This window comes from Ailuropoda melanoleuca, chromosome 2 (assembly GCF_002007445.2).
Source record: "Ailuropoda melanoleuca isolate Jingjing chromosome 2, ASM200744v2, whole genome shotgun sequence".
NCBI classification, from domain to species: domain Eukaryota; kingdom Metazoa; phylum Chordata; class Mammalia; order Carnivora; family Ursidae; genus Ailuropoda; species Ailuropoda melanoleuca.
In genome coordinates, this window is record NC_048219.1 from 80,431,772 (window position 1) to 80,556,109 (window position 124,338).

At 49.9% G+C, this 124,338-nt stretch overlaps 1 protein-coding gene and 1 pseudogene across 5 annotated transcripts; both read right to left on the bottom strand.

The window, feature by feature from the left end:
- Window positions 1-29,720: 29,720 nt before the first annotated feature.
- Window positions 29,721-30,285, bottom strand: LOC100482167 (annotated as a pseudogene).
- A 21,157-nt stretch (window positions 30,286-51,442) lies between these two features.
- SYT6 (synaptotagmin 6) lies at window positions 51,443-116,073 on the bottom strand. 5 transcript variants are annotated; one of them, XM_034654142.1, is made up of 9 exons: window positions 113,583-113,735; window positions 112,760-112,913; window positions 102,780-103,128; window positions 100,741-101,299; window positions 69,038-69,158; window positions 64,456-64,627; window positions 63,077-63,227; window positions 58,930-58,998; window positions 51,443-57,366 (listed from the first exon to the last, which is right to left on the bottom strand). In XM_034654142.1, the coding sequence occupies exons 3-8, from the start codon at window positions 103,034-103,036 to the stop codon at window positions 58,981-58,983; spliced, it is 1,278 nt and encodes a 425-aa protein (XP_034510033.1). In that variant the 5' UTR covers window positions 103,037-103,128; window positions 112,760-112,913; window positions 113,583-113,735; the 3' UTR covers window positions 51,443-57,366; window positions 58,930-58,980. The 5 variants fall into 5 exon arrangements, with proteins under 5 accessions (XP_034510033.1, XP_034510031.1, XP_034510030.1 ...); XM_034654140.1 differs by lacking the exon at window positions 112,760-112,913 and having other exon boundaries at window positions 102,780-103,045; window positions 113,583-116,073; XM_034654139.1 differs by lacking the exon at window positions 112,760-112,913 and having other exon boundaries at window positions 63,098-63,227; window positions 113,583-116,073.
- Window positions 116,074-124,338: the final 8,265 nt, after the last annotated feature.

The following is a 124,338-nucleotide window of genomic DNA, read 5'->3' on the forward strand; positions in this document are numbered from 1 at the left end:
GTGGGGGGTCAGTCCCCTGCTCTGTGCTCCCTTGTCTTCACCTCTCTCAGGCACTGTCACTCCATAGGACCTATTTTTTTTTTTAAAGCTCTGTAATCCTAGTAACTGGTAGAGTTTGGCCAGCTGTGGATGCCTACCAAATGTTCATAGAGTGAGAGAATAAATGAAAGACTGTGTTGTGGGACAGTGTTGTCCATACTCTTACTTCACAAAGCTGGTGTTCATAACAGCTCACTTTTTCTCCCCCTAGTTTTCCGGGGGGAAACGCAGGGTTGGATTGGCCCACCGCTCAGCTCATGTCACGCACGGTCCCCACCGGTCCATGCAGAACCCTCGGCATCCGTTCCTTTCTTTTGTCCCCATTCCTTGGTGCTATTACTATTCTAATTTGTTTAATGTTGGATCTTTGAAAAGCATGTATGGTTGTTTTGTGAGCATGTTTATTTTTAATTTCTGTGGAGAGTATTGTGGTATACAGCGCGTTGTGTTTCTTGCATTTTCCATTCAGGGCCATGTTTTTAAGATCCAGCCATGCTGCTAAGTGTACAGCTAGCCTATTGCTTTTAACAGCGTCATTGTTCTCCTAAAAATAAACATTTAAGCAGACTTTTGTTGTTCCCATGATTTTTTGTTTTGCTTTTGTTTTTTAATTTGATCCTCATATCAGCAAGGTGGGGAAGTCACGCCAAGTATTCATATCTCCATTTTACTGAGAAGGACGTTGAGGCTGGGAGAGATGAAGCCACCTGCCAGAGTCACACGGTGTTTTTGCAGCAGGACCTGAATGGAGTTCCCTGTCGTCTAACACCAAGTGTAGCGTATGCTCGAGGACTGCAATCCCTTTTCAGTGCAGAAATGGCCATTTCTGAACCTAAGGATGTGGGAGATCTGAGCTTGTCCTGATGGTCAGCGGCAAGAGGGTCCCCAGGGCAAACCTCGCTGACTGTCTCAGCATTCCTATTTCCTCAAAGTCAGATTAAAAGGAGTGTCTGGGCAGCTGGGAGTGGAGGTAGGGAGGAGGACACTATGCCAAGGCAACAGCTTTGGGGGGTATTGGAACTCATGTGGTCAGGGTTGTGGTGTGATCGCTAATTGTGGATAATGGACATTTGCCTTTCCCTCCTTCCATTACTTCCCTGAGCCATTGTTGCGTTGTCTGCAGAGAAATGGCTGCCATCTCCAAAGCCCAGTCTCTGGAATTTACCCCATCTGCTCCCTAGCCTCACTGTGTCTCAGGCCCAGGTGTCTGCTCTGCACGTTCTGAGAAGTGACATCTGTGCTTGTTTTTCTAATTAATGAAAATGATGAAGGACTGGAAGTGAACCTCCCAGAAGAAGCCAGGTGAGCTCTCTGCAGATCTCACCCACGAGGAAGAGTTTCCAGGGACTCAGGCCACTGCCTTTCACCCTGTCCTCTCCCCATTATGGAAATAATACATAACTAATAAGCACTGTTTACAAAGTTTCTATTACTTCATCTAATCCCTCTTTAATGCATGTTATTACTGGTCTTTAGGGATGAGAAAATTGACGTTCAGAGAGGGTAAATAAATGCCCCAAGGTCACACAGCAAAAAGGTAGCACCATTGGGTCTCAGATCTAGATCCTCTGATCACAAAGGCTATGCCTTATCCACCGCACCCTATCAAGGAGAGATGTTCAGTTTTTCTCTAGAATTCCGGGCTGGTGCCTGAGACTCAGCATGGCAATGATCTTCTAAAAGGAAATTGCTCACATCTATCCAGTGAGTACCCCAAATAGAGCAACAGTGTCATCCATCATTTAGCGACTATGCCCTGGACCCCCACTGGGTGTGCAATGGTCTCTGTGTAAGTGAGAAACTTACAGGTCTCCTTCTGTCTTCAGAGTAACAGAGCCATCTCCCAGTGAATCATAGATGACTAATTAAAATGCATGCTGTCCTGAGCTCCCTGGTTCATTCTTCCCCAAAACAGGGAAGGGTGGGGTGAAGGCAGAGGACGGAAGCAAAGCAGAGAAAGAACAAGAGACAGACAAAAGGAATGAAAGGAGAGACAGGCAGAAAAAATAAGGAAGGAAGAGAGGGAGGAGGAATGGACAAAGGAAGTAAAGCTTACCTAATTTTTTCTTGAAAACAGGTAATCTTTTCAAGTCTCTAACAAAGTGACACTTGCTAGCATTTTTTAAATTTTTTTTAAAAAGATTGTATTAATTTATTGGAGAGAGAGAGAGAGAGAGCCTGAGCAGGGGGAGGAGCAGAGGGAGAAACAGATTCCCCGCTAAGCCAGAAGCCTGACGACACAGGGCTCGATCCAAGGACCTTGAGATCATGACCTGAGCGAAGTCAGACACTTAACTGACTGAGCCACCCAGGCTCCCCCTTGCTAGCATTTTACAGAGAACTCTCAGATGTGTGATCCTGTTGGACCTGCTACAAGACCTAATGTTTTAAGTAAAATTTATTATTCAATTTTACAAATGAGGAAGCTGAGATTCTTGGAGACTGGGGATCACTTAATCTTGAAGATAGCCTGGAACTGGAAAGACCTTGGATTTTGATGCCCGACAGACCTGGATTCAAATCCAGATTACTTATGAATGATCAACCTGGTCTTTGTCAAGTTACTTAGCATCTCTGAGCTTTGGTTTCCTCTTCTGAAAAGATGAGGGCGAACCCAATCCCTGAGGGTTATCCTGAGGATTAAATATGATATTGTGTGGCATATAGAAAGAGCTAAGTAGAGGTTAGCTATCTTGTTTCTGTTGTTTCTGTATTATTGTCATTACTATTACTAAAGTATCTGGCCATACTATTATTCATAACAGCAACATTCAGCAAATGTTAGTTCCCCCCTACACAACCCCACACCCCCACTTCCCTATGGTATCATAGCTAGTGATTGTTGGAGTCAGGCTGGCCATGGCTTTTGACTTCAGTACCAGTATTCTTCTGCAGTACCCTTGCTGTCCACCTTTCTATTTAGCACCTTAAAAATGCAACCAGACCATATTATATCTCTCCATGACATTAATATTCTTTCCTTTTCAAAAAGATATCCAGCTATCTTAAGATCAGTTCTTCAGAATATCCAATTATCCTCTGCTGCTTGGGGAAGGACCCATGTGCCATCTGTATTATAGCCTAGTATCCCAGGATATGATGTTCCCTCTCATTATTTTTCAGTTTAAGTAGACAATTGATTCTGTAGAAACAATAAACCAGGAAGCCTGAAAATAATGGGAAGTTTAATGTTGAAATTAATCTTAAAGCAAAGTTAATCAACATACAATCATCTTCGTGCTATATGGTGATCAGGTATAAATGAAAGCTATTTGTGTAAGTGAAAATAGCGATATTTTGTGCAATCAAACCAAGTACTTGCAGGGGCTTCTAGGAGTGAGCAGCAATCCTGAATGTGGGTGGGTAATAAAGTGCTAGCTCCCGGGGTCTCTAACTTTCTTGAGGAAAGGATTGGCCACTGAGTCTCTAAGATGCTTACTACAGTGCCTGGCCGTCGTAAGTGTGCGATGTTATGTTTGCTCCTCCTCTTCCACGTCTATTTCTTCTTCTTTACCTACCCTCTTCCCATGATTATTATTATTGCTATTATTATTCCTTAGCCTTAACTAACATGGTCCCAGGACCGCTACCTTAGTTTCCAGTGTCTGAGAATAAGTAACTGTGAGCTAGGGGCTTGGAGCCCCCTGTTGACACATTTGCAAAGAAGAGAAAACTACTCTGGAAAAAATGATTTTAGGATTCCTTAGAAAGTGCTAATAACAAAGGATACCTTCTCAGGTAAGAAAAGCAAAAAATAAAGAGTGAGATTATAATAATTTTTACAAACCCAGTGCATGGAGTTACAGGACTAGAACAGCAACAATGGCGATGTGGAAAAGTGGCTCTCTTTCCATGCAGGGTGATAATAGGGTGTAGATAGTTTTGAGATTGCTTCCTGTCCCTCGCTGGCCCTTTGAGAATCTTCCCAGCCTCGCCCTGTCTACTCATTGGGATGTGCTGGTATATGTTCCCTTGGCTGGATGGGAAGGGATGAGGACTGGTGCTTGACTTGGGCTGAGCCAATCGGATGCCTTCTCCCAGAAGCCTGGAGCTGTCATTCACTGGAGCTCCTGTGTGTGGCTTGAATTGATAACATAAAAACTTGAGAGTGAAATCATAACTATCAGGTAGAGAGACAGCAGAATGGAATAGAGGTACAGGGAGAGGCAGGGATGGTCTACATGATACTAAAGCAAAAAAAAACCCAGAAAACGGCTCATTTGGTCTCTGCGGGGTTTCCAGCTTCTGGTTTGGACTCTCCTGAGAACCCTAGCCTCTCCCTGATCTTCGGTTCTGTGAGATATGCTTCTATCCATGTGATCCATTTTCCTATTTTATTTAAGCTAGCTCAAATGGGTTTTTGTTATCTGCCACCCAAAGCACCTTAACCAAAACACGCTCCTTCGTTAGATTACTTCCCTGATACCTTTTACTGAAGGAAGAGGAATTTGGACAGTTTCGTTGAGAGATGATAGACACTTCTTCTTCCTTCTTAGAGGCTAACGCCAAGCTTACTTAACTTTCTTTAAATCACTTTCCTCCTTCTCCTTCCTGGCCTGAGTAATTAGGTCAGAATAGGGATGGGTAAAGAATGGGCAGTGGAGCAGGGACAAGATACAAACAGCTGAATTGGAGACTTTCTGTCCTGGGCAATGCTGTATACTCACATCTCCAACACATGCTGTTACCACTATCCCCTTTCTCGAGATGAGAAAATTGAGGCTCAGAGAAGGTACACAGCTTTCCCAAGGTCACACAGCAGAAAAGTAGGACAAATGGGAATCAGATCTAGATCGTCTGATCAGTAACTGCCCAGTCCTCATCATCTAGAGGGGTTTCCTCTCATCTGACCCTGCTTCCTGCAGACTTTTCCAGGGTCTCCAGGAGCCTGCTGCCACAGTTCCAGCCACTGAACCTGGGCAACCACTGTCCCCCACCCCTGCAACCCACCAGCAGATTTGGAATTAAGAACAGCTTTTGGAAGGGCTTAAAAGCCAATGGGCCAGCAAAAAACAAAGTACTAAGGGGAATGGGCAAATCAATTGCCAAGAAATACAAGTCCACTTTTGTTTATTACAAGTAGATGCAGTGATTCTTAGAAGAGCACCAAATATGGACTTAATTTACAAAAAAAGTCCTTAATTTTCTTCTATGTCCCCCGTTGCACAAAAACTCATTTTCCCAAGCAGTTTGGAGTGGTAAGAGATGCAGAAAGACTGGTAAGGGGATCCAAATGTGTTCTCTGTGTTGGAAATAATTAAAAATCCAGAAAATATTTACATATGGGAGCTTCGTTAGAACAGAAAGGTCCCACATTTGAAGCAGGTCAAGCCTGCATGTGTGTAGAGGATGAACCTGTCTCATTGAACAGAGATTTCCTTTAGAGAAAAAAATCGAGGACAAATTTTTTGAGTCCCATCTATGCACACTGTGTGGTAGATTTCTGAATTCAGTGAAATTCTGGAACCAGACAGAAAACTCTATATTCAAGAAGATCAGAAATTCTAGAAGAAAAGTTTCTCTGGTTATCCACCCAGCAAACACTTGGTGAACATCTGCTTGGGTCAGAGCACTGAACTGGGGGCAGCAAAAGACACGAGAAGGTCACCAGAAGCACAGATCCCACTTTGGAGACTTCACGTGTCACTTATGTGTCCGGGCAGCATTTATGAAGCATCTCTATGTGCCAGACACTAGCCTGGGTGTTGAAACAAAGTGATGACCCAGGGTAGATGAGGTCCCACTGCCATGGAGTTTAAATTCTAATGGAAAGAGACAAAAAAACAAGCAAGGAAGTAACATAATAGAAAATAAATATATATGCAAATTTTCAGAGAATAAAGAACATCAAACAGGGTAATGGGATGAAGTGGGGTTGGTGAAAGGGACTATTTTAAATATCGTGGCCCCTGAGGCCTGAATAATGGGGAGGAGACAACTAACTAAAGCGGCTGGGGGGGCAGTGTTTTAGGTGAACAGTTCAAAGCTGAGGGATATTTGACGGCTACAAAAATGAGCAACAGAGTGCTAGATAGTGACAGGTGAGGAGGTGACAGAGGGACAGAGGCCAGCTCACCTGAGCCTCACAGACCCCGGAAAGAGTCAGGTGTTATTCTAAGTGTAATGAGAAAACCTTGGGGCGCCTGGGTGGCACAGTGGTTAAGCGTCTGCCTTCAGCTCAGGGCATGATCCCGGCATTATGGGATCGAGCCCCACATCAGGCTCCTCGGCTATGAGCCTGCTTCTTCCTCTCCCAGTCCCCCTGCTTGTGTTCCCTCTCTCGCTGGCTGTCTCCATCTCTGTCAAATAAATAAATAAAATCTTTAAAAAAAACAACAACAAAAAAACAACAACAAAAAACCTTGAAGGGTGTTAAGCCAGAGAGTAATATGATCTGCTTTGTTTTGAGATATGGAAGGCCACTCTGGACACCTTGTGGAGAATGGGCTCTAGGAGAGCAGGAGAGGGCGTTACTGGTAGGGACACTAATTATGCTGCAGCAGTGAGCTCAAAGGACGTGTATTGGTGGCTAGGACAGGAGTGGTGGCAGTGGGGACAGTGAGATGTGAGCAGATTTAACATGTAGGCTGAAGGGACAGGACTTGCCGGAGGTCCCGGTGGTGGGGATGGGTGCAAGAGTTGAGGACAACTCTTGGGATTTGGGCCTGAGCAAATGCACAGAGCCACCAACTAAGGCTGGGGAGAAAGAAGTAGGAGATGTAGTGGGAAATTGAAGAAGTTTGGAGGGAAAATGATGAGCACCATTTTGGACATATTACATTTGAGGTGCTTTATGGTACAGCTTGGTTGGACAAGCACATCGAAAAGGCAAGACAGCTCTAGTAGTATAGAAAGCATGGTATCCACGAGAGGCCTTGAATATATAACATGCCCTTCATACTTCGGACCCTTACAACAAAGGGTCCTGTACCCCAAAGCTCCAACCCCACTACTTACCGGATGATCAGTGGCGTGTGCTTGGCTCCTAAAACAGTGTATTCTCCTCCTACAAAACACAGATAAAAATAGCATCAGCTCCACAAAGCTGTGGTGACAAAAGAAATTCTGCAGGAGAGGACTTAGTATGGCTCTTGGCATATGATAAGCATTCCACAAATATTAGCCATTAGTAACTTAGGGCTACCGTAACAAAGTACCACCAGCTGGATGGCTTCAAACAACAGAAATTCATGTCTCATGGTTCTGGAGGCCAAGAAGTCTGAAATAAAGCTATCAACAGGGTTATGTTCCCCTTTGAAACCCAAAGGGGAGAATCCTTCCTTGGCTCCTCCAGCTTCTGATGTCTGCGGGCAGTCCTGGGCTTGTAGCTGCGTCTGCCTTTGTTGTCACATGGCTGTCTTCTTCCTGTGTGTCTCGATGCCTTCACATGGTGTTCCCTCTGTGTGTCTCTGTCTTTTCTTCAAAGAGCACCAGTCATTGGGGATGCCTGGGTGGCTCAGTTGGTTAAGAGTCTGACTCTTGATTTTGGTTCAGGTCATGATCTCAGGGTCGTGAGATGGAGCCCTGCCATGGGCTCTGTGCTGAGCACAGAGTCTGTTTGAGATTCTCTGTCTTCCTCTCCCTCTGCCCCTCCCCCCACTCTCTCTCTCTCAAATAAATAAGTAAATCTTAAAAAAAAAAAAAAAGAAAACCAGTCATTGAACTTAAGGGCTCACCCTTCTCCAGCATGATCCCACCTCAACTAATTACACCTGCAAAGACCTTATTTCCCACTAAGGTCACATTCTGAGGCATAGGGGCTGGGGAGAGGGACAAGATTCAGTCCATAACAGTAGTATGAATAATATCACTGAGAAGTTATTTCCACATCTTGGTAAAGGGCCCTGGCAAACAGAACAACTTACAACCAGTTCTTCCAATTCATGTAATGGTATTTGTCTCTAATAAAGAACTTGACTGTGTGCGGTTGGCATTTTGACAGAAAGTGAGTTGAGACGATCTATTCATACTTAGAATCATGGAAAAACTTGGTCCAACACCTTCACTTTGTGAGTGAGCCAGCCAAGGCCTGGAAGGTGACATGTTGTGACAGAGGGCACATATCTACACAGCAGCCACGCCCAGTCTAGGAAGCTTAGCTTCTCTCTTCCAAGCTCATGTTCCCCTCCGCTGTACTCATTCTGTCCTGCCGCCAAGTGGCAATTGAACTTCGTTATCTTCACCCCCTCCTAATCCCCTCTCCCTCTCCAACCACCAAACCTACCTGGAGTCAAAACCTATGTCCCTCTCCAGCTGGATTTAGAGTCCTCGTTTTTCACTTCCTGTTTGACTCCGAGGGGGTTAGGCAGCAACTGAAGGTTGTAAAGTATAAAACTCTAAACAGATGTGGTGGGTTATTATGGCTTCATCTACAGTTTCTGCAGCCAGGGAATGGTGTTATTTCAAGCAACTCATTCTTCAAAAAGCAGTTCTAGTGTAACAAAACAAGCCAATGTCAGAATTTTTACCTTTAGAGTAAAGCAAAGACTTAAGTGTCATACCGGTGAGGGTGCTTTCGGCTGCAGGTAACACAATAGCTGAATAAAAGTGGCCAAAGCAGTAAGGGGTTTGTCTCATATAATGAGAACATTAGAGTGAGGCAATTCAGGGTTGCTTAACTTGGTCGTTCAACCAGGTCAGGAGGCCTGAGTGGCTTCTTGGGAATCTTGCTGGCTTTCTCCTGTGGTCACAAGATGGCTGCAGCAGCTCCAAGGGCATGTGGATTAATCCTGCCTTTCTATTTTCTGTATTTCTGATGCTTTGAACTCTCAGACCCTTGTTGGCCCTGGGGAAGATGCCCTCCCCTGCCAGGGGTAGCTAATTCATAGAGATAGTAAACCACGGGCCTGTGAGCATGCCTATCACATGTGAACCAACCCATCCAGATCCCATACCCCAACCACCTCCTTTATCAGACTCTCACCGTCTGGGCCACCATCCACCTGCCCTTGCCATCTAAGGCCAGGTTCCAGGCAATTAGGGACTTCCCCTAGGCCTCGGAGCCCGCTGAAATTATTATTATTATTTTTTAAGATTTTGTTTATTTGAGATAGAGTGAGAAAGAGTGAGCATGATCTGGGGGTGGGGGTGGCAGACGGAGAGGTGGAAGCAGACTCCCTGCTAAGCAGGGCTTGATCCCAGGACCCTGGGATCATGATCTGAGCTGAAGGCAGATGTTCAACCAACTGAGCCACCCAGGCTTCCCTGCCGAAATTATTCTAACTAGCCAACGCCAAGGCTGCTTATCCTACCTCACCTGTCTTGTCCCACAGAAAACTGCAATGAAGACCCTTGCCGACATTTCCCCCCATTCCCTCTCCCTCCGGACTGACCCTGGTGCTTCCCCACGTGGCATGGCATGCTCGGTTCTCTGAGAGCTGCGAGAAACAAACTGTCTTTCCAATGGCAATTGTCTCCTGATCTGTTGGCCTCACCACGCCTGAGAGATAATAAACCTGGATTTTAAAAACAGCGATATCCTCACATGACAAGTCCAAAAGCATAAATGAGCTGGAGAAGGAGCACCTTCCTTGAGCACAGGAGGAGGGTGAATATTGGAACTAAAACAGAGTTCTGATGGCAAAGGCACAGGAGGGATCCTGGCTGTTGGGTAGGAAGTCCACAGTGTCACAGCCCTGAGGGAATACAAGGAAGAGAAAGAGCTAGATTGGGTCCTGATGAGGAAGACTTTCTGGAGGCCATGGGCTCCAGTGAGATCTAGAAGTCCCAGATGCACTTGGTATGTGAGGTGTGTGGAAGTGGGAAGTCAGTAGAGGCAAAGAAGAAAGAAAACAAATGAGCAGCACCTTGCTGACGATGGTGGACACGTGGACTTGATGCGCAGAGAGCGCTAGCCTTGGCCAGGGGTGGTGTTGGAAGATCCTGGCGTTTCTTTCTTCCTTTCTCTCTCTTTCTCTCCCTCCCTTCCTTTCTTTCTTTTCTTTCTTTCTTTCTTTCTTTCTTTCTTTCTTTCTTTCTTTCTTTCTTTCTTCTTCCTTCCTTCCTTCCTTCCTTTCTCCTTTTTTCTTTTTCTTTCTTTCTTCCTTTCTTTCTCCCTTTCTTCTTTCTTTCTTTCCTTCCTTCCTTCCTTTTTTCTTTCTTCTGTCCTTCCTTCCTTTCTTTTAATTGAAGTATACTGGACATACACTAGATCCTGGTCTTTTCTGACTTCAAATCACTTGCCTTTGGAATGGAAAAAGATAGGTATCTCATCAAATGAACCAACCTGGCTGCAAAGAGTACTGGGATCCATCCCCACTCAGGAGGCCTGGTTTAAAGATGCTACAATATGTCTGTGACAAGGAACGGTGGGTCATAAGATCTATTTCTGCCTGCTGCCTATGACTCAGGGGATGACTCAAGGTGAATCTCTACCCATCTCTGAGTCTCTGGGCCCCATCTGTGAAGAACAGAAGACCACATTGGCATTTACCTCTGGCAAGGTAGGCTGTCTGTGCAGGGGCTGTGGTAAGACTACCAGCCTGCGCTGTCTGCCCACCCACCTGCTGACTCTCTCTTCAGCCTTTTGGGCTCTTTCTCCCTCTCCCACTTCCCCCACTTTCTTTCTCTTTTTCTTCTTTTCCAAATAGTACTGCTCCAAAGCAACCCAGACACGTGTCCTGGGGACAGCTCTGCAGACTGACCCTGAACTGTGGGAGCAGGCTCACGATGGCTGCCTCCGTGTGCAGGATAAATAATGTGAACCTGGCTCCTGAGGCCTGGGGCGGATTTCCATTTTGCAGCGGGTCAGCGTCCATTCCACTAGGGGTTTTTGAATGTGTTTTTTTTTTATTAATTTTATTTTATTATATTATGTTAATCACCATACCAGTACATCCCCTGATTCTGATGTAAAGTTTGATGCTTCATTAGTTGCGTATAACACCCAGTGCATCAGAGGGGAGGGGGTGGGGGGTGGGGGAAGGGGATAGACTGGTGATGGGTAGTAAGGAGGGCACGTATTGCAGGGGTTTTTGAATGTTAATAGGTACTTCCAGGGGTGCCTGGGTAGCGCAGTTGTTAGGCGCCTGCCTTCGGCTCAGGGTGTGATCCTGGCGTTCTGGGATCAAGTCCCTCATCAGGCTCCTCCGCTGGGAGCCTGCTTCTTCCTCTCCCACTCCCCCTGCTTGTGTTCCCTCTCTCGCTGGCTGTCTTTCTGTCACATAAGTAAATAAATCTTTAAAAAAAAATAGGTATTTCCAAGGGCCGGGCTCCAGCTCCGCTCTTTCCAGAGCACCAGTCCAGGAGGGACCTTCCATTGGAACCCTACTGAGAGACTATTATTCTTCCCATTGTTTTCCTTACAAATGAGTTTCTGGGCTTAATGGCTCTGGTCCTGGGCAGACCTGGAAAATTAGGGCGGAGAGTGGGGTGGGATGAGCTGGCCGCCTCCAGTAGTGTGCAGTTTGGGATTTAGGTAGAATTCACTCTCATTGGTCTCTTGGAGACTTGGGGGATAGCAGTGGGCTTTCTCTTCCCCTGGAAGGAATTATGTTTGTGTTACTGTATGTTCAAGCAATTTTAGAGCTGGTAGCCCTGGAATACAATAAACTGAGAACAAGGATCTCAGTGGGATGTGGGGGAGTGTTGCTTAGCTGGGGGAGGATTTGGAGTTAGAGTCAGAACTGGGGTTTGAACATGACCTCAGGACGGTCTCGTTAATGCCCTGGAGCATCGAAGGAGATAATCCAGGGATGCCCCTGGTGCTGGGAATGTGAGAACAGGTGTATACAGGGTGGGCAGACAGGGAGAAAGTTGAGAACCATCGTCCTGGAGGACAGCGGGTGCCCAAGAAGATCACAGGGTCTGTGAGAAAATTGGTTGGAGCTGGTAACCTGAGTGATTCATCTTCGGGTTTAGGATGTGTTAGTCATCTCTGCAGTGAGCTGGGACAAGAGGTGCCCTTCAGGCTGGAAACTGCGGCTGAGTGGGAGTTCCCACAGGGGGCTGGCGCTCTGACACAGGAAGATAGAAGTGGACGGTGGGGTAAACAGAAAGAAACACAGCTATTATTAAAAGAGAAATTTGGGGATCAGAGAAATTATACTGAGGAGAAGGTGCCATTAGTTTTCCAACGCCAGCAGCCGCCTTTTCAGCTAATGGGGGACGTTTTGGAATAAAAACCAGGCCAGAGTGGGCGAATGGTCCTTTAGCATAATAAGGCCAGGGTAATTACTTCCCAAAGAGTAAGGTCAAAGTCGTGTTGGTGGGAAGAATATGCACTCCTTATGTACCTTAGGCTGTGGGCTTTGGAAGAAAATTAATTGTTGCTGTAGCGAGAGGTGTTTGCCGTTTGAGGTGTTTGCCGTTTGCGTTAGGTCATTCAGGGAAAAACAGCCCGCAGCATTTGCTGAGGGACAGAAGCTGGAATTGAAACACCTATCAGCTCACTATCCCTCCCCAGCCCACCGGGCCCTGTAGTTCCCCGTGGACCAGCAGAACACCACGGAGAGGAAACTCAGAGATGCCCGAGGGACTGGCGGCCAGGAAGACAATGGGCCCGAGTCCGGCATTGTCCTGTGGGAGGGGAGGGCTATCCCTATGGAGGAGAGGCTTCAAGGGAGCATGTTGTGGGAAGAAGTAGGTCAAGGAAGAGAGAGAACAAGGAATATTCCACCAGGAATGTTCCACCTTGCCTCTCCTTGTGTGCAAGTAATAGTAGCTAGCATTCATTTGAGGACCAAGTCTGTTCTAAGCTCTTGTACGTCGATGGTCTCGTGTAACCCTCACAACCATCCTAAGAGAAGGTACTGTCTCTGTTTTGTAGAGCAGGGAAAGGATTAAAAAACCCATGTGACTTGCCCGAGGTCATTCCACTAGCCAGTGGTGGTTCCAGGGTCCACCTTGGGCAGTGTGAGCCTAGAACCCAGCTCTCAAACCACGCTGGCACAAGGAACCAGAAACAAAATGCTTGCCCCGGCAGCGCATGGGGTCTTTCCAGCTTCGGACACCTTTGACAATGGCTTCAAATGCCATCAGAAACATGGCTATACAATTTGGTGAAAACTGGCCAGGCCGTATTAGTAAAAGGAGAGTACCTTTAGAGGTCCTCTGACACCCCGCTCTGTAGCTCTGCTCACCCAGGCAGAGGGCATGAGCAGATCCCGGAGATTTGGAGGGACGTGTCACGTGGGTTACAGGGCTGCGTCTAGCTGGCGATGGTGGTGGCAGTCTCCCACATCACATGGCGGCTACTGACACTTAGCTCTGCTGGGGACCCAGGAAAGCAGAAGAGCTGAGCCCACCTTGGCAGCCATGTATCTACTAAGGCAGCTGCATGTGACAGAAACAGGCTGGGGCCGAGGCAGGCCGTCCAGAGAACAGAGCGACGGACACCCGGAGGAGAGCGGTGGAGGGCTCCTGTTGCTTCATTCATTCCATCAGAAATGTTCACTGAGCAAGTACTATGAGCCAGGCACTGTGTTGCGTGGGAAAAACGCATGACCTGGTTTATGTCTTCAAGGTTTTAATAGTAGAGATAGGCAAAGAAGCCAAATTCAAAAGAGTTTGAAAAGTGGGAGCAAGCCCAGTGTGCTAGCGTGGGGTGGGGCGAGGTCAAGGATAAGCTTCAAGCTGACACCTAAAAGTGAATAGGAGTGAGGGAGGCCTGGGGTTGGGGGTGGTGGCAGGAAAGGTGAGCTTTCGAGGTAGAACCGAGAGCAGGCCTTCCACAGGTAAGGCAGAACGTGGACAACCTTGTTCTTTCTGGTTGAAAGCTGATGTCAGGGAAGGTGAGCCAAAGCAATATCATGAATGGCTTTGTAGACTTTGTCAAGGAGTGTGGGCTTTCTCCTAGGGCACTGGGGAACCACTGAAGTGTCTCAAGAACAGGGGCAGTGAGATCAGATATACACTTAGCAAGGCTGTTCTGGCAAAGTTACGGAGGGTAGTTTGGAGGGAGACCAGTTAGGGGGCTATTAAAGTTTTCCAAGCAAAAGATGATGGTGCTGTGACTCTCCAGTCTGTGTGGGATGCCTCAAAACCAGGGGAGAAATCTGTTGGTAGTGGTGTGAAGACGGGCCTTCCTTTCCCAGTGTTCAAGGATTGGGGCACAATCCAGAAATGCCAGGTGGACAGCTGCAGAGTTTATAAATAGAACAGCTCAAGGCTAGAGATGCCTGCAGTGAGTGAGGAGATTTGAAAGAAGGTTCTGGAAGAGACCAAAAATTCCATCACATGTAGAAGAGGTGTCAAAGCAGATATTTTTGGCCTAAAGACAAGTAGCATAGTCTGCCATCCAACCAGACAGGAAGTGCAGGTGAATTTCCAGAACGGAAACTGATTCCCCTGTGGGATCATCTAAGCGGGAGGTGGGGGTCCGAGAGCCATGGAACTGAGGCCATGGCAGTTTCAGGGACTTTATAATTTCCCGAGATTTGCCATTTAAAAATTCTGCTTGCTTTGCTTTTCTGTGGGAACTAGCAATAAAACCCTTAAAATGCAAAGGATTATTACTTATTTAGCGAAGGCTGGTAGGGATGAAACTGGGAAGACTGCATCCTACTGGGTGTGGAGGGGGGGGAGTCCATGGTGGAAGGGAGTTTGATGGTAGATGGTGACCGCTGGAAAAGAGTTTTGGGGCCTGAGGAAGAGGGATTAGGGTTGTTTGAAAATATGTCCACAGGGGCACCTGGGTGGCTCAGATAGTTAAGCATCTGCCTTCAGCTCGGGTCATGATCTCAGGGTCCTGGGATCAAGTCCCACGTCGGGCTTCCAGCTCAACGAGGGTCTGCTTCTCCCTCTCCCTCTCCCTCTACCCCTGCTGTGCTCTCTCTCTCTCTTTCTCAGTGGAATAAATAAATCCACCATGTGAGGATATGGTGAAAAGACGGCCATTTGCAAGCCAGGAAGAGAGACTCATTGGGAACCCTGATCTTGGACTTCCCAGCCTCCAGAACTATGAGAAATTAATCTGTGTTGTTGAAGCTGTCAAGTCTGTGGTATTTTGTTACAGCAGTCTGAGTTGACTAGGACAGGACAGGTGTCTGTCCCTGGTCCAGTCGGCCGTGGGACAGGGAAGTGGACAGGACTATGAAGTACAAAAAGAACCCCATAGGGAGGCCTCTTCAGCAGGGTCTGATGGCTGAGAAAACTCCCCTCGGAGGGTCTCTGCGCTATGGAAGGGCAGACGTGAGGCAAAAGGTTTCAGATCTCGTAGCGGACAGCTCTGGGCGCCTCGTGTCACACCCCCTTGGTCCTCTCCTGATTTCAGTTGCTCCAGTGGGGGATGGTTTCTGGGCAAGATCGGGATCACTGCTCGATGACAGGTCCCACCTCTAGCACACTCTGCCTTCTGTCTCCGAGTGTCTATGAGGCCACGGGAGCTCTCCGAGGGGGAAGGGCAGAGTGGGTATTACACTCCGGGACAGCCTCATTCTCGGGATGGAGACGGAGCTGGTGCACAAGCGTTCTAGTCTCCTGTCTTGCAGGCGAACAATTCTGGGAGCGACTCAGTAAGGGGTCTTTGTAGAAGTGTCCCAACTGCCACCCCACATGGGCTTGTTCTCTTTGTCTCTCTCTTCCTGCTCCCCCTCTCCTGCTTTCTGGACAATTCTACAAACCACCTACACCCAAGTCTTAATCTTAGACCTGCTCTTAGGGAACCCAACTGCGATTTACTCTGATGGCAATAGGGAGAGCCCTTGAAGCATGTTTTCCCTTTCTAATAATAATCCTCTAATGAACTCTAGGCACTCTGTTGGGCAGGGAAGATACAAGCACAATACATCGAAGTCCTTGAACTTGAGGAGCTTATCACCTCCTCCTCTTAGAACCTTCACAGTGTTTTTATTTCCATGATCTCGTTTGGCCCTCTCAGCAACCTTTCCAGAAATGTAGTGCAAACATCATTATTCCCACCTTATAGAAAAAGCAAAAAAGAGACAAAAAGGTTAAAGCAGTTTGCAAGGTCACACAGCTAGCGCATGGCCTTTTAAGCAATTAAAATCTGCGGCTGGGTCTATAAATTATCATAGGTACTCAGAGAAATAATGTTAAAAGCGACACATTTGCTGTGATTTAATTATTCGCTTGCCTTCATTATATTTTCTTTGCTTTTTCTGTTTCTCCTCAACTTTCCAAATATTGAACTGGCTGTTAATCAGTGCTATATAATTTCTTCTGTGAAACTAGGTCAACGTACAACGTGTTAACATAACTTTCCTTTTACAGTTAAAACAACATTTTAATTAAACTGAATCTTAAAAGAAGAAGAAAAAAACCCTTTGATTACCATTGCATAATTTTCAGCAGAACAAAAAGATGGGATTTGCATTTTTGAATACCCCTGTCTGAGGGCAGGTTGGAGAGACTGGAAGGGCATGATTCTATGTTCCCTCCCTACGCGGTTCTATCCCTTTCCATGGCTTTAAATAACATCTGTATGCTGATGACTCACACATTTACATCTCCAGCTCCAACTTCTCTTCGGAGTTCCAGATTGGCATATCCAGCCCCCTAACTGTCAGCTTTATTTGGATGTCTCCCAGGAGCTTGAACTTATCATGTCCAGAGTAAACTCTTGGTTTCCACTCTTCCCCCAAGCTGCCCCTCTGAGACCTCCAAGTAGAGATGTCAGTCAGGGGGTTTGGTCAGGGGTATCACCATAGCCCCAGGTGTTCAAGCCAGAAACCTGGAAGTCATTCCAGATCCCTCTCTCTCACCCTCTGTATCCAGGCACTTAGCAACTCTGGCAAGTTATATATTTTCTGAATATGTTTCAGATCCCTTCACTTCTCCCCATCCTGGCCACCATCACCTCTTGCCTGGACCAGGGTTGTAGCCCCCTAACTGTTCTCTCTCCTTCCTGGTGAGACAGGGGTGAGGGGAAGGCAGAAGTTTTCCCTCTGGTTGATTTCACGTTTCCCCATGGAGCCTCCTCCCCGTGGAACAGTGCCGGCCTCTCTCCACGATCTGAGGGGTGAGTTTAGGGAATGGCATGGCACACCTGGCTTCGTTTTGTTTTGGAATGATCTGCCTGCCTCAGGAAGGCTGTGTTAGTTTTCTAATGCTGTGTAACCAATCACCACAAACATACCAGCTTAACGCAACACAAGCATATCATCCCAGAGTTTCTGTGGGTCAAGACTCTGGGCACGGCTTAGCTGGGACCTCTGTGTGATTCTGGCAAAGTCACCATCCAGATGTCAAACAGGCCGTTTTCATCTGGAGGCTCAGCTGGGGAAGAATCTGCTTCCAAGTTTATTTGGGTTGTTAGCCGAGTTCATGTACTTGAAGTTGTATGACCGAGAGCCCGGCTTTTGGCTGGCTATCAGCTGGAGGCTACCTTCAGATCACGGGGGCTGCCTGCAGTTTCTTGCCATGTGGGCTTTCCCAACATGGCTGGTGACTTCATCAATCCAGCAAGGAGAATCTCCTGATCCAGCCGGCTATGATGGCGTCTTCTATGAAGTTACATAACCTTGCAATGACATGCCATCACCTTTGCCATGTAATGCAACCTAATCAAGAGAGTGTAACCCATCACCTTTGCCATATTCTACTGATTAGAAGCAAGTCAGTTTCTACCTGCACTCAAGGGAAGGAATTACAGAAAAGCATGGACACCAGGAGGCAGAAAATCACAGAGTATCATCTTAGGGTTTGATCCTACAGAGACATGTACCATGCTCTGCTTCTCTACCCATAGGTTTATAGGAATGCACTCCCCCTTTCCCCCCAAGGGAGCCACCATCATACAGAGTGCCTGGTCCTGGGGAGCTGGACAATATGGATGGAGTTTTCTGGGATTTGTCCTGCATAACCGACAACCCAGACCTGCACGTACTCAGGCAGGCTAAGGAATGTTGTTTTTGAGACTCCTACTGCATGAATGACCTCCGGAGCCCGGTTAGTTGATATTATCTGGCCTCTAGTTCAGAACTGGCCCTTCTGGTCTGGACACGGATAGCTATAAACCCTGCCTTACATCCCCTCCTATTCCAGGCTGGGAATGGCCCCCAGAATGGAATCTGGGAGGGGAGGCAGGCACACATAGCCTAGGCTCCTTGAAGATGTAAAAACATGATAACATAGAATTCAGCTCCCACCAAACTGCACGTAGGCAAACAAATGTTTAACTTCAAACCCTGTATTTGCCCATAAATATGGCCCTTTGGGGGATGGTCAGTTAGAAGTCTCACCTGAGGGGAGGTTGCTCTCTGCCCAGGCCTCTGAATGGGGACTCCAGCCCCTCTGTCTCCACGGGGCTTCCCCAGCTAATGAGGTTGCATATTTTAAGTACCCGATTTGATGTAACTCTGTCTTATTCTTATTTACTGCTTACTATTGTCCTCATCTATCTGTAGATTTCCCTTTTTTCTTTCTCTTTTTACTAGGTTTTTATAATATCAATAAAGTCTCTTTCCCTTTCAAAACCGAAAACATAGTTGTGAATTTTTTCTTCAGAACAGGAGTAAGGGGTTGGTAACTCTGTATAATTCTGGGAAAAAGTATTAGAAAATTCACTGTTGCCACAACTAAGCCACATTCTCCAAACAAGCTTCTGTCAGTGATACAGATGCTATGTTGATTTCCTATTGTACAGATGACTCTAAAGTCTTTCACATAATTCAGAACCCAGTCGGAGAAAAAATGAATGCTTTGTTTCTACTCCCACAAACCCAACATCCCCACCATTCTATTCTCCATAGAGAAGACTGAATGATCTCTTTAAAAAATAAATTATGGATATTAGGAAGAGAACAATATTATGAATAACTTTATGTCAATAAATTAAACAACTTAGATGAAATGGACAAATTCCTTGAAAGACCCAGAGCTAACATCATACCTAATGATAAAAAACCAAATTCTTTCCCACCAAGATCAGGGTGCAGTAGACTAAACAACGCTATTCGCTGGCTTGATCTAATTACATTTGCAGACTATTACACCCCGATCCTCTCTCACCACTTCTAGTCAACACTATACTAGAAGTTATGGCCAGTGTAATCAGAAAAGAAAAGAAATAAAAGGTGTACAGTTTGGAAAGAAGGAAGTAAAAACATCTTTACTCTCAGATGGCATGATGGTCTATGTAGAAAATCTGAAGGAATTACAAAAGAGCTACTAGAACTAAATGAGTTTAGCAAAGTTGTAGGATGCAAATATACAAAATCAAGTGCATATATATACTAGCAACAAACAATTGGAAAGTGAAATTTAAAAAAATAAACCACTTAAAATAGCATAAAAGATATAAAATACTTAGGGGCAAATCTGAGAAAAGATGTGAAGGACCTGTATACTGAAACCCATGAAACATTGTTGGGAAAAATTAAAGAACTAAATAAATGCCTTGTTCATGGATCAGAAAACTCAATATGGTTAGGATGTCAATTCTTCCCAAATTGGTTTATTGACTCAATGTGATCCCAATCAAGATAAATTCCGGCAGGTCGGTTCTTTCGTTCTTTCTTTCCTTCTTTCTTTCCTTCTTTTCTCTCTTTCTTTCTTTCTTTCTTTCTTTCTTTCTTTCTTTCTTTCTTTCTTCTTTCTTTCCTCTTTTCTTCCTTCTTCCCTCCCTCCCTTCTTTCTTCCTTCTTCTCCTTTCCTTTCTTTCTTTCTTCTTCTTCTTCTTCTTTTCTTTCTTTCTTTCTTTCTTTCTTTCTTTCTTTCTTTCTTCTTTCTTTCTTTCTCTCTTTCTTCTTTCTCTTTCTTTCTCTCTCCCCAGGTGGATTCTAAAATCCATATGGAGATTCAAAGGATCTAGAATAGCTAAAACAACTTGGAAAAAGAAGAACAACAGTGGAGATCTAATGCTCCCTAATTTTGGCTTATTATAAAGCTACTGTAATTTAAACAATGTAGTATTGATGTAAAAATAGGTAAATAGATTAATGGAACAGAATAGTCTAGAAATAGACCCACAGATATCTGGAAAACTAGTACTCAACAAAGGTGCAAAGGCAATTCAGTGAAGAATGGATATTCTTTCTAAAAAATTGTGTCAGAGGGGTGCCTGGATGACTCAGTTCTTTAAGCATCTGCCTTCAGCTCAGGCCATGATCTTGGGGTCCTGGGATTGAGCCCCACATTGGGGTCCCTGCTCAGTGTGGACTCTGCTTCTCCCTCTCCCTCTGCCTCTGCCCCCTGCTCATACTCTCTCTCACTCTCTCTCTCAAATAAATAAATTTTTAAAAATTTAATTAAAAAATGGTATCAGAACTATTGGATATTCATACTAAAGAAAATGAACTTTGATCCATACCTCACACCATATAAAAAATTAACTCAGAATGGACCATAGACCTAATGTTCTCTCTTCGTGTAAGGGCACTGATCCTATTGGATCAATACCCCACCTTTAAGATCTCACTTAGCCTTAATTACCTCTTTATGGGCCCTATCTCCAAATATAGCCATATTGAGGTTAGGACTTCAACATATAATTTTAGAGGGACACAATTCAGTCCATAGCACATAACTGGAACATGGAAATTGCAAGATGAGCCTGGACCATCTTGTTTGGTGAAAAGTGAGGAAGTTCTCAAAGAATGATGGAGATGTATCAAAAAGAAACAAAAACCAGTTTGAAGGGGATCACAATGACCAATTCTGGAAAAAAAATGAGCATGAAAAGAAATAATATACACCTGGAACTAATATAACATTGTATGTTAACTATACTGGAATTAAAAAAATAATAATAATAAATTAAAAAACATTTATATCTTAATGAAAATAAAATGTTACTTGAAAGACAAAAAAGAAAAGAAATAGTAATGGTAACATATTAAAATCCTTTGAAAAAATAGAAAACAACAAGTCACTGATATAAATAAATAAAAGAATGGAAAGTTTGATAAGGAAGGGAATATTACGTTGTTTCGAAATACCTTCTCCCAAAATAATTACTATTTTCCAAATGGAGAAAGAGTAGTTTTATGGAGGAGAGGGCTCATAGACATCACTTTAATCAAGTGATCAAAGGTAACATCATTGGTAGTCAAACGAATAGAAATCATGTGCCACCTATAAGATAAACTGAGAAGAACATAGCATCACTTCTGTGATATTTGTACCAAAATTTCATAACCTAAATGCAATCATGAAGAAATAATAGTCAAACCCAAGTTGAGAATATTCTACAAAATAATTGGCCTGTAATCTTCAAAAGTGTCAAGATCATGAAAATCAAGGAAAGACTGAGGAAGCTTCCAGACTAAAAGAGACTACATAGGCATGACAAATAATGCAACATGTGATCCTAAATTGAATCTTTTTGCTCTAATGAACTCTACTGGAGCAGTTGGTGAAACTTGAATAGGGTAATTATGGCAGCTCAGGCAAACGAAGACATAGTGGAATCAGACTTTTCTCTAAGAAGTCCTAGTTCCTTTTACATGAGAATGATATTTAGAAGCCACAGTCCGGGTGCTGCGTGTGCTCATTACAATGGAGTTGTTGCTTATCTTTCAGGGCACAGACCTAGAGAACACATGCACATGTTCACATGCACACATTTCAAGTCCCAAATCAGTGTTCATTATAGTTTTCTCCCTTTCCATGTTTGTAACTCCCATCTCCAATAATGAGAAAACTAGCTCCACTATGCTTAACTTAATTTACTTATTTGATCAATTTTCCTATATGTAATCAATCTCCCATCCCTGGTGGAAGGATCCCTTCCTCACCCCTTTTGAGCTCTGATACTCAGTTCTGAGCTTCCACAACGACCCCATGTGGATGACTTCTTCAGCCTGTCTGGGCTCCAAACCGCACACTGGGCCACCCCTTAGATCAAAACCTTCCTCATTCCTCTCAAGTTCTGATATTCATGCTGGGATGTCCCCATCCCTATGTGAATATCCTTCTCATTCCTCTCAGGCTCTGACCCCTTGCCCCAGGTCACCTTCTTATTCAAATGCCCCCTTCATCCTGCTCAGGTTTGGACACGCTGCACTAGTGCATATCATCTCACTCTCTTGGAGTCTGACATTCTCTCCTATGTGGCCTCCTTCCTTACTCTGCTCAGGCTCCATTATCCCATGCCACCCCCCCTTCTATTGCTGTTGCTGTCATCAAGCTCTGATACTCTGCACTGGACACCCCCACCTTCCTGGTGTAGACAACCTCACCTTAATCACGCTCTCACATCCCACTCTGTGACACCACAGATACCTCCCCTCCCCCAGGCAGACATCAGATTTGTCTGGCCCGTCTAATGGCTTTTGGACTGAGTTGTTCAGGAAGGCAAGGGAAGAAGCAGTGGAAAGAGGAAAAGGAATCCCTTATCAACTCTTGGACAACTTCTCCATCTTTGGGAAATTGAGTCCTGCTCCTCCAAGACAGAGCCAGAAATTCAATTCCTTCTTTTAGCTTCCTTTTTTTTTTTTTAAAAGAATTTATTTATTTATTTGACAGAGAGAGAGACAGAGACAGCCAGTGAGAGAGGGAACACAAGCAGGGGGAGTGGGAGAGGAAGAAGCAGGCTCCCAGTGGAGGAGCCTGATGTGGGGCTTGATCCCAGAACGCCAGGATCACGCCCTGAGCAGAAGGCAGATGCTTAACAACTGAGCCACCCAGGTGCCCCTCTCTTTTAGCTTCCTGAAGCTCAGGCACAGACATGTGAATCCACCAACTAGCCGGACCCAGATGAGGTTTAATTCAGAAGTAAATGACAAGAGAAAACAGAATCTTCTCCTCCCCCTCCCTCTTCCCCTCCACTTCCTCCTCCTCCTCCTCTTCCTTCTCCTTCTTCTATGAGAGTGGTGGTAGAGGTTTCAGCTTTTCATGGACAGCAATGGTGGGGTTTCTTGCATTGAGTTCTCTGCATCACCAGTGAGGCTGGGACAGTGGTGTCTTCATAGGAAGACCCTGCAGGGGGTTGGGGCATTGTCCCTAACTGTGTAACCTCTGAGCCCACTTGCCAGCTCTTCTAGAGATTTTTTGAGTTATCTAATATTCTTTAATAACTTCCTTTTCTGTTTAAACTAGTTAACATGGATTATGTTGCTTGCAACTAAAACACTGATGTTTGTCTCTCTTATATCCCTGATGATGCCATGTAAGTATTTGTTGATACATTAATTCTGTAAGAACTTCACTTTCACAAGGGGCTCTACTTCTGCAAGTCATGAGTAAACAAATATTTACTAAGTCAAAGGAGTGTCCATTAACAAACAGGCCTTTTAGTCAAACAAACAAGTTGTGCCTAACACTCTAGGATTTAAAGTAAGTAGGATCTATGACACCAGTGACACCGACATGTTCTTAAAAAGTATACCACACCTCAGTGTTTTCAAATCAGGAAGGAATACCTATCCGTATCAGTGAGGAGATTTGTTTTTTCCCCAAAATGACCGAGTCTTTCCCAGGGAAATTCATATTTGGTAGGTTTGAGTGGGGCCTAGGAATTTATGCTTTTTGAAAGTGCTCCAATGATTTGGATTTACCACCATGAAAGGAACAACTGAACTAAAAAAGCATGTAGGCCATGGGGATTGTGGGAGCTGGCTGAAAGCTGGCTCAGAGGCTAAGCAATTAGGTCAGGAAGTCAGAAAAAAGGCCCTAATGTCAGCTTAGGAGCAGTCAATAGCCCTCTAAAAACTTGGAATTAAAGTTGCCTCAGCGATAACTAATAAAAACAACTTCCAATGGATAGGATTGTATGTCTGTGGAAGTAAGCTATACTGTGGGATTGAAGAATTTGGGAACACCCAAAAGTCCACTCAAGGTGTTATGGGAGGACTCTAGGGAGTAAGCCTGAAATGTGATTGTAATTTAGTGAGTAGTAACCCAATGATTAGGTTCTGATTATTGTTTCCATTTTAAGAAAAATCTGTCCACATTGAAGAGGATTGCTCAGGTTCAGACCTGTGTTTTACTGGCCACTTGGGTGGCCTCTGCACACAGTAAAACTTCCTAGAAGTCCTCATAATCCATATTTCTCTCTACTCATTATGGCAGCTGTTCTTTGCAAAGCTCTTTCACTCTCCTTCCAGAACCTTCTGACCCATCTGGCTTCTTTTGCACCCCTCTCTATGCCACTCTCTCCTCTTGCCTTCTGAATCTCTCTTTTCTTTCTTGGTGCCATGCCTCTTGTAACAAATCTGATTGGCTTTTACCTTCATNCCCCCCCCAACCCCAAAAAAAAAAAAAAAAAAAAAAAGTGGGAGAATTTTTCTTAGAATGCCGAGGGAGGGGAAAGAATGTGAATACATTAATATTTTGTCTCTATCTAAAATATAGTGACTTTGGGAGGCCTGGGTGGCTCAGTCGGTTAAGCATCTGCCTTCAGCTCAGGTCATGATCCCAGGTCCTGGGATTGAGTCCTGCATTGGGGTCTCTGCTCAGAGGGGAGTCTGTTTCTCCCTCTGCCTGCTGCTCCCTCTGCTTGTGCTCTCTGTCTCTCTCTCTCTGACAAAGAAATAAATAAAATCTTTTAAAAATAAATAAATAAAATATAATGACTTTGTTAGTTAACGTTCTTTAGATGCAAGTAACCCAACCCAACTTAAGCTAGTTTAAGTCAAAATGAGAACTTATTGGATTCATGGAATCCAAAAAGGAGTTGACCATGGAGGTGCCTGGGAATAAGGGCAACTCTAGGGCTTAACATCAGATATCTGTGGGTCCTTTTTCAAGAGTAGGGGTCTCAAAATTTTTTCACTGTGACTCACTGAAGAGGAGTAAAAGAACACCTTGAAACCTTTCAATTATTCCCAATATCCAGAGGACAAAATCAGTGCAGCATGAATTATCACTGTACTCATAACATTGCAAGGGAGAATATGCATGCATATGCATACACAGAGGCGTGATGATGCCATTTGAATTATAATGCATAGTTTTAAAGTCTAATTATTGAAAAATGATAGGCCCAAAAGATCACTACACACAACAACCACAATAAACTAAACTGATAATTATAAGCTCAATAATCAAGAAGCCAAGTTTATAGTAATTTATAATTAATGTCATTTATAATTAATGATCGATGTAATTAAGTCATCAAAACCCACAGTCAGTTCTAAACAACACCGATAAAGCACTGAAGATAAAGTGCCATTACCCCAAATTGCAGGAATTCAGCTATCTGGGTGCCTGTGCTGGGAGAGCATCACTTCATTGCCAAGTTGGCCCGGCAGACAGCTTCCCCAGCACAATGTCGAATTAGAGTTCTCAGAACACTCTTCTAAACAACCACTTTAGTTTCTGGATCCTCAATTTTAGTAACCCATAGTGACCCATTCAGTAGATTATTAGAAAATAGTCCCTCGTTATACATAAAAATTTATGGCATTGGGGCGCCTGGGTGGCACAGCGGTTAAGTGTCTGCCTTCGGCTCAGGGCGTGATCCCGGCGTTATGGGATCGAGCCCCACATCAGGCTCCTCTGCTGTGAGCCTGCTTCTTTCTCCCCCATTCCCCCTGCTGTGTTCCCTCTCTCGCTGGCTGTCTCTATCTCTGTCGAATAAATAAATAAAATCTTTAAAAAAAAATTTATGGCATTATATGGTAAAGTCATTTGTGCATAAGAATAGGAACAAGGGCTTGCACTCTGGGTCAGTTTGAGGCTCACCAGGGGCTCCCATAGTCCTTTGGGAGCCACGGCTCTGGAAATCTGCCGTGATTGCCAGCCACTGACAGCTCCTCTTCCTCAGATCAAAATCTCCAGATCCCAAAAGAGATTCGAATTGGTCCAGGCTTGAGCCACCCTGGAAACCAACCACCCCTGGGTTTGGAGAACAAGGAGGGAACAAGACCTCTCAATAGAAAGTGGTTTGGTTTTTTGGCTCTGCTTCATGGGTGCGGAGGGCAACTTGCACAAAAGACAACTCCACAGGTGACAGCATCCAATAAAATAACACCACCAACAAAAACTGAATCAAGGTCATAAGACTTACACCATGCCTTGGACATCCAGAGGGAATTGGATTCTTTATTTTGTCTCCAGCCTCTAGGTATCTGGAAGAAAAATCTAGATTCCTTCGAAGGCAACAATGTAAACAATACCTGTAGGAAATATTCAATCTTTCTGTGTAAAAATGCTCAGTCTCCCAGCTTCTCGGGTCTTTTTCCCACTCACCCCTCCTTCCACCACCCCTTGGAATCACATGGTGGTATCCCCGGTTTCCAGAGTCTCCAGGGCTTTCTCTCTGGCCCCTAATTCTGGTTGCTGTTTGCACAGCTGAATCTGGCAACTAGAAGGATTTGTGATCCGGTCTCTCAGCCTGGTCGGGGCTCTACCTTAGTCCTTGGCTAGCTTGGCCTCCCATTACAGTTACTGGCTAGGTGGGGAGCCTTCTGAGTTTCTGTCATGTCCCCCTGCTGGCTCCCCAACCCTGGAGATCCCTCCTAATCTCCTCCAGACCCTCATTCTGCCTGACATAGCTACTTGGTTCTCATTAGCTATGCTTTGCCACACGAGGTCTCTATGTCCTCAGTGCTTTTCATTCTCTGGGTGTTTCAGAAGGTCAGTCCCAACAGTTGGGTGTGTGTGTGTGTGTGTGTGCATGGTGTGTGTGGAGTGTGTGATGTATGGTGTATGCGTGTATGTTTGTGTGCTGTGAGTGGGTATGGGGTGTCTGTCTGTGTGTGCTATGTGCCATGGGTGTGTGTGATATATGGTGCGTGATGTATGGTGTATGGGTGTGTATGTGTGTGGTGTGGGGGGGTGATGGATGTGTGTGTGTGTGTGGTGTATGGTATGTGTGATGGGTGTGCACGTGTATAGGGTGTGTATGATGAGGGGGGAGTTTTCTCCTTTTTTCCCCACTTCCTCTTCCCATAATCCCTCAGGACCGAAAGGAAAGGCTTTTATCGCTTTCTCTCTTACCTGTCCCCCATCTACCACAGAGAGAATGTCATGGCTTCATTTTCACTCTAAGAGTCTGCTCCTGATACGCTAAAGAGAAAGATAAAAGGAATTTCAAAAATGATGTTTATTGAATACCTGTTATGTCCCAGACGCTTTCTAACTACCTCTAAGTGTTACAGTGCTTGGTAACTAGACGGAATCCAATTTGTTGAATGTATGCTTTATGCGTATTAGCTGATTAAATTCTCAAAACAATCCCCTGAGGTAGGTACTCTTATTACTCCCATTTCACAGATAAGGAGAATAAGTCATAAAGAAATTCAGTAATTTGCTTAAGGTCACATAAGTGGTAAGTGGCAGAACCTGGATTCGAGCCCAAATATTGTATGTACCTCAGAGTCTGTCCATTTTAGCCAATTGGCAATTGTAACTCTCTCAAGACAGTAGCCTGGATCTAAAATTAAATGTCTTGCTGAGAAATCTCATTTTAAATGTCAGTAGCAGAATATTAATTCTTTATTTCTTTTTGCCTTCGTTTGTAATGATTTAATCTTTCCCCTGGCAGATGCATGCTTAGGGCTAACCACGGGAAGGCCAGAGTCTCTGAAAGGCGAAAAGAGGAAAGCACATTAATAATTTTTCAAAATATTGCCTTCTTGTTAATAATCATAATAACAACAACAGCGATAAGGACATAGAAATATAACAATGGTAATGTAACGGGGCAAACACAGATGGTACCCTCCAAGCACTGTTTTGGGAAATGAGCTCTTGGCCGAGCAGGTGTACGCTAAGATCTTCTTGACAAGGGCTACTTCGGAAGCATTGAGAGATCCTCAAGCTACTCAGCTGGCAGATCTGTCCCAAAACGATGAGATCCCCTAGAACCACTTGGGGATTCACTCCTCATGGAGGACTTTCTGGCCATGTGGCCTCTCCAGTTTCTCACCTACAGGGAGAAGATGCACTAGCTAGGCGCTCTCGAGTCTCTGGCCTGATTGACAGTTACGTTTTGTGTGGTGACCAAATAGATGGGTGTCCTACCCTGGTGAGCCTGGGTGACACAAGCTGCCCCTGGAGGGGATCCCCTATTTGGTTCTAAAAATAAAAAATCAAATCTCTGAACCAACAAGGCTGAGGACCAGACATGGAGAGTGGTGCCCTGCAGGGGACCCACCTGGGCAGACAGGTGTTCATGGCAGTCCCCCTCTCTGTCTCTGTCTGCGTCTGGGTTCCCCTAAACGACAAGCCAGAGACGGTCTTCACTGGCAGGTTTTCCTGTAGAATGGGGACAATCTAGTAAGAGTCAGGCAATCTAGTGAGAGTCAGAGGGAGTGAAGCAGGGATGGAGAGAGCTAATTCAAAGACACACTGCCAGGTGGGCCACTTCCTGGTGGGCTGACTGTGTGGGGCTGCCAGCAAAGCCACCTGACAGACGTCTCTGAGCTGTCCACCTGGAGGCGAGAGAGAGAAAGTTCTTATCCATCAGCTGCCATCCTCTCCGGTTAGAGGTCCATTCCTCCACCAGCTGGCCAAGGTTAAGTCCCCAGCACATACAGGGTCCTTGCCACGCAGGCTGGGGAGTCCCCCCTGGGGAGCCAGCCGTGCCATGGTGACGGATATCGGGTTCAGCACGAAGCCGGTCTTAGCTCACAGAGGACTGAGGACTGCATAAAAAGACTGGGTGAGGCCAACAGTGTCCGAAGAGGGGCGACAGCAGCCCTTGCTTTCTTCAGAGTGCCACCACCAGCAGTGTGAGCTCAGGAGGGTCATTTCAGGCCTTGGGGCTTTAGATTCCTTGTCCATGAAGGTGTGGGGGCTGTACACCAGGGAGATGAGGCAGTAAATTTGGTCATTAAAGCTCCTTTGGTCTCACACTCCACATAGAACAGAACTTCCAAGTGGGATCTGAGGAGAAGATGGGCCGGCGAGCACACAGGCAGGGAGGAGTAGGCCCCCTGGGGAAGGTGCGTCTTGGGAGGGAAGTGGGGGCAGCCGAGGCAGAAGATGCGCAAAGGCTCCTGGGACGGGAGCACAAGGAAAATTCGGTTTGTGTAGAACAGTAGGTGATTTGGGGATCGAGTGGGAATGACAGCCTTTAAAGGTAGAGGCTTTGAAGACGTGGTGTGATGGGGGGATAGGTGTCTGAACTGTATGACCTTGGGCAACTCAAGTGCTAGGTCCCAGTTCTTCATCCATGAAGTGAGGGAAGTGTTTCAGGGCCCTCGGAGGGCCTTCACTCACAGCGGGATGGGTCCAAGCCGAGGGGCCTCACAGGTGGAACTAGTGCTTTGCAGCTGACCCAGCTATGCGGGTGGCCTTTTTACCCCCAAGAACAAAGAGTGGGCACATACTGCAGTGGCAGGCAGATATTCAGTTTGGAGACCCCTGCTGAAACAGCAAGGTTTCTACAAAGAGCTGGGACCCCTGAGGGGAAGCTGGACTAAGTAACAGCTGGTACTGGGGACATGAGGCCGGGGCTATTTGGCCTCAGATATCAGGCTGGGGTCAACATCTGGAGGAGGACTTACTTCTGCAAGCAAGACAGGATATAGTCAATCCTTCCAGTGGCTTCTGTAACTGACTACTAAGGTTCCAGCTTTCTCTCTCTCTCTCTCTCTCTTTTTTTTTTTTTGGCATTTCAAAACTGGCTTTAAATACTCATCAGGGCTCCAGGAAAAGGGGTTGAGAACTTGTTAGATGTGAATTTGGGGTTGGGGTGCCCTGGGAGAGAAGGGGACCCATCCGTCAGGGCAGCTGGGGTGCCCCACCCCCCACCCTGGGACAGAGGAGCAGAATAGAGGTCCTTTCTGGAGAGTCCCAGGACCACCTGGGAGCCAGGCCTCCCTTGGAGGTAGACCATCAGGGAGGGAATGGAGGAGGAGCTCCCATGGTGGTGATGACAGGCAGTCACTTCCTCAGTGGTACTGCAGGTAGCTGGGGTAGCCTGGGGCTAGGGTACCCTCCTTAAGGCGCAGCTGGCTGGGGTCCTCCAGGATCAGGGGTGCGTTGAGGAACTGCTGGGCAGTATAGCAAGTAAGGAGGATGCTAACACCCTCTATGAGGGCCAAGAGGATGTCCCCCATCATTGCCGAGCCCACCATGGCCATTGGGCCACGGCGGGCAGCCAGCACAGCCCTGGTCAATGCTCCACTGGTGATGGAGTTCTAGGGATCTTCTTTGCCCTGCAGGTGCACCAGGATGGTAGAGAACAGGCCCCCCCACACACATCGCAAAGCTACCTGCAATCTCGGGGGCTCGGATCCTCACAGCGTTGACACTACCTCTCAATCAGTGCGGGATTTCAACAGGGGCGTTGTGGAAGACCTTGATGGCCTGGAAGACTCCACCGCTGATGACACCCACCGTGAAGGCTCCACCGCAATCATCCACAATTCGCCATGGGCAAGCCTCCCGAGCATAGTCCTCCACGGTACTAGCGTCCCACAGCGCAGTCTGGCTCGGTTCAAGCTCTCTTTCCATGATGTGGAGGCACTGCAAGGATGCGGCTGTCCAGTCAGACACCACACATAGTTCGCAATCCACTTGTCTCTGGCTGGCCCCAGAGGATAGCTCTGACCCACAGAACCTACATAGAAACGATGCGTCTCATTTCCCAGCTGAGGGGATTGATTATGACCTGTGCCTGTGCCAGCTGGCCTCCCTTCCCCAGCCTCTGGAGGCTGCATGTTCAAGATGGAGCGTTATAGGGGTGCCTGGGTGGCATAGCGGTTAAGCGTCTGCCTTTGGCTCAGGGCGCGATCCCGGTGTTATGGGATCGAGCCCAACATCAGGCTCCTCTGCTATGAGCCTGCTTCTTCCTCTCCCACTCCCCCTGCTTGTGTTCCCTCTCTCGCTGGCTGTCTCTATCTCTGTGGAATAAATAAATAAAATCTTTAAAAAAACAAAAAAAAAAGATGGAGCGTTATAGCAGGCCAGGGACTTGGATCCCTGAGACCCCGCTTGGGGGACAGCTGCCCAGAACATCATCATCGGACTTGTCACGAGCAAGAAATAAAATCGTGTTGTGTTAATCCAATCATATTTTGGGGTCATTGTCATGGCAATTAGCCTATCCTATCTCGTACAGCTATACTAGGAACTTCCAATAAGTCCCAGAGCAGAAGCTCAGCTATTTGGGGATCCACAGCTTGGGGAATGCAAGGATAAGCCCGCTCATCAGTCCTGGATGATACTGATTCTATTTATCTGTGGAGAGATGACTACATGCCAGACCCCCTTCTCCATTCTGGGGATGCAGTGCTAGGATGACATAGTCCATGGTGCTGGGAGGCTTACGGGCCAGCAGAAGAGACAGATAACAAGCTGACATCCTAAATGCATGACTTGTAGGATCAAAGCATAACTGACTTTGTCTTGCTTTGCCCGTCGGAAGTAAATTCAGTGGTGGTGAGCTTTTCCTGCAACAGAAATGTGAGCAGATCTCACGATTGTTCTGTCCACTCCTAGGTTATAGACAGTTCTGCCGCTTTAAGTTGTAAAACAGCCTCAGTTTAAGAACTGGGATTCCTGGCACAAGATAGTAATTAAGCTCTTCAATTTCACCCAAAGGTTAAGTTAAAACCTCTGAGTTTGGACCTGTTGATGACTTCCGGTCTCCAGGGAAAGGGACAGAGCCAGCTCTTGCTTTCTCGTATTGCATCTTCTTCCCATTCTCAGGTTCTCTTCTCTTCCTAGCTGGTGTTCTGCTCCTTTCAGGATGGGGTCTGTGTGCATGAGAGGCAGGAGTGTGTGTGGTAAGGGGATGGGCCAGTTCTTTCTAGAATGAGAGATTTTGTGGTCCCCGGCAGATGGTTCTTTTGGCCCAAGTAGATGCGTCTTGACTGTGAGGGGTTATTTACTCTCCCTTATCCTCTAGGAACCTAGCCTTGGCTCACAGCTTCTTGTTGCTGGGATCTTTGCACCTTCTAGAAGCTCCCATTGGGCAGAACCCAAGACAACACCTCTCTGATTTTTCTCTCGTGGTTCACATTGGTCCATAGGAAATAAGCATTTTTCATCCCAACAGGTTCTGGAAGTGAGGCCTGAACCCAGAACAGCACCTTCTATCCTGTTTTCCTAGGTTAACCACTTAAGGTTTCTCAGGAGAGAGGCACGAGTCCAATATCTGACACCCGTCTTCCCCTCTCGCCAATCTGAGAGACACTTAGTAAGCTCTCTGAGGGGTCCTCTAAAACCCTCTCTCTCCACACTTGGAGGAGGTGGCTGTCCTCATCTTACTACCCCTTCCCTGGGGTGGGAGGAGTTGGCTCTCTTAGGATAGCAACAACTCCTTCCAAAGAAACCCCCTACAAATCCCTCCTTCTTCATTTTCTTACCTCTTTTTTATATACTTGATCTGCCTGAGGGGACCAACAATCATGGAAATGTTCTGGACAGTTTCCTTTGTAGATCTTGTAGATAGCTATCTAGCTTTGAAATTTCACATCTAGGAGCACCTGGGTGGCTCAGTCGGTTAGGCGTCTGCCTTTGGCTCAGGTCGTGATCCCAGGGTCCTGGGATGGAGCCCCAAATCAGGCTCCCTGCACAGCGGGGAGCCTGCTTCTCCCTCTCCCTCTGCCCCTCCTCACCATTCCTGCTCGTTCTCTCTCTTAAATAAATAAAATCTTTTTAAAAAAAGAAATCTCACGTCTATTGCCTCCTGGTGTTTTGATGGAAACTTCTACTTTAACATTGTGTTACATAGGCAAACAAACAAATTAAAGAGAAGGCAATTGCAGATAGTAATCAGCTGCATAAAGAAGTGAAGTTGGGGGGATGGGACAGAGGGTGGCCCAGAGGAAGAAGGGCTAATTTAGAACGTGTGATCCAGGAAGGAAGGCACCTAGCTCTGAGGAGTGGTAATTTGAGCTGTGACCCGAAGGACAAGGACCCAGTGTTGCCAAGATCTGGTTCTGTGTGGTGAGGGGGGAGAAAGCATTTCAGGCAGTGGAAACAGCAAGGGCAGAATTCGGGGCGGGAACAACTTGGTGCGTTCAAGGAAGGCCCTACGGCGAGACTGAATCAGCAAGTGGCAGAGAACGCTGGAGAAGCGGGCAGGGCCAGGTTCCTGCAGGGCCTTGGGTGTGGTAAGGGTTTGGGATTTTATTTTAACACCTGCAGAAGCTGTTGCAGGGTTTTGAGCAGGAAATGACCTAATCTGATCTATATTTAAAGAGATCAATCAAGGGCATGGAAAGAAAGGAGGGGAAACTATTATAAAATAAGAGCCTTAAAGAACATAATGAAACACAATGTAATAGACCTAAAACCACGCCCCATAGAGATAATGAGGTTAAAACTCACCATTTAGACCCCCACTGATCTCCCCTTCTTCTTCACTGAAATGCTAACCTTATCTTTTATTTATTCATTTTTTTTAAGTAGGCTCCATGCCCAGCGTGAAGCCCAAGGTGGGGCTTGAACTCACAACCCCTGAGCAGAGACCAAGAGTCGGACATTTAACTGACTGAGTCACCCAGGTACCCCTAACCTCATCTTTTAGAGACAAACCACAGGAAGAGCCTAGACTAGTTTGAGCTCAACCATACACACCTGCCCAGAGGGACCATGGCGTGTCCCACAGTTACCTCTGCCCCATTATGTCAAAATCTCTGTCCAAAGAGGATACACAGGATGTATGTATGGACATGTTCTCTGTCTGCCTTAACTTGCGGTGAGAATACTCCCCTTTCTGAATAGTCATCCTAACCCCAAATAAAAGGAACCCGCTTACCCTTGCTCGGGGAGTCAGGGCTTTGGAAGTTATTCCCTGTGGTCTCTATTTGCTGCAAATAAAGTTTCCTCTTTGTTGTAAGTCCGCCTGGTGTAGTCTCACGAAGGAGCAAACTCGTGTTAGCTCGGTTACAGACCTAGTCCGGATCGCTATTCAAACGAATTGTGAAAAGAGATCTTTGAGACAACCTAGGAAATTTGAGTACATACCTGGTATAAAATAATTTTAAATAATTACTCCTAATTTTGTTAAGTGCGATAATAGCATGACTCTCAGGTTAAAAGAAAGTCTGTATTAGTTTGAGATGCATAATGCACAGGTGCTTATGGGTGATTGCCATGATATCTAGGATTTGTTCTGATGCATCCCACACGCACAAAAATCCCCGAGCCTTCATTATATGTGGTGCCTAAATGGGGGTGTCTCTCGACCTGATGGGGGCCCCCAAACGTGGGGTGATGATCGGGTAGAAACAGGTGGCACATGGGCTGGGGGTGGTAGTGAAAGAATTCACCTGAGGCAGAACAAAGGAGATAGAAGTGTATTGAATACACCACAAGGGGGACAGCAAAGGAGAGACTATCTGCAAGGAGGCAGTGGGTGGGGGCCGTTTTTAAAGGGAGAAGATAAGGAGGCATGGCGACCTATGGAATCTTCCCCTTTTTTGGTAACTATGTCTGGTTGTAAGTAGCCCATTGGTCAGTGAGGGCCTATGGATACTTTGAGGTGGGTTGCCTGATGGGCTGGTCTGCATCCAGTCAGGGGGTCCCCATGGGCCCTTTGTACATTCCGGTGCTCAAGCCTGTTTGCTTCAAAGTAGTCTCTACCTTATACTTTGCTCTCTACTTAGGTATGTTTTTAAAAATGCATATTAAATGTTACAAAGTAAATAATTTGGCTGTGGTGTGGAGAGTGGGTCGCAGGGGCAAGAGCAGAAGCAAAGAGACCAGTTTGGAGGCAGTAATCCGAAGAGAAGAGAGAAGGGATGGTGGATTAGAGCAGAGTGGGAGGGTCGGGTGGAGATGGAAATAAAGAGAGATTTTAGAGATAAAGCCAACAGAGCCTGCAGATCACATGCAAGGGAAATGCTGGTAGCCTGGGTCAGAATAATAAGAAAGTGGCTCGGGGGACAATGAGAGAGCCCATTATTCCACACCACCGCTTGCATTCTCGAATCCATCCCCACTAGAATGGGGGCTGGGGAAATGGGGGACTAAAGGTCTTCCAATTATTTCTGCCTCATGTCAAATTTATGTTCTTGGATTTGGGGCTGGGCTGAGCCCAAGTCAGCAACGCAACTGTGAGGAGCTTGCAAGAGGCCAGGGAACAGGAGGACTGGCTCAAAGGTTTAGAATAGCCGGAAATTCTCGAATTCTACAAGGTGGGCAACTGGAAGAAATCACTTCCCATTCGGAGTTGTGGTCCTCAACCTTCAGAAAAAACTCGAGGTTTATCTGCTTCTGGAATGAATCGTTTTTTCCACACGAGGCCATACCAGAGTGCATGTCAGCAGTGGAGCCCAGAAACACAGATCTCAGATCAACTCTTGGCTAGATCAATTATGCAAACACCCGTCTAGCTGCTAGAACACTATGTCAGCATTTAGGGAGCTTTAATTCAGCCACAAGTGCTGGTCCCAGCAAAGGAACTGACTGCTTGTGATCTGCCTAGAGGTGAAGCTGTTTGCTGGTAGTGATTTGTTTCTGGTGTCCCTCTTTTCTTTTCCTTTCTGTACAACCCGTAAGACAAATGGAGATGTGCATCTGTCACTATGGATCTATCAGTGGCTTGGGTTTTCTGGATAGAATCTTGTTTAATGGAGCCAGCCCTTTCTTTGCCTCTATTTTTTCCGTGTGTGTGAAGCATTTGTTGTTGTTGCTAAAGTGGTCTGATGTCCTGGCACTGAAATACACACACAGAGAATACAGAGTGCTTTTAGTGATCGTACAAGCAGAGTCCCTGAATGGCGCATGGAATGCGGTTGGGATGGTGTTGAGTGGGATGGATGGACCTCGTAGGCAGCAGGTAGAATACAGGCCAATTCTGTATTCTACCATCCTATTGGATCCTTGATTTCCCCCCTCTGCTTGGCCTATGTCATGCTGTTTTCTAGAAAATCAAGTCACCTTGTACCTAACTTTCCCCTGGCCAGTAATTTTTAGCCGCTTATTGAGCTGGTGGTGTTTTATCTAATCCTTGTTCAGGCTACCCGGGTGCACTGCCATTAGAAAACACCATAAATCATCACTTAAGGACCATAATATCCATTCTAATAGTTAGAACACAAAGTGGCCCTCTCCTTTGTGACCAAGTGGCAGTTGCAAGCTCCCGAAATAGGTCCCCCACTGTTTTCTTAACAACTTCAGTGTCTGCTGGGTTAGAGTCTCACATCTCACTACTCACAGCGCATTTTTCCTTAGAACCTGCTCATTCCTGTGCTTTCTCTGCTACCAGAGATTGGCATCTACTCCCCAGCTGTCACTTATGGATTTCCCAGTAAGAACCAGCCCTAGCAACCTGCTGTCAGACGAGTCATTTAATGCATTTGAATTGTATTTCCTTCTCAGGTAAAGAAGAGTAACATTGCTCCCTTCCTCCATTCTTGGCGTTGTGCCAGGGCTGAGGGTGGGGGTGCTGGGGTGATCCGATGAGACATGACTTGTGAATATCCTTTACAAGATATAAGACCCTGCACAAAAGCTAGTGATCGTAATAACAAAGAAGTGTCGTCAGGTGTTGGGAGGTATACATACACCAACAGATAAGCATGTCTTTTTGATTCAACAAAACTGTATTGAGTATGTACCAAGCACTGTGCTGTATACAGATAAGAAAATCGGTATTTACAGTCCAGAGTGATGAGATCTATGATAACACCAAGCCCCTTAGGAGCGTGCACAGAAAATACCTCTAACCTAGACTAAGGAAGGTCAGAGAAGACCCACCGGAAAAGGTGTTGGGCACGTGCAAAGCTCAGCCAAAAGAGAGACTGACAACAGTGGCTTCTGGGAGCTGGGAACGGCTTGGTCTGGCTCTTAGAGTGGGGTCAAGCAGTAGGGCTGGAGGGGTAGGCGGAGTCGCCATTATGGAGGGTTTGGAACATTGGGGCACAATGGAAAGGTCCTAAGAGTGACATGATCAGATTTGTCTGAAAACCATCCGGGGAATATTTTGGACAGCAGAAAGACTGACTGAGGAAGGTCAGTGAAAAGGCTACTGGGATAAGCTACTTAAAAGTTAATGACAGCATGATCTAAGATAATGCTGGACGGTTGAAGAGAAGTAGATGGATTCAAGAGATATTCGGGAGGTTAAATCAATGATGTTTGTTGTTTGATTCAACATAGGGATGCGAGGAGAAGGGACATGTGAGGGGTAACACCCCCATTTCTAGCTTGGATGGTGGTGCCATTCATTGAGATCAAGATTGTGGAAGAAGAAGGATTGCCATATATAAAGATAATCATCTTAATGCATGCCATGATTCATTTTCAGGGCCTGCGGATTCCGTGTAGAGATAAACGTAGTATCTGGATATTCTGCTACTTGTTTCATGATGCCTGCTCCAGGAAGGGACAGAATTACAGACTGCGTGGTCCTCACACGACTGCCAATGCCAACCAGACATAGAATAGAGGTCAGTCACAAAGGCAGTGAGTACATTGGCTGACCGGTAAAATTTGTGGGTGGTCTGGCTCAAAGAAACGGGCTACGCCAATCAGATTTTGTTTCTGGAGAGTTTTAAGGAAGCCACTGAGTACTGCCAGTCATTAATGGACATTGGTGTTGGAAAGTTTTAGAGTCAGGGGCTGTGGCAGCAGCCGTTGGGGCCACACGGAAGCTGTTGAGAGGGTAGTAAAGGTTTCAGTGTTAAAGAAGCTCACCTTTAATTCTTTCTTACTTTACTTCTTTCAGGTGTATAACCAGACAAGTCACAGTTAGAATCGAAATTGGTACCGGGAGTTCAAAGAGATAGAACCTTAACACGTGAGACCAGCTATGGTATTATTGGGATGAGATACAATACAAAATTGTTTTCATTACAAGATAGGAAGCTTGCAGTGTGTGGTTTTTGGTGGAAAAACAACTAATTAAGTTGTCATCTGCTGTCCTTTGAGACTCACACCATATGCATACCAAAGGTGAAGCTTTGGGAGGCTCGATGCCTGACTGTAAGGATAATGAAGCAGATTATTTATTTCTTATAACCTTAGATAATGGCCAGCAGCAAAGAGACAGCTTTGAGTCCAGAATGCCTGTCTACGAGCAAATAAGAAAAACAGGGTGATTATGTAACTCTGGGGCAGAAAGCCCATTTTGCCTGTAGCTGGAGCTCTCTCATTACTTCACGCCAAGTCCAGAAACCAACGGGCCTTGCCAAACTGTGGTCTGGTCCTAATTTTCTGTCTCATTGAATTTCTAGTGCCAAAGTGAAAGCTCTGATTGACAAAGACTGATGTTCAGACCATTGGAAAGGAATGATCTGGAAGGAGGATTTGCTGGGGATCATGACACCCCACAGGCTCTTCTCAGCATTTCTCACTCCATCTTCGCCTTCCTCCTGAGAGGCGAGCCTCACAGTGAGGGTTGGAATATGTGTAAGGACAGACGGACTAGGAAAGACATACCATCCTCACCTACATCCTTTCTGTGCCATGTGGTATCAGCTATTGAGGGGACAGTCAGATGGAAGACACTAATCCTGGGTTCCAAACAACAAAGGATTTGGGAGCCTGGTCCTCAGGATTCATCTGAGCTGTGAAGAATAGGAAGGCTTCCAAGGACAAGGGTTTTACTCTGCCAGCCAGGGGTCTCCTGTGGCCCCCCAAGGTTTGACATACACTTGGACCAGGAGCCACTGTGTGGTACTTGCCCCAGAGATCTCTTCCTTTTCTCTAGTTTTCTCTTTCCTCTACTTTTCCAAGTAAAAAATCCCCCCCCCCACCGCCCACTGCTGTCATCCTGGTTTTCCTCCCTTGTCAATTACTGGGGGAATGGCAGAGGTGAAATTTACCATTTCAGTCATAGATTGTAAGAAGGTGGGCAGTCACCCTGGGACAGGATCCCACAGAACTAGAAGAAGGATGCACAGTGCCTGAATATTGTGGCTCCTGCGGCCAGCAAGCGACCTCAGCAGCAGTTTCACGACTCTCACTGACTCCGATTGAGGAGAAGAGTGTGACTTCACATTCTGGTGGGGAGATGAATGATTTATAGTTGTAAATGACTGTAAAGTTGATTTATAGTTGTAAATGTGATCAAGTTAGATAAGAATATCTTTGCAAATGTCTGAATAGGGAGAAAATTATGTGTACCAGGCAGGGCAAGCAGAAGAATAAAATTGATAGGTTTTTATTGTTTGTCCCATCCAGTGATGCCGCCAGGAACAGCTCTACACACCACACGATCCCCTCCCTCTATAGAGCCATAGCCATTGGACCTGCCATAGACACTAATCCAGGGCAGCCATCCTGTGACCTCTGTTGTCTGGAGCAAATGGATAGACTCATCCAAGAAGACTTCCTCCCGACACTTGAACAAGGAGACATGGAGTCTAGTGCCATTGGGAGTGGGCTCTGGACTTAAGTCTCATACACTTGGGGGATGATAAGTAGGCAGGGCTAGGTGGTGGGGTGCAAGAGGAGAACAGGGCAGACCCTGGAGCAGGAGAGACAGAGTCGCTGCTTCTGTTCTTAATGGGTTTTCCCCCATCTCAAGTGTACATCCTCTCAGATCTGGCAAGGAGTTCTGTCCTTGGAGTTCATTGGATTTCTGCTTTCTTAGAATAAATCCCAAACTGCAGCAGACATCTAGAGTTAGGGAGAGAGATCTGGACAGGATATGGCCTTCGGGCCCATCTACATTTCCATGGAATGATGACCTTGGGAGCAGGTGAGATCACCCAAGGAAGGTATGGAAGGAAACAGAAAATGCTGTTATTCTGATCATTATAAATACTTTACATTTCAGGCTTGAAAAGACACATAGTGCCTGTGTGTATTATTTTACTTACCCTTCTAAACAACCCTGTGAGGTCACTATTATTACGATCCAATTTTACAAATAAGGAAAGGTGGCAAAAAGGGCTAAGTTCCATTGCTCAGGTCACACAGCCTGTAGCAACAGCAGTGATGGACCCTGTGTTCTGGCTGCTGCATTTTTAAGCTCCCATTCTCCCCTTGAGGTGGGCACCACCGGCATCGCCTGATATTTGCAGAGAAGTTGGAGAGGGAATAAATGAAATGAGGGGCATTTATCCTCGGAGCCGCCTTGTTTTTCCTTTGTGGGTCTCATCCTCTTTGGCCCCTGGGACCAGCCTGCTGCAACTTCTCGGGGAGACCGCGGATGTCCCGTCATCAGCGCAGGGAGGGGTCTGTGTTCCAGTTATCCCTCCCAAGGTCAATGCCCAGTCCTCAGGGCTGTGTTTAGTGCTCCCAAATTCTACTGGTTGGGGGTGGCTAGTGGGGAGAGATGGAAAGTAGTATTTTGTGGAGAAAGGGTTACTGATGGGATCAGACTGGGAAATCCAGAGTTAAATCAACACAAAGACTCCTCTATGCTGTTCTCAGAGCATTAAATGTGTTAATGTGCATCTCCCGGAGGGACCTATCATCGGAAGAATTTCGCAAACTTACTTGACCACAGACTGACTTCCAAATGTGGTGGTGTTCAAAGTCATAATAGGGAAGGGGAGAAAGACAGTATGAAGGTGGGAGGCCGGAGGCTTACAAGAACATCTCACATCTACCTGCAGGGTTAGCGATCACCACTCCCTCTATGCTGGACACTGGCCACAACTGGACATCTCCATCCATGTGTGTGTGTGTGCGTGTGTGTCCTCTCATCCACGTAGGCGTAATTCCGGGCTCTCAGCTCGGAGGCAGGAACCAGATGGATTTTTATCACTTAGCTCTTAAGGTCTCTCATGCCCTAATATTTGTTCAGGTCTCCTTGGGGACTCCTTGTTCAATAAGAATAGCCCGCCTCTCTCTCGGGCGCTGGGGTACAGCAGAGCCGGGTGGGGAGCTTATTCTCATTCTTTCAAGGCCAGGAAGGAGAACAGGCAAGTTAAGAGGGTACCTTGACCCTGGGGGCCTCTTTCTTGGGCCTGCCCTACCTACTGGGGACGTGTTGGGAGAAGCCTTTGCAGAGAACTTCTAATTGACACCCTCTGTTTATTTTTGCACCCCTAATTACCCTTTCAACTTGCCATGGTTTATTTTTAGAGGTTTCCCATCTACCTCATTAACAGCTAGTAAGAATTCCTGTCTCATATTTCTACCATTTATACCCTTAATTAAACACAGTGGCCTTTGTTATCCCTGAGTAGTGGCCTTGTTAGAATTTAAATAGGATGACTTGCGGCTATTCTTAACTGCTTTTTAAGCATTCCATCCCTTCCCTCCAACCCTTTTGTGTGCCACTGGGCTATCTAGAGCCCTGTCTCCCTGGGGTTCTCTGTTTCCTTTGATTATTCTTTTCATAATCAAGGGCTGGCCTGAGCTGAGCAAGTACGAGAAAGTTTGGGATTCTGGCTGTTCTGTTCTGTGGGTTGGCTTTGCTTTGTTGATTTTTTTTTTTTTATTGGCACCCTTGGCCTCCTTCCTCTCCCCCTCCTGGAGTTGCGAGGGAAGAGGTTGGTAGGGATTTTTTCAAGCTTTGCCATCCAATGTGTGAACAGAACAGCGATACTTAATTAAATGCACACCAGGACTCAGATCCCTGACCTTACACCTGCTGATCCCCCCACCTCATCAGGAAAGCGCTGCCTAATTACCTTTTCCTGCTGGCCCAGTTTATTTTCAAACCTTCGTAGTGGGACCGGCCAAAATATCGAAGGCATCCATCATCAGAGGCACCTGATCCCAGGTACCACCTTGCAGAGAGAGGGAGGCCGGCATGGCACAGAGGCCGCTCTCTGTCTGGGGATGCAGTGGCATGGGCCCAGGTTGCTAGGACAGGAAGGAAGATGTATCCCCAGCAGTGTCTGGGGGGCCTATGGAGGAATGCGCATTTTGGGCAAGGAAGCACAGTGGTCTATCCTTCGTGGCCGGGGCTCAACCTGCCTGTGGAGCTCACAGACTCTGTGGCAAAAGATAAACACGTTGTCACACCGATGGCTCAAGGACAGCCAGTGTGGTGCAGGCTGAGGGGGCGCCCAAGCCCTGCAGAAGCAGGACAGAGCAGTTAGGGTCAGAAAGAATCACCTTGGCCTGAATCTCGGCTCCTCCCCTTGGCCTTGGGCAAGTGACATGACTTCTCTTACTTGTTTCCTCGTGTATGATGAAACAACACTTATGTTACCTACGTCAGAGCACTGATGTCAGAACCAGTCAGGTGATGCAGGAAAAGAACCTGGAGTGGAGACTGGCATGTCACAGACATTGAACAGATGATAGCTGCTACTATTAATGTTAGTGTTATTGGAAAACAGTGGCTACTGTAGTCCTAAGTGACCACTCTGGACCATAGGGGGAGTGGAAGTACTTCAAGAACCTTCCAAATATGTATTCTCTTTAGCCTATTGCTCCCAGAAACGACCCTGTGTTCCACGGATGGTGTAGGATAATTCTGGGTCATTGTGATGATGTTGATTTTAGCTTATAGGAGAAGTCATCTGTTCATTCATTCACATCCCCAACTTATCCAACAAACGTTTATCAAGCCCCTTCTATAGCCCAGGCACTACGCAAAGTACAGTAGGGACATCAGCTCTCAAGCAGCCTCTGCTCTTTTGGGGAAGGACCCTAACTATGATGTACATCAGAATGAATGTCTTCTAGAAAGAAGAGGCAAACATTGGACTTACAGGGACGGAGAAGAAGGAGCTGACCTGGGATGTGCGGAATTCAGGGAAGATGGAGGAAGGACATTTGAGCAGGAACGAGAAGAGCAAGAAAGTTTTCAAGGGGCAAAGGAGAAGTGGAAGACTGCTCTGGGATAAGGGAACAGCGTGAGCAAAGTCATGGAGAAGTGGAAATGCATAGATGTTTGGGAAATGCTGCCTGTGTGGAGAGAAGAGGCGAATGTGTAGGGTCACCTGGCAATGGACTTGAATTCCACAGTAAGGAATCTGAAGGAACGGGGCTGGGGGGCCAAAGAGAAGTGACATTGGACCTTTGTTCCAGAGAGATTGCTAACTAGGACTGTGTGGACATAGACTGGGGCTCAGGCTTTCCCGGCCAGGAGACCCCTTTCATTAATGTACCCCCATAGCTCTCATGGTTTGACTTCGGTCGTGTAACAAATCACACCCACGAGGCTGTAATGAGGTAAATGTACAGTTTCTAGCAGTTCTTTAAAATATTGAGGATCCCTGGATAATATGACAGGGTCACTTTAGGAACCAAGGAGGGCAGAGAAGTCAAGGAGGAGAGATGTGCAGCCTCCTTAGTAGAGGCCTGCCATCGCTGGGGCCTGAGGTGAAGGGCAGAGGCGCGGTTTCTGAAAGGTGGGACAGGTATGAGACAGACTGTGGGTGGAAAGGACAGGACTCCATGAGTGACTGGGGCTGAGGAGAGGGAGGAATAGAAGATGATTCAGAGCCCATGGGCCTGGGGGTTGAGAATTTTAACGGTGCCATCACCAAGACAGGAGGCACAGCAGGACTGGGAGCCAGAGGGAGGAGGGTCAGTTGAGAGTGGGATGCACTGACTTTGAGGTCCCCATTGTCATCCGCCTGGAGTTCTCCAGCAGGAAGTTGGGAGCTTGCGAGGCTTCTCAGGACATTTTCTCATGGCAGAAAAACAGACTCGGTTGACTTCCCATCCTCAGACTGAATGCATAGGACTAGTGGGTGGGACTAGGACCCTCTCAGGCTCCCACCTTCTCTCTTACCTTCTGCTCCAATCAGTCCATGATTACAAAGACTTCCCCTAAAATTCTCTAGTATGTGTGCCTTGGGGCCTGGGTAATGCTTGACGGAGAGGGGTCGGTGGAGGGGCTCTGGAAGGGGTATGAGGCTGGGGCAACACTCCGCATTGCCTCCTGGCCCTGCCTGTGCCCAGTCTGCGGTCAGTTAGCCCAGAACAGATGTTCTCGGTCATGGTCAACCTGGTTGCCTCTGCCTTTGCTCGGTGGTCACACAGGACAGAGATGCGGGAATGGAAGCAGATGGCTTGCCCTGCTGTGGTAGGGACTGAATTATAAGATCACGGGGTTTGGGGGGGGGACTCTTAAGGCTTCCACACTGGGTGGCTTTGCTGCTAACACCCACTCCTGTTCACACGGACAGCGTGCTGCCCATGGTGCGGCCAGATAGACACCCAGGGTGGGAATCATCCCCCCCCAAGACTGTCCAGGAACACAGCCCTCTGTGACTACCTTCCGTGCAGCATTCAGAACGCGATTGCCCTGTGAGCTGGGTCTGCTCAAGGCCTTCACGATTAGGAACAACTGTCCCACCCCAGGTAAAGCCAAACCTCTAATTCTGGGACCAACTCTTCCTCAGAGTGTGGGCCGCGGTTACTGGTGCCAGAATCATCTGGCAGCTTTTTGCTACACGGGCTCCTAGGCTCCAACCCAGGTCTCGTGTGTCAGGATCTCTGTGGTAGCCGTTTACATTTTTAACAAGCTTTCCAGGCGGTTCAAATACCCAGTAAGGTTTGAGAGCCACTTCTGGAAACCGTTACCATGACCATTACCCTTGGGCTTCTCGTAACTCTTTTCTCAACCACACACTTGCTATTCTGGATGGGGGTACTTGACTCTGGTATTGGCTGGGGTGTCCTCCTCCCTGGCGATAGATGCTTCCTCTCTGACAGGCTTGCTGCGATGGGGCACCTGGTTGTGTGGGGGACGGGAGGGAGCCAAACAAGAGAAAATTGTGGATTCCTGCCATGGGTGGAGGACAAGAGCACGTGCGTGAAAAAAAATAAATGAGGAGACAAAGCAATGTACAGCGGCACACAGAGTAAGGGAGTGCGTGCCAGCAACTGCCCCAGAGCGAGGTGGGGCCAGTCTCCCCTGCCACAGGTCCGGGGAGGCTTTTCCAGGAGGAGAGGCTGCAATTAGGTCTTAAAGAGTGAATGTTGATGTTTATATTTCCCAGGGGAGGGGAGGGCATCCTGATGACAGAGTCTGTATGAGTAAAGCATGGTGAGAGGTGGAGTTGCCTATGGAAATGGTGGCGGGGACCCACGGGGTGTTCTGAGTGTTGGATGAAGCCATTACCGGTTTCACGTAAGGCAAAGTCCTTGATAGTATTTAAAACTTTATGCAAACAATAATCATTCCTTTCTCCCCCTATGTGTAAAAGGGGAGTCAGTAACATTTTGGAGTAATGGTGGAATGTGTACTACAGGGGTCAGGGTAAAGATACAGACGTGTGCCTAGTGAAGAGAAGGGCCATATGCACCCCAATGTTCATAGCAGCATTGTCCACAATAGCTAAATCGTGGAAGGAACCGAGATGCCCTTCAACAGATGACTGGATTAAGAAGTTGTGTTCCATATATACAATGGAATATTACTCAGCTATCAGAAAGAACGAATTCTCAACATTTGCTGCAACATGGACAGGACTGGAGGTGATAATGCTAAGTGAAATAAGTCAAGCAGAGAAAGACAATTATCATATAATTTCTCTCATCTATGGAACATAAGAACTAGGATGATCGGTAAGGGAAGAAAGGGGTAAAGAAAGGGGGGGATAATCAGAAGGGGGAATGAAGAATGAGAGACTGTGGACTATGAGAAATGGACTGGGGGCTTCGGAGGGGAGAGGGGAGAGGGGAGGGGGAGTGGGATAGACTGGTGATGGGTAATAGGGAGGGCACGTATTGCATGGTGCACTGGGTGTTATACGCAACTAATGAATCATCGAACTTTGCATGAGAAACCAGGGATGTACTGTATGGTGACTAACATAATATAATAAAAAAAAACATTAAAATAAAATAAAGGGGTCAGGGTAGGGGCACCTGGGTGGCTCAGTCGCTTAAGCGTCTGACTCCTGTCTGGACTCAAGTCATGATCTCAGGGTCTTGGGATTGAGCCCCGAGTAGGGCTCTGTGCTCAGCGGGGAGTCTGCTTGTCTCTTTCTCTCTGCTCCTCCCCCTGCTCTCCCACATTTTCTAAAATAAATAAATAAATCTTAAAAAAAAAATAGGTGTCAGGGTAATGAAACTACCAGGGAAGTGGAGACCGGCTTTTTAGGGGCTGAGAAGTAGTTGTCCAAGGGCCAAATCTGATTTGTATGCCTAGTGGGTTTTTTTTTTTTTAATTTCAATTTGAATGTCTTTAGATAGAACTTGCCCCCTCCAGGGCCTGCAACCTGCCGCTCTACCTTTGACTTACAGCCTCACACATTTACGCCACCGGCTGCTTAGCTGCTGCTGTCTCTGCGTTTCCAATCCCCGGATCAGCATAGAGGAGGGTAAGAAGTGGAAATCCCAAGCAGTGGAGGCCACAGGGGTAATCCAGGAGGACAGTGATGAGGGTCTAGAGAGAGGGGGCACCGAGACAACACAGAGAAAGAAGGAAACGTGAAGTTGTAGCTCAGGCAGGAAGAGAAGGGGGTCCAGGATTAAACATGTAGGGGAAGGCTACTGAAGTTCACAGTTGGCAAGAGGGCCCGCTGGGCTGCAGCCGGACGTCCAAGGGTCTTGTGTAGGGCAGGTGGCAGGTGGTCCTAATGAGAGTAATGGCAGCTGGGGATGGATCAGCAGCAGCATGGAGACTGGAGGTGATATGGGGGTGAGGGGGTGGAAATGGTGTAGAAAGTTGGGGGGAGGCCAAGGACTGGGCCTGGGGGCTTCTCACTTCTGGGGGTATATACCTAACAGTTGGGGTGGTTGCAAAACTGGCTCCATGACAGATGCCAGAAGCAGGAGAGAAGCTCCAGGAGGGAGGGCGAGTGCACGGGAGGCACTCTGCAAGACTGCCCGGGCTTTGTGAACTGCTGGGAAGGGAGCGTGGGAGGGTGTCCTGTGGTCTGGCTCTGCTCTAAGTGAGAGCATGCTTAGGTGGTGGGGTTCCTGTGTGTTTGGCTTCGCCTGGGGGCCTGGCATGGACTGCCTGCACAGCCTGCCTTTGAACCAGACAGTGGAAGGGTGGCGTCCTCAGACCTGTCACCGTGCGCTGCCTGTGCAACTGGGCTTGGCCAAGGCTGAGCTGTTGCCGTTTATCCTGAGCTGGCTCACCCCGCTCTGCTCCCAGGCAGCCTAGAACACCCTGGCCCTCCTCCGCTCCGCAAGCCTGAAGCTGAACTCCGCTCGATGAGCTGGGCTTGCAGAACTTTGGAGTCTGCCTAGGTCACTTAAACTTCCACTGGCCAGTTTTCCATTTGGGTTTGAACGCTCCTTCCCCTTGCTCCATCAGGTTGACTCAGCTGGGAATGAAAGCGGGGAAGCTCACGTTGGGGGTTCAGGATAGAGTTTGGGATGAAAACTGCTCCATGCTGCTTGGCTTCACGTTTTTCCCCAAAGTGAAAATCCAGCTGGTTTGTTCCCCGGCTTGCCTCTGAAGCATTATCTGGTATTTATAGAGGACTGAACCAAGGGCCAATCAGCTCAGAATGGAAATTCCTGAGCTGGGAGTTCTCTGGAGCCACTGGCTCTTGGCTTTCTCTCTCCCTGGAGTTCAGCTAAGGTTTCCTCTTGAAAACTTGTAAGCTCCGAGAAGTTTGAAGAGGCATAAATGGAGAATCTCCATGAAAACACGGACTGCCTTCCTCTTGGTGAGGACGCCTCTTGTGTTTTTTAGAGTTAGTGACAAGAAGGTGGGCGAAAGGCAAGGAGACGGGACCCCTGGGGGCCCCAAGGAGCAGCTGCAGAGTCCGGCTCTCTGAGGGTGATGGGCTTTGTCCCCTGTTCCTTCCGCCGCTGGGACCTCCCGCTTCTGCTATTCTGTGCCCGTGCTAACCCACTGGGCAGAAACCAGAATTGGTTGTTAGCACAAACCTTCCAGCTGCAAGGCAAAGGGATTGTGAGATAGCTGACATTTCAGAAGACAGCTGGAATGAGTGAGATACCAACGGACACATTCGTTAAATGTCACCACTTTTGTTTCTCTTCAACGTTCAGTGCTTAAGTTATTCTAAATTAATTACCCAGCCACTTCATTTATTCTGTATAGTCCCCCTCCCTGCTCCCTCCCCCCCTCCGCAGACTTCAGAGGAGCTCGGTCTTATTCCCTTTGTTTCAAGTTACTCGGCTGCAAAAGGTGAACCGGTCTCCCAGGAGGGAGGACGTGGTCCATGCAGCACTGCGGGCTGCGCTGTGCTCTCGGGCTGCAGACCAGAAGCAACCAAAGCCACTCCACCTCTGTCTTACGGGCGGGGGAAAGAGACTCAGAGAGGTTACACAACCTGCCCAGGGGAGACTGGGGAAGCCGAAGGGCCAGGGCCGAAGCCAGATCATCTGGCTCTTGAGTTGACCAAATATAAAGGTGTCAAAGAGATGACTCTGTCCTCACGTGGCAAATCTGGCAAGATAGAGCGCTGTCAGGTAGCCACCGGGATGAAACAGAATGGAGAACACAGTTCTAGCCCCAGCTTCCTGGCCCGGGAGAGAACAAGCTGGGAGCACTGGGGCCGTCTGATGGTTCAAGACCAGGAGGCAGGGGAAGAACCCCTCTGTGTAAGAAGTCAGGCATATCTGGACCATCTGGAAAAGAAAGCTAGTGGTAATTTAAAGAGGCCTGTTTGCGAAGCTTGTCTGGTTCTTCGATTTCACCGTCCACTTTCACTGCAGTGTTTCATCGTCAGTAATTTCTCCAGGGAGATGAAGGACCACAGCCCTTTCCACTGTGATTAGCAAGACCTCTGTCACCTCCGGGACTCATGTTTCCCAACACACTGAGAATTTCTAGCCACAGGTGTTCATGCCTCGTTGTCCCAGCCCGAAGGGTCCCCACAAGCCTGGCTCAGACACAAACCGAAGCCGCACAAGGTGAAGCCGTGGAGAAAAGAAGAAATGCTGCATGTCTCAGGATGCCTGAGGCGCCTGCCCACGTGGGTGCTCTGTGTCTCTCTGGAGAGTCCCTGATGTGTCACCAAACTTCCCCCATCTGTGCAGAAAAAAGAGTCACCTCAGGGAAAAGAGTCACACATCTCCCTACTCTGCCCCCAGTGCTAATTTACTGCCAGTGAGCCGTCCTTAGCTGAGGCCCCTGCAGCGGGAGACTCACCCTGCTGGTACTGAACAGGAAGAGATGCGAGAAGGCAGGAGAGCTGAGCTAGCCCGTGTGCATTCCTGAGTTTGCAGAGCTCCTCTGAGTTCTTCCGTCTGCCCCCCCCCCGCCCATGGCAGCTTCATCGATTTCTCTTTTCATCAAGTCTGAGGGCACAGGTTTTGTTTGGAGCTGCTACTGTACAGTGGTGAGCCTTCCTGCCATTTCCGAGCTTTCCAGTAGAGCTCTTAAGTTACAGCAAGACTTCATTCTTCCTGCCATTGTCCAGCACAGGACACGTTAATGGGGTGACTGACGAGGGTTGGGGTGATGAGTGGACTCCATAATTCTTTAGCTATTCCTGGAGGAGTAACTGATGTGGGGGGGTGGCAAATGAATGTGCATGAGAGCCTTGGTTCAAAAACAGGGCATCGTAGGGCTCTCTCCAGGAAGGAATGAGTCTGGGGTCTCAGAGTCTGGGGTACCTAAGGGTACCCTTAGGGTTGCACTATGAAGGGTATACACATAGGTGGATGGCTTAGGCAATCCTTCTCCAGGCTCACCACATCATAGAGTAATTTCCTCTTCATGCGTCTGTCTCCTCCTCTGAATCATGAGCTCCTTGAAGAGATGTGTTTTGTTAGAAGGCAGCTCAGCATCATGCTGATCAATGATTAAGCATCATGCTTAAGCATGTGGACAATGGGATTGAGTTACCTGGGTTCAGTTGTATGACCATGGGCAAGTTTCTTGACCTCTTAGGGTTCAAGAGAAAATTAAATGAGGTAATGGATGTAAGACTCTTAGAACAGTACCTGGCATAGAAGAAGTGTATCGTGTTGGCTAGTTGTTGTTATTAATTTGTGTGCCCTCAGCCTAGCACATTATCTGATATATCCTAGGTGCTCAACACATTTGTGGAGTGAATACCTGTGTGCATCCAGAAACAGAGGTGAACCTGCATTCATGGGAGTTAGTCCAGCTGAAGTTCTTGAGTGTTCCGGGGCCAAGTGGGGCAAGACAGAGAAGTTGGGCTGTGGGGTTGTGTCTGGCTGGCTGGCAGGTTGGGAGTCCAAATGCCCAAGACATTTGCAGTTGTGGGAGATGAACTCCATAGGAAATTGGCAAGAATTGGGTAAAAATCTAGTGATAGCTGGTTAAACCTCCATCACTATGCTTGGTCCTCCACCAGTATTACAACATATGTTTATCAGCAAAGGCCCCAGAGGTGAGGATGGGTTTGTGGACAGAATGTCAGCAAATAGCACCTGATAAGTCATTCCTATAGGATACTTTACAGCATCCCCAAAAGTCGAAGCCCTGTGAATACTACCTGAAGCTTTCTGGTGATTCAATGCAATCCCTATCAAAATCCCATTTTTTGTAGAAACAGATTCATCCTAAAATTCACATGGAATCTAAGGGACCCTGAGTAGCCAAAACAATTTTGAAAAAGAACAAAGTTGGAGGATTCACGCTTCCTGATTTCAAAACTTACTACAAAGCGATAAGCAATCAAATTAATGTGATACTAGTATAAAGGCACACGGAGACCAATGAAACAGAATAGAGGGCCCAGAAATAAACTCTCCCATATATGATCAAATGGTTCTTAACAGGGTGCCAAGATCATTCAATGCAGGAAAAGATAGTCTTTCCAATAAATGATGTAGAAAGCGGGATATCCATGTGCGAAAGAATGAAGTTGGACCCTTACCTCACAACCTATACAAAAATTACAATGTATCAAAGACCTAAGTGTAAGAGCTAAGCCTATAAAACTCTTAGAAGAAAGCATAGGGGCAAAGCATCACAGCACTGGATTTGGCAATAATTTTTCAGATATGACACCAAATAACAAAAGAAAAAGTAGACAAATTGGACTACCTCAAAATGTAAAACTTTTGTGCATTAGAGGACATGATCAATGGCAACCGAAGGAATGGAAGACAATACTGTATTTGTAAATCATAAATCTGATAAGGGATTAATATCTCAAATATATAGAGAAATCTGAAAACTCAACAACAAAACAAATTAAAAAATGAGCATTGAATCACTATATTGTGCACCTGAAACTAATATAACACTGTGTGTTCACTACACTGGAAGTAAAATTTTAAACTTAACAAAATTTTTTAAAAAAATGAACAAAGGACTCGAATAGACATTTTTCCAAAAAAGATATACAGATGGCCAATAAGCACATGAAAAGATACTTAACATCACTAATCATTAGGAAAATGGAAATCAAAATCACAATTAGATACCACTTTACACCCATAATGATGCCCACCATCAAATATACATAAAATAACAAGTGTTGGTGAGGATGGAGAGAAATTGGAACTTTTGGGCACTGCCTATGGGAATGTAACATGGCGCAGCCACTACGAAAAACAGCATGGCAGTTCCCCAAAATATTAAAAATAGAATTACCATATGATCCAGCAATTCCACTTTGGGTATATACCCCAGAGAACTGAAAGCAGAGACAGGAAGAGATCTTTGTACACCCCCATTCACAGCAGCATTATTCACAACAGCCAAAAGTTGAAAGCAACGCAAATGTCCACCAATAGATCAATGGAAAACAAAATGTAGTATAGTCATAAAATGGAATATTACCTAGCCTTAAAAAGGAAGGAAATTCTTTTTTTTTTATTTTTTTTATTTTTTTTTTTAATATTTTATTTTTTATTTATTTGACAGAGATAGAGACAGCCAGCGAGAGAGGGAACACAAGCAGGGAGAGTGGGAGAGGAAGAAGCAGGCTCATAGCAGAGGAGCCCGATGTGGGGCTCGATCCCAGAATGCCGGGATCACGCCCTGAGCCGAAGGCAGACGCTTAACCACTGTGCCACCCAGGCGCCCCAAGGAAGGAAATTCTGACACATATTATATAACGTGGGTCAACCTTGAGGATATTCTGCTAAGTGAAATAATCCAGACACAAAAGGGCAGATATGATATGATTCCACTTACATGAGGTACCTGGAGTAGTGAAATCCATGCACACAGGAAATAGAATGGTGGTTGCTGGGGGCTGGGGGTAATGGGGAGGAGGGGATGGGGACCTACTGTTGAATGGGTACAGAGTCTCAATTCTGCAAGATGAGAAAAGTTCTGTGGATGGTGGTGGTGATGGTTGCACAAAAATGTGAATACATTGAAAGCTGCTGAACTGTACATTTAAAAATGGTTAAAATGGTAAATTGAAGATAAGTATATTTACCTCACACGCACACACCCAAAAAGCAAGAACAGAGGCAAGGGGAAGAAAGAGGTGGGTCCCTGCAAACGTAGGTGAAAACAGACTTGCGAGTCAAGTGACGTTCAAGCACTTCGGATGAGCTTGTGAAGAATCGTTTTACAAGGTCCTTGATTGATCTGTCTTTGCTCATCCGCATCCTCAGCGATCAGCTTTGCTTGGGCACACCTCCATTATTATTCACATCACTTTCTTCTTCCTTGACCTCTGAATCTTGATGGTTCCCAAAGAAGCCCTCTTTGAGACTCTCCTTGTCTGCTTGTACCCACGTGGCCGTGTCAGCCTCCTGTCTTCACATCTCATTCTGGTGCATAAGCTTTCTATAAATTAACATCTCACTCCCGACCTCTCTGCCAAGCTGCATCTCGAACTATGGCTGTCTGCTGCATGTCCCTCCCGCATCTCAAATTCAGTTGGCCGGAACCGGGCTCATCATTGAGCCCAAACAGACTCGATCTGTTGAGTCTCCGGTTTCTATGGAAGCCTCCATCATTTTTCTGGTGCCTCAAGTGTGAGAACATCCAACACTCTTGAATGCCCCCTTCCTTCTCCCTGCCTTCCAGATCTGCTCAGCTGTCAGTCAGCCCTGCTGCGTGGTCCACCTGTGTTCACCGTGTCCAGTACCGGTGCCCTCGTTTCCCCATGTGGGACCTCTGCCTAGCTCAGCCTTCTGCCCCCTCCTGGGTGAATGGCTACCTCTGCCTGCCAGCCTCTTCGCCTCCAGTCTCTGCTGGTGAGCTTGCCACAGCAGTGCTGGGAGTGCCATTGTGAACCAGCCAGAGGAAAGCCATCGGGGGAGGCCAGTCCTATTCGCCGCCTTAGGGCGTCAGACATCTGGATGGGGCTCGCTGCAAAGAGGAGCGGGACACGGACACATCACGAAGTCCCAAGTGGCCTGTGGCTGCAAAACAGCCTGAGGAGGGGAGGCTGGGTGAGTGGATGGGGTGTTGAAGCTAGACAGAGTCTCAAGGTCAGGCCGATCTTGCGGTTCCCGGGGACCAGCCTGCCTGGGAGCAGAAGCCAAGGCAGCAGTGGAGGGAGGAAGGGCAGCAGGCCCATTTCGTGGAGGCAGCTGGCAAGAACGAGGCAGGGGCCAGGTCTGCAGCCTGGTGGTATGGTGTATGGAGCCCTCAGCCGGGAATGTGCCCCCTCCTCACACCTTCCCCACCCGGAATCCTACCCATCCTTAAAAGCTCTAGATCGGATGCCCCCTCCCCCTCGAAGCTGTCATTGTGTCCTGCTGTGATATGCTTTCTTGGACTTACGGAGCCTTTTGTTCCACCTCCCACCCTGAGCTCACCACTTTCTACCTTGGACTATAGTTACTTATGTTGCCAATTACCTAGACCAAAGCTTTCGGTGGGCAACATTCAAGTCTGACGCTGGCCCAGTCATGGGGCTCAATCTAGTCCTTGAGTTCATTCACTAACGAATGGATTGTAGCTTCTCTTTGTTTCTCTGAATTAGCCGGTCAGCGGCTGTCCCCCTCCACGGGGTTGTTAACCTCCCTGTGGTCATCCCAAGTGCGCTAACCAATGATTTCCAGTTCTTCTTCCCCGGGGCGCTTGAACCCCTCTGTTCTGGGAGGCCGAATGAGTAGTCGTGGGCAATGAACTGTGAAGGAAAGGGACATGGGTCTCCTCGGGGCCAGAGTGGTGAGGCCAATAGGAGAGGCCTCAGATCGCTCATTTCCCTTGGGTGTGGCAACTAGCCACCTTTGAGACGTTGGCTGCTTTGTCATCCTGAGCCCCCCTGAATAAATCGAAGAGCAGGACTCCCCCTTGCTGACCTGTGACGGGCACAAGTAGGATCGAGAAGTAAGCCTTTGTTGTTCCCAGGCACTGAAGTCTGAAGGTTGTTACGGCTGCCTAAGCCAGCCCCGCCAGCCAGACACATTTACCCCGCCACCGGACCCGCTCTAGATACACGAGCAGCCCATCACCGAGCCCTGGCTCTCGGGTGACCCGACGGCCGGCAGAAGCCAGGGGAGGCTGTGTGTTTGGGAAGCAGAGTGCTTCCCTCAGCAGCTCAGCCCCCCGGGGGTGGCCGCTCACTGTGGAGCACCAGTAATTCAGACGCAGATGTGCAAGAATGGAGGGTACCTTCCACTCTCCTCTCTATGGGCTGCTTCCTAAATTAATTAAAAGCTGGGGGTGAGCACAGAGGCTATTCTATTAAGTCAGAATGTTCTTTTTCAATGTTGGAGTCTGCAGTAGGATTTTCTCCTCACTCGGCCAAGTGATGTTTTAGGAGAGTTAGCAGGATTCCTCCCCTGCTGGGCGAAAGTGTTGCACTTTCCAGTGATAAGCGTGCAACCCGCTTCCCTAGAGATGCTTGGGCATCTGGAGGGGTCGCTCGTGGAGCTGAACAGCTGAGGAAACAGCACAGCCCCGCGCACCAAATGCTCTGTGAGCTGTAAGCCTGATAAAAACACAGGTGGCTTTCAGCTTTATGGGGTACGCAGGTATGCCTTGGGCAGAACAAAAAAACAAACAGGCCCTTCCATTGTACCTCTGATGGCAGGGACGTGGTTATCTATGTGAAGCAAAGCCTAAAGATAACAGCTGTGTGGTGTCCTGTGTGTATGCGGACGGCTGAACGTCAGGAACGTACAATGACTAGAGGAATGGGCAAGAGACAGAGATTTAATGGAATAAAAACTCCAGGCTGTGACAGGGGCGGGAGACATGAAGCGGTAATTAACAACATAATTTTTTAAATGATGTTGCAATTAATTAATATCCTGAGTATGCGAAGGAAGCGGGGGCAACTCTCAGCCCAGAAAAACTGCTAAGTAAAGAAGGGAACTTCGCATTTTTTTAAAAAAACATTGATATGCAAGAGGTCCTGGTTATCATGACTTCGGCAAAGCTCAAAACAACAACCCAAGAAAGAGGTTTCTCGTGGCGGAGAAGCTCACAAATGAATTGACTTTGTATTTCATTTTATTCTGAAACTTGTAATTCGTTTTATTCCCATCTGCGAGGAAGAGGTATTGGGCTAGATAATGAAGTTGGCAGACATTCAGGTTCATTCATGCTTCGGGTTGCTGACTAGTCCCCCCAGAAGACACAGGAGGTGAGGCTCCTGGAGCCGAGAGCCTCCCTGGGGTGTGCTTCCCGGCCCGTAGAAATTTACCAAGACTGCTGTAGTGGGAGCGGTAGCAGTTGGGTAGGGGGTGTGAGGCTGACCATTATCTGCTCAAGAAATGATTTCCCAAAACCACTGGGAGGTTCACTTGTGTGAGTTAGCTGCTTGGACATAAAAGGAATGTCTGAGAGCAGTAACTATTCCACTATTCACGAACCAATCACATTCCCTTCTCCAAAAGAGTCAAGTGGTCATCCTCATGTGTCTAGGGGTATGAAGATGGCAGCTGGACATGCGTTTTGAGATCACTTCTGGAAAGACCCTCTCTCACCTATTTCTGGGCTGCTCATGACACAAGAAACTCAACTGTCCCATTCCTAGTTGCAGGACCCATGGCATCTGCTCAATGATGGAGATGGCTGTTTTGATGGGGTCAGTCTACAGTCAAGAAACAGAATGAAGTTCATGGCCTGCTCTGAGTCTTGTCATGCCTTGGGGTTTTTGTCTCGCTCTCAAAAGAACATCCAACAGCAGTACTGCCCGACTAGAATGGCCTATCAATCACAAGACATTTGGGGAGAAAACTTATCTTTATACCAAGGACACATTAGCTCCTAGCCCAAGGCTCAGTACAGAGTGGAGTTTGGTTTATCTGCCTTTACTTTTCTAAGCTGAAAACTTCTCTGGCCACAATATCCTGGTCATCCTCATGCCCAATCTGAACTTTGGGTAGAAGACACTGCCTAAAGTTACATCAGCAGAGAAACCTGAAAACTTGGCTTAAGGTGAGGGTTACTTTATTGAGTTTCTGCTCCTAAAGCATGTGACATATATAAAGAATAAGACACAAGGCTGTGAATAGCTTTTCCCTTCTCGACCTTCCATTGGCGGGAGAAGGGGTTCTTCCGCAGACTTGCCTCTTGCAAGTCACACACACAACTCTGGAAGCTGGCATTGTGTAGTCACAGATAAAGTAGAAACTCACCTCCACAAATTTTCCAGGGCTGTACAGACTGAGATTGAGCAAATCAACTGAGTTATAGGTGGTTGGTGGGAAGACCACTATGAACTCAACAGAAACATACTATTACAATACAGAATAATTGAAACATTTTTTTTTCCTAAACTTAATTTGGCCTAAGGTAGAGATCTAAAGGGGGGAAAAAAACCCTCAGAAAACCTTCACTATCACTGAGACAAACACTTAAGAACTTAGTAATCTATAGAACTAAAGTTTAAGATGAATATTGTCCCAGAGTCAAGGGGGCTGAAATAGGCTTAAGCAGACTTTGCTTCAATCAAGAAGATTCTCTTCACAGAAAGATGGATTCCAGCTGTGACTTGGATTAAAACTCCCCATTCCCAAAAGAACATTTTTATCTAGGTGTTTCTTTGATCTATTTAGGCATTTTCAACAGTTGCTTGCTACTTCATGGAATTAATAAAGCTACGCATCACACAGAAGTCATTCTGGAACACGTGTGCCTTCTCTTCTTTACAATGAAGGTTATTTTGGGGAACAAAGATCCCATGTTCAAACAAATATTAACTGTGGTGTGCCAGAAAACATACAACATGTTCAGTTTTGGCAGAATCATTCCTAAAGAAAGGGACTAAGTTCCCATGAGGAATCAAGACATTTTCACACGATGAGGAAAGTCAACAAGGAAGGGGGGATGTGAGGAACCCTGCACGACCAGCGGAAGGTGCGCAGACCCCTCGGAACGCTCGTGATCACCGTAGGACCAGGAGCCTGCATCGAGGTCTGTGTCACAGCAGCGAAGAGCTTCCAAGGGTCGTAACTAGCCTTGTAAAGGCTGTTGGCCCGATCTGCACCTTTCCGCAGGCCACTGCAGACACAGCCATGGCTCCATGGCTCCATGGCTCCATCCCACGTCCTTCTTCTCCAGGGTCCTGGAGCTTGGCGGAGACACAAAACTGCAGGAACTCAAACCACCTGCTCTGAAAAGTCAACTATTATACACTGTATTTTATATGAACCAGCTCAGGGCTCTCCACTCTTCTTTCTCTCCTACTTTCCCCTCCTTCTCTTCTTGGTAGCAGATCCATAAAAAGTGAAAACCACAGAAAACATCACCTTGGGAGACAAGAAAGACTAAGACAGGTCTGGCCACATGACAAGGGTCTTGGCCTTGACCTACACAGGAGCGGTTAAGACTCGGGCTACGGCTGCCGCTGCCCCTGTACAACACTGTGTTTGGACGGTTGCACAAGTGCAAAAAGAATGTCGCTGAGTCCCATTGGTGTCGCCCGGCCGCACAGCTCATGGTGTGGGAGGTGGTTTCGGAGACGGGCACGAGCTCTCGCTGTCAAAGCTGGCAGCCCGGCCCTGCCACTGCGGAGAGGGGAGAAGGCTGGTTATCTATGGCCAAGAGGTCTTGCATTTCAACTTTCAAAACTTCTCTGGCCCATGCACTGAATTCACCTTTCCCGGCTTTTTATAAGCTTACTTGAATTTTGCTGTCAGCCATGCAAAAACAGAAGGAAAAGTGCTATAGAGCTTCTAGTTTGGAATACCTGATTTTTTTTTAAAGACCTACTGCAGAGATTAATGAAAGCTTTCTCCACTGTGTGCAGTGTGTGTGTGTGTGTGTGTGTTAATGAGGTGCTATGACTGGGCCATTTCTGAGTGCTTCAGCCATTTTTCACACTGAAAATCGGATTATGTTAGCAGCGAAAGAGGCAGTCTACAGAGTATGCCCTTACTGCCAAGAACCCACGATCATGAATTATTAGCAATTTGTCTGGGAGCTGTTAGTACGGTTACAAACCTGATATTGCTTTAGCGTCCGGCTCTCTTTCTCGGGCTAAACGCTTCCTGTGGGCATTCACGCCCACCTTGTGCGGAGGTGGGGGTATGAGGCAGGCAGCCCCTTCCCCTTTCCAGAGCATTCCCTGACTTCTCCTGCCTCACAGGTTGCCCCGTCAGCCCCGCCCAGACCCTTCTGTTGAGGTGGGTGATGGAATGAGGCACAATGGAGCGAAGGAGAGGGCTGAGGGTGGAGGGACCCGCGCCTGAGCCATCTGACCCGTCCTTAGATTGAAAAGCCAGTCATGCTGGAGCACTGTGTTCTGGGCAAAGGTCTGACCCTGGGAATATTCTTGACCTGTCCTGGGGCCGTGTAACTTCAAAGCGAGGCAGTGTCCACTGCTCACTCCATCCTTCTTGGGAGCTGAGGACACCCCAACCTCTCTCCCAGGTGCCCGTGGGACAGGGCTCCAGAGGGAGTCAGGGAGGTGGTCGAGGTGGTCTTTCTGAACTGAAGCCCAGCCTTCTCCACTTCCCTTGAGCTCTGGGGGTCTCCACTGTGGAATGATGGGCTTAGTAGAAGCTGCTCTATGCATTTGTGCACAAATGGGGAGCAGAGGGGAAAGGATTCCGTTCTTCCCACAATACAGCCATTTCTAGACAGAGCTGAGCCACCAGCATTTCCTACTGGAAATCCACAGTGTCAAGGAGAGACCCAGACCTGCGGATCACCTCCACGCTCCCATTTCTACAGAAAGCCTCTGTCACCTTCCCCGGGCTCGGTCCCTTCATGTCCCTGTGCAGGCCAACCGGCAGATCTTTACAAGTCACCCAACACTGGCCCATCGGGTATGGATGACCACCACTCCATGCCCTGGGCCTGAGCAATCTTAGCGTGCCGGACCCGGGGGCTGGCCCACAGCGTCATCCCAGCCAACTTTCTTGTTCTCGCACATAATAAAATCAAGACACAGAGAAGTCAAGACACAGCTAGTTAGGGGCAGAGCCAGGATGTGAAACCAGGTCTCCTAACTCCCAACTCCTTCCACTCCGTCCTGCTGCCACCTTAGCATCCGGCCACAGCAGGGGGAGAAGGAGATTCGCAGTAAGAGGAAACTTAACGTCTTCGGGTCCACACTGGGTACTTACTCCTAACTCCAGCTGGCAGTCTCTCTGCTTGCAGCGTCCACGTGAATGAAATCACAACCGAGGGTTTCCCTGGTGAAATATTTTAAATAAATAAATGCCTGGTTGTTGAGCCCACTGTGACTTCCGACTCAAGTGCTTCTTAACCAGAAGGTGACACGAGATGATCACTACTGCTCTCATTTAACACGCCTTTGTTTTAAGGGCTCTACTTTCTCTATGCCAGCCGTTAGTGTTGGTGAAAGGTACACTGTAATTACTGGCTTCTCCCCTGGGTAAGCATGCCACTTACACAGTCTGATCGATAGGCCAGTGCGGAGGAGAAAAAGCGAAATGGCCACACAGAGTACCTTTTTTTTCCTTTACATAATAGCCCAAGTCACGCGGAACTTTATTGTTAATCCAGGACACATGAGGAAGGCACACTGGCTTCCCTGCCAGCCCCTGATTATTTCTGTGAAGGTAAACAGAGGAGGGAGATAGGGTTCGCGGACAATGGGAAGGTGAATGATTCCAGCAGGCTTATCATGGTGGCTCTGAAATCGCAAAGACCAACCTCCCCTCCCCAGCACCCGGGAAGGTGATCATTCCAGGACGTCTGTGCTCCAGTAAGACCCTATGTTGTTCTGAAATGGGTCACGCGCAAACAGATCTGAAATCTCTGGAAACTGATCTCCACTTGGCCCTTTGTGATAAAATGCCTTGGAGAAGGCTGCTGGTCAGCCTGGGCTCTGTGTGCAGTGACAGCACTGGGCAGGAATGCTTAGAGGGAAGGGGGCCACCGGCACTGCCGCCACTGCCGGGGAAGGACGCTTACTGGGGCTTAATCAATTCCTACTCGAGAAAGCATCCCAGCAGGGAAAAATACCTTTTCAGTTAATTTGTCCCCCTCAACCTTATTTTAAAACCCCAAACAAGGGGCGCCTGGGTGGCTCAGTCGTTAAGCGTTTGCCTTCGGCTCAGGTCATGATCCCAGCATTCTGGGATTGAGCCCCACATCAGGCTCCCTGCTCAGTGGGAAGCCTGCTTCTCCCTCTCCCACTCCCCCTGCTTGTGTTCCCTCTCTCACTGCCCCTCTCTCTCTGTCAAATAAATAAATAAAATCTTTTAAAAAAATAAAAATAAACCCCCAAACAAGCGAGCAAGTAGGGTGCCCTCTGTTCTCATTAATAAAAAAGAAATGATCACAGCACTCGAAACTCCTCGAAGAAAGGTACAATATAATTAGAGAGTGCTTTCTAGATACGATGCCATTTATCTTCCATGGAGTGGGAGAGTGAGATTTCTTTATTTATGATACGATTGGGAGAAACAAGTTCCAGGAGCAAGGTTCTTGCTCAATGTCCAGAACAGAACCGAGCAGGCAAGATGGGAGCCCTAAGGATGATTGAGGTGATAGGTGTTGGAGTGCAATACCTCACTTGAGCCCAAAGAGGGTTTACTTCGTATCTGCCTCGTAGGTTTTTAGATGCAGTTTTATAAAGATACTTAAACTGCGGGTGCTGAAAGTGTAGGTGAAATCCTAGGTTGCCAAGATGAATGTCATTTTCAGCTTCTTGATACAGAGAAATGATCAGCTGAGCAGAAAATGGTAGGATAATGAGAGGGGGAGGGGCAGGCTCGGGAGCTTGGTGTGTGAGGTCAAGAAAAAAGTAAACCCAAAGGATATGAATCAATTTATTCGCTTTTCGTTTTCCATATACTGTTACTTTCCCTTTACTGTCTCATCAAATATTCATTTTCAAGGGCTCGATTCTACTTTATCTTTCTTTCTTTTGTAGTCTGGACTAGTGAGTCAGAGATTTCAAAGGACTGGGGCTCGGAATCAATTATTTGGCTTAATTAGGTTGTATTCATCATGGAGTGATTCTGGAACCGAGTGCCGGCGCCTCCGTGCCGCCCTGCACCCACCCCCAACTCCAGCCGCCGCTGGCCGCTGGCCGGTGGCTTCAGTTTGTGTGGACCGAGTGGCCCCGTTACACGGGGAGGGTTATCTTTCTGCGCTGGTGACACAGGAGGGCTCACGGGCTCCACCCTCCGTCATTTAGGGTCAGGGTCTCCTAGAAAAGCAGAGATGATGGGAACCTACGCCCTCATTTACCAACCAGGAAACCAGAGACCAGAGGGGGCAGTGAGTTGCCTGAGGCCCTGCAGCCCATCGGAGGCCTCTTAGCTTACATGTCCCTGTCCCTAAACCATCCTGAACATTTTAGTATGCTTATTCTGCTCTTAAATATCTTCAGGGGATTTCAAAGGGGGGAGAGGGCATGGCACCCTCCCTTGGTTGAATCAAGCCTGTGTTCAGTGAGGTGCCAGGTATGGACCCCAGGCCCCAGGTCCCCAGGTCCCTCAGTTCTGTCCAGGAGCTGCCTCCTTTGGAGGCAAAGGCTGGTCATGGGTACCTCCCCCGCACCCTGCAGAGAGAACCTTCTGCATAAAAGGAGGCAGAAGCTCCTGGGGCGGGGTGGGGGGGTGGGGGGTGGAGGGAACCGGAGAGCTGAGGGACCGGTCTCTGTCATTCAAGCTTCACAGCTGTGGTAAAATCAAGGCAAGCACAAGATAGAAACAGTAGGCCTCTGAGGAACAGGAGCTTTGTGTCTATGCCTTACTTCTCCATACTGGCCTCAAAGGCTTGTTTCCCTCAGTAGGTAAATCAATTAGCCTGGCTCCGGGAGCCCTCTCTCCCCCATAGCCCTCAGTCTCTCCTAAGACAGCTCACACTTCCGGAAGAAGGGAGAAACAGGCCTGTCCACACCAGGAAGAGAAAGGAGAGCCGGCAGGTCCTCTCGCTTTGCTGCCCACACCTTTCCTGTGTCCCAGAGCCCGAAGAAGGGATTACAGTTGACCCTTGAACAACACTGGGATTAGGGGCACTGACCCTCTGCACGAAGATCCAATATGACTTTGACTCCCCCCGAAACTTAACTATTAATCACCTACTGTTGACTGGAAGGTTTACCGATAACATAAATAGTCAATGAATACATATGTCGTATGTTATGGGAATTCTATTCTGTATTCTTACAATAAAGTAAGTGAGAGAAAAGAAAATGTTATTAAGAAAGTCATAAGGGAGAGAAAATACATTTACAGTGCTGTACTGTATTTATTTTAAAAAAAATCCACACACAAGTGGACTGGGACAATTCGAACTGTGTTGTTCAAAGGTCAACGGTACTGTTTTTAAGGTGACTGCTTTTACGCTGAGGGGCCCTGTTGTATAAGAGTTAAAGCTTTATTATTTTTTTTTATTAGTCGATTGTCCAGTTTTAGACTCTAGACTTCCTAGGCTTGAAGCCTAGGATGAACAAACAACCATTTGACTTTTTAGGATATGGATTGGGGTATGAGATCATCAAAATGAGGTTTCAAGCTTGCCTGGCTACCCCCACATCCCAACCCATTTGAGAAAAAGCAGGCCTGGGAGCCACCAGGATGACAACTTGCAGGATCTTATATTGGTGGCGTTTGGTGGAGGGACATTTTCTTTGCCATTGAGAGAAATGACTGGCTGAAGATTATACAGCAAGTCCAAAGGGGCCAAGATTGGAGCCCAAGCCTCAGGAGCCCTGGGCAGTGCTCCATCTGTTACATCTCTGTCAGGATCCTGTCAGAGAGCATGACACCTTGAAGCCATACTCTCTCCCGCAATGGGAGAGGCAGCAGTCACGGTGGCGGGCTCTTGTCTCTGGCCACCTGCATGGAGGCCATGAAGACAGCCTGGGGACTGCCTGGCTAGAGCCTCAGGGAACATACTGATTCCACCGGGGTAGAATTTCTTGCCAAGTTCTGATCTCACCCTCTTGGGACTTTCTCCCAAAGGACCGACTTTGCCCAGTGGGGGCTTTGTGAAAGCATTCCGGGCCTGGCTCTGTGCAGCTGCTGGGAATGCTTCCTCCGAGTTTTCATTTTCCATTTAGAACTCAGCGTCACTTTCAATATGCTCGACATCAGAGGCTTTCATCAGGCAGCTCCCCCCATCCCCCTCCATCTCCTTCCTGCCGCTCACGCACTGGGTGAGAAGCACGTAGCCCCCTGCACAGCCCTGGAAGGACCCACGCAGGCGAGGTCACACAGCCGCCGACTGCCATTCTCCAGCCTGCGTGGCCATGCAGCAAACATGCCAAGGGCCGAGCACGACCTCACCCACCTCTTTGAAGGATTTCTTTACCTCCACCAAGGAGTGCCAGTGTGCGATGGGCTTCCGCGGGTACGCCAGCATCTCGTTCCAGTGGTCCCGGCCCAGGCCTTCAGCGTTGATCCCCACACGGCAGACTCCTATAATCTCATTGTGGCCCACTCTGGGGGAGAAAGAAAGGGCCTGGCGCTGGTGACCAGACATGCTGTCAGAAAGGGAGGTCCTGGGATCTGGGATTCTGCTGGGCAGGTCTAACTCAGAATGCTGAGCTCTGAAAAGAGATGCTTCGCAGGGCCTCGGAGTGCCAGCACCAGTGAGACTTTGCCCCACTTCCTTGGATGGACATTGACACAGACAGATGAGAAAAAGGTTGCAAACTGCTTTGGAATTTCAGGAAATGGTGGGCAGATGGCCTGACTTTAGGGAATGGGAGAGTTTCAGTCTTCTCCCTTCTTTGACTCAGCTAGCACATCATAGCCTCGCTTGAGACATTGGCGTTTGGAAATAAATTACCCCGCTCTAAGCACCGTTTCTCCATACTCCCAATGGCTAGAATGTGATTTATTTACTCAGCAAGAATATCAGTCATCACCCAAATATGTTCAGTGAGCACCTACTATGCCCGAGAACTTGTGCTAAAAATCCTGGATGGAGGCTTTACTGCGTGGTTTTTTTGTTTTGTTTTGTTTTTTTCCTTCAGCTGGCTTGACAACTGGAGAGAAGGAGTCATGTGGCTGGTGGGGGGGTGGGGGGGTTGGAAAACGTTTTAGAGCCAGCCTTGATGGAAGAAAGGATTTGGGTAAGTGGGTAAGTGGAAGGGAAGAAATACATGCAAGGAAGGGGAAATTAAGTTGGATGATGATGCTGGGTCCAGATTCTGGAAGGCCCTGAACAACCAGTGGAAGGGCCTAGAAAACAGGAACCATTGATGGGTCTTGAGAAAGGGCAGGTCCCAGAAGAAAGGGGCCTTTTAGGAAAGCGTGCCTCTTGTGCGTTGGCTGGCTTGAGTCAGGGAGTGATGGAGGCAGGAGTCAGCTGGAAGGCTGCACAGCCATCCCTCGGTGGGGATGGTAGCAGCATCAGAAATGGAGAGGACAGGGGATGGGACTTGGTGCCAGATGGAGGAACAGGAATCAGCAGGGGCGAATTCAAGGAAACCGATGGGTGGATTGGCCCCTGGCCCCTGACGGAAACGGGCCTGCTGGGAAGCAAAGCTTGAGCTTCTGCTCAGAGGCAACCATGCTCTTCCTCAAACTTCTGCACCCTTTCTTGGATGGAGCCAGATTTGAGGCATCGGCCCTGAGCCCTGAACCATAAGCACCAAGGCCAGGAGCTGCATTGGTGTGGGGGTGAGAGGCAGGGAACCATGGCCCTCAGGGCCCCGCACCTACCGATCGTAATCCATAACTGAGATGAGCAGACTGACTTGATCCATGTTCTCTGGCGGGATATCAAAGATGACGGCCTCATTGTAGACAGGATTTAGAGTGTTCTTCTTTATGGTTGTTTTCTTCTTCTTCAGTCTCCGCCCGTCACAAAGCAGGGACACTTTGACATATGGATCTGCGCCAGTGGGGGTGATGGGAAGGGAAGGGAGCATGTTAACCAGATGTCCTGGAACATCAATTGCAGCAGAGGGACGGAAGCCGCAGGCCTACTGTTGTTCATCAGATGGTATCAGTGGGTTGTTAAGATAATTAAACCACCTTGTATTTATGTAGCACACCTGTCTCTGAGGACACTTCATGCTTAATAAAACACGGAGTCTTTAGCGACCTCAGGATTATTGGGAGAGTGCCTAATGGACTTTCACTAATGGTGAAGCTGGCCTCAAATCAGACAGGACACCTGCCCGTGGGTATGCGGTTCACGGCCCCACATCCCCGCTCCGTCATGGCCGGCAGGCTCCAAAGGGTGGTGACGCTGAACAAGACACCCTTCCTTTCACCTGCTTGGAGTCCTTTCCTCTGGGGGGTCGTCAGCATTTATTAACCGAAGGATAAGGGGGGTAAAATTAGAAGCTGATGACACCCAAGGAGTAGCAGTGTGTCAGAGTAAAGGAACGGCGGCAATCACAACACTGTCTGTGTCCTCCCCACCTGACAACAGGATTATGGGTCTCATTGTCCCAACAAGCTCATTTCCAGCTGGCATCAAGAAGGGCCCTGCTCTCTGCTTCCCCCCGAAAGCCATTTCCTGCCCACTTCTGGGCAGAGGAGGGGGACGGAGCTGTGCTGGGGGCTGTGAGTAAGGCGGCTGCCTGAGATTCGGGGCAGCCTGGTGACATTTCCTTGCTCAGTGGGATCTTGGATCCTCTCCATCCCCAGAGGAGGTATCTTTTTACTGAACTCCACGTGTCTCCCATCCCTGTCTGTTCTTTAGTTTTCTGAATAGGTATTTCATGGTCATCCTTCTACCCTGAAATTTTCCACTCATCCAAGTGAAGTGAGACCTATTGACTCTCACAGCACAGGTGTCTTAGGCACCATCATAATTATTATTTATGCTGCACAGCTCAAGAAATGGGAGGGCGACTCACAGGTAATAACAGCTTTTGAGACGCTGATGTACTGACGCACCTTCTTGCCCAGAGCCAGGGTTCGTGGAAGCCATCAGGAGGCGTGGGCCCAGCAGCCGCGGCCTGGAGCCTTGAGGCACAGGCACATGGTTCTATCTGCTGGGCACCTGAGCACCCACCAGGACCTCATGCTCCCCGGGCATCGATCAGGTGGCAGCCGAGGCACCCAGCTATGGGGAAGCTAGAGAGAACTATGCCACATGATCGGAAACTCCAAGCCTTAAAGGCATTTCTGCAGACCCCCAAAGGAGCGGCCGACTAACTAATGCAACAGGGCAGCTATCCCTGAACCATGGGGGCACTTGGGTTTACGAGGGAGCTGGGGAGACCATGATTAAACAGCAGGTGTTTAATCAACCTGCTGTCACCAATGACCCATTTGGAAGGGCCCTCTCTCGGGGGTGTTTTCAGTAAAAAAGGAAGGCAGAGTTCCTAGAACCTCTGTGAGACAGCTTTCTGGTGTCAGTGGGCTCCATTCTCCATGGCTATGCCCAGGGCAGGCTTCAGGTCCAAGCAGTCAGGTGGGGAAAGCTTGCTCCAAGACCCATCACTAACACAGCAATGTCTACACTCCATAAGGTGAACGGTGCCTTGGAAAGTGTCTTCAGGCTTGAGGCTGCTCGAGTGTTGCCCCAACAGCTGCCATGCCCGTTTCCATGCACTCCCACAGCCTGGCAGAGCCCCATACCACCAGGCTTGGAAAAATATGGCAGAGCCACCTGTCCTGGAGGCCACTAGGCAGATGCGTTATGACCGACTGGGAGATTCTCAGCTTCTTTTCCCAACTCTGTTCACTCCTACGAGGCATATCCATTTATAAAACTCAGTGGGTGTAGCTCCCTTGAAGAAATCATCAATCTCATGATTGTCCAAGAGGCTAAGCAGAGAGATGACTGTTCCTTAGGATTCTCTGGGGCAAAAAGTGTGCGGCTTCCAGTGGAACGCTGGCTTCACGTGACCCTGGAGGTTGTCTGCTCTGCAACAGCCTCTGGTGTTCTATGCAGCTGAGCGAGGGAGCCCGTTTCAGCCCCATTGTCACAGGAGGCATCACAGTTCAGCATTTAGTATGTGCCGGGCACTGTCTGAGATTTATGGACCTCGTGTCTTTTAAGCTTCCCACCAATGCTATAAAATAGCTATCATCATCATCCCCTCTGATAGGTAGGGAGATGGAGGCTAGAGAGATTCAGGAACTTGCCTCGGATTTGAACCTAGGTATGTCTGACTCCAGAGTTTACATTTTAAACCACTAGACTCGAATCAGTACAGACCAGATGTGGCAAAGAAGGGTGGTTTTACTCGCTCACCACCCTTTTGTGGTGTCCTGATCTTTATTATTATTTTGTGGTATTTTCATTGTCATCGTTCCAGTGGATGGGCTTAGAGAATTGATTCATGACTGGTTAAGTCAAGGAAAATAGGAAGACCCTCGGGTTTGGGGGTCGATGTCATAGAAATCAAGAACAGCCAAAAAGCTCCATTCACTCCCTGCTTTAGCCCAATATGCAAGCAATCTGGGTCAAAGGTAACCTCAAACTCATCCTCAAAAACAGGCGATCTAGTTTGAGAGGCCCATGACACGCATGCCCCCACTGTTTCACCCTCTGACAAGGCTCCTCTTGCTATCAATTCATTTATTCATTCAAAGCATATTTATTCAATGCCTACTGTGTTGCACGCACTGTTCCAGACACTTGCTTACATTTGTGACCCAAACAGACAGAAATCCCTGACAAAAAGAGGACCCCTGAATTTTGAGAATCAAGCTGAGATTTAATAGCAGATTCCAAACCTAGGTAGAAAAGAGGGTCAATTGCAAGAGGGAGATTAGAATTTAGCGTGAGAAAAATCTCTCCCCCCCAAACCCTCTGATGTGGAACGGCCGTTATGATTACCTCAGTGCCTTCGCCATAAGCTCTCTCTCTGGCACATCAATTTAATTACACCAGAGAAGATAGTGTGGGGACTTAGGAGCAAAATCCTATTTCCCTCAGCAGCCTTGAGAGTCCTCCGTGAATTTCTGTCCTCAGCATGCACTTATTCTGATATTAAAATGAAATCTACATTGGCTGTATTTTTGGAGGAAGCTGACTTGCTGGGGCCTGAGAGCTTCACACATGTCGGAAGAGGCTCTTTAAGCTATTCCCCACGTTCTCCCCGAAGTGCAGTGGGCGCTTCAGTGGAAGGAGTGGTGTTAGGGTGGGTGCTTTCTTGGGGAGCTCTTGGCCTGGAAGACAGGAGCGCTGCCCAGAGACAGTGGGGGCTGGGAGCAGAGGCTCCGAGGGAGTCAAAGCGTCAACAAATATACGTGACTTCAGCATTTTCCAACTACCTCCCCCGCCCCGAAACCTCATTTCTCAAGGTCTAATACTTCATCTTCTTCCAATTACACCAGGTTGCACCTGGGCCTGGAGGTTGGCAGCTGGACCATCCCCTTTCTATGGCAACTGTGACGATACTTAGGAGTTATCCAGGAAAATAAATAATTGATGAATAAAAGGAAAAATCAGCACCTCTGGAATGGTTTGACACTGGAAATCCGAAGAGCCTCTTGGGTCATGGGTCCAGGAAAACAAGTATTTTCCTACATTTGCAGCTCTGAGTGGAGCCCAGACTGTTCTGCATGTCTGCTCTCTGGGACACTTCGCCCCGTTGCTCTTCTCAGGCTAATGTGAGCCGACAGGGGGAAAGGAGGCCCCTGGGACTCGAGCTAGGCCTCTGTTGTATCAAAACTCAAATACCTTCTCCGACAATGACTTACAGAATCTTGGAAAAGGATCAGTCTTTGCAGTGCCCCCAAGCAAGCATGTCCTCACTTGCTAGAACAGGACTTACTCTGTACCAAGCAGCTCTCCTGGTGCTGAGGCTGGGGCCAGGAGCCCTGCAGGAAAAACCCAAGTACAAATGCACTTTGCTTTGCAGTGGCTTTGCCCCCTTGACTAGCTCTGCGGGGCTGCCGTGGGGCTGTGCAGACCTACAAACATTTACGCACTCAAACCTCACCAAACCCTTGAAAGTCCTGGGGCCTCATATAACTAGAAAGATTTTCCTTATTTTTTTTCTTCTCCTATGTGTTTACTTCTTATTCTCTCTCTCCTTTGTGGGAAAATGATAGTAGTAGCTAATGTCTACTGAGCGTTTATTGTGTGTGTGGCACCACTCTAAGCACTTACACGAATGAGCTCATTTATCCTGTAAAGCAACCTGCGTAAGTTATTTTTTTCAGATCAGAAAATCAAAGCATTACACAGCAAGGGGAGGGGCAGAACTGGGATTGGAATCCAGAGCTGATGCTCCTCTTCTAAGAATACTGACAGTTCTTCCCCCTTCTCTCTAAGCATCTTTCCAGGTCCCAACGTCTGGGCGGCTCCAGGCCACTTGGGGAGGGGAGGTACCTGAGTAGCCCGTGATGTCCATCGCCTTGAGGTTCCGACATTTAATCACTGTGAGGGTGAGCCGGCCTGCTGTGGGCAGGTAGCACAGGGAGAACATGATCTCTCCCAGATCCACGCTTTCCTGCAAAGAAGCAGACAAGAGGGCAGATGACGGGCACACAGCTCCCAGGGCCACTGCTGCAGGCCATACTGAGACCCAGGAGAACACTCTTTGAGGCAGAGCGCCATATCTTTTGGACCCAAGGGTCTGGCCTCCATTCTGAGAGTAACTGGGAATAAAAGACAATGATAACGATATTCCCTCTTTAATAGAATCTGCCCTGTTCATTGTTCCTTCTCAGCTCTGTTCAGATGCTCGCCCTAGTCCTCGCCATCCTGCTATGTCCTGCCTGCCCTCCAAGTGCCCTTCGGGTCCAGCCTCCAGACCAGCAGCCCCAGAGTGGCCCAGCCCTGTTCCCCTCCAGCTCACCCTTTCAGCCACTGGTACCCTTGACTCCACCCCCCAGCCCCCTGCCTGGCCATGGTCATGGTAGTGTCCTGCACAAGACACGCTCCAGCCATCCGGGGCTCTCTGCTGGTAGGTCTGCTTCCAGGCTCCAGCTCAGTTGTTCCTCACCAGTCCCGCTGCCTGGCAGCTTCCCCGCATCTCTGGAGACCTGCTCAGCTTTCTAACTTCCAGGCCTCGGCACGAAAGCACAAGGGATCGTGACCTCGCTCAGGCCATGTTGCCAACCAAGGAGACGTACATTCCCCATCCCAGGTTTGTGCCAGGTCTCGGATCCACCTTGTCCTTTTCCCTCAAATGTGATCATCCTTCAGATATGACCCGGTAGAGAGTATACACTCGGTTGCCTCTCCTGCCCCTGGGGGGTGGGGATCCCAATCCTAGGAAGTTTCTCAGTAACGGGGAAGAGCAAAACTCAGAGGCTAAGCATGCCTGTCTGTCAAGTTAAATAGCACTTTGCCAGACTGCTTCCTCTCCCTGCTCCCCACTTGATGAAGGAGGATGCTGTTGCCGCCAAACCTCCCCCCCAGGCTCTGAGGCTGGCCTGGTGCCCCCCCGACCCTGGTTGGAGGAGGAGGGCAGTGTTTGGAGAGGCTCTGATTTTGGATGGGGCTATCTGCTTGCTCATTCATTGGTTCAGTCAATCAACAAATGTTCACTGAGCACCTGCTGTGTGCAGGTGCTGTTCTGGGTGCTGGAGATATGGGAAAGAACAAAATACACAACCCCGCCCCCACCCCGACTGACCTTATGGAGCTTACATTTTACTTGAGTGAAGGAAGAGAGAAAAAATAAGAAGTTAGATGGTAAAAAACATTGAGGAGAAAAATGTAAGGCAGGGAAAGGGGATGTGTAATGCTCACAGAGGAGGCCAGAGTTGTTCGAATTTTGGGCAGGCTGGCCAGGGAAGGCCTCCGTGAGGAGGTGACGTGTGAGAAAGAGAGCAGTCGAGGGTGACACCAAGGTTTTTGTCCCTTCTCCTCACAAAGAACCCCCTTGACCAGGGACTCCTAGAGATACCTGATGATAGCAGGCCCCAGCTGGAGACAAATCCAAGCCTCTCCCATCCCCTTCCAGAGCACATGGTCAGGGCTTTCCTCTAGGTGAAACGGTACCCACTCTCCCTAGCGCAAGATTCAGTCTTGGTCTTTAAATCCCAGAGTAGCAGAAGAGAAACCCTCCCAGCTCCCCAGGCAGGGGTCTGGCGGGGGCAGAGCTGTACGCTGTGCAGAGGCGTGAACCCCTCCTGCACACAGCACCCCGTGGCGCCACAGAGCCAGTGAGCTGAGACCCACACCCACGAGCTCCCACGCGCACCAACTCTCTGAGGCAGGGAGTACTGTCCTTATTCCCTCCACTTTGCAGACTGAAGAGCTCAGTGTTCAAACTCAGGTCTCAAAGCTCTACCCAGGCTTCCACAGCTGGTAGGAGACGCAGCTGGACTCCCGACTCTTAGGACAGCATCCTCCCACTCACTCTATCTCAGAGCACCTTCCGGCTCACCCAGGGAGCACATCCAGGTGACCCTGGCTCCTCTGGACCTTGGCTCCATGCTTTGTGGAGAGTATCCAGTCCTCCCTCGACACACACATGGTCTCGTGGGGTGTACCAGTTAGAAGAAGGTGCCAGAATCCCACCTCGCTACTGTCTCCCTAGTCCCTAGTCCAAGGAGGGGAAACGGCCCTGTGACATGGTGTTGAGGGAGTACGACCTTCCCCTTGTGAGCAGGTCCCCGGTGCACCCGGCTGAAAGTTCTATCTCGGACTGAGGCACTGAGGTACAAGGGGGCCTCCAGCTCCCTTTGGTTCCCTCATATCCCTCCTAGATTCATTCCTGCCCGAAGTTAGAGAAACCTTTCAGACTCAATAACAGCAAGAAGAACGAATGCCCCTGTGTGTCTGCCATATGCCGAGTCTTACCACAGCCCTACAAGCTAGGTGCTCTTCTTATCCCCACCGCAAACAGGAGGAAAGGACTGTTGGTGAAGGTAAGTAGCTTGCCCAAGTTAAGTAACTTGCGTGACTAGCGAGCACTCTGGTGCCGATTTATATAGATCAAGGCTGCTGCTCAGACACCCCCAGTGGCCCCCCTTGTTCGGCTTCTGGAATAAAGGCTCATCTTCTTAGCTTGCAGTGAGGCCCCTCAACAGAGGGGTCCCGTCTGACTTCCTCACCTGATTGTCTCTCTCTACTCCTCTATGCCAACCCTCTGCTCCACAGGGCTGGTGTAGCTTTGGTCCCTTTTGCCAGAATGTTCCTCCTCTTGTCTTGGCATGCTCACCCAGGGTCCAGCCCACAGAGAGCATCTCTCCCCCACACCCCTGCTGCACCTTCTGCCCCTGAGCCACAGGTGTTACCAAGTCCCCCCTCTGCTGCCACCGTGCCCTCCCACTAGCACCTGGTGACTGGAGGCCCCTTTGGGACTAGGCTTTGCTTTACACCTACTCGCGCTTCAGAGGTGGCCAAGCACGAGAAGAGCTACATGAATGCAGGTAGAAACACATGGCTGTATCTTAGCCAGGAGAGCCCTGGAAGCAGTGGTTCTCAATGTCAGTGTTGCCATCAAGGTAGGGCCTGGGAAGGAATCCTGTGGCCCCTCTGAAGGGAGTGCTTTCCCCACTGTTGTCACCATGCACAGTGGCCCTTTTAAGGGCTGTCTTATTTGGGGGACCGAGCTGATTGGTTTTTAGACTCAGGAGACTGGCTTGGGGCATGGGGGATCTCTCGGGGTAAATGGAATCACATGCAGCTCTCGGCACTGCTCTCAAGGATGGCTCCCTCCAGGGGAGCACCGACCCAGCAGGGCCTCCCCTCTTTTCTGCGGGGTGCCCTTCCTTGACAGGACTATGGCAGCTGGGTAGCACGCAGGTGCTGACTCAACAGCGTGGTGTGGAACTTCCTACCCCCACCCTGGTCCCTGCTCCCGACCGTGAACTCCTTTCTCCATCCATAGTAAAGGGAACGAGCCAAGGTCCTCCCATGACTTGCAGGCAGAGAGAAAACAAGAGCCAAGGGCCTGCAGCCAGGCCCAGGACCTTCTGCGCTGGGTGACTGGGCCTCACGGGGCCCGACCGCAAGTGGGCTGCCCTTGGCTCAAGGGATCAAGGGGATGTTGTTCCCCTGCCCATGCCGGCAGCAGAGGACTGGCTTGTTTGATTAAGGAAAATAGAGGTTACTTTTGAGTAAATAGAAGGATGGGGGGCTAAGCAAACAGACAGTCAGCATCTCCTGGCAGCCACCTCTCTCTCTGGAAAGCTGGGCACCAGCTCAGCCCCTGGGTTGGCCTTGTCAGATCCTTGCTCCGCCCCACCCCCTTTCTCAGGAGGTTTCAGCCCCAGATCCTATACTCCTTGCCAGCCTTTTATCCTCATTAGTGATGCCTGAGACTTTGGCTTTAATAAAACCAGGTTGACCAGGGGCTGCAGAACAGCCCACACGTTATTGCTTTCATCTTCACTTGCTGTCAGGGGAGGCCGCCTTAGGGCCCCTGATTGGTAATGAGCTCTCCAGTGATGGAGAGGTCACTGCTGTCCAGAAATCGGCAGAAACCAACTTGGCTCTCTCAACTGCTAACCTGCAGGCTGGTAGGGCGGATGGGGGCCCAGGAGCAGCTGGCTTTAAGTTCTGGCTGGAGTTTGGAGGGGGCAGAACTGCTGCCAGGGGAGGGCTAGCCAGGATGTTGGCTCCTGGAAAAGTCTGTCTTTAGGAGCAACCTGTCCACCTGCCATCCACCCTCTCCTCTGGCTGCAATGCCTAGGCGCCGGGGCGATAAGGTTCTGAAAGTCCCATCCACGGCACACCAGCCATGCAACAGCATTTCCTTCTCTTTGATGCACCCACAGAAGCATAAAAGAGAATCCCTATCTGGGGGCTGCCCAGGAAAAAGCAGTGAACCACAAGTCAGGAGACTTGAGCTTCCTTCAGCCACCAACCAGCCATGAGAACACGGGCACGTCATTTCACATCTCTGTAAAATGAGAGGTTTGTCCTAAATGTTCTAACCCTCAGGTCTCTCCCTGCTAGCCGTAACACCCAAGGATTCACACCAGAAAACCTATCATCAAAATCACCAGTTGAGATGGCCCAAGGACACCTCCTGACTTGTCTATCGCCCGCCTCAAGGAACTTAGCAACTTTGCCTTGAAATCCAAATGCTCTCATTCCTTCGGTCCCCGCTGCCCCCAAGTGTTTTATTCTTCTCCAGCGCTAGCCTTCTTCTCTTCCTCCCAAACAGGCAATGAGTGGCATCAATGCTCCGTGTCTATCTTGGGAATCCAGGCTGAGCGAAGCAAGAACCATGCTTCCCCATCTCTTAGAGAACACTTCTTGTCTCTTAATCATTAAGTGGCTTGTCTGAATCTCTCATCATCAGCAGAGAAGCATCCGCTGCACTTTTAGGAAGGCCACAGGAGACCTGAAAGGATCTCTGCAGCATGAGGCAGGAAGTGCTGTTAAGCTACCCCAGGGTAGAGGGGCCTGGAAGAGAGGTAGGGTGGAAGCCAATTTGGCTCCAATGGGTAGAAAAACATCCAGTGAGCAATCCCTCTGTGAAGACCTGAGGCTTGGAATCAGGGGTAGAGCTGAGTCAGAGGTGGAGGCTGGCACTTGGGGCTGGGCCACGTCCTCTGCTATCAGCCCCCAAAGTACCACAGACGCCTCTTCCACAGCCCAGGCCACCACCATAACTTTCCTGTTGCTCATGGGGATTATATGACAAATGCGGTGTTCTCCTTAGATTGTGGACGCTTTGAGGGCAGAGATGGGGTCTGGTCTTACTCGACATCATACCTGTCATGTTTTGCCCAGGGCCTGATCCGTGGCAAATCACGGTAAATACTGGCTGATGAGCGAAAGGCTGAGAATATGGATTTGGGGTCAGGCAGCTCTGGGTCCAAGCTCCAGCTCTGATGTTTATAAGCAGTGCGACTTACTTATTAGCCTTCCGTAGTGTTGGTTTCCTAATCTGTAAAATGGGGCTGTATCTACCTCTTAGGATTATTGTCAGGATTAAATGAAGTCATTTGCATAAAGTGCTTGGCACAGCACCTCGCACAGAGTAGGTTCTCAGGAACTACTAGCTGGCATTGTAATTCTTCCTTCTATCTGTACAAATATTATAAAGACCTCACAGTCTTGGGGCAGGGACAGGCACAGAAGTAAGTAATATGTTGGTTTGATAAGTGCTTTAAAAGAGGCTTGGGCAAAATTGGGGGGGGGTACAGAGGAGGGAATAATAAAGTGCCCGGGGTTACAGGGTAGGCTTCCCAGAGGGGGTGATATTCCATTGGGTCTGGCAAGGTGAGCGAAAGGAATTCGCTAGCAGAGGAAAACAAGTGAGGACATTCTAGGCAGAGGGAGGGGACTCGAGAGGTTTTGGGTGTTAGAAGATGAGATGCAGGGTGGGGATTGAAACAGCACAGGGGAGGCTGGGAACAGGGCAGGGGCTCCCCTGTCTGCCTAATGACCCTCACTTAGGAGTCCACCCTGGCCCCTGGTCCACTCAGTACACAGTATCACCTCCCACCCAAACACCCACTCCAGAGACCAATTTCATGGGTGTCATTCATTTGTTACCACTTACTAAAACTTCACGAATATGGGGAGACTGTAGTGATAAGACAGAGAGGGTCCCAGCCCTCCAGGAGCCTGTATTCTAAAGGGGGGAGACAAAAATAAACTAAGCAAGAGAGTATCCGAAGGCAGTGAATGGACTGGGGACATGATGGGAGGAGGGTGGCCACGTTAGACATAGTGGCTGGGAAGGCGGTCAGACCTGAAAGAGGGGGAGGGTGGCCAGCCACCAGGAAGAAGAGGGGACAGCGGGACAGCAAGGCGAGCAGTGCTGGAAACATGCTAGTTGGGGCAGTGAGCTGAAGAGTATCGGGGGGGGGGGCCAGGATGGGAGAGGGGAAGGGGGTAGGGAGCCAAGCGAGGCAGAGCCAGATCTCATAAAGATGTTTGCATTTAATCCCTGTGAAAAGCAGAGACCTCAGCAGGCTTGTGGAGAGTGGATGGCAGGGGCAGAAAGGAAGCCAGGATAACCCAGCTTCGGTGCCCACTCACAGACTCCACACCTAGCCCTGTGTGCTATTCTGCCTTCCAAGTGTCCCCCGACCCTGGGGTCTCTCTTCCCCTCCCTTCTGCACAATCTCAGCTCTGACCCACACCACGTTCGCCTGGACCTCTGAGCATTCTGACCTCCCCTCCCTGCCTATCCCCTCTGACCTTCCTCCTGGCTATAAACAGGGAGCTGTTCTCTTGCTCCAAACCCTTCAACGGCTCCCCATTTCAGGCCTGTTTTGTAGATGGAAAACCTCGTCTTCATCCAGAAGTGCAAATATGTACAACAGATAAAAAGTGGCTCAGAGACGGGGCACTCAGGTCTCCTACCTTCAACCCCTCAGCCTACCTCCTTGAGTTTCCAGAAGTCAGCCTAAGTGTCACATGGAAGTGTAACATTCAAGTGTCTTCAGGATCTGGCCCTTGCCTTTTTGGCCAGCCACTGGGCTTCAGGTGCCCTACCATGGGCCATTCTGTCCTAAGCGCCTAAACATATTAAAGCCATAGAATCTTCATAAGTCTACGAAATGGGTACTCTTATTGTCCCCATTCTCCACATGGGGACCCTGAAGTACAGAAAGGCTGCGACTGGCCCAAGGACACACAGCTAAGAAATGGCAGAGCTGAGGTAGGAACCCAGGAACCTAGGCTCTAGAGCCCACAGTATTAGCTACCACACCACCTGCTTTGTTCCCTCCTCTTGGGTTGCCTACTCTCACTGCCCTGGTCTGACTCGGAGGGGGGGGGTCCCCATTGCCCCTGGGTTGAAAGATCAAGTGTTACAAATGCCTTCAAGCAAAGGGGGGCGTTTCTGAGCAGGTTCTGGTGACCCGCTGGATGAGGGGCTGCAGGGGAGGGGAGCAGAGACTGACACCCTGCCCGCCCAGCGCCCCCAGGCCTGGCTCCGCACTCTGCGGGGGGTGGATCCTTCCTTGGCTGCTTCCAGGGCTCCCGCTGTGAGCGCTGGGGGTGGGGGTGGGGGCAGGGAGGGCCTGAGGTTGGGTTGGCTCCCTCGCTGCCCCTCCTCAGGCCCAGGCTTCCAGGGCTGTGGGGCGGATGCTGGGGGTGGCGGGAGGTGGAAGGGCGGCTGCTGTGATGCTCGGGCTCCCTGTGGGGTGCCGGGGCAGGTTGCATTTGTTCTGAGTTCCATCCCTGCCTGCCTTTCCTCTCAAGTGCTTTCTGCCCCAAGGGCCTAGCAGTGATACGAATTCAAGATCTGGCAGGAGAGAGGTGCCTTAAATGAACTCCGTGGACTGCAGCTACAGCCTGTGGCGTGGACCCTGAGAGCCCAGGATGGCCCCGGGAAAGAGGGAGACCCTCCAGCTTGCGGGGGGGCGGGGTGCGGGGCATGCAGGAGGAAGCGGGTGAGATCCGTGGGCTGGGCTGGGTCCCTGGGACCGGCATCGTGAGATTAAAGCACATCAGCGGGAGGCAAATGTTTCTGTATCTGAGCATCTTCAGGGAGACAGAAGGTTTTATTTAGGAAACTTTCTCTCAGCCCCCCCTCATGAACCTGCCCTCAAAAAGAGGTTTAGTGTTTCACACGCACCATTACTTTTGGGCAAATATCCGTGAGTCAGAATCACACTGGGAGGTACAGTTCTCTTCCTAATGACTTTTTAAAAGGTGGGTGGAGAGGGAGAGGGGCTGTGAGGGGGTGGAAGGAACTTAAGGAGAGTAGAGTTTGGGAAAGTTCTAGAAGACATGGAGGCACTGCCTGGTCAAGCTGGCAAGTCTGCCCCGTGGGTGCTTGTCCATGGGAGGCCAGGGATTCTGCTCTGGTCCTCCACTGGCATCTCATTAATGATGGAGAGGAATAAATGGCACATTAATGAAGTTAACGAAGTTAACGATGAGAATCTGTCTTCATTTCTAGCCTCTAGTTGTCCTGCTGTGTGGCTGTCGACCAGCTGTCAGTTTCCCCCAGGGGAGGGTGGGCATCTCCGCAGGGCGAGATCTGATCCCTGCCCAGAGCAGGGCAGTGGCAGCAGGGGCTCTCGGCAGGAGGGAAGATGCCCTAGTCCCAGTGCATGGCCTTCTGGAGCAGCTGAGAGGCATTTCTGCAAACAGGTGCCCTGGAGGGTGCCAAATCAGCAAGACTTTGGTCTCGGCCATGGGCACGTGCTCGAACAGGCTTTAGCTTCCTGGTTTCTTTGCTGACCTGAGAGTTTAGGTCTTCACCCACCTCCTGCTCAACACTCAAGAATCTCTTGGTCTTAGTGTGATGTGGCTGTTCTGTGAAGAGGCTCTTTGCAGCCTCTCCTGCCCTTGATTGTCCTGCTCCAGAGGACACACTTCCCTCCGTTCTCCCCCTACGTCTCTGGCTTCTCCCTCCCAGTTCCTGCTCCATCCTCCTCCCATCCCTGCCTCTAACAGTGGAATTCTAAACACTCGTTTTTTCTCTCTCTCTCTCTCTCTGCTCATCCATAATGTTAATGCCCACTTCCATTCTCAGGACTCCCAAATTTATGGCCCTTCTTGGACCTTTCTTCTAGACTCCAGACTCATATATCCAACACGACATCTCAATGTGGACATCTCACGGAAATCTCAAGTCTCTCAGATGTTCGAAGGTGAACTTTGATTTGCCATGTACACCCTCCCTTTGTTTTCCCCAACTGGGGAAATGGCCCCTCTATCCCCCAGTTGCTCAAGTCAGAAACGAGACATTATCGCCTTCCTCTCTCCTTTGCAAGTAGTTCATCACCAAGCCCTGTCAATTCCACCTCCAAATTCAGTCTCAAGCCTGCCCACTTCTCTCCATCTCCAGTGCCTCACAGAGAGCAAAACCATCTCTCACCTGCCCACTTCCAACCACCTCCTAATGGACCTCTCTTCTTCCCCATGTTTGCCTATCCCACTGTCCACACAGCAGCCAGAGTGCTCTTGCAAAATTATAAGATGGAGCACGTCACTCCTCTGCTTAAAACCCTCCAATGGTTTCCCCTTGCACTAGGAATAAAATCCAGAACACTTACCAAGACCCACAGGGCCCTACCTGTTAAGGGTCCAAGTCTTCACCTTCTCCCTCCCACAGCAACTGAAGAGTTCCAGAGTCTCCCTGCTCCCAGGATTCTGCATATTCTGCTCTCTCCATTTGACTATTCTTTCCCCAACTCTTCACATAGCAGGTGTCTACTCACCCTTCAGGCCACTTCCTCCCAAGCCACACCCCTGCTCTGGACTGTGCCTTCCCAAAGGACAGGGACTGTGTCTGTTTCACCAGGAGAGGGCTAGGATGAAGCAAACCAGGTGCCCAGGGTACAAAAGGGAAGGAGGCCCTCCCTCTCAGCTTCATGCATGCCTCCAAGAGGGAGGGCTTCCTTCAATTTTGCCCTCTAGGTACCTTGTTTCCCTGACCCTAGTCCTGGCCCTATGTTTTACTCACCACTGTATTCCCAGGACTGAACACGGTGCCTGGTATATGACACATGCTCAGCAAATAATCATCAAATGAATGAACAACTTAGCTTTGTGGGATGCACTTGGTGAAGAAGGTGGTGAAGAGGGTGGGTCACAGGAGTGGACCTTGGTTAACCTCAGTCTCTGGTCTGTCCAAGAGTGACCCCCCTGGATAATGAGATGGCTTCAGGGTTGAGACTCATCAGGTGTTCCTCAGGGTGTGGTCTGAAAATCTCCTGTACTGGACCTCCCTCAGGGGAGGTGGAGGCTTTGTTCTTGTGCTGTGCCCAAGACATACTGAGTCAGAACCTCCGAAGGTGGGGTGTGAGTGATTGAGAAGCCTCCCACGTGATTCTTGGGGATCATTAGTTTGCAGCACAAGGGAAATGAGAGGATTCTGAGGCCTCCCTAGATCAGACCCTAGTAGAATCACTGTGACATGCAATATGACCAAAGTCATTCAGTATCAATGCCACCAAGCAAAAGTTAGGAGGATGGAAGGGCCTCTTCCCTTTGGTTGGGTGCAAACAAGGGTTCGGATGGATCAAAGCCATGCAAGATCATCTTGGAGCAGCTCTTCACCTTTTCTCAGTGTACCACACATATATTGGATAGCTAAGTTTTAGCAAGAAGGTGCCTGCCCCAAATTTAGAGGGTTTAAGAAACCTGGGTAGGGTTTTTAAATGTCTATTTTGTAATACTCCCATTGCAGTAGTTTCCCAAGTGTGTTTTCCAAGTGTGCATCAACACTATTTGGAACTTGCCAGAAATGCAAATTATTGGGCCCCACCCTTACCAGGGTGAGAACCACCGCCTTTTCCAGTTAGAAGAACCAATTGAGCACGCACACTCTGGCCAGGATTTTGAAGTATCTTCTACTTTTTTTAACCTACTTATTTTGGTGACCAAAGCCAAAGTCAAGAGAGAAGGAGACTAACAGATATGGAACATCTGGATACTTAACATATATGTTTTTCATTGTATTCATACCACATTCCTTGGAAGAGCCCATGATTGTTGCCATCTTGAGGTTCAGAGAGGTTTGGTAACTTGCCTAAGCTCTGGGAGTGATTGACCAAGTCTGGATTTGGACTCCTGTCTGTTGACTCTGAAGACCTTGCTCTTCTCCACCATGTCACTCAGCGTCCTCTGGAACTGTGCGTGCTCCACTCCCTCCCCTCCACCCTCCCTGGAGGAAGCTGGACTGGGGGTAAGCAGAAGTTCTTGTCTCCATGCATGGACCTTAGGCTCTCTCTACATGGATCTTCCCACACGAGCTAGGGTACAGACACCAGGACTGGGAGGAGAAAACCCTTAGATGAAGAGGTCTGTGTCCTGCAGAGTGGGAGCTATTTTCCTCACTTCCATCTTCTTGCTCCCCTAGGTTTTGAGGTGGGTGAGGGGGTGGTTTGCAGTCCCTGTGGGCTTCCCAGGAGAGTTGTAGGCATCATATCTGGGAATTCATTCCCTTGATGTAGGATCTTTGCAGATCTGAGCAAGACCACTCCAATCACATGTTTCTAGACAGCAAGAGACCACAAGTGATTGGTCAACTCAACCAGTTCTAGCTTCTAAGCAGGACTCCACTAAACTGAACAACGAAGCCCTCTTTTTTTTAAGTATTTTTTTTTTATTTGAGAGAGAGAGAGAGAGAGATCACGAGCAGGGGGGAAGGGTAGAGGGAGAAGCAGACTCCCTGCTGAGCAGAAAGCCGGATGCGAGACTTGATTCTAGGACCCTGAGCAGACGCTCAACTGACTGAGCCACCCAGGTGCCCTCTTTTTAAAACATGAAGCCCTCTTTTTAAAACATCTTACTCACACTCTTCTCAGCATTCCACCATCTTAGAATTCGGGAAGTTCTCCCTGATGTCCAACGCACTGCCTCCCAAGGCAGGTATGCTCTTCCCTCCCAGTTCCCACCTACAATTTCATCATGATGCAGACATTATGCCTTCAGGGTCTGGAAGACTATATCAATTTTCACTGTCTTCTCTTCTCCAAAGCCCAGAAACTCAGTTTCCAGGCATTTCAGTGGCCCTCATATAGACCCAGAATATTCAATAAAGAACTCTTGACTGGGGGTCTGGTGGGAAGCTGGAGTCTTGGCTCATCATCCAACCAGAGGGGAGAGAATCACTACTCTGCCTCAAGGGAATTAGTACAAACAACCCTGGGGGGGGATGCAAGGGGTTTGGGGCAGAACCTGGGGTTCAACTCCCTGCTCTTCTGTTTCCCAGCTGCATGACTGTGAGAGTCACTGAACTTCTCTGACCTTTTCTGACCATGAGCATCAGCCATCCTCAGGGGGGGTCCACACTGGGAAGCTGCTCTAAGTCCCTGATCTGGAGGCAGATGAGGAGACCACAAGGTAGACTTTGCCAGCTGCTAGTAGAACAACTAAGGTGCACACGCAGCAAGCACGCAGTCTATGAAAACCTCTTACTCTCCAGCCCCACTGGGCAGGCTAACCAAAGCCCACCTGGTAGGCTGAAGGGCCAGGTGTGCCCCCTGGACGTCTGGGTCAGCAAGAGGAGAAGGAGGGGCAGCCATCTTGGGTGTGTCCCTGGGTGGAGGGTGGCAATGAGGACATCTTCTAGCCTGGCTCTTAGAGGCCAGCTTCTGGCTTCAGGGCACATAGAAAGCTGTGCGGGTTTGCAGGTGGCCTCTTTCCTCTCTCCCGGCCTGGGCTTCCCCACCCATCAGCACCTTCAACAAGCAGGGTAAGGGAAGACATCTTGGGGGTCCTCTCAGGCTGCAGGCTCCAGCTCACGTGTCCCCAGCAGTAGGATAAACTTACAGCCAGGAGGATTGGGTTCTTTTTTTTTTTTTTTTAAAGATTTTATTTATTCATTTGACAGAGGCAGCGAGAGAGGGAACACAAGCAGGGGGAGCGGGAGAGGGAGAAGCAGACTCCCCACTGAACAGAGAGTCCAATGCGGGGCTCGATCCCAGGACCCTGGGATCATGACCTGAGCCAAAGGCAGACGCTTAACGACTGAGCCACCCAAGTGCCTCCGGGAGGCTTGGGTTCTAATCTCAACCCTGCTGCTAACCTGTAGAATGATCTAGGGCAAGTCACTGTGCCTCCCTAAGCTGCGGTTTCCTCAGCTGTAAAATGAAAGCATTGTACCAGGCGACCTCACCTTCTCATAAAACAGGGTTAACTGTGAGGCTGACACGTGCACTTTACCCCCTGCAGGGCAGACTCTTCGAGCATTTCCGCAAACTTTCAAACCCCTTTCTGCTTTGTCCTGCCATGGAACTGCTTCTGGCAGCTGACTGGGGTTGTCTTTCACCCTCTTCAAACTGCATTCTGCCAACACATCACTGGAGGGAGAAGCAAGTCATGGGGGAGGAGGCCGAGGGAAGAGGAAGCCCGGCTCCACGGCCCCAAAGATGCCCACAGAGCTCTGCACTGGCTGCTTGTTCGAAACCAGGCCCAGGCCTTTCTTCCCCCTCTGCTCACCCAAGAGCACAATGATGAAATACCAAATTAGCTCCATTATTGTAACTCCTCCAAAAATTATAGGTCGCGTGTTCTGCCAGCGCCCGCTACTGTCTCCCACTGGTGAGCAGGTGACACTGATGGTTATCTCCTCCCTTCCAGGCACCAAGTGCAGAGTGGCAAAAACAGGATGAGGCTCGGGCTAGGAGGCAGCTTTGAGGGTGGGGATCCAGGGAACCCGGGCTCCCGCCTGCCCCCGGCCCAGAGCCACAGCTCGTGGGTGCCTGAGATCCCCAGTAGAATTCTTCTAGGTCCCTCCTTCCCTCTCTGAGAGGGACTGCCTCTTGGCACTGAATGAGCCCGGAAGAGCCCAGCCTGGCATGGAGGGCAAGGCCGTACCCCCTGGCTGGGCTGGCCTCAGCCTCTAGGCTGGGCATCCCCCAGGTTCCTATGGTTGCTGGCCTTGCTGCTGAGGACGGCAGCTGCTGTGTGGATCACGCCACCTCTCCGGCTCCTTCCCCAGGCCCCCAGTCACTGCCCAGAGCTTCCTGCCCTCCCAAACAGCAGCCAGTGCTTCCTTCTTACCCCTGCCTCCCTCCCCCACCTCCACCTATCTCTCCTACTACCCCAGACAGAGCATCTCCTGCCTTGTCAGCGGAGGCCACTCTTCTCAGGTGGGGAGGACCCAAAAGGGAGTGGGAACAGTGCGTTCCCAGGCAGACCCAGGCCCCTTCCCGCCAGGCCTGTGTTCACTGCCATCCCCACGGCTCCTGGTTCTGCAGAGAACCCAGCAACTCCTTCCTAGCCCAGAGCCTTCTATTAAGAGGGTGGGCCCTGGGTCTCTACAGGATTCCTGAGCACATGCCTCTGCAGTGAGTAGTTGCCGAGTAAAACCCCCTCTGTGATAATCAGTGTAAGAGCCCAAGGGGCCTCAGGATTACAAAGATCCCTCCTCATTTTACAGACCAGGGAACAAGGCTTCGAAGGGCCGTGTGGCTTGGGTGCCGCTAGACGGAGCTTTCCCGATATTAGACCACTTTCGAACCCCTTTCTCTCACTTTCCACTTTCACCCCATATGTATAAATCGAGTACCTACTAGACAAAGGTCAAGGGCTAAGGGTTAAGGGCTGCAGGGGACGTAGAAACAAATGAGACAGACGCGTGGCACCGGGAAGTCGAGAGCCCCGGATTCCAGGGACCGCCCACCTCTCCCACAGTTAAGGAGAATTACATGGAGAAACCTTCAAGAAACTACTCGTAGTTGGCATTCACTGAGCGCCTGCCATGCGCCGGGCACCTGCCTAAGAGCCCTGCGTGTTTACAGAGTAGGAATTATTCTTACCCACATTTTACAGATGGGTAAGCAAGCGCAGAGATAGTCACAGAGATATCAACCAGAGATTTTAACTAAAGAGGAGGGGCATGGGGCTCAAACCCACACACGCCCTGTTAATCACCATGCCAAGCCAGCTTGATTTTGTGAAAGGCTGTCACAGGGATCAAATTCATGACACTCATTACGCAGTGTTCGGGTTCCCCACTACTTCTGGAGTCCTGACTGAGCCTCGCACGACAGTGCTTTTCGTACATTACCCCAGCTACTCATTTTCATAAGTCTTTCTAAGAGAATCTCGTTTGTCACAACAAATCTAGGAGCTAGGTCTTATGATTACTGCCACTTTGCAGATGGAGAAACTGAGGCCTACGAGGGCTAACAAGGTTTTGGAATTCAAAGACGATGCCCTGGAAGCCCCCGTGATGTCCGTTATGCTCTCCTGTGCTATACAGACAGGGAATAGCTTCGTTTTCCCCAAGCGCCCAGTCTGTATTTACTTCATGGACACAGAATTCTGGAACTAGGTTTCCCTCTTCACGTAAGCTGCTAGAATGCTTAACGTCAAACGTGTGCTTACTCTGGACTCAGGGCCCACGTGCTGTGTGGTGGCCTCTCTGAACTTCAAGTGACTTTTTTAGTGGATCCTTTCACTACATGGCATGACGTTCTAAACTTACTTTTAATCGCGTTATAGGTCTTGTGAGCTAGCTAAATCTAAATCCTTTCTGGAACAGCACAAAGTAACAGACAAAAATAAATGAAAGTCTCTATTACTTGCTGTGCAAACTTTAGACCATTCACTTTGTCTCTCCTAGCTTATTTTCTCTATCTGCAGAATTAGGATAATGCCCCTACAAAGACTTGCTGAGGATTAAATGAGACAATGTGTAGAAAGCTCCGTGAATTCAATAGTGCTATATAAAGGCAAGCTAGACCTCAGTAACATTGTTATTAATAACAAGATGGGTCCCTGTCCCTGGGCACCTGCACCATTTATGATCTGGACACAAGGATTGGTGAAGAGGGTCTATCTGCCTGGGACCCAGTCCCACATAGTGGGAAGGCTCCCACAGCTGTCATGGGTTTCGCAGAGTGGTCTGATGCTGCTCGGTGGGGGAACAGAGCTCTACCAGACCTCATACCTCCCATACCTGGAGGCAGGCCTTGGTTGGAGCTGTCCCTGAGGAGCTGACTGGGGTCCCCCCAGGGGAAGGCCAGCCGTTCAACATGAGGTGTTAAGGTTCCCAAGAATCCTCCAAGGATGTGTCAGCCTCATCACCACAGAAGAGGAGACCAGCATTCCCTCCTACTGCTCACACCTCAGGAACTATGGCGCTCACTGATAATAGATAAGGAGGGGCCATGGTCTATGGTGAGAGGGTAGGCCTGGATCCACCAGACCTGTGAGCCTGTCTTGACTACTCCACCTCTGACCCTCAGACTTACATGCCTAACCTTCTCCTTCCTCCTGTTCCCCACACACATCCTTCCCTTCTTCCCAGAAACTTGCAGGCCTCACCTCGCCAGTGCGTCAACACTCCCTGAGTCTCCAGCACATTCCTGCCTCTCACTACACCCATGTGATCGTTCTAAGAAATAGGACTCTGGATTCCATCAAAACAGTAATGGTGATTACCTTAGGGCAATGTGCTTATGGTGAATAGTATTTCTTTTTTGTGTGGCTTTCTGTATTTTCCAAAATATCTAAAACAAAGTTGTAATAATTTGCCTTGAGGCAAGGAAGGGTGAAATATCTTACAGCCATACAGCTTTTAAAGAAGATGATCTGTTTTGGGTCTCTGTTCTAGTGCTTTAAAGCCACGTGACTCCAGAAATTTCCTCAGTTTGCCTCATTTATAAAATTTGAAATACAGATTTCTTACTGTTTCATGAAGTTCAATGAGGTAATAAACTCGGACCGTGCTTTGGAAACATGTTAGGTAACATTGCTGTTAGCATCAGGAGCAACTGTCTCTGGCAGGAACCCGGGAAAGCCCTTTCTCATTGATATTTAATACGTGCTTACCACAGCCTTGTGAAATACATGTGATTTCTCAGTTTTACTAGTGAGGAAACAGAGAGGTGATGTGATCGGTCCGAGGCCACACAACAGAGGCAGGATTCATGCCTTGGTCTCCTGACTCCAAGTCCTGTGGATCTGCGAGTCCCTGAGGGCCGGCACCATGTCCACCAAATATCTCGTGGTCTTGACTGACAGGCCGGCGTGGACTGCGTGGCCTTGAACAGATGTCCTCCCTTATCCTCAGCTTCCTCACGAGTGAACCAAGAGATAAGCTTTATCCTCCTTTATTAACACGTGGGAGACACAATCTAGAGCGGAGGCAGTCATGGGCTTATTAACCACCCCAATGGGTATATAATAAGTTATGGAATCTTTAGGACCCTCCCCCAGATCATTCTTTTCCAAAGGTGGGTTCTTAGGGCAACCAAAAGTGTCCCACTTGGGACAGCTGGAGCCCTCGGAGGAGGGGAGGGGACAAAAAGCTTGCATCAGGGACCCAGACTGAGTGTGTGTGTGTGTGTATGTGTGTGTGTGGGGGGGCTGCCTGCTGGGGTCTGGCCCAGCGAGGCCCAGGCTGATTCCAGCTGGCCACACTGGAGGTGGCCAGACACTCTGCTGAGCAGCTCCTTCTTATCTCATGCAAGAAGGAACAATCGCTCAGCCAGAGTTCCTCTGGTAAACAGTGCCCAAATAGGGCTGGGGGATTATTTTTCCTTAGGGAACACTCACTCCCTAAAGAGAGCTGGGTGTCTGCCCAGTCTTGGATAGGATTTACTAATATATTAAAAAAAAAAAAAAAGGATAAGAAAAAAACAGCTCTGTCAGCAGGAATTGGAATTACAAAGGCACTCCCTGCCTGCCTTTCCCCCTGGCCTCTTTTTTGCCCAAGACCTACCAAAAAGGCCCAGAAGCAAGAAGGAAGTTCAGTCTCCCTGTTTCTCCCCTTCAAAGCCCCCTTGGAGCCCTAACCCCCACCTTCAGAACGCCTGGCCCTCCTCCAGGACTCTCCCAGGTGCACCCCTCGAGGCTCAAACTCAGCTGTTCTAGGGCCTTTCCTCCCGCTCTTCCGCCTTTGCCACCTTGCAGCTGAAGTGGTCGGGAGGGCTCCTCAGAGTGTCTCCAGCAGGGGCCTCGGGGCGGGGGGGTGACTCAGAGGGAGATGGTTTCCGGGATGTGGGGGAAGCATTTTCCAGCAGGTGCCTCAAGTCACAAAGCCGGCCTGTCCCCAGCTAGTCAAGAAGGGCAGTGTTTCCCATGTTCGAATCATGACACACCGCCAGAGCTGTTTTTCTCTCTCTGGAAGTTGGACAGTTCTCAGCACATGGTCCAATGTGTCACTAAAGATGTGAGTCAGTCAAAGGCTCTCAGAAGGAGTGGACTCACTCAGGAGGCCCCTTGGGAAGGAGCTCCCCCCCCACCATTGCTCTTCTAGGGGGTGAGGGGAACAATGTCCCCATCCCGGCCCACAAAGACCTGGCTCCCTTATTCAGAGGGAGGGGCTCCGGAGAGGACTTGCCGGGTGGGCACGTAGGGACTGAAGCAACAGCGCCCTTCTTTCCCCCCTGAGTTTCCCCTTCCTTCCTTCTGGGTTTTCTCTCTGGTCCTGGCCGCCCCCTTCAGGTTCTGCCTGTGCACTCTCTTCAGAGCTCCAGCCCAAGTGCAGACCCAAATCTGCTCTACTCCTGGATCCCGCAGCATCCCCGGAATGGCTGGTAATGTCGAAAGGAACTTCTCTGAATACAAAGAGGTGACAGAAGGAAATAACCACAGGCGCCACAAAGGCACGGGTAGAACGCTTCCGCTTCCAGAGGCTTTAATCACTGGGCTCCAGCCCCCAAGGGCTGGGACGACGTCACAGGCCCCTCCCTGGGTTTGTCCCCCCTCAGGTCTCTGCCCGTTTCTGGGGAGTGGCATCCTTTCTTTTCTCAACATTCATCTCTGGCCCCCTAACAGCTCGTACCCTTCCTGGCTGAGGCCCCATCAATGCATCTACCAGTCTGGGGCCTCCCTTTCAGGCCTCATCCTTGCTGTTCCCTCCTTAACCCACCTGCAGAACTGGGAGCATTGAGATGGAGAGTGGCTTCCCCTCTCCAATCTCCGTGGTAACTCCGCCCAGCCCCCTAAGGAGGGGCTTCTTCCCACATCCACAGGGGTGGCCCGCATGCCCTTTCAGGAGCTTACAGAAGGCCAATGCCCAGAGCAGTTCTTAGGTAAGGAGAGAAAACAAATGGTATTTAAAGCCACAGTTGCCTTCTCTGGAGGGGGGAGCCTGGTAAAGGTAATAAACCAATCTCAGGGCTCCACTGCTCCTGCAGAAGATGGCCCATCATTACTCAACTGAATACCCTGTTGGGTTTTGAGTGTTCGAAGGTGGAGCTGGAATGGGGCCCAGGCCTAGGAGCTGGAGAGAACTAATTGCCCAGGGCAATTTAAAGAGGGACCTTGTTTGTTTGTTTGTGCTTTGAGGCTTAGCAGCTGGGGAAGGCAGAGAGGAGCCCAGAGGAGGACAGGAGCCCGGCACCCTAGGGGGGGCTTGGCCGGAGAGCCCCTCGGGGCGGGCGCCCACCAACAGTCTGCCGGGCAGTGGGAGGAGAAATACCCAGTCCCCAGGACAACAAAGTCCCAAGTGAAGTACATCAACGCACTTTGTGTCGCCTGGGGTGGGGTGGAGCTGGGCTTGTGTCCCATGACTGGGTCAGTGAAGGAAGAGTCTCCAGAGGCAAAGAGGACATTTCAGAAGAGGCAGAAAATTAAGAGTCCGAGGGAGAACATCTGCTTTCCCATCCCCAGAAGAGGCAGGAGCTTGGGGAGAACCCCCCACCCCCCCAGCCGGCTCTTGACAGGCAGCGGAGAGGAGGACTGGGAGCACATACAGTGGGGCCAAGTCACTGGGTTGGACCCTGGCTCTGCCTCTCCCTGGCTCTGGGCCCTTGAGCGGGTTGTCTGAGTGTCCTCATCTGGAAATGGGGTGACAACAGTACGCACCCTGCAGGGGCATGGTGAGGATGAAAAGTAAGCTCCGTCACTCAGAGCCCGCACAGAGGAGGTCGAGAAGCCCCAGCTGACGCCTGCCTCCCCCTGCAATGGGAGTCCGCACACAGTAATCCGAGCCCTGGTCTCCCGCCCCTTCCCCTCACACCTCCACCCCCCCCACCCTGCGCAGACTCAAACACATGCTTTCAGATCACAGTATACATTAGTTCCAGGAGAAACCACTGTCATAGTCGAGGACTCCGGAGCCTCTCTGAACGCCAGGCTGCACCAAGTCCAGCCCATCAGTGGGGTAGAACTGCAAAGTGACAGACGTGGGAGTCTCCTAAAGCCATCAAGCCGGAAGGCAATGGTGGCCAGAGAGAGGTGAACATTCAACCTCCTGCCCCAGCCCCTCCCACCCCAGGGGTGCTCTCCCTGCTCTAATTTCTCGTCCCTATGCCAAGTGGACTCTGCAGAAAATGCTCCATCCCAACTTTTGCTACAGCCCTAGAGAGACCCTCAAGATCTCAGAGACTTTGTCCAGAGAGGAAGGCATTGATATTCATGGAGAATGAGTAGGTGTCAACTCAGACCTGAGAGGAAAATGTGGCGGGGGACAACTGATGAGGATGAATGGGAGGCATGGGCTTGGCGCGAGAGTGGTGCTGGGGAGGCTGTCTACTGGAGAGGCCACATGTTTCTACATAGTTGCTGACACTCAAACACCCTAAAAATATGCTAGCAACTGGACAAGGATGAACTAGACCCTACAGCCAGCCTTGCCTCCTTCTTCCTCCAAAGTATAAATATTTATGAGCAGTGGGGAGGCTTTGAAGTCAAGGTTACTTGGCTTAGGGTCTGAGGCACTTTGATAAATGGCCTCTCTTCCCTCCTTGATTTTCGTGCTGACGTTGCTTGTGGGTTTGCCCTATTTCCAGTCCCAGTGGACACTAAAGTCTCTTCCATGCAAGAGGCTATCTGTTGGCAGTGAGAACGTGGTCTTTGCTCTGCGCCCTTTGAAACTTCATGCCTTGGGCTCCGGGTCTTCCCTTGGCTCTCTTCCTTGAGGGATAGAGAGACTCACAGGCACAGAGTGAAGACAGCAAGTGGGCAGTGGCTTTGGAAGGGAAGGAGAGGGGTGGGGATTGAGTAAGAAAAACCAGCGCAAGAGAATCCCACCCCCCCAAAAAAACACCTAAAGACGACCAAGGCTGTGGGCAGAGCACAGGACTAGGTCTCATGAGACCTGGGTTTGGGCTCCAGATTTGCATGGACTCTCTGAGCCACCCCATGTGAGCGTGACCTCTCTGGTCCTGACTTGCTCTCCTGTAGCAGGAGGACGCTGGGCCGGATCATCTCTGAGACCCTTTCTGGCTCCGACCTTCCCTGCGTCCATGAGAACATGGAGTCATAACACTGTGGTCCGAGGGACATTAGAAACCCCTCAGGGACCGTCCTAGTTCCCCCAAGGCAGTTGCTCTTCTGCTCATAGTTACCCCCAGCAACCCCAGTCTCTGAACTGATGCTGATCTAGGGGACCCGGTGACAATCCCTTCCTCCTGAATGAATCCTGGAGTCTGAACGTCCTTGACAGTGTCCAGAGGGAATGTTTGGCGGTTGCTTCCCTTGTGACCAAATAATCTCTCTCCTAGAGAAAATGTCACTGTGGGTTATCAGGTGTTAGAAGCGACAAGACGAGTACATATGCTCCATGCAGCAAGGTGGGGGAGCACAGAAAGTGCCCCGGTGTTAGAGGGAGAGATTTTTGTTGATGCCGGAGCTCATTGCCTCATGATTTCCCATTCATTCTCGTGTAAGGCAAAGATTAGATATTTATACGATTGAAAGGCACAGCATAGCAATGAAGGGCAGAGGGGCCAGGCAGGACAGGGGCTGCTGGCCCAGCCTGCTCGGGGCTGGAGCAAGCAGCAAGCTGGGGAGGGAGGCAGGATGGGCTGCGGCCCAGTCACCAGTGGGAGCTGGGCTCTGCAGGAAGCTGGCCAGAGTGGGCAGCGGGGCTGTCTGGATGCTAGGGATTTATCAAGGGTGAGACTGGAACTCTCTCTCCTGTGATGAGCCTCTGGCAGCCTCTTGGCGCTGTTTCCTCTGAGGCCTCAGGGAAGGACCTCTGGTGACCTGAGAGCACCCAGGGCTGGCAGAGTGGTTATTGAGTGACTCTGCTCACAGCCAGGTCAGTGCCCTGTCTGGACCAGTTGGCTTTGTTTTCCAGCACCACGTGGGAAACCTTTAACCCCATGGAGCCAAGAACGGCTCCTGGTCCCATTGGGCCCAAGGAAGAGGGTGTGGACGGGGCAGTGCACGCCCATCCCCTCTGCCGAAAGAACCCACCGACCTGGAGCCTTCATGGGGGGCACAGGGGCCCTGCTGCCGCTCTGGGAGTCTGTGCTCCATCTCCCCAACATGCTGCCTGTGGGATGGAGCTCGGGCCCCACGCCCTGCCTCCTCCCCTTGCTGGGTTCTTGATGGATTTTTAGCAATGTTTTTCTAGAAAAGCCTTGGCCCATTGGCTTCAGAACCTGGGGCCTGGAAGGGTGAGCTGCATTCTCAGGACCTGCGCTTTGAGCCTGGAGGGACCCCTGGGTGCCCATCCTTCCAATTTGTTCCTGGTCATTATAAGACATGAGCTCCAAGGGTAGGGCTATCATTCTTGTTCTGAGCAGGAAAAGCAGTTCGGTTTTGACATTCCCATCTGACCGAGACTTCCTTGCAGGGAGGCAACCAGGCCCTGCCTCTCCTCCCTTCTGCATGGAGGAGGGCAAAGGAAAGATCCCACCCAGCTGTCCTCTGCACTGGCAGGAGCTGGAGGACTAAACAATGCAGAAGCGTGATCTGGACGTTTCTGCCCACCACCTGAGGGTGGGGGTGCAGGAGGAGAGCTCAGGGCTTGGCAGTCCAGAGAAGAAAGAGTCACGAGGCCGGGCCTGAGGGAGCGTGGGGGTAAAATGAACACTAGCAGGCTGGGAGGCAGGCCCACTGAGCAGCGTGCAAGCAAGGGAAACTTGCAGCCCCTCTGGACCCAGGTGGCTTCTGACTCCAGCGCAGGGTCAAGCAGCCCGGAGGGCTCACTTGGGGCCAGGCAACCAAAACAGCGGGCAGGGCTGGCGGACTTCATACATTATTCAGAGCATCTCTGGCAGAAGGGCTTGGGGAGCCATCTTCGTGGTTTGGGCAGACAGCCCAGGCCCGGCCTTGCTCCCTCACACCTCCCCTGGTTTCTGCGTGACCCTGATCTGCCCTACGGGCCTCTTGTAGGAAGCCTTCCCTCTCTGCTTCCATCCTGGCTTGGTCCTGCCTGCAAGAGTCCGGACACCTGGGAATTTAAGGCAGAATTCTAGCAATACTGAGCTCTTGCAGCAAACTCCTGATGGAATATGTTATTTTGACCTGGGTTGCTCTGAGCGGGCTGGAGCCACTCACCCACCTCCCCTCGGCCCCAGCCCAGCCCAGCCTTCCCAGAGGTATGACCCATACCTGGCTCGCTGCAAAACCAGGCTTCTTAGGCCTTTAAATCACATTGCAAGGGCCAGCCACTCAGGAAAGTTCCCTAAAATGATATAACCCATGTCCCAGTCTTCCGCACGTGATCTCTTCCCCACGTGGGCTTTTGTCACGTGATGCTGAGCAAAACGGGAGGACCTCAGTCTGTCTCTTCCAGGGTCCACCTGATGCAGTTGGTCTTTGCCTCTCGTCCTGGAAATACTTTGTTTCCCAGGGCCCTGTGCTTCCCCGGGTTTCCTCCTACCTCACCGGCTCTTAGCTGTCAGTCCTCTCGGCTGATTTTTCCTCCCAGTCCCCACCACTGAACGAGACAGTCCCAGTTACGAGGCTCAGGCTAAACATCGAACTCCAAATATGGGATCTCAACTAGTCTCATGGCTTTTAACACCATTTATATGCTGACTTCTACATTTCTTTCTCTACTTTGGCCAAGGCCTCTCTCCCGGACCCTGGACTCCATATCCAAGTTCCTCTCCAACAACTCCATTTGGACGTCCCAAAGTCATCTCCGATATAATGTGAGCCAGTCTGAGCACCTGGTCTTCCTCCCCAAATGGATCTTCCTCCAGGGTTCCCCAATTCACTGAATAGGGATTTCCTCCCAAGTTGCTCGAGCTGAAAACCCTAGTTCTTCTCTTTCTCCATACCCCAGACCTTACCCTCAATCTGTCAGCAAATTCTGCTGGTTCTGCTTTCAAAATATCTGCAGAATCAAGCCAGGTCTTACACCTCCACCATCCTGTCCAAGCCACTGGGCTCTCTTACGGCAACAGTCTCTCAACTGATTTCTCTGTCTCTGCCCTGGTTGGATAGTGTACTAACCTCCCAGCTACACTGACATTTTAAAACCTTGGACTGTAGAACCCCATCAAGCTTTCCTGCCCCTTTACCCCTCTCACCTCCGCTTTTGCTCTGCCCCCGCCCCAGCCCACTTCCACATCAGCCACACGGGCCCCCTGACTGTTCTCTGACCAACCCACATCAGGTTCCCTGCATTCGCCTTTCTCTCCACCTGGGTCTCTCTTCTTCCAGATATCTGCATGGCTCTCTCCTTGTCATCCTTTGAGTCTACTCAAAAGGCCCTTCTCAGGGAGGCATCTCCTGACCAGCCTGTTTCACCCGCCCCCATCTCTCTTCAAACCACCCTCCCCACCACACTTTCCTGCTTTGCTTTCTCCGCAGTATCTCTCTGACAGTACTATTTACCTCACGACCTCATTTGTGTCCCCCAATCTGCGTGTAAGCGCCTTGGGAGCAAGGACTTTGTTTAGCACTGCACCCCAGAGCCCAGGACTGTACTCAGTGCCTCGCAGACGGTCGAACAGATCACCATTGAATGCACCGTTCTCGAACTATGCTTCCTCTCACTTCCTCAGTTCTCTTTTCTCTTGGGTCTCCTCCTGCTTCCTGCCCTTTGCTGGCCCCTTGCCTCCTCTTCCATGACTGTGGGTGCTCCCCAAAGCTCGGTTCTTGCTCCCAACTTCTCCTCCCACCATCTGCATCCTTGGCCCACTCACCCACCCTCTTGGCTTCCATAATCACCTCAAACCATTGTGTTCTTCTGATTGCATTGACTCGTCTGAAACCTTCACTCAACGATAAGCTCCTTGAAAGCCAGGACTCTATATGTCCCTTCAGGTGTTCTTGGACCCAGATAAGTTCTCTGAGGGATCACTGAAGACATGTAGAGTGGATAAAGATTCATCATGCTTCCCTCTTGCGGCCGCCTGCCTCCCAGACAGGCTAGAACTGAGAGCCTGAGATCCAAGGTGCGAGTTGCATCAAGTTGCTGGTCAATGAGCCTTGGGGAAGCTTCATCCCACGGTGATTTAATGAGTCACAGTGGACCAATTTAGCTGATTCTTTGGCTCTACTTGAAGAGGCCTTTTGTGGGCCATCCTTGGATCTCATTTGACTTGAGTACGTGGGCGTGAGAAGAGGATGCAACCAAACTCTTTTCTGGTTAAGGACAGGCGATTTCATTCCAGAGGCCAGCCTTCCTCCACATGCTGGGCTAGTGAGGACCTGCATATCCCTCAGGACAGCAGAGCTGCCTTCCTGCCTCCCCTGCTACACTGTGAGCCTTTGAGGACAGGACTGGAGTTTAATTCCTCGTATTCTCCATGCGAGCCCGGTGCCTGGTACAGAGCTCATTACACAAGTAGTCTTGCACAAAGAAAAAACCCAGTCTGACGTGAGAGAAGTTCTTTCTAGATCCTTCCCCCAATCTGGAGAAAACAAAGAAACACACTCCCCTACTCCTGAGAACCCAGCCTTTGAGCACTCTCTACCTTCATTGCCATCAAAGCCTAGCCTAAAATTTGCCTTTCCTGACTCTGATTTCTTTTCTCCATTTCTCCCCAATGCTTCTGCACCTGGCTTGCTGCAGAGCAGTTTTGTTACAAGCGTCCTGAACCGGCCCATCCCCCAAGCGTGTGCCATGTGCGCGGGGGGGGGGGGACCACTGGGCCTACTCTAAGGCGCCCATTAGCCTGGGCCCTCTGAGGCGGAGGGCTCATCTTCTCCACAGCCAGCTCAAGCTTCTATAGGCAACAAGCTTCCACACCAGTGACCACACATACTTCACACTCGAATGTCTGTTGAATGAAAGAGCGATGAATGTCAGACTACCACCCACAGGAAGAATCCTGGGGAAATGGGAAAGGAATCCCAGTGTCAGCACAAAAGCCGCCGCCTGGAACAAGAGGAAGGAACCTAACCAGGCCACAAGAGAAAACAAAAACACTCTTCCGGATCCCTTGAACGAGCTGCACAATTTCAGATGTCTTCTGCCCCAGGGAGCTACAAATGTAATCCCGCTGCGCTCCCACCATAAGGACCACGGGTTTGATTGAAGACCTGGATTTGAATCTTGGCTCTCCACCACCTGCTGTCTGGGTGACACTGGGTGACTCACTTAACATGATCCTTCCTTTCATTGTTTACATAAAGGGGATGATAATAAGGCTTGTGGTGAGGATGCAAAGTGATCAGGATGGTTGTGCTCAAGGCTCCTGGGGGGAGCTCAAGTAATAAGCCACACATCCCCAGTAAACAGGGGTCTGAAAGGAGGCAGGTGAGGAGGAAGCTAAGCTCCCCCTTCCCTCCCACAGGACTGTGCCTGGTGGGAAAAAGAGGAAGACAGCTTGTGGGTGGAGAGCGGGGGCTTCCTTGTGGCAGGAACCCCCTAGAGGACATTTCCCAGGTGCTGGGAGAGAGGACTGATTCTTACTGACATTTAAGGGAGGAGAATATGTCTGGAAATTCCGCCCAGTGGCCTATTAACCTACGGACCACACTCCCAGGGACTGGGTAGCTCTGTTCTGAAGGCAGGGGAGCCAAGCACTTCTCTCTAAGAGATGCCAAGAATCTTAGAATCTCGGACTTTGAAGGTGGTTTAACACTCAGGAAACTGCAGCTCAGAGAGGACAAGTCACTTTCCCTTTGGGCTCAGCAGGCTGCTCCGTGACAGTGCCGACCTAGGCATCTCATGTACGTTACTTGGGTTTCTACATTTAATCTCACTACGAGCTCTAGGACCCATTATTATCCCTGTTTTGCTGATATGGAAACTGAGGCACAGTGTAGATAATGTCCCCAAGGTCTCAGGCTAGAAAGAACAGAAGCCAGAATACAACACAGGTCTGCTTGGTACCCACGCCTGAGCTCTTTCTGTCCGGCCTGCTCATTCCCAGGCTGGAGACTATTCCACCATATTAGGCCTCTCTTCCTCCCTGCAGATTCCGAGTCCAGGGTCCCTGGAAGTACCCAAAGCACACCAGCACCCCAAAACAACACACACATGTGCACACACACACACACACACACCAGTACTTGCTCACTCTGACCTGGCGGGGACCTGCTAAGGCAGGAAGATGGCCGAGTCCATTAACGCCACCAAGCACAACACGTATTTATGGCCCCAATTACAGCCTTCACCTCCCCCCACCACCAAGGCTCAGGAAGAGCGACAGGAACAGTTGTGTGCAGCGGGGTCTGAGGCCTCTGTAGCAATAACTACAAGATTACAGAGACGTTAGCAAAGCCCCGTGACGGCGGCTCTATTATAATGATAAATCTACAGCTTTATATAGAAATAATGAGACTGGGGGCAAAAGGAGGGGGAGGGAAGAGCAGAGGGATTTCAGCCAGTCAAAGTTCTAGGTGGAGGGAAAATGACAAGCCCCTGGGAATGCGCAGGGGACCACCAGGGGCCCCTAGTCAAGCCAGGCAGGAGTGGGGGCAGCAAGAGCGTGACGGGCAGCCTCGGCTGGGGGGCCGGGGTGGATTTAATGAACTACCATGATTTCCTTCCCACTCTGAGCTCCTTGACTCCGTGGAACAGAAGAGAGGCTTCCAATGGCTCTAACACATCCAGGTCACTTGCTTTTCACCCTCCAGCCTGGTGGGGGGGTTCTACCTCCATTGCTCCCTAGGCTTCCCTCCAGAGCCTGGGGGCAGTGAGGCAAATGTCCCTTGTGGCTTAAGATTTGCAAGTAATCAAGAGCTGAACTCCCCCGATGGACACATCTCCTTCACTAGCCTTGAAGCTCCTAATTCAGTGGTCGTGAGAAAAACAACAGGAATGCTCCAGCCTTAGCTACTTTAAACCAACCTGAGCCATGAGGCTGGAACCAAAACAAGGGACATACCCAGTCCCACCTGCCAGGGCTGAAGGTGATGATCCACTACAAACACCAGGACCACCAAGGGGACGGCATTCATGGACTCGTGCGACCTCCAAGCAGCCTGCTAAGCCCCTGATTCTCCCAGTGCCTCTCCTCCTCACTGAGCCTCCCCTTCAGTCCTGACTATCCGATCCAACTGGTTAATCAATTTGCCACTCCAGACACAACCCCCCTACCTGAACCATATCTCCGAGGGACAGCACGGGCTGCGTCTCTCCCCACCAAGCCTGACTCTACCTGTTTTCAAAATATTATTTGACCTTCTTCTCCAGGAAGCCTTCCCAGGTTATAACCATACCCGATTCCCACTGCTTCTTTAATCATCCTTTCTTTGTGTACCAATATAGTTTTAATTGAGTTAACTAAGCTGTGGGTCATTCTACAAAAATGTTCTGAGTTCTTATGTTTGCTTAAAATGACACACTCAGCCCGGAGGAAAAAATAAAGGGGAAAGTCAAACGTGGGACAAGAGGCATTCCTGAGCCTTTGGGAGGACTTTGCAAGACTGAAGATGATTCGGGGTAAAACTGAGGGACCCAGGAGTAAATCCAGAGGAGCGATTTCTGTAAGAGCAGAAGGGCTCAGGGAACTTTGAAAGGGGGATTGGTTTGGGCCAGACCTACGTGACAGAGGGAGCCCTGTGAGCAAAGGCAGGAGGCAGGAACGTCGGCACGCTCGGGGGACCAACCTGCAGGACAGCGGAGTGGGGCCCAAATGCAGCTCTAGGAATGGAATCCAGCACGAGGACAGATGGGAGCCCCCGTGCTCATCCGTACCACCTCCACCACGCTGGCGGCAGGATTTCACACGCACCCACTGCTCGTCATTCCCATGGACTGGGACTTGAGCCTCTCTGGCCCCCAAATAACTATAATTTCAGAGTCAGCACCAAAAAAACAGGTAAAAGCACCTACCCTCTTACTTCCCTTCCTCTTCCTTTGCCTGATTCCTCGCCCACCAGGAGGACGAGCCTACTCCTGAGAGCCAGCCCCCCGGAAGAGCCGTGGACTGGAGGGCCCCAGGGCCCCCCGCTGGCAGAACATCAGCTCAGACAGACTGCAAGCAGGACAGGGCCTGGGAGCACAGCCACCTGCCCTTGGCTTCAGAAACTCCTGAGCCTGGCCTCCCAGTGCTCCCGGCTGGGATGCTAGCCCTTCCTCTGTCGGGGTATAACCGCCGCTCCTCCCCACCTCTCCTAGTTCCTCCTCACCCTGGGAAATGCCTGGGCTGCCCTAACTCTCCATAGCAACTTCACACAGTATACAGGATTCACTACTTAGCATTACTAGCTCCTGCAGAGACGTCTCTTGTCTCTGGAATTGGATTCTGATTTTCTGGGGATCAAAGAGGCTGTCTTTTATCCCTGTCCCGCTCACTCCCCAGCGCGGGGCCCAGTGTTCTGCTCAGGAGGAGAGAGAGGAGGACCAGAACACTACTACCTGAGGATGAGAAGGAAGGTGACGATGTGTCCAACACCTTTTGGATGATCTGCCGTTTTCTGAAGCCGGGCTGGGGGAAGGGGGATGGGATGAGGACAGGGACAGCCACAGGGTTCCAGCATCCAGAAAGCTAGCTAGCCTCCCTGTGGGGAGTGCACTTAGGCACAGACTGGCCAATCCAGGCCTGGGTCTTCCATCATGCCCACAGCTAAGGTCACAGGAGAGGGAGGGTCTGAGTCAACCTCTGCTTCTCCAGCCCCCAGCCTCAACCCTCCCGCTCTCGGAGCCCCTGGGTCTCAACCTCCACGTGGGGAGGACCGAGCTGCTTTTCTCTACCTGTGCAGTCGCCATAATGAAGCTGTTACCCGTTGAGAGCACAAGGGAAGAGCTGCACCAGATGTGAACTTTACAGCGATTTATGGAGCAGAGCCCTTGGGCCTGGGCCGGCGCACAGCTGCTGTGCCAGCCCACCCCGTCTGCCCGCCCTGTCTGTCTGGCCCCGCTGCTGGTCCTGTTCTTGGGGATTTCATGGAAGCAAAGGCCGGGGAGGTACTGGGACATCAGACTGAACTGGTCAAAGTCAGCACTAGCTGGAGAATGGGGTGTCCCCGAGACCCGCCCTGGGGCAGAAACGGAGCCCACCAAGCTTTGAACAAATCCGGTTTCTGACACTTTTCCCATCGGAGCAAGGCTGATTTTCCTGGCCTCTCCCCTCGCAAATTCAACACAGAGACATTGAGAATTGACTGTTCAAAGGGAGGGCCTGCAAACTGAGTGGGGTCATCCCCACCCCAGAGAAACAGTGCAAGAACTATCCAGGGAGACTCAACCAGTTAGCACTCAAGACCCCAGACACAAGGCCATTGGTGTCTGATGGATACACCCATGCTGGGCTCTCAGCTGCCTGGATGGGCTTAGACAGAGGTGCACCCACCCGTGGGATCTACACTGGACCAAAGGGCTCTGAAAATGCCCTCTCAATTCTCTGTGCCAAACCCGACCTCCCTCTGAAAAGCCAGTTCGAGCCTCAGTGCCTCGAAACCTTCCCTGGTTAATTGCAGTTGATCGTGACCAGCCAAGCGCCCCCTGTCCCGTGTGTGGATTAGCCAGGTATCCCTCCAGGCTGGCCCGGGCAGGGAATGCCTCCGAGAAGGGGCTCTGCAGTAGCCACTGATGTTGGTCGTTAAGTGCTTCCCGTTCTCCTTCTGGGCACACGGTGGGATTTCTTTGCCCAGCCCTCCTGAGTTGCCACATGTCTGGCTTTGGCTGATGAAACGCTGGTAGAAGTAACATACATCCCTTCATTGTGGAAGCTTTGAGATATAGTGCATGACTTGCCACATCCCCTTTCTCCTGATGGCAGCACGTGTCCAGACGGAGCCTCTGTCAGCTCGGACCCTTGGGTCACCCCAGCCAAGCTGGGAAGCATGGGTAGCACGAACAAGAACTAGATCTTGGTTGCTCTAAGCTACCAAATCCTAGGATTATTTGTTGCCTGCAACATAACTGCGTTGATCCTGATTAACATGCCCTGTTCTCGATTGCCTTTTCCAGGCTTCTAGCACACATCAGTGCACTTGGCAAATGCTGCTGTCTGATTCAGTCTAGAGACCTGGCCCAATCCTCACCCATGATCAAAGAGATAGATAACATTATTTTATAGGCGGTAGACCTAAGGCCTAGCAGATGGAGGGAANCCACATCCCCTTTCTCCTGATGGCAGCACGTGTCCAGACGGAGCCTCTGTCAGCTCGGACCCCTGGGTCACCCCAGCGAAGCTGGGAAGCATGGGTAGCACGAACAAGAACTAGATCTTGGTTGCTCTAAGCTACCAAATCCTAGGATTATTTGTTGCCACAACATAACCACAACCACGTTCGTCCTGATTAACATGCCCTGTTCTCGATTGCCTTTTCCAGGCTTCTAGCACACATCAGTGCACTTGGCAAATGCTGCTGTCTGATTCAGTCTAGAGACCTGGCCCAATCCTCACCCATGATCAAAGAGATAGATAACATTATTTTATAGGCGGTAGACCTAAGGCCTAGCAGATGGAGGGAACTGCCCCAGAACATATCATCAGAAGCAATGGACAAAAATTCTCTTCCCTGCCAGGCCACACCCCAACCTGGGGCAGCGAGCAAGGACTTCTTCAGGGTGGGCTGAGCCACTGGTCAGTTCCCACCATCCCCCTTCACGTCCTGAAGGGCAAAGGCCCACTTGTCTCTAGGGTGGAAGAGGATAGGGACACGCCCCACTCAACCGAGCCCTAGGAACCTTCAAGAAGCCCAGGAGGCAAGGCTGTACTCACACTTGTGGCGTACTGGATGTCCTTCCAGATAGACGTCTCCCGGGAGAGGTCGGAGGCCTCAAAGAGGTTGTCCAGGATGACCTCTCCAATCATGTCATGGCGAGAGAAGCGGTCAAAGTCGAAGACACTGAGATGTAGCTTGCGGTCGGCCAGCTCCTCGTAGGGCACCGGGAAGTGGAAGTTCTCATCGAAGGTGGGGTTCAGGGTCTTGCGGTGCACCCGGGTCTGCAGCTTGCACTTGCGATCAGGCAGGAGGTAGATCTTGACGTAGGGGTCAGAGCTGCCACAGAAGTCCTTGGCAGGGAGGTCGAAGGCCTTCAGGATGCGCACGATCAAGGTCTCGCTCTCGTAGTCATAGCGCAGGCTGAAGTTGATTTTCCCACAGCTCTTGGTGGCCTCGGACTTGGCATCGTCCCCATCCACCGACTTCTGCTTGTAGAGTTCAGGCTTGATTCGGCCAATGCTGGTGGGCTGCTCTGCCGCCGGGGGCAGCTCGTTGCCGTAGTCCACACTGGAGACGTGCATCTGCCGTGGCAGGTGGCGCTTGAAAGACGTGTGCCTGGCGGGGGGGGGCGAGAGGGGGCAGGGACAGCGTGGTCAGGGCTCCAGGGGCAGGAGCGTGCGGGCCACAGCTCCTGGCTGCCCTGACTCATCCTACCCTTTGCAGGGCCCTTTTCCTCCTGCTCGCGGACCCTCTCTCCACTTGCACCCACTTTGTTCGTGGGTGGTTGCCAGCATTACAAGTCTATGGAAAGGAGTTGGAATGGGGCCTGATATAGCCTAAGCTCAGCTCATGGTAGCCTTTGCTGCCATTTTTTCCCCCTGCTTGCTGGGTTTCTTTCCTGGTAGACTGACTCTGGTTCCCCCATAAAACTATGAGATCCCTTAGGAGAAGGACCATCCTTTCTTACCCTGGCCGTGGCTGTCCCTTCGTCATCATTGCCCGCTCTACCACCCACACCATAGTTAACATTTATTGGGCTTGGGACCCAGATGGCATAGGTTCATATTGGCTCTGCTGCTGTCTGGCTACGTGACCTTGGTCAAGTTATTTAACTTCTCTGCACTACAAAATGAGGATAATAAAGTAGCAATTGCATAGGATTGCTGTGAGGAGGAACTGGATTCATACACACAAAAAGCACTTAGAACAGGGCCAGGTGTATAGTAAGCGATACAACATCTACACCGGATTGTCAAAGAATCCAGCTCTGATGGACTCCTTCCTTGGCTCCTCACAGAAACCTTATGAGTCATTAGCCCTATTTCAGTCTGGAAAACTGAGGCTTAAGGAAGGTGAGCGACTCGCCCAAGGTCATATGATGAATCTGAAAATGTGACCCCCAGCACGTTCGTTCCTGGACTCCCAGCTGAAGACCTGGTCTCTTCCCTTCGGCTGGTCCCCTGGGAGCCTGGGGACACATTGCAGGGACCCAGGAGCCCACAGGAGCCGTAGGTTTGAATACATACAAGTCGGGCATATGCACCACTTCCGTGTCCGAATTTAGGGTAGGCTGTTTGTTATCATGTGGTGGGAGTTGGTTTTGGTTTTCTCAGTTAAAGAATGCCATGTATACAACCACTGTCCTGCGGGGGACTCTGTCCAAGGTTATAAAGGAATCCTCGTTCTCCAAATGTTGGGAACCTCTTGTCCTAAATCCCGTGCACGGCAGACCCTATCGACAAGGCTTGATTGGCATATCCCTAGACACACCACGAACTTTTCTGCCTCTGGGCCTTTGCATAGTCTCTGCCCTCTGCCTGCAACCTCTCCTTCCCTCCAAACACCCAACACCTCTCAGCGCACACCACGGAGCACAGCGCCCCACCTCCAAGGTTGCCCTCTCCTGCGGCCTTTCCTGGTGCCCAGATCCCGGCTGGTTACCCACCGCGGGGCACATCGTCTGTTACATTCTCCAATCGGAGTGCATGTGCTGTTACTGCTGGCCTCTGCTCCTCACGGGCTGGAACATCATTAACGTCTTGAGTAGGAGAATGTGGCGGCGTGGGGGTCGGGGAAGGGAGAGGTCCACCCTCACCTGGTAGACGATGCTGGCTCTGTGGTCTGTCGCTGCAGCCGCGTGTGCCGCATGACGTGCTCCTTGACCGACATCTGCACCTCGGCCGGGATGTCTGGGGACGTGTGGCTGATCTTCACGGCCGCCTCCAGGAAGCCCAGAGTGTTGGTGTCCTTCAGCTTGTCCGCCATGGTGCCTCTGGAGCCGGGGCTCTGGGGGGCCTCCAGGGGAGGGTTAGCAGAAGCGGGACTGGAGGCCTCCTTGCTCCTCCAGGGCATCCAGCACAGCTTCCAAAAGAGAAAGAGAAAAACTGCCACCAGGGCCACGCCACACACAATCACTACCACTGCGAGGAGGCTGACAGAGGGGCCTGCCCTCGGCGAGAGCCGGGGAGAGAGGGACAGAGACAGACAGAGGTGGGCAGAAGCAGGAGAGGGTGTTGGTGGAGGGGGCACACAGAAGGGACAAAGACGGGAGAAGAGAAAAGAACTCTCATGAGAAAGCTGCCAGCCAGAGGAGAGGTGGTTTTCGGGGTGGTGCTCCGCAGTGCACTTGGTGAAATGTCTGCAGCCCGGCCCTGGCCTCCACGGATGCCCCCTCACACCCTTCCCCCTCCCCCCTGGCCCTGCCCCCTCCCCCACTGCCAGCCTGGGGAGCACCTGGGCTGCCTCTCCTACTGCCTGTCGGCATGCACACCGGGAAGGGAAAGTAATTTAAATCGCAGCCTAAGCAAATGTGCAAATTCGTGAAGCATTCACATTTGGATGCTGTTTGAATTTCTATTAGAGCTGTTACTGTGGCCAGACTTATAGCAGAGTCATTTTTTGTACACAGCGCTCTTCCTCCACAGGCTGGGTGGCCTTGGGGACCAGAGGCTTGGCCAACTCCATCTCTTCCCTTACCCCACCCCTGTGGAGACCAGAGCGGGAGCTCAGCAGTCACTTGAAGTGAATGAGAGGCAGGGGTTCGGTCTCAGGCTTCGTCTGGACTCTCAACTCTGCACACGGTAGGCTCAGTAAATACTTGGATGGAGTCGGAATTCGACCCACACAATTTATTTCCAAGCTACATACAAGTGATTCCTGTAGCTGGCTTTTCCCATTCCCGTGGCCAGTTGAGAGCTTTGCTATAAAGCTGGTATTTTTGAATGTCATGGTTGGTTCAGAGGTGGGCACTCACTGCCTTTCCCCCCCAGGCCACCCCCCGCCCCCAGCAGGATGCCCATGAACCCAAGAGAGCTGTGGGGGGATGCCTTCCTCTGGAAGAAACGATTAAGCAGATCTCCTACCACCCCCTTTTGGAATGAGCCTTAGAGCCCAAAGCCTCTTCTCTCTCTGAGAGGTCAGAAGGCTCCGAACCAATGGCACACATGGCGGGGTGTGCACTAAAGTCAAGGCCACGGAGGAGCCTTGCATGGCTTGGGTGACAATGGAAAAGTTGAGAAATTCCACCACCCTCATCATCATCACACCAAATTTCTGGAAGCTCCGGAAGAGGCCAGATGACCTGGTAACTGGACCTGTGCTCCTGTGTTCCCTTTGGAGGGGTGTGTCCACCCAGTCTCTCTATGACTTGCGAGGCCCCTGCAAGCCTGTGGGTTTGCAGGCTCTGGATTATCCTGGCCCAGCGCCCCAGGGATCTTAGGATTTAAGGTGAGAAATGACGCTACAAGTACTGAGGCCAGCCTGTGCTTTTGCAGATAGGAGCCATGGTCCGGAGAAGGGACTTGCCTGGGGTCACAGGTCAGACTCAGAGCCTGGACCAGGGTCCAGAGGTGCACTGCCCAGCCTGGGGCTCCTTCCACTGTCCTAACCAGGCTATTGTTTCCCTGTGGTTTTATATTTATCTGATTCAGAGCCTATTACAGAAACTGGTGCATGAGAACAAATGAATGAATGAATGAATGAATGACACATGAAAGAGCTATAATTATCTCTCAACCAGCATTTACTGAGCACCTGCGGGTACCAGGGGCTAAGCTAGGCTTGCAGTACCGAGATGCCAAGTCCCTCCTGGGGGGAATCCAGAGTACTCTCCTAGCACACAGGCACCAGGGAAAGCTGTCCCCCGTCTAGAGGAACCTGGGAAGGAGGTGAGAACGTCAGCTACCATCTCTGGGGAGCTCGCACCGCCTTCTGACTCCCTGGCTGTAGGGCACTGGCCTGGATCAACTGTCACAGTCACCCTCTCCAAGCCCAGGCCCCTGCACAGAGACACTGGAGCCCCCACCTGGCCAGAGGAGCTGGGTGGGATTAGTCCTTCACCCAGAGACTGCCATCTGGAAAGCCGATTCTAAGTTCACTTCTAAACTAAAGGTCTTTAGTGTGGTGTGCATGCATCCTGGGGACACAAGAGTAAACTTATCAGATGGCTTTCATATTTATTTATTATCTTAAAAACAATAAATGAGAGTTGCAATATACACGTTGATAGTAATAGAAATGATAGCATTTTATTTTTGGATTTAGTTAAGTTTTGAACATTACAAGGTCCAAGGTACAAAATGCTTTTTATGCATTCACTCGTTTAATACTCTCCAGTGAAACAGGTGTGATTATTACTTTTGTTTTGCAGATGAGGAAGGTAAGGCACAGAGGATGAGATTGCCCGGGGTCATGCGGCTGGTAAGCCACGGGATGGAGAGACGACCCACATGTGTATGTAACATGGGAACAAATATATATTGGAGGCATTAAATCAAATAATTTGTGCTGTTATGAGTTCATTATCTAAATGGTTTGGAGACTGCTTCAGTAGGCCCTTATGCCCCTGGGGTTCACGAGGAAAGCCTCCACAGATAGGCGGGTCCTTATTCTGAGTATCCAGCCATCTCTAGACCTTTCACATCTGCTCTCGGTTACAGCTGTTCGGGATGAATTCTCTACCATATGAGTCACCTTAAAACAAAAAGGTATTTCTAGGGCTTTGCTTTCCTTTGATCATGCATCTTACTTGCTCTGGTAATAATTAGAATTTTAATGAGAAAGGGGGAGAAATGAGGGGAATCCAGAGAGCATAGAGTGCATTTAAATGTTCAGCCTGACAAAAAACTGAATTCATAAATGAAAAGAGAGGTGGGGGAAGGGGGCGGGCTGAGGGAATCAGTTTTCCTCGGTGTGGCTGCTATTTTGAATGCCTGGGCACGTGCCCCCGCCCCCCCCACCTCCCGCTGTTGTTCCCTCAGAGCTACGATTAGGGCGGGCAGAGGTATGGATTATTGGGAATCAGCACCCAGCGCTCAATACTGGTTATGTAAGACCAAGAGGCCCTTCCTCTGCCTGGAGAATCTCTTTCCAGGACATCACACCCAAAGGCATTATATAGAGACTTGGGTCCTGTTGCTGAGTGGATTCATCCCCACCACGGATGCAAGGCAGTGAGCAAGGCTGCTAAAGAGACGCAGAATTAGGCCAGGGCAAAGGTGACTGTAGAGGATTTAGCCCCTATAAAATCACCGTATGTGGCCTTGAACTCAGCCAGCCCACAGAGCATGGTTGAAGGTCTACTGAGGCTGGGAAGGCTAGGCTCCTGTCTCCTGTATGGTCTAAGGGCTCTGCCAAGGGCCAGATCAGCAACGATGTGTGCCTTGCTACCCCAGGCCTGCTCGGTCCAACCCACCAGGACGTGCTGGCCTCTAGCAAATCACAGGTGCACAGGTCTCCTTCAAAGCCTTCTTCCCACCCGTCTTGTTTGAACCTCAACACTGTGAGGCAGATAGAATTTTGATGGGCAGCTCAGCCGCCTCTGAGTCCTGATCGAGTGCTCTCCATATTTCATACCGCTACCATGCACTAGCTTCACGGCAGTAAGGGAGAAAGCCCTTCCTAAATCTTGGTATTCTGCTTCCCTTTCCTCTTCCTTCTTTATTTCCTCTTCAGCCTGGAGAGAAAGAATCACTGCCCTGGGGTCAGACTGGGCTCCTTCAATGTCCATCTCCACTGGCTTTAAACTGTGTGACTTTGGCAAGCTACTTAATCTCTCAAGCCTCAGTTTCCACATCTGTGATATGGGTATAATAATAGTATCTGCCTCCTAGGGTCATTCTGAGGTTTCAGTGAGATCAAAAGTGCAGAGGACAGTGCCTGGGATGTAGTAATAAATATAATAAATATTAGCTGTTTCTATTAGGATTACCTAGTTCTGCCCAGTCTAGTTTTGAATACCTCCTTGTTCGGGAAAGTCTCATTGGCAGAACACCTGCAAGCCACAGACACTAACAGAGAGAGCATTAACTTTGTCATTACAAACGAGGAACGACCTTACTAGCAGAAAGGATATAAGTACTTCATACAAAGCTACATGTCAAGACATAATATGTACTATATTAAAGATCTCACATCTCCGAGTTCTTCTGTCAATACTCATTTGCTTGCTACTTGTCCAGTTTCGTTGTTACCATCACTAGCCATCTGGTGAACAGGAGTGAGCTCCAAAGAAGTAAAAAGAAAATCATGAAAGAAAAATCAACAATGGAGAGAACACGCTATGGTTTGGCAAAGTTCTCTTGGAAATTTGGAAAAAGGAAGTCCAGGCCATTACTCAACATTAGGTGTGAAACATCTTTATTCAGGGGTCAGAAGAATCCAGTATTCCATGGGCACCCGGTTTGGGAAATCCTATTGGCCAATCACCCAGCAGCCTCTGGGAGAGCAAAGAGCTGGGCAGCTAAGCTTTGGAAACACACCCGGTGACCTGGCATCACGCAGGGGCATGTGGCTTCTAACCCGGCAGGGAAGGCAGGCTTCACTGAGTGCTCAGAATGGCCACAGAGCACATCCATCCCCATTCCTAACTGTGCGACCCTGAGCAAGTTACTTAACATTCTCCAAACTCTGGTTTCCTCTTTGATTTGATGGGGATTCTAAGGCCTCCTACTTTACAGAGTCATTATGAATATTAAATGCGCTAAGACTTTGGGCACAGCTCCTGGTACGTGGTCAGTGTTCCCCACATGTAAGTTGCTATTTTTCTTCATGTGTTGCTTTTTTTGGTGGCAAATAATACAGAATGAACCCAAAGCTGGGCCCTCTTGAGACAGGGAAGAGGGACACCAGACCACAGGGCAAGGCATCCAAGAGACCTCAGGCCCCTCTTCTCTCCAGGAAAGTGAAGGTCTCCCCAAAGCCCACGAGGGCGGGAACTGCTCGTCACGTTCAGTGAGGCTGTCTGGCAGGGGGATTGGCTCATGGCCTCCCTCTTCCCCGGGAAAATGCTGGGTTATTAATTAGCAACCCGGGCCTTTCTTATCTCTCCAGACTGATACTCCTTTCTACAAAGACAGAGCACTGGCGCCCCCTCCCCTCCTCCCCGCCCGGAGGGTTAGGGTTCATCAGCAGCTCTGATCACCTGCTATTGTTTCCATTTTTCTAATAGGTTTCTAAGTCAGGAAAATCCATTTGGTAACAGTAACAGGCATTTTTGCTAACAGATGGTACCTGAAAAGATAAACTGGGGAGAGGAAGGGAAAAGAAAGGACCATTTTCTCTGCTTTCTCCCAAAGCTGGAGAAAGCTGGCTTCAGGGCCTGGGACTGCTGGTAGACCCTTGGAAATGGCTTCCGTGCTGGCCTGTACGGAGCAGGGGCCTCCTGGGCTGAGGAGCCCTCATTCAGACACAGAACCGAGACACAGACAAGCACAACCGAGAGATCAGACAGCAAGAAATGCAGAGGCCCGAGAGCCTGGAAGGAACAGCACCAAGTCTGAGAAGGGAAAAGACTCTGGGCAGAACCATTCATATTAATACCGGTAATATTATTTATTTCTTTCTACATGGTCAGCACCGTGCCCCTTACATTATCTCCTTTAATCTTTACCGCCTCCCTAAGAAATTAGTATGCACCTCTCAAAGATAAATTAACTCAGCTTAGAGATGCTCACTAAAGTAACTTCTCCAAGGATACATTGCATTACGCAGAGGAGCTGGGATTTAAACCTGGGACTTCTGATGCCAAAGTCGGAGCTTCTGTGCCGGGCCCCTGAAGGGAAAGCTGGGCCAGAAGCCGGGAAGGCATTTCTTTGTTATAATCAGGAGACTGTGGGACACGTCCTCCACTATGTGGCCCGATCCTCTGTACCTGGGTAGAAACCTGGAGACTAGGACTATGACCAACCTTGCCCCCCATCTCTTTCTTCTTCCCCAGAAAGTATAGACACTGCAGGTTGCCCACCAGGCGCCAGGCCAATAACCAGTGGCTGCTGGAAATGCCTTGTCCAGAGATACATGTCCCTGAGAAACACCCGAGAGTGCGCGCATCTGTGCGTGCATGTGCGTGCGTGTGTGTGTGTGTGTGTGTGCACGTGCGCGCATGCGTGCGCGTGCACGTTTGTGTGTTGGGGGAACAGGGGCTATTCTGTGTGATCCATTAATAATAAACTCTGCCACGGCTTGTAAATTTATTAGGAGAAGCTGGTGTAATTAAAATTCAGGGTTGGGGGCGGGGGAGCCAAGAGCCTTTGCTTCCATTCCTTCTTTCAGAGATCCAGGCTGAACTACCGATGGGGATAATTAGCAGAGTCCAAACAGAGAAGGAATTAATGCCCCTGAAAAGCTGCGATGAGGAGAGACAATGCTGGGCTAATTATGGCCGCACCAGCTTTATGACTGGGCACCAGCTTCCACCATCATTAGGGGATTCAGAGATAAATCGGAGACGAATGTGGGGGGCTGCAGCTAACAGAGCATTGGCATTCATTTAGCAATTATTAGTATTATTATTTTGGCAGATGGTAACTGTACCTTTCTGTCTGATTAGTCAGGGCTTGGGGCCCCTCTGAGATGTGGGCATCAAGGCTGGGGTGTTGGGGGGGAGGGGCAGACAGACAGCCAGAAAGATTCTTTCCCTCTACGCCCCCCTTCCTGTTTGCACCTGCAAGGACTGAGAGGAGAGGTCTGCCCCGGGCCCACATGGAGCAAGAAAAACAGATCAGCAAGAGAGAGAAGGGGGGTATGAGACAGCGTTGTATACCTAGGGCATCCTGTTATATACCTACAGCGGGATATCCTGCTCACCTCCCCTTTCAAAGCCCCCTTCGATGAAAATTCCAAAGTGTGGCTCAGTCCTCTGTGTTCAGAGACCTCTTTTCTTAAGCAGGACCAGCAAGGGTGCCACCTAGCTTGGATAGGACTTTCCCTTACCCTGCTTTTTTCCCCACTCCAGACAGCCTTACACAGACTGTAAAGAAACCTGGCTGGATCCAGATGCCTCAATCTTAGTCCTAATTTTCTGCAGCCACACGTTATACCCTCAAGTCTATGGACAGAAGAACAGAACAGTTAGAACACATCTTCCGTACAGAGCGTGGAGGGGATGGGTCTACTATTCCACTCTTAAAGTTCCCACAGACAGAGGTAGAAGAAAACTTCTAGAAATGTAAATCCAAGTGCTCTACAGTTCCTAGATACTTTACCCTAGTTCTAGAATATTAAAGTTGAAGACACACCATAAAGTCCGAACAGCATCTAAAGGATGTACATTCTAAAGGATTGTACATTGCACCTTTCCTCAAAGAAGGCAAAATCTGCAGAACTTCTTCCTTCCAGCAAGAGTTAGGGAGTAACTGATTATTTAGTTATAGAAACAGGACCTTTGTTTTTTGATAAAATGCTATGCATTTAACTCGCCGTCACAAGCAGGAAAAATCTTACCTGTGCCGCCAAAGGCCAGCTTCAAAACCAGGTGACTGAATCAAACATGTCCAGAGTCAGTAGAGAAATGAACCAACAGTACATACTTCACATGGCCACACAGAATAACCATTCCTGGCCTCCAGCTTGGCAAGGTCAGGGCAGCTCAGGGTCCCCCATCAGTTCCTGAATTTTTTGGAACAGCTCTAAACCTCCACTTGCTGCCTCAAATCCAGAACTCTCCTACCCACACCCAACACTCCGCATTTTGGCCTATGCGACAAATTCATTCGTCTCCACAAGGCAGATGGCATGAAGAAGGAAGGGAACTGCCTGTAGTGTCCACTTGCAGGGGTGGGGAGGGTGTTGTATATTAAAGAGGAAAGTAGACCCTTCACCTTCAGAATGTTTAAAGAAAAATGGAACTTGCTTCTATCTGGGACAGTTTGTGTAGAGGTGTTTCAAGTCAGGAAAGCTAAGGAGGTCTGATTAAGGTTTCCTGTGCAATTCCTAGCACAGACCATGGCATATAGGAGGGTCCCAGTAAATGATAGCAGAGTCGGAATCCCAATTGTTGAATCTCAGGGTGTTACTAGAACTCCCGTGAGCTAGAGACTTTGAGTAGGAGGAAGGCAGGGGGAAACATACAGAGGTAAAGAGAACTGGGTAGGCTCTAATCACTTGCATTTTTCACGAAAATACAAATGAAAAGATCCAGCATTTCTCTGACTGGAGAATCTGGCAGTGGCTCTGGGATGCAGGGAGTAGGCTAGGATGTAGGTTACCTGGGGGCCTGGTCCTGAACTGCACAGCATCTCCCCAGACTTGTGCTCACTTAAGCCCCAAGATGGCAAAGCCACTCTCAACCACTTTCTTTCTTTTGCTGAGATCAAGGGTCTCCTTCTGCCTCCTCCTCCCTTTCAGCCCCCTTGCTTGGCCCCCAGGGGGCTTCCTGAGGCTTGTGACTCAGCAGCCAAAGTCCAAGTCCCCCAGGGCTGACAAGTCAAGCTCAGGCAGCCGGCAGGGAAGGCAAGCTGGTTCATCTGAGCCTGCTTGCTCTCACTCCTCAACCCTCCCACCCTCAGCCTAGCCACCAGGTACCCATCATTCCAGACTGACTACAGGGTGTCCCTCTGGAGTCAGAACACCAGTGCCTCCCTGTATCAGAATGCTCCACACATATACAGACTCCCCAGCACACAGCATTTCTGCTCTGGACAGACGGGGGAGGAGGGCAGCCTCCATCCCAGGTGGAACTCGACAAGCGTGTTCTTACCTCAAATTATCCCCTTTAGGATTTGAGAAGTCAGGCCCAGCATTAAGGCCCCCACTGGGAATGAATTGTTGGAGGTAAGCATGGAAGGGAGCTGGGTAAGCAGGCAGGAAGAGACTGCCTAACTTGGGGGAAATTGTGTGTCTAGGCAATATGAGGACAGGGATGGTGCAACGGATGATGGCACCTGAGAACCAAAATCTAATAACACTTGCTGGGCCTACTGTATTCTGAGATTCTTCAAGAGGGAAAAATCAACCTCTCCAACATCCGTCACCGTACCACCCTCTGAAAGTTCTTCTTTAGGTCTAACCTCAGTCCCTTCTGCTGCAGTAATCAACCCATTGATCAAACATTGCCAGGCCAGAGAGAGTGCACGCGAGAGAGTGCCCTACAACCCACGCAGGGCCGTGGTGCGTTCCACTTCCTCTACCCCCTCAGCGGCCCGGTTCCCAAGCTAGGACCTTACCAACAGTTCTGACCTTTAACCTCAAGCGAAAACAGGGCCCTGGAACCTGCGGTCTCCGGGGAGCTTACCCCACCTGTACCTGCTCCGTAACCGCCGCTCCAGTCCCCGTCTTCTGGTCCCTGGAGACGCGCGTGGAGACGAAATTCCCGCCTCTCGCGGCCCCTTCCTCCCTTTCCCGCGAGGTTGGTGCGGAACCACAGGGGCGACCCTCGCCTACTCCGAGGCCCAGCGCCACCGGGGTCAGGGCTGGGAGACAAGGAGGGGCGGTGTCTGCGGAGCCAAAGGAACCCCGGCGCCTTGGTCCCTGCAGGATCTCCCCACCCCCACTCCGCATCCTCTCGAGGCTTCGCACTGCCCCCGCGCCCCTCCCCCCCAGAGGGAAGGCGACCCGGTGCACCCTCTCGCCCAGGACCCTCCAGACGTCGGCGTCCTGACAAAGAAGCCCGGCTGCAGCAGGCGAGCGCGGCCGCAAGGCGCTGGTGCGGCAAGTAAATACCCGAGCCGGCGGGCTGCCTACCCTCCCGCGGCTCCTGCCGCCAGGGCGCGACACGCCATTCCCGCTATCGCGACTCCCGAGAGACGCCGCAGCCGCGCGCCGGGCCCGGGCCCTGCGGGGCTCGGGCTCCGGACTCACCGGCTCCGGCGAGCTCGCCTCGGCTCGGGCTCCCGCCTGGGCTCGGCAACCGCCGGGGCTGCGTCCGGCGCAGAGTCCGCGCGGTTCGGGCAGGAGGCGCCCGCTTGGCAAAGTCGGCGAAAGGCACCGGCTCAGTCGCGCACCGGCCCCGAGTCTGAGTGAGTCAGAGAGGGACCGAGGGAGCGAGTTATAGGGGCGGGCGTTGGGGGGAGGATGCCGAGACAACCTCCCCCACCCCGCCCCCCGCCCCCCGGCGGAGATGCAGACAGCCACTCGCAGCCGGAGACACGTTCGGACACAAAGACCTCGTGCCGCCCGCAGACCCAAGTTTCTCCCTGAGACCAGGGCCTCGGACCGCGTTGCCCGTGAGAGCAGACAAACGGACGCGCAGACCGACAGACGGACCCTGGGACCTCGACACTCCCAAGAAACGAGTTACTTCCTCCGCCGGGATGTCCCTGGTCTCCTGCTCGTTCCACAGACCCCTTCCCTGGCAGATCGCCAGCACGGTGAGCGGAGAGACGCTAGGGAAACTGAGGCCCCCGTGGGGCGCCGCACCCCGGGAGCGCGGCTTTGCGCGAGATCCCCGAAGAATCGCACGGGCAGGGGGCTCTGGGATTCTCTGCCTCCCAGATCCTTTTCACGTCTCCCCGCTTGCCCTGTGGGCAATGGAACAGGGCACTGGCTGGGGCCGGTTTCGAATCCAGGATCCTGAGCTGGAGTTCTCTGTCTAGGTTCCGGGGTTCCCAGGGCCGGAGCTCTGGGAGGGAGGATTCTCAGGGCGAGAATCCAGGAAGAGAAGGGTCCTCGGATTTCCCGTTACCTGAGCCGGCCGCGCTTGGACTCCTCTCTGGGGGCTGTAGCTCGAAGCTCCGACAAGTCTCCACGTCCAGCCCGAGAGGGGGCGGCCGGGCCCGGCACAGCGAGGCCAGGAGCGCGAGCGCCGCCTGGCACCGAGGCCCCCCGGTCCCCCACACCCCACTCATGCCCGGGACACCCCGGCGCTTCAAGCAGCCTCCAGAACCCGTGCCGCCGCCGGACTGGGGCGGGGCAAAGCGGCCCCAGGAAGACCCTCCCCGCAGCGGCCCCCTGCGGCTCCGTTCAGCTTTTAATCGCTTCCCCGCAGGGTCTCCGCCCCTCACGTGGCATCCCGCGGCAGCTGGCAAGTCTGGCGCCTCACGGCCGCCCCCTCTACACCCAGGGACAGGTCTGAGTCCCGGCGGGTTCGAGGCAGAGGAGCCCGTTTGTCCAGCACCCCAGAGGGTGCAAGGCCCAGGAAAGGGCCTGGGATCTGACTCCACATCCACTGCCTGGTGTTGACCTTGGGCCTCTCTGAGCCTCAATTCCCCACTCTGTAAAAGGGGTATAATGATTACGAGTGCTTCACAGGCTGCCTGGGAATATAAAGATAGTGTTCGTGAAAACAGTGTAATTGCCACATTCCACACAAGTGGCAACGAAATAGATAAACCCATTACAGAAAGAAGGATGACCCGGCTGGGAGCGGGAGAACCTTGGCCAAGGTTTCTAACGGGAGAAGTTAGTCAGACTAGCCCCAAGTCCCAGCTTCGGAGGCAGAAGACCCTAAGACTGGGGGGCTATTTGAACTGCAGAAGGACTTTCTGGGCCCCGCAATCCTGCGGTCCACGGTACCCGCACGTTGCTATGGCAACGGGAGGCAGCGGCCGTCTCTCTCCATGGCAACGGGAGGGGAAAGTTTCTGGCAAATAGGAATGGGGGGGGCATTTCAAGAGGGCGCTCCGTTCCCGCCAGACCCATCTCCCCACAGCGGTGCAACGCCACCGGAGATCATGTATCTTGCTATTAAGCGTAGCCAGGGCCAGAAAGCCTGAAAACTAAACGGGAGGGTTGAGGCTAGACTTAAGGCAGACTTCCCCTCCAGGAACTGTGGCGTGAGGTCCAGGAACAGGTTGGCTGGGGGGCTCCGAGGCACCTCACTCAGCCCTGGAGGTCTATGGGCCGCCCCCCGCCGCGGCCCTGCAGGGGGCCCTGTCACGGAAGTCGCGCCTCCTCGGCTTGTCGGCCGGTGCGCCCCCTCCCGTGTGCGGCTCACCCGAAGCTCCAGGCTCAGGTCCCTTTGCCTCCCCCGAGCTGGGAAGGAAACTTTAGCTGGAGCCTCCGAAAGCCGCGGGGCTGGTGTGTACCCGAGTGGCGGGTGGGGGAGGAGGGTCTTTCCTCCTAATTATCACGCTAATTGGAAGTGGCTCGGGCGGTGACTCACGTTCCAGAGGGAGGAGATTCGGAGCCCCAGCTCCTGGCGGTCTCCACATGCGCCATCTGTGCCAGCCGCGCTAGCTGGCCCTTGGACTGGAGAGCCCCGGGCAGCTAGTGCCCTGAGTACAGAGGGCCAAGCCGAGGCCTCGGAGGACCCAGGCTTAACCGGAAGGTTTTTGCTTTTGGGAAGCTCTCCCTGGCTCTGTCCACGGTGCTGAAGGCCCCAACTGGTGCAACCGTAGCGTGGGCACAGGGTTAGGGAAGGTGGGGGGATGGGCAATTGTGGCGGGTTCACAGCTTCCACCCTGACCTCCGAAACCTGCCATAGGAGAGAGCTAGGAACTCAGGCCAGAGGCACTGAGCAAACATGATTCCGGCGGACACTCTGCAATCCAGGCCGCCTTCCTTAGGGAGGTGCTCAGTTGCTGTTCCAAGAACAGGTGAGGCCGTGGAATCCCCATTCGCCTCCCAGTGCTTCTAGAACCCACCTGAGGAGCCCAGAAGCCCTGTCACCTCCTGCTCCCCCACCAATGCAGAGATCAGCACCGGGGAGGCCCCTCGTTACATGCTCATTAGCAGTTTCCGAGGAAGCAGGTTTGTGTTTATGTAAAATACAAATGGAGAAGAACTGCTCTCTGCCCCTGCTTATGGCAACTCTGTCACTCCGTGGCGATTTCTCCCTCCCCCTTCCGAGTTCCTGGGGAAATTCGCAGAACAAAGGGCCTTGTTTTGCCTTTGCAGAGAATGAAAAAGCACAGGACCTTCCAAGGGCCCAGGCCTGTGATGCAGGGAAATCAATATTTTGCTTTACAACGAGTGGGGGAATTTGCATCTAAACTGAAGGCAAAGGAGCCTGTTTGGAGCAGAGCAGGTGGCAGGAGCCGAGAATTAACAGATAATTTCTCATTGTTCCCGGATTCAGCCTCCACACTAGGCAAACGGTTCTGCGGTGTCTCTGGCGCCCCAGCAGCTCTGGACCTGGCATTTCTCAACAGAACAGGGAGGAGTTTCTGCTCTGACAGGGCTGCGGGAAGGGGCTGGGGCTCCCGGGTTGGTTAGTAAGTATTGAAGGAAACAAACTGAGGGCTTGGCGGCGGCGGGGGCGGGGGGGAATGGGATAGGCTGGTGATGGGTTTTAAAGAGGGCACGTATTGCATGGTGCACTGGGTGTTATACGCAAGTAATGAATCATGGAACTTTACATCAAAAACTAGGGATGTACTGTATGGTGACTAACATAATATAATAAAAAAAATTATTATAAAAATAAGTATTGGATTTCGAGTGTGTGAATGAGTGTGTATGAAAGAGACAGAAATGAAAGAAACAGAGAGAAGAGAGACACAGAGACACGAGAAAGAGAGGTAGAGAATGAGACATATAGAGACAAATATAGGAGATACAGAAGAGAACAGGGAAAGAGGGACAGAGGGACTCGTACACACATAAAGGGACACTTATTCAGAGAGATGAAAGAGAAACTTTTTTTTTTATATTGAGAAAAAGCCCACCTTAGTTGCCTTCTTTGCCCTCTCTCCCTGCCCCCGAGGTTAATGCTGACACCTGCTGACACTGGTGGTCACATAATAAGCCACAAACCAACCAACCAAACAAACAAAAACATGTAAAGATGGGAGCTCGTCCTCTCTAAAACCCCTTTCCCTGAAAAGCCCACTCCCATATGAAGAGACCAAATTCAGACTCCCAGGGTCTCACCCAGACCTGAAGAAGGAAGGAGGTAGGAAGAAGTAGAATTGCTGCCCCTCAACACTATCTTCCAGAGAAAGACCACCTGAGTTTCAGCTTAGGGGTGGAGTGGAGAGAATGAGGAGCGGAGACAGCACTGCATAGTGGCAAACAAGGGCACANCAGAAGAGAACAGGGAAAGAGGGACAGAGGGACTCGTACACACATAAAGGGACACTTATTCAGAGAGATGAAAGAGAAACTTTTTTTTTTATATTAAGAAAAAGCCCACCTTAGTTGCCTTCTTTGCCCTCTCTCCCTGCCCCCGAGGTTAATGCTGACACCTGCTGACACTGGTGGTCACATAATAAGCCACAAACCAACCAACCAAACAAACAAACAAAAACATGTAAAGATGGGAGCTCGTCCTCTCTAAAACCCCTTTCCCTGAAAAGCCCACTCCCATATGAAGAGACCAAATTCAGACTCCCAGGGTCTCACCCAGACCTGAAGAAGGAAGGAGGTAGGAAGAAGTAGAATTGTTGCCCCTCGACACTATCTTCCAGAGAAAGACCACCTGAGTTTCAGCTTAGGGGTGGAGTGGAGAGAATGAGGAGCGGAGACAGCACTGCATAGTGGCAAACAAGCGCACAGGCTGGGCCCCAGGAGGATGGGTTCCAGGACTGGTGCCTCAAACCAGCCATGGGGCAATCACGTCCCTTGTCAGGGTGTCAGTGTCCATATTTGTAAGATGATGAAGCCAGATGAGGAGCTCTTCAAGGCTCCTTCCAGCGACAACATTCTAGGGTTTTACATGAAGGGAAAGGAGGAGGCTGAGTGGGGAAAGGAAAGAGGGGCAGAAGAGCAGCTTTTCTGGCTCTAGAGAAGAAGGTGTCCACACTCACTTTGGGTTTCCCTTCCCTCGTCACTCTCATCTCGTGTACAACTGTGGCTGGAGCCTCTTGAGTCTGGGCCCCTAGTCCCCAGGCCTGACTGCTCAGAAGCAGGGAGGGGAACTGGAGGTGGGGTGGGAAGCAGAATGAGAGATTTGAAACAGAAACCAGAGCATCCCTCTCCTATGCCCTCCTCTCCTCGGAAATAGCCAAAGTGCACATCCCCTGTCCCCACCCCAAGTCTCTTAAGCAGTGGCTCGACTGCCCTTGGACAGGTCCCTCACTCTGCTCTGAGCAGCAACGGCCTGTTGAGTTATACTACAAATAAAATAAATTTAAACAAAATAATAATTTCTAAAAAAAATTTGAAACCTCGGTAGGAAATTGCTAATGCTGTAGGCGAGAAGAATGAGTTCCTTTGACATGAGCCGATGTGTCATATTGTCTTTCCATCTCAATGCAATTTCTAAATAGGGAGCCCTTTCCCCATTCCCTCCTCCCCTCCAAGCCCCCAGCAGGGAGGTAAAGGGAGTCTGACGTTTGTAGCCTGATTGTCTGACGTACAGGGAGAGACAGAGAGAAAAAGATACAAGCGTACTCACCACTTTGTCGAGTGGATTGGAGCCAAGAGGGCTCTGACCCAACTTTGAGGGCCCCCAATCTCTTCCCACCTCCCCGATCTCCTACTTAGTGAGGCATGTAGACACTTTGTGCCAGGGTTTTAAATTTACTCTAGGAAAACAGATATCAGTTGAAACTGTTCCATTGCTGGTGGAGATTAACTTGATGTCCTATATAGGGGAATGGGATTATTTTACACCATTCTTTAAAACAAACACTGCTATGGAATCCCTGTGGGGTTTCTGCAGAACAGCTTTATCAGTATTTCCAGCAGATGTCACCCCAGCCCCCAAGCCCCCACACCAACATAGCAACTCTAGCCGAAGCTGGGTGACTTCTGCAAACCATGCCGTCCCAAGCAGAAGACATTGCAAAGCCCTGCATCAATGTCCAGGGGGTTTTGAGAGTCCCGTCTTGCTTTTATTCGAAGAAAGGTCTTTGGCAATTCAAACCTCCTGAGCCAGGGGTACATTTGCCTCTCTTTTATTCCTTCCTCATTTCAGAGGGCTCATCTCTGTTCTGTGCTCTCCACTCAGGTATAGTGTTCCAGATCAGACTTGGGAAGACTGGACCAGGTTTGTGGCATCCAGCAGGCTGGGGGCTGGGGAAACAGAGACAAGTTCAAGGTCAGAAGGCAACATCCTCCCCGAAAGTTTTAGAGCTGTACCTAAGGAACTGTGGTGCGTGAGGGCCCTCTCTGTACTACTTGAGAAATGAGGATAATCTTATGGAAGAGAAGAGCTAGGAAGGAAGCCAAGTGGGTTCCTCTTCGTACTGACGAGCACAAGCTTTGGAGTCAGAGAGACCTGTGTTCAAATCCTGGCTCTATCACTTAGCAGCTATATCACTTGAGGTGCTATGCTTAAGCAATCTGAACCTCAACTTCCTCATCTGTAAAATGGGACCTATAAGGCCTGCTTTACAGCGTACAAGGGTTCTATGAGTAAGGTTAAGCATCTAATATACTGTGACTGATTCATAGCAGGTGTTAAAACAAATGACAGCTCTTGTCCTCTCTCTCTGACTCTCAGATCCTAGAGGGACATCCATAGGGCACACTGTCCAGAGCTTAATCCATATTCTTCCACTGGGCAAGTCCCTGAACATTGCCAAGAAGGAATTTATCTCTCTCTTTTTTTTTTTTTAGGGTGGTGGAACGGGGAGAGGGAGAGAGATAATCTCAGGCAGACTCCACACCCAGGGCAAAGCCCAGAGATCGGGGCTCGATCTCACAACCCTGAGATCATGACCTGAGCCAAAATCAAGAGTCAGGTACTTAACCAACTGAGCCAGGCATCCCAGGAATTTATCTCATTTAATCTTGTAACAAACCTGAGAGGCAGAATGGGTGGATGCTAAAAGTCCACTTGGCAAATGGGGAAATGAAGTGAGTGGTCCCTGGTCACACAAGCTAAGAGGTGGCAGAGAGATAGAATCCAGGCCTTCCGATTCCTGGTTAGTACCCCTTCCTTGTACTGGGAAGGTTGGTGAGGGTGTGAGTAATTTTTCTTCTTTTACAAAAATGTTTAGAATACTTTTAAATCGACTTTATAATAAACAATATTTGGAAATAAATTACAGAGCAGTGAAAGATTGACTCCCGTGTCTCTTTGCAAAGCTCTTGGCCCTCTGACCTTAGCCACCCCAGTTGCAGCGTGGGCCCAGCCTNCCCCTGTCCCCACCCCAAGTCTCTTAAGCAGTGGCTCGACTGCCCTTGGACAGGTCCCTCACTCTGCTCTGAGCAGCAACGGCCTGTTGAGTTATACTACAAATAAAATAAATTTAAACAAAATAATAATTTCTAAAAAAAATTTAAAACCTCGGTAGGAAATTGCTAATGCTGTAGGCGAGAAGAATGAGTTCCTTTGACATGAGCCGATGTGTCATATTGTCTTTCCATCTCAATGCAATTTCTAAATAGGGAGCCCTTTCCCCATTCCCTCCTCCCCTCCAAGCCCCCAGCAGGGAGGTAAAGGGAGTCTGACGTTTGTAGCCTGATTGTCTGACGTACAGGGAGAGACAGAGAGAAAAAGATACAAGCGTACTCACCACTTTGTCGAGTGGATTGGAGCCAAGAGGGCTCTGACCCAACTTTGAGGGCCCCCAATCTCTTCCCACCTCCCCGATCTCCTACTTAGTGAGGCATGTAGACACTTTGTGCCAGGGTTTTAAATTTACTCTAGGAAAACAGATATCAGTTGAAACTGTTCCATTGCTGGTGGAGATTAACTTGATGTCCTATATAGGGGAATGGGATTATTTTACACCATTCTTTAAAACAAACACTGCTATGGAATCCCTGTGGGGTTTCTGCAGAACAGCTTTATCAGTATTTCCAGCAGATGTCACCCCAGCCCCCAAGCCCCCACACCAACATAGCAACTCTAGCCGAAGCTGGGTGACTTCTGCAAACCATGCCGTCCCAAGCAGAAGACATTGCAAAGCCCTGCATCAATGTCCAGGGGGTTTTGAGAGTCCCGTCTTGCTTTTATTCGAAGAAAGGTCTTTGGCAATTCAAACCTCCTGAGCCAGGGGTACATTTGCCTCTCTTTTATTCCTTCCTCATTTCAGAGGGCTCATCTCTGTTCTGTGCTCTCCACTCAGGTATAGTGTTCCAGATCAGACTTGGGAAGACTGGACCAGGTTTGTGGCATCCAGCAGGCTGGGGGCTGGGGAAACAGAGACAAGTTCAAGGTCAGAAGGCAACATCCTCCCCGAAAGCTTTAGAGCTGTACCTAAGGAACTGTGGTGCGTGAGGGCCCTCTCTGTACTACTTGAGAAATGAGGATAATCTTATGGAAGAGAAGAGCTAGGAAGGAAGCCAAGTGGGTTCCTCTTCGTACTGACGAGCACAAGCTTTGGAGTCAGAGAGACCTGTGTTCAAATCCTGGCTCTATCACTTAGCAGCTATATCACTTGAGGTGCTATGCTTAAGCAATCTGAACCTCAACTTCCTCATCTGTAAAATGGGACCTATAAGGCCTGCTTTACAGCGTACAAGGGTTCTATGAGTAAGGTTAAGCATCTAATATACTGTGACTGATTCATAGCAGGTGTTAAAACAAATGACAGCTCTTGTCCTCTCTCTCTGACTCTCAGATCCTAGAGGGACATCCATAGGGCACACTGTCCAGAGCTTAATCCATATTCTTCCACTGGGCAAGTCCCTGAACATTGCCAAGAAGGAATTTATCTCTCTCTTTTTTTTTTTTTAGGGTGGTGGAACGGGGAGAGGGAGAGAGATAATCTCAGGCAGACTCCACACCCAGGGCAAAGCCCAGAGATCGGGGCTCGATCTCACAACCCTGAGATCATGACCTGAGCCAAAATCAAGAGTCAGGTACTTAACCAACTGAGCCAGGCATCCCAGGAATTTATCTCATTTAATCTTGTAACAAACCTGAGAGGCAGAATGGGTGGATGCTAAAAGTCCACTTGGCAAATGGGGAAATGAAGTGAGTGGTCCCTGGTCACACAAGCTAAGAGGTGGCAGAGAGATAGAATCCAGGCCTTCCGATTCCTGGTTAGTACCCCTTCCTTGTACTGGGAAGGTTGGTGAGGGTGTGAGTAATTTTTCTTCTTTTACAAAAATGTTTAGAATACTTTTAAATCGACTTTATAATAAACAATATTTGGAAATAAATTACAGAGCAGTGAAAGATTGACTCCCGTGTCTCTTTGCAAAGCTCTTGGCCCTCTGACCTTAGCCACCCCAGTTGCAGCGTGGGCCCAGCCTCTGCTCTAGGGGACAGACAGAGTCACTGATAATGCACAGGGCTGAGGCCAGGCCACTTCACGGCCCAGGACCTGCTTGGCTGCTTCACTCTTGACAGAGATAGGACTCCTCAGAGGGCAGCTCAGGGAGCCTCTGCTGCACTGGGGTCGTGTTCTTTGTCAGAGCCCAGCTTCCAGGAAAGGGCCAAGCCAAGATTCCTGTAAGACCAGGACCCCAAAGACTAGAATTCTCCCCAAGGAGCCTGGCGAGAGTTTGCCATCTCAGGGCTCTGATTGCTGCACTAATGAAAAGAAACCAGATAAAATGCCAAAACTAATTAAAATGACAAATCCAAAAGGGCTCTGTCAAAACTAGGAAGTCTTAATCCTTGATTTCAGTGGAACGCAAGCCAGAGGAATCAACAGAACGTGTTTTGGGTCAGCGGCCTGCAGCCCTCTATGGAATGGAGGGGCTGAAACCCCTAGAAAGAACAAACTGGCTCCTCCAGTGTTAGCCACTATCCACTCTGCAGAACAGAATCCTTCTCCATCCCGGCCCCCAAGACTTATCGACATCATGGCTGTTTGTTAGAGGTACAGGAAGTGGCTTTCATGTCAGCCCCCAACCTTTATTACTACTCCCATACATTCGTAAGGCATGACACAGTTGACACAACACTCTCCCATTTGTTATCTCACTTCAGACAACAACCCTGAGTAGCGGATAGTTTCTTATCCCAACTTGGGTGGTGAGGTCGCAGAGAGGCTAAAAAGAACTGACTTGGGGTTAGAGCCAGCAAGCTGCAGAACCAGAATCGGATCCTGTCCTTTCACATCATTCATCGACTCACTGAGCAGTTACGGAGGTCCTGTGCAGACCCAGTGCTGCGCCAGCCCCAGGGGACACAGCCCTGGGCGATGGCCCTTGGGTACCTGCCTTTGGTCATGCGCGGTGTGCACAGGCCCTGTCCTGGGGGAGTGCGCATAATCGGCCGNGAGGCCACATGTGGAACTGGGTTCAAAGGAGTCCTTTGACCTCTGCTGCAGTCACCCACACCCATGCCTAACTGTGAATTTCTCTCCTGTGACCTGATTCTCTCTGGATTTCCCTCCCTTCCTGGTGCTCTCACTCTCCCCCCTGCCTCCTCCCCGCCTTTCCATTTTCTCCCAAGCTCAGCTCTCAAACCGTTCTTTCTTCTGTCTCTGCATATTCTCTCTGAGGGATCTCATCCACTCCGGGGGCTTCAAACACTAAATAATACTGTTAATAGCAGTACCGCTGCACTTTTACTGAGCACACACTCTGTTCCAGGATCTCTCCTGCTCGCTTCACGACGATGATAATATTTAATTCTCACAGTGACCCTGTTATTATCTGCAGGCTACAGGGACCAGGGACAGAGCCAGAATGTGAACCCAGGCAGTCCGGCATCCAGACCCTCGGCACTCCCGATTCTGTCTCTCTGTGATTCTACACGTGCATGTCCAAATTCCCATTGCAACACCCTTACCCCAGACCTCCTGAATCCCCTACGTCCAAGACAGAACTCATATTGTCCCTCATGAACCTGCTTCGCCTTCTTAAAGGAGGACAAAACTAAACCAAACTAAACTAAAGATCTCAGAGCCCCCCTTGATTCTTCCCTCTCCCTTATCCACAGCATTTCTTCCGGGACCGAATCCTCCTGATTTTACCTCTAAAATGTTTGGGGGTGCCTGGGTGGCTCAGTTGGTTAAGCCTCTGCCTTCAGTTTAGATCACGATCCCGGGGTCCTGGGATCGAGTCTGGTGTCGTCGGGCTCCCTGCTCCTCGGGGAGCCTGCTTCTCCCTCTCCCTCTGCCACACCCCCTGCTTGTGCGCTCTCTGTCTTTCTCTCTCTCTCTGTCAAATAAATGTATAAAATTTTTAAAAATAAGATAAAATGTTTGAGCCCCTGTCCTCCCCAGCCTTGTCACTGCCCCAGCTCAGGCACTCCGCATTCCTCTTCTGGATCATGGCAGTTACCTTACGGGCTAATGCAATTATGTCACCCTCTCATTTAAAATCCTTCGTAGACTTCACGGGGCCTTCAGGATGAGGTTGACTCTCTCATGCATGGCACTCAAGCCCCTTCCAGACCCGGCCTCCTTCCACCTATCTAGCCTCCTCTCCACACACTGCTGGCATTCCTTAGGCTGCCTGTGCTGCGCTCTCAGAGTGAGAAGTCCTGTCTCTCACCCTCACATCCCACCCAAACTTCCATGCTTTTGCTCTTTGTTCCTACAATTCCTCTCCTCCTCCCCCTGGGCCCTCTCTAGATTCTGGAACTTTGCAATTGCTTGGCTCTGCGCCCTGAACACCTTTCCTCTTTTTCTCGTTGCCCAGGTGGTTCCTACAGGATGCAATCAAGCACAGAGGTTAAGAGCATGGGCCTTGGGGGCACCTGGGTG

Excerpts from the sequence above, each read along its gene's own strand:
- SYT6 (XM_034654138.1), bottom strand. The coding sequence starts at position 114,234 with ATGGGTTTATCTATTTCGTTGCCACTTGTGTGGAATGTGGCAATTACA. Across the intron at positions 103,129-113,582 it reads TCCAAGCGCGGCCGGCTCAG|GCCCCTCTGTCAGCCTCCTC; the intron begins GTAACGGGAAAT and ends CGCCGAGGGCAG. Across the intron at positions 69,159-100,740 it reads ACATCCAGTACGCCACAAGT|GAAAGCGTGGATCTGGGAGA; the intron begins GTGAGTACAGCC and ends GCTTCTTTGCAG.